This window comes from Camellia sinensis, chromosome 4 (genome assembly GCF_055761805.1).
Source record: "Camellia sinensis isolate YWXY chromosome 4, ASM5576180v1, whole genome shotgun sequence".
NCBI lineage: Eukaryota > Viridiplantae > Streptophyta > Magnoliopsida > Ericales > Theaceae > Camellia > Camellia sinensis.
In genome coordinates this window covers 86,893,259-87,037,437 of record NC_138964.1, presented here as the reverse complement: position 1 = coordinate 87,037,437, position 144,179 = coordinate 86,893,259, and the positions used below count along the sequence as shown (strand labels likewise).

The 144,179-nt window shown below is 41.4% G+C and overlaps 1 protein-coding gene across 2 annotated transcripts; it reads right to left on the bottom strand.

Moving 5' to 3' along the window:
* Positions 1 to 66,162: 66,162 nt before the first annotated feature.
* On the bottom strand, positions 66,163 to 120,798 carry LOC114322642 (uncharacterized). 2 transcript variants are annotated; one of them, XM_082925287.1, is made up of 7 exons: positions 119,572 to 120,798; positions 68,283 to 68,420; positions 67,994 to 68,163; positions 67,544 to 67,754; positions 67,075 to 67,312; positions 66,837 to 66,987; positions 66,163 to 66,749 (listed from the first exon to the last, which is right to left on the bottom strand). In XM_082925287.1, exons 1-7 carry the CDS (start codon positions 120,665 to 120,667, stop codon positions 66,441 to 66,443), a joined length of 2,313 nt encoding a protein of 770 aa, XP_082781413.1. In that variant the 5' UTR covers positions 120,668 to 120,798; the 3' UTR covers positions 66,163 to 66,440. The 2 variants fall into 2 exon arrangements, with proteins under 2 accessions (XP_082781413.1, XP_082781414.1); XM_082925288.1 differs by lacking the exon at positions 68,283 to 68,420 and having other exon boundaries at positions 66,308 to 66,749.
* Positions 120,799 to 144,179: the final 23,381 nt, after the last annotated feature.

Here is a 144,179-nt window from a genome sequence, read left to right as displayed (position 1 = left end):
AAATCATTTTTTTTTTTTTTTTCTAGTAGGCACGTCGTTCCCACTGTCTCTAGGATATTGGAAATATCTTTCCATTCTCAACTAGGTTACATAAAGCGCCATATTTAGAATTCTCTATCTTACAGAGTTCCAAAACTCTGTTTATGTCACCTTTACTAAAAAAGGTTTATGTGACTTAGTTACACTCTCACAAAGTTGCTCACCTATAAGCACATGACCCGGAAAGTTTACATGACAACATACAATAATTTGCCACATGACCCTAAGCGTTTACAAGACAACATACAATAATGTGCCATAAACTCTAGGCCTTAACTTTGCAACCTTATGAGAAGTAAAATAAAGATAAGTTGTTTGATGGTTACAGATCAGCCACAAATGGCTCTCCGCTAACCCATTACTCAAATGGAGTGTAAAATCTGATATGGAGGGTACCTAATAGAAAGTCCACCAAACTGATGCAAATCCCATAGCGAGATAGACATTTCTCCTATGAAAGTGTGAAGGCTATTAGTGGACAGGCACCAAAGCTCACAAAAGGCCCGCATAACACTATGTAGTCGGTCATACAAGAACAATAAGGCATAAATTGCATCATAAATAACCGCCTGTTGTAGTACCTCATGATGTTGCCCCAATATATCCTCCAACCACTTCCAATATCCTTCACAAAAAGTAGGCTCTGCTACGGCCTTGAAAATAGTGCCCCATGCCAAATTTTGAGCCCGAACCGCACTCTTAAGGGTAGAAAATGAGCTAAGATCCACAATTTATTCATGATTAGATGACTTTAATAGTAACACCCTAGAGTGTGACAGGATTTCAACCAATTAACATGAAGTCTCACGAGTCTATTGAGCCAAATGAAAAGAACCATCAAGCGGCTCGAACTTCAAGCCTTCAAGGAAAGGAGGGCGAATTGGAAGAGTAGTCCCCTCCTCAATAGTGTCATTAAAGTTCTCGAGAATGGTCAAGTATCCCTTCTTGAAAGTCTTGAAGTACACCATCACTGAGTGACAAAGCCAAACGATTAAAAAAAAAAAAAATGCATATGTTGTGGAGACATACATGACATATGATCATGACATGAGTCAAGCTAATCACCTATGGTCGAATGGATGATGGTGGAAGTGTCTACTTCACGAGCCCAAATATCTAGGCGGCTAGCTCAATAGGCGCATTCCTCCACATAAGTCAAGCTAATCACCTATGGTCGAATGAGTGATGGTGGAAGTGTCTACTTCACTAGCCCAAACATGTAGGCGGCTAGCTCGATAGGCGCATTCATCTACATGAGTCAAGTTAATCACCTATGGTCGAATGGATGGTGGTGGAAGTTTCTACTTCATTAGCCCAACATCCAAGCAGCTAGCTTGATAGGCGCATTCCTCCATATAAGTCAAACTAATCACCTATGGTCGAATGGGTGGTGGTGGAAGTGTCTACTTCACTAGTCCAACATCCAAGCAGCTAGCTCGATAGGAATATGCCCCCACATAATTCAAACTAATCACCTATGGTCGAATGAGTGGTGGTGGAAGTGTCTACTTCACTAGCCTAATATCTAGACGGCTAGCTCGATAGATGCATTCTCCTACATAAGTCAAACTAATCACCTATGGTCGAATGGGTGGTGGTGGAAGTGTCTACTTCACTAGTCCAATATCTAAGCGGCTAGCTTGATAGGCTCATTTCTCCATATAGGTCAACCAACCACCTATGGTTAAATGGGTGGTAGTGGAAGTGTATATTTCACTAGCCCAACATCTAGGCAGCTAGCTCGATAGGCACATTTCCCCAGATAAGTCAAAATAACCAATTATGGTGAAAGGGTAATGGAGTATATTATTCAATTATTCCTACAAAATCGATATTCGTATAGACAAAAATGCAGTCTCCAAAGGAGGTTTGCCTTGTCAAATCAGAAAACACAAAGTAGCAATATAGAGAAATGGTTGCTATAGGGAAAAAGTGTTGATTCCCCTAAGCCATAATTATGCTATATATATATATACACAAAGAGGGGTTAGAACATTCATATTCCAATCAATTCACCTTTGAAAAGGCCATAACCTAGGGATATGATGACAATAGGCACTAGTAATCATGTATTTACATTCTATATACATGCAATAAGAGATATAATAAAGAATGGAGGCAAATAAAGACAAAGAAATCTTTCTTGCAAAGGAGAGCAACAAGTCTAGCTACCTTTTTGATTTAAAGCTCTAATTTAGCTCCAATAGATGGACGACGACACTGAGACGTGTAAAGATGATTGATTCAAAGCATAGGGTTTTTTCATGAAACTCCTCTCGTCATCCATATATAGGTATACTAGTTGAGCTTTCAAAGATTTTACTGCGTTTTTAAAAAAAATTCCTTAAGCATGAAAGAAAATAATTGATTTGCAAAAAAAAAAAAAAAAAATCAAGGGCCAAATTTTCTTTTCCTTTTCAAAAAAGAAAAAAAGAAAGAAAAGGAATATAGAATAATTTGCATAGTCAAATCTTTTCCATGCTTGAGTGACCAATGCATTGGCCCAAGCTCACGCTATACTAGCACTATATATATATTACAGCAGATCAAGTCTAAACTCCAAGGAATGAAGGCATCAATCTTGCCAATTAGATTAGTCCTACAACTCTTGCCATAGGCACAACAAGGTGGGGACATAAATAAATTTTTTGAGAATCATAGCCGAAATTACTTTCCCTACATCACAATTCAATCCTACTCATAGTTCTAAATCGTGGTATCGGGTAACGTAACGATATCGATCGCGGAGTATTGGTATCGGTAGTATCGGCCGGTATGTATCGGGAATAGGGTGTCGCGGCCGTGAAATTTTAAAAATCATTAACAATCCCTCTAAAACTCAATTTTATGCATTTTTTTTCTACTCTTTTAGCCTTAATTTGTCACATTTTAATCAAAATTTTGATATGTAGGGGCATTTATTTTCAACTAAATGATATGTATTTATTTTAGTCTCAATTATAACTTTCAATTATTTACAATAAGAGTTTTCAATTGACAAATATTATTGACATAGGTAAGACCATAAAAGATATAGCCCACCACCTAAGGTCTAATCCATGATTCAAATACTAAAGCCCAACACTCGTGAAACCCAGCGTTGCACCAAACAACAATGACATCTAAACACTTGGCAAGTAGAGAATCACCCACATTAGTAGACAAAGATCCTGCAAAGTTATTGCACCACACATCAGTCATTAATGAGCTTTCCTGCAGCATTTATTGTGATAACTCTTCCCCGTCGGGACAGAACGGCCTCACCATGAACAAGGTAAGCTAGAGCATAGACTTTCGACCAAGGTGACAGGTCGGAAGGGACAACGAAATGATTAGCAGAGGATATAAGCAGGCATCGAAGACAAGGAAAAGGTTAAGCTTTTCTATCACTAATCTATCTCTACATTCCATCTCTCCTTCTAACTTGCTCGTCGGAGGGTTCGCTGGGGGACTCCCCGTTCCCCGTTGAACTTTTGTGCAGGTCTCTCGGTGGGCTTGGTACCTCAGGCACCAGTTTGGAAAGCGTGTATCAATCCGACCCGTTCCATCTAGAACACGCTGTATCATCAGTTGGCGCCGTCTGTGGGAATCCTTTTGCTCCGCGTGCCAGTTGTGCTCATTGTCGCCGGAGACCCCTTTCCATTAACCCCTTCCTGCCACGCACCAAGGTGGATGGTCACAACTAGATCCATGGCTTCTCACCACAATGTTGTCGACCACCAAGCCGACCCTCCTAATCCAAACAACCCGCCGCAGTACTTCACAGAACTTACCAACAGCATCAACCGCTTAGCAGAGCAAAACCAAGCCCTGATCAATGCTTTTCTTCAAAGAGACCTTTTGTAGACGTCCCCGAACGTCCCGGGAGGATGAGTCCCGTTCTGTTCATATTGGGTTTACTACAGTTCAGGACTCTCAAATTGTCACGGTTCTTAATCTGAACCAAAGAGTCCAAATCCGGCAAATCGTTTTGAGAAAAATAGATTTTTAGAAAAGAAGTGCCAAATATGGACTGCTTTGCCAGATACAGAGTCGCCACCTAAATATTTTATTTTTAGGGAAATTTAGGAAACCCTGACTCGTTGCCAAAGGCCACATGTCCATCATCACCAAAGTTGCCTCGGCTCGGGAACTTGGGTACGATTGGAGAAGGTCAGCTATGAGCATCCCCTCTCGCCCATTCAAAGATCGACCTCTACTAACCGTGATATCTTGTTTTGAAAGCATTATGTGTTCTTATTCCGGTTGTTAGCCTAGAATTACTATGTTATGCGTACAGCAAACAAGTATAGACCAAATCACCTAAATTGGAACAAAACATTACATGTTTGTTTTGAAAATGGTTTGTTACTCGCAAGTAGGCTAAAATGCAGGTTTTGCCACCCTCAAGTGGGCTTTAAAAAAGATGGTTTTGCCACTATCTAATGGGCTTAAAACTCACAGTTTTAATGCATTATTCCAATTTAGGTAATTCAACCTCCATTCACAGGCATTCAAGCAGTTATATCACATAAGCAAATAGCCTCATGGTAAGCATGCTGTCATGGCAACACTCACACGCATGCAAGGATGCTAAAGCATAAGAACTTATCGAGTACTCTGAGCCAAAACAGAAACTAGTTAGTAATCATATGCATGATCCTAGTTCATGTTAAGATGGCTAATGCAACACATGCAAAATGCAACTAAGATAGGCTCGGCTAATCTATAATGACATGTGAGATGCTACAACTAACACGTATTCAATTTGGAATTGAAGTACAAATGCAGTTAGAATGATGTGCCGAGCCCGGTGCATGCAAAACGAATGAATGGATGCAAACATGCTATCATACTGTATGCTAATTGAAACATGCCCTAGACTAACCATCAAAAACTAGTAAATAAAATGGAAGAAAGACGTGGGGTTGGAAGACATGCACACACTCACGCACACTTATTACACAATTGCCCTCGCTCGGAGGGTCTGAAAGAATATACAAATTTACTAACCTACAAGCTAATTAAATATTACAAACCCTTAACTAATTAACAAATTAATTAAGCTATTTAAAGCAGTAAAATGGCCTCGGGAAGAGGGATGCATGCAAGCTTGGATTGGCCTCTCCCAGAAATCCATTTCCATGCACAAGCTGCCTCTGTTTACCATGCTCTGCTCCTCTGGAGACTGCACAAGTCCCAAGGTATGCTCTCTGCACACTGTGGAGTGCCACCGACCAAGGTAAATGATCACTGGCTAAGGGGATGTGGTCATCGACCATTGGTGTGGCTCTCGGCCAGCAATACATGGTTGGTCGGCACTGTATGTAGTCGACCGGCCAATTCGTCCTGCAGAACCTGTTTTGACAGCAGCAGAGGGCAAAACAAGGCATGGTAATGCATTTCAAGCAAATGTGTGCACCACCACACCCCTAATCAGTTTATGACTCAAAGGGGCATGGTACTCGATTCTTGGACCACCAATCGTGCATTTCAATGCGTGATGGCCCAAAGAGTCAAAGTGTGCAATTTTAATATGGAATGAAATGCACAAAACAAACAATGGGCCCCAACCTCCATCATAATCAATTCAAGAGGCAAGAGATGCATGCTTAATGTTATGCAACCTAGGCATGGAAGCTAAGCATGCAATATGAGCATGTGAACAAGCAATGTAAACATGCAAGCATGCAAGTTATGCAAACTAACAAGCATGCAAGATGGATGAGCATGCAACGACATGTGGGAATGGTCTTAAACCAAAATGGCCAGCTCTCAAATAGGCCCAAATCAGTGGCCAAATGCCATGGAAATGAGGGCCAAAACACATACAAGCATGTATGCACACAAAGTCCAACACTTAGGCACCAAAGAGCAACTTTTAAGCACACTTAAAAGAGGATAAACATGGATACATGGCATGCATAGAAAGCTCTGAAATCATATTATAGAAGGTGCAAAACCAAGTAAACAAGACAAGCTAAGTATGCAACAATGGTCTAAAACTCAAGGCAAGCCAAGGGGGATTACATGGTAGCTATACAAAGCAAAGCATGGATGACCCGAATGACCAAAAACAGACCTCGAGCACACTAAAACATGCACAAAAGCTTCACAAAGCTAAGCCAAAACAAGTAAGCATAGTGGTCTGAATGCTAGGCACATGTTAAGGCAATTCATGGCATTACAAGACAAGTATGCATAGCAAGCATGGTGTGTCTAAACCAAGTTAAAACAGTGCTTTATCATGGCAAAATAAGCACAAATAACACTTAAGACATGGCCAACATGAACTAAAAAATGGTGCTCACACATGAGGCTAAAATGGCCAATATTGAAGGCAACAAGGAGAGGGGATGGCCCTCTCCTTCTTAGGACCTTAAGACACCATCCTCACCACTAAAATCCCTCAAGATTTCAGTGGTGAGGAGGCCCAAACAAGGTGGTCTCGGAGCTCACCAAAAATAGCACAAAATGGGGCAAAACAAGGCCTACGAGGGGGTAAACGACCCCAAACACAAAAGTGATCTTAAATAAACTTCAAAAGGAACTCAAAATAAGACTTTTTTCAGTTTATGACAAAGCCCAAATATGCTTGCAAGATAGGATAAAAGTGTGTGCAAAAACGGGGAATAAAGAGGGAAAAGAGATTACCCTTGAAGCCAAAAGGGGACAGCAGCTTCTTAGTCCAAAGAAATAGTCCCGTAGCCTCTAAAAATGGCCTCCAAGACCCTTAGGTTGATGATGGAGGTGTTAGTCCAAGAGTTGGTGCGCAAAAGGGCAAGAACAATGGAGTTTGGAGCTTGGAAAGTAGAGATATGGAGGGAAGTATATGGTTTTTGCCTTAGACAAATTTCTTGGAACCCTTGCAATGGAAGAGGAGCTCTTCTTTTATAGAGGAAGAAGGGTCCAAGCTTCTCTTAGAAGCTTGGAGCAAAAGGGCCAAGCTTCTTGGAGAAGCTAGGCAAAAGGGTCAAGCTTCTTTTAGAAGCTTGGAGCAAAAGGGCCCGAGCTTCTTGGAGAAGCTAGACAAAAGGGTTCAAGCTTCTTGGAGAAGCTGGAAAAGGGGTTCAAGCTTCTTGGAGAAGCTAGAACAAAGATTCAAAAGGTTCAAGCTTCCTCAAGAAGCTAAAACCAAGGGTTTACAAGGTTCAAGCTTCCTCAAGAAGCTAGAACCGAGGGTTTAAAAGGTTCAAGCTTCCTCAAGAAGCTAAAACCAAGGGTTCAAAAGGTTCAAACCCCCCTCAAGAAAAGGTCTTGGCCAGAAAAAGTGGCCGATTGACCAAAATCAGTGGCCGGCCGACCAAACACAATGCCGACTGAACATCATTAGTGTCGACCGGCCATCACCAATGGCCGGTGGCAAGGAAACAAGGCCGGTGGCCTCGAGCCATGACCGGTGAGGTGTGGGTGTAGACGCGCCCGCATGAGGCCTTCGTGCTACAGCTCGGACTCAATTTGTGTCACGGTTCTTAATCTGAACCAAAGAGTCCAAATCCGGCAAATCGTTTTGAGAAAATAGATTTTTGAAAAGAAGTGCCAAACATGGATTGCTTTGCCAGATACAGAGTCGCCACCTAAATATTTTTTATGGGGGAATTTAGGAAACTCTGACTCAGTGCCAAAGGCCACGTGTCCCTCATCACCAAAGTTGCCTCGGCTCGGGAACTTGGGTACGATTGGGGAAGGTCAGCTATGAGCACCCCCTCTCACCCATACTTATTACAAATTCGCCCTCGCTCGGAGGGACCGAAAGAATAATACAAATTAACTAACTCGCAAGCTAATTAATTATTACAAATCACCTAATTAATTAACAAATTAACTAAGCTAAGAAAAACAATAAAAGGGGGGCCTCGGGAAGAGGGTCCAATGCACGCATGCTCGAGTCTTGCTCGGAAGTCTAGTGCCATGCACAAGCCGCCTATGTTTTCCCTGCTCTGCTTCTCTGAAGATTGCCAAAGTCTCAGGATGTGCTCACTGGATGTTGGGGAATGCCACCGGCTGGAGGGAATCATCATCGGTTGTGATTTGGTGTCGATCGGCAAAAAATGAATCCATCGGCCACAGATGGATTGCTGGTCAGCACTCTCTGCAGTCGATCGGTAAAAAGTTCCTGCAGAATCTGTTTGACAGCAGCAGAGGACAGAGCTTTGCATGGCAATGCAATTCAAGCAATGTATGCACCAACCATATCCCTTATCATGTTTATGACTCAAAGGGACATGGTCCTTGGTTCTCGGACCATCAATCGCGCATTTCAATGCATGATGGCCGAAGAGACCAAGTTATGCATGTTGATTTCAAATGCAATGCAAACCAACAAACAAAGGCCCAACTCCCATCACTAAATCAAGGAACAAGGCGTGCATGCTAGATGGAGTGCAACCTAGGCATGTGAACTAGCATGCAACATGGGCACACAATGCATTCATGCAAGTATGCAAGCAAACATGCAAGGTAAGCATGCAAACAAGCAAAGGATGGACTTAAGCTCGTTTGGGCAGCCCTTGAGGAAGCCCAAAACAGTGGCCATCAACCAAGGAAATGAGGCCAAATGCACATGCAAGCATACATGACAACATGGACCAACATTTAAGCACATAAAGGCAACTTTTAAGCGCACTTTAAAAGAGGCATAGCATGGACAATTAACATGCAAATGAAGCTCTAAAAATCATGCCATGGGAGGTGTCAAACCAACTAAACAAAGCAAGCAAAACATGCCACAATGACCCAAGTGCTTAAGACAAGTCAAGAAGGCTTAAACCAAGGTCAAGTCCACCAAACCTCACAAGGCTAAGGGGACTTAAAACAAGTCAAATGCAGACTTAAACAAAGCCAAGAGTGCATTTAGATGGCATCTAAGTGGTCTAAAAGTGCAAGCATACTCCGAGGCTTAAACAAGGGGCATAAGGTAACAACCTTTAAACACATTGAAGGAGGCTTAAATGCAAGCATATGAGCATGTCATAAGGATTGAGATAACATGTTAAGCGGTTCCAAACCATTGAAATGATACAAACAAGGCATGCTATACACTTATATACTTAAGGCCAACAAGCCCAAAATGCAAAGGGGGCATGCAATGCAAGCTATGGTCGACCAAAACAGCCAAGGACAGACCTTAAACATGGCAAAATAAACATGAAAGCTTCACAAAGCTAAGCCTAAAGCATGCTAGAACAATGGTTTACAACCTAAGGCATGTTAAGGCAACAAAATGGCATTACAAGTCATGTATGCTAAGAAAGCATGGTGTACCAAAACCAACATACAACAATGCTATATTATGACATAATAAGCATAAAAAATAGCCAAGGCATGGTCAACATGAGCATGAGCCTAAGCTAGGTGCTCCCTCAAGAGGCAAAAAGTGCCCTTTTCAAGGACAACAAGGAGAGGGGGTGGCCCTCTCCTTCTTAGGACCTCAAGGCACCATCCTCACCTCCGAAATCCCTCAAGATTTCAGTGGTGAGGAGGCCCAAACACCAAGGTCTCGGAGCTCACCCAAAATGGCACAAAATGGAGTCTTACAAGGCTTAAGAGGGGTCAAACAACCCCAAATCTTGAAGAAACCTTAAACAACTATTTAGAGGGCCTAAAAATAGAACTTTTTTATGTTATACACAAAGCTCAAATACAGATGCAAGATAGGCTAAAAAGCTTTGCAAAAAAGGAGTAAAAAGGGACAAAAGTCTTACCCTTGTAGACCCTCTTCAACAATGGAGCTCCAGCAGCTTCTTGAGGTTGAAATCAACTTCAAAACTCTAAAAACAACCCTCAAGGGCCTCAGCTCCAAGGAAAGGTGTGGTAGTGTGTGTTTGTGTACAAAACTAAGGCTTAAACACACACAATACAAGAGAAGGAGAGATACAGATATAGGATAGATATAAAACCCTAAACCTAGAACCAGAGCTCCTCTAACAATTTTTTCTAACCCTAATGCCAAGAGAGGAAGCCTCTTCTTATAGGCAACTCCCTCTTGTAAGGCTTCCAAAACAAGCCATCCAAGAGGGAAATCCCTCCATACACGTGTATGGAGGGGAACAGAGTGGGTGCCAGCTATCACAGCTGGCACAAAATATCTACTAAAAGTAGATGAACAGTGATCGACCATCCAAAATTGCCACTTTGACAAAATAAATGGCCGATTGGCAACAAAGAATGCCGACCGGCAATATATATTGCCGATGGCATAAAATCACTGGCTGGTGGCCTCGAGCCATGGCCGGTGATGAGTGGGGATGCCTCACAAGGCATTCCCTGCCCCTTCAAGGCAAAACACAAGTGTTTGGTGCAAAACCAAACACAAAACAGTCGAGTCGAGAGGTCCTGAGGCAAGGCGCGTAGCTGAGACCTCCGGGAACTCAAGACGAACACGAACATGGATGATCACCGAGTGTTCAAGCGGTGACGTCCAAGTCTTGAGGACGGTCAAAAATGGGGTGTCTACAGTTGCCCCTCTTTGACAGAACTCGAAAGTCATAACAATGACGGTAGTGAATGTCAAAGCCCAGAGACGACCCATTTTTGACAAGGCCGAAGACTTAGACAAACATGCAAGACAAACAAGATATACGCTCGAAGGCAGGGGCAAAATGCAAGACAAAGCACAAAGCCGAACATAACTTATGATCATGCAAAGAAAGCTGTAACGAAGCATAACATGCGACAGTTTTAAGCTAACATACACCAAACTACACTATAATGCAGAAAGGATGTAAGAGAATTATGTAATTCTCGATACGTCTCACGCAGAGGATACAATACCTGTCCGGTTCGTCTGGTTGCACCAGCCTCAAATGAACCGTGCATACAATATCGTGCCTAAAAAGAAAGCAAACTTAACAGGTACAATATCGTTAGCAACATGCATAACATACAAAATGAATGCAAAATGATATGCAATATATACAAAACTATGTATAAACAATGTAAATGAAAATGCAATGCAATTGAAACAATGCAAACAATATGCAATGCAATTGAATCATGATCCAATCATGGGCGGTTCAAAACCACACAAATGTCAAATAGATTGATGGAGGTAACAAGTCCGTCTACCATAGCAAAGGTCACACAAAACTATGAGTGATGTAGACGGACACAAGAACAAGTAATTGGGTGGAATGACATAAGTGGGGAATGATCCGCTAACGAAAGAACATGATCCTAATGCAGGATGCAAAAATTACACTACAATGCAATATGTATAATGGATATGGCACGCGGGCCAAACCAAATCTTGCCTAGGAAAGGCATGGACACACACAAACCACGTCTAACATAGAACGGTCATACAGAACTATGAGTGTATAGACGTGAAAAGTATGGGCACATACCAGACCAAGCTCAACATGGAAAGGCGCAAGCCCTAGATGGAGATGATGCAGTCGATGCATGCAAACTACAATGCACTATTTACAAATATGCAATGGAATGGATACAGTGGAATAAGGCCTACGGCCAAGCCGTATCTTGCCTAGAAAAGGTATGGACATGAACAAATCACGTCTAACATAGAACGGTCATACAGAACTATGAGTGTATAGACGTGAAAAGTATGAGCACATACCAGACCAAGCTCAACAAGGAAAGGCACAGACCCTAGATGGAAGTGATGCAATGAATGTATGCAACCTATAATGCAATATCTACAATATGCAATGGATGGGCGTAAATGTAATATTTGCAGTAAGACGCATGACATATGCATTATTTACAATGATGCATGACATATGCACTATTTACAATGATGCATGACATATGCATGTTTTTTTTTTTGTTTTTGTTTTTGAAATGCAAATGCATGATGATGCATGATTTTGAAGTGCGCGACAACGCGCGACTTTTGAGATGGACGTGAACTTGAATATGCGATGATGCGAGTCGCTTGAAATACATGTATAATGCAACTTATCAAAAGTCGTTCGGGCACGACAAACACCGAAGGACTTGCACCTTCAGAGGATTTAGGGTCTCCTAGACCGTCGTATGCACAGGACGGTGTGATGCGCAAAATAGCGCGATTGAATGCATGCAAAATGTAATGAGATGCGCAAGATAGCACGATGCGTTAGACAACGCGAGTGCACAAGACAGTGCGATGCGCAAGATAGCGCGATGGAATGCATGCAAAATGCAATGAGATGCGCAAAACAGCGCGATGCGTTTAGACAACGCGAGTGCACAAGACAGTGCGATGCGTAAGATAGCGCGATGGAATGCATGCAAAATGCAATGAGATGCGCAAAACAGCGCGATGCGTTAGACAGCGCGAGTGCACAAGACAGTGCGATGCGCAAGATAGAGCGATGGAATGCATGGAAAATGCAATGAGATGCGCAAAACAGCGCGATGCGTTAGACAACGCGAGTGCACAAGACAGTGCGATGCGCAAGATAGCGCGATGGAATGCATGCAAAATGCAATGAGATGTGCAAAACAGCGCGATGCGTTTAGACAACGCGAGTGCAAAAGACAGTGCAATGATTTGAAATGCACAAGACAGTGCGATTGATTTGAAATGCACAAGACAGTGCGATTGACATGCGATACACATGGGGCAACTTTTGAGTTTTGTAAAAGCCAAAAGGATACGGAAAGGATACACCTTGCACGAATTCGAGTGCCACGCACAGAAGACACGATCCGAGGTCAAAACGGAGGCCGGTTGAGCGCCGGAGATGCACGTTTCTTGCACCGTCTTGAGCAATGAAGGCCCTGAACCACACATATAACCCAAAAAAGGATGTAGGAGGCGCCAAAACCACTGTAAGAGACCACCGGATACCCACCGGCCATCAAAATGCATCACCGACCGTCGATCGGCCATCACAAAATTCCATCGGCACAAAATTTTGCCGACCGGCCAACAGTGTGGCCGACCGGCAAAATGTTCCTATATCGGGGCAGTTCAGTCATTTGGCCACGGGTCTTTTAAAATAGGGCTTCTAGCCCTATTTTCTTCACTTCGTCTTGCTCGAAATTTCTCCCCCTCTCTCTCTAGATCATTTTCCTCCTTTGATTTCCTCGTTTTCTTGCGTTCTAGCCTCCATTTCGTCGTCCGATTCGCGAATACCTTCGCGTTTCGAACGTTTTGAACCGAACGAAACTTCGTTTCGGTGTCTCGTTTTTGATTCCCACCACTCGGGGCTTGTTTCCCTCGAGTTTTTCTCGATATCTATGCCTTTTCCGCACTTCGGCTTTTTCGGCCCTCTCGGGGTTGACTTTTTGTTGACTCTTCACATTCTCGTCCGGTTTTTCGTCTTCCGGCCATTTTCACATTCTCTTTGGGATGGCGGACGATCTTCCACAGGGCGGGACCCCTTCAGAGCACGAGATGGATCCCGAGGCCGAGCCCTTGCCATTTCACATCCGGCCGTTCGATCTGGAGACTTACAGGCCAGTGGTTCATGCGATGCTCCCCGATGGACTGCGCCAGTTCAGGGGCTTTGAGAGGGGCGTGGCACCCAAGCTATTACTACGCGAGCCTACCTCTCATATGTCTTTCGGCGCTTCCGAGGTAACATTCTTTCCTCTGCTTTACTTTCCGCAATGTAGAATATAAAACTGCCGTAGCTGGTCATATTCTGTAACTGCTTAATTCTGATACATTGATGCACTGTACACTGTAGTTGATCGCAAACAAACTTACAACCGGTATTTGTTTGAAACTTACACGTGCACACACACTGCACTGACCCTGAATCACCCAAACGCACGGCGCACACTGTATTTCACTGCATACACACTGGTACCCGGTATCTGCTTGAATCTGAAAACATGCACACATGCTGTATATCTGTATGCTTCTAAAAATTGCATTTTGAATATTGCCTCGCAATTGTTGTTTTTGATTACAGGGGGATTCCCATACCATCCGCGGGTATGGGAACGTCGTTGCTCGGGACTGGTACATAGAGCTGCCAGACGCGGTTCGCCATATCGTCGATGAGGCCGGTTTCGGCATCTTCTGCAGGGGGCTCTCCCGGCTTACGACCTGTAGGCCCTTGCTTGCTGCTTTAGTGGAGAGGTGGTGGGATACCACCAACTCCTTCCACTTCTCTGCTGCGGGGGACATGACGATGACTCCCTACGATTTCTCGATGCTCACTAGCATCGGGGTAGGGGGTGATCCGATCCCCTTCGATACCGATATGGATGAGTGGGACGCCGCCCAGCTGTACCTGCTCGGCACTCAGCCACTCCTTGCCCGGGCAGGGTTTGTCAGGTACTCGTGGTTCGAGAGCCACTTCCGGATTCAGTCAGCCTTGGCGGAGGAGGCGCAGATGACCCCGGAGGAGATGGATCAGTACGCACGGGGTTTCATCATGTTTTTTCTTGGGACGACCCTTTTCGCCGACCGGGCGAACACCATGCCTCTATGTCTGTTGAGCGCACTGGTGGATGTCAGGCGGATCCGCCGTTATGACTGGGGTGGCGCAGGCTTGGCCACATTGTATGGTTACATGAGCTCTTCTTCCCGCCTCAGCGGACAGCTTCTTGGCGGCTACTGGCGAGCTTGGGAGGTACATCTTCTTCCCCTTTTACATTTCTGCTTCACGTTTTCTGTATTCTGTACACTGCACACCCCATGGTCTGCCTCTCACTGACTATATACTGCACACGCGGCACACACATATTCGGCTTTACTTTGACTGTATACTGCACACACTGTATACTCTGTACAATACACCGCACAACACACGGCTCTGCCATTTCTGCTTTATTCTGTATTTTGCTTTATCTGATAGTCATACTTATATCTGTTCTGCAGTTATGGGTGTATGCCTACTTTTCCAGGCTTGCCCCAGTACCTGATGTGGAGACCCCACTCGGCGTCCCCTTTTTTCATCGCTTTGATGTGCGATGCGTGCGGAGACCACGGGAGTCTTTTATTTTCTTCCGCCGCTACTTCGACACCATCACCGCCGCGGAGGTATGTTCAACTTTAGAATTTGCTTAGGCTTCGCTTAGCACTGTATGTTTGATAACAGATAGATAACAAACTGCATATTTACCCGCAGATCACCTGGTAGCCCTGGGCTCCGTTGCCGGCCGTGGTGAGGGATCACTACGAGGGCGTAGAGGAGACTGCCCGTTGCCAGATTCTATTGGAGGGCCCGGTCTGTCGGGCTTGGTACTTGGGCGAGCATTTCTTGCGTCAGACCCTGGGTTTACCGAAGCAGATAGTTTCGGGTCCGCCTCCTACACATATGAGGCATACAGAGGGGTTCTCCTTTGAGCACATGAGGGACTACACCGTTGGCTGGGGTGCGGAGCGTCACAGAGGCGAGGGCGACTACGCAGAGTACGTCCGGACCTACATTATGCGACCCTTGAGTGGTGGTCGCCGAGCTGAGAGAGGGGGACCTGCGGCGCCAGTAGCTGGAGCAGGAGCTGGGGTAGGGACGTCGAGGACGGCTTGTGTCCGTGGCAGGAGCGGAGCTCGGAGGGGTCGGGGGGTTAGCTGGCCAGCGCTACCCACGACGATGACATGCCGAGGGCAGGGTGGGGCGACGTACCAGATTCCCTTTGCTCCTCCTCCGGCTGACCATGAGTTGGTCAGGTTCTATGACTTACCTCCGGTATGTACTACTTCATCTTGCATCTTGCATTTGTCATTTTATTTCAGTTTATTTTGATATTCTGCAGAATACTGATGCCTTTGATACTTTTGCAGGCGTCCTCCGAGTACACCCAGCAGTCCCTGGAGTCGAATGCCTCCATGATGGGGATGCTACAGCGGACCTTCGACCTCCTGGCCCTATATAGTATTCCGGTATGTTCTTCTGATCACGACCTCAAACCATACTCATAAGCTGCTTTAACATAATCTGGTGCACAACACAACACTTGATAAGCTGCTCACGTCATTCATACACTATACTCATATACTGCATTCTGCACTGATAAACTACTCACGGCATTTGCACACTGTACTCATACACTGCATTCTGCACTGATAACCTGCTCACGGCATTCGTACGTTGCATTGCATTCTGCACTGATAAACTGCTCACGGTATTCGCACGTTGCATTGCATTTTGCACTGATAAACTGCTCACGGCACTCACACACTATACTGCATACATTGCATTCTGCACTGATAAACTGCTCACGGCATACTGATGCGTTTGCCATTTGTGCTTTTTAGCCTCCCTTTTAGATCCCTACCGCAGGAGGTGCTCCAGCTAGACCCTCTGTTCCTGCCGGAGGAGGTGGTAGAGTATATCCTCGCACCAGGGCGGGGCGCGCTCACGTTGGGAGTAGCTCACGGGCACCTGTCCCTGATGATGATGATGAGGAGTCGGAGGCGGAGGCGGAGGTAGAGTCGTCGTCGGAGGAGACCGGAGACGGCTCGAACTCGGGCTCAGATGACAGTGCTGATGATGCTCCTGGACCTTCGTCCAGGAAGAGGACGAGGATGGACCCCTAGACCCATGGTCTTTTGTCATTGATCCAGACTTTTGCTGGTTTTTCTTTTTTTTCTTTTTCTTTTGTACTTTTTTTGCTGGTAGTTAGAGTACCTTGTACTGCCGCAGGCAGATTTTTATTTCCAAAACTATGTACTTGAAAGAGATGATGAAATGAAACAAACCTTTTGTCTGAAAAAAGTGTTGTATTTGTACATTTTATATATTGCAACGCATTGCATATGTTGCACCTCAATGTAAATGAAATTGATCTGTTGTCTGAAAATTGAACACTTGCATTGTAATAATCAGATAACGAACCAGTCAACAGCAAAACATCCCATACCAGCTACTACACATTCTGAACATTCGGCTCATACTCTATTGGGGATTAATCTGCATACAACCCATAACACAGCGCTTGGCTCATTTTGCACACAACGGATCCTGAACAAATAGCCCAAATCTGACAAGACGGACCATGAAGGTCGAATCCACTGAAGTTGAAGCACACTCAGATGCGATCTGAAACCCAGAAGCTTCGAAGAGGCCCGTGTTTTCCTGTTCACACTTATCGGGGGTGGACCCTGCAGTTTGTATGAAAGAACCAAATCATGTTGTTGCACAAATGTGAAGAATGGCACAGCATTCTGAGCACAAAACGATTAATCTTTGAAAATGAGAAAAGGGTTCTCAACCGGGTATTGAGCCTACAACTGAACACAGCATACTATGACTCAACAAAAGGTACACGACCTTAACACATCGAGTAACACTTGAAAAAGACTCAAAACAAAAGTTGAGGTAAACAAAACAAAAGACACGACACACAGATGTGTTACCAAGACAAGAGACCTCTCAGATCTCGAGGAGCCAATTCCTCCAGGTATTGTTTCCCACCCTTTCTAATTTGTGATTCTCACATTGCTCGGCCCTCAGGCTCGGTTTTTCTCTCAAAACCCTTTGGCTCGCTTTTTCTCTCAACTTACACCTCTCTATTCTTTATTCTCTCATTTTTATCCCTCCCCAGGATTTTTTAATGGATGAATAGGAAGTTGTGGGTTCACGCCCGACATGGTTAGCTCACGGCTGTTTTTTCTGGTGGCGCTTGGTCGATGCCCCAAGTAAGGGAACAGAGTACCTTGATCCCTTCGGATTCGTGCTTCGCACTTGGTTTGATACCTCGTTGCTCGGAGGTTGAGAGAGCTTTCAGCCCTTTAATGACAGCTTAAGTTGTGCCCTTCTTGGCAAGTATGCTGGCGATGGGGGAAAGACAGGAAGCCTGACTCAACTATGCCCATAGTTCATCATTTTGACCATTTTTTTGTTTTGGTTTTCTACTAAAACAATTTTGACCAAAATGAGAGTCAGATTAACATACTTGTTTGATTTTTGATTTGAAAACCATGCAAGTCAGACTATGAGCACTGAAAATTTTCCTTTTTGGGTCCAAGAAAATGGTCTAGTTTTGGAAAATGAAATAATTTTTGAGAAAATGGTCAACCTCAGTAAAAATTCTCAAAAACTATTTTTGTAAACGGCCGCCGCCCAACGAGCGCGGAACTCATTCTCGAGATGCACAACCTCGGATCGGAGGCAATGGAAAATTGCCCCTTGTTTGAAGGACGCTGCACAGCAACGGAAAGTTGCCCCTGTTTTAAACGGCGACTCATGGCAACGGAAAGTTGCCCCTTGTCTGGATGATGCCGCAACATATTGTAAATAGTCCTTACCAGTGATGATCACGACCGAACTTTCTTGGATACAGAGAAGATGAAGATAGTCAAAACCAATATATGGACACAGTCACTTTGAAGGTGTTGAGGGCTGGACTTCAGGACGAAGTTGCCTATGTATCCGGTTGTCACAACCGAACTATCGGATTCGGGGAGGGCAAGAATAATCAAAACCATTACATGGACTGAGGTGCTATGAAAGCGTTGAGGGTTGGACTTCAGGATGAAGTTGCCTACGTATCCCAAACATGGGAATCAAGCCTTACGTAGTTCCGGTTAAGGTACACTCGGGTATTTTAACCTTCACTTTTTAGGCTCTAACTTTTGCCAAGGCGCCCGTTGCGGGTTTTCGGCCTTGCGAGCTTTTTTTGTATATATATATTTTTTGTTCTTTTCTTTTCTTCTTTTCTTTTTTTTTTTGTATTTTTCTTGTATATATATATTTTCCTTTTTTTTTTGTATTTTTCTTTTTCTTTTTTTGTATTTTTCTCTTGCTCTAATTTTTGCCTGGGTCACCTTTCCGGGTTTTCGACCCAGCGAGCCTCTCAAAGGGTAAAAGTGTAACAAGTCCATGCCAAATGGTTTTGAGATCCCGAAATCATCTGAATCCAAGAGAATGGCTATTGCGTTGATTTGCAGAAGGATCCATCACGGTTGTTTCACACGCTTCTTCCGGTGAGATCTGATCTTCTTGATCTGATTTTGGCGCCTCTTGTTCGAGGGTTGCTTCTAATCTGGCCACACAGACCTCACATGGCGGTTGACCGTTGAACTTTCTGAACGGGTTCAAGGTTCGAAAACAGACGGGTTGAATCTTGAGGCTGAGAGTGATCCTAGGCTGCACAATCTCAAGAGCGATTCCACACAGGTCTTCACAGGGCCGCGCAAAACATTTGTTTTTGAAAGTTTTTAAGAAAGCGACAAATCGCTCGCGCCGAAGATAGTGTGGAACCAATCTGGATCAAGCTAGGGTCCTTCTCAGTACTCACGCTAACAAGCATGGTTTCATTCATTAAAGGCTTAGCATGCCTCTCCTTTTCTCAAATTGATCAAAGTTTTGCAAAACTCGAGGAATTCCTTCCTCTTCGTTTTCACCGCAGTGTTAAAGAGGTTTTGAAAAACATAGGTCAATGCAATGATTTTCAGGGCACAAGAGAACAGGTGGAATGCACGGCCGTTCGATTCAAATCCTTTGGCACAACTAGCTCAAAATTAGCAATAAGCATGGAAACATGATAGCCGCAGCTGCTCCATTCAAATTCCCTGATTGTAACTGGCTCCACAACAGAGACAGACTCAAAACAAAAGGGTATTTACAAAACCAAAACGGTGTTCAAGGCAACAACCCTAGAATCACCTGACACCCTATACAACGGGACTGACTCGGTACCACAAGACAGACCCAAAAACAAAAAGACTGACTCAAAGCAAAGAGGCAGACTCAAAAACAAAACAAAGAACTGACTCAAAACCCAAGCCAGAAGCTACAAAATTGCATTTACAAATGCTCAAAAGTGCGTGCCATACGCCATATCTGAAATACACCGAGCGCCGCCCGCAGGTGGTCCAACCCCTGATCACATACTCGCAGTATCCTCAAAGTCCAACAGCTCGGTGGTAACAGACTTCGCCGAGGTAGGTGGAAGAATGACCTCATTATTGATCAGATCCTGCACTTCATGGCGAAGGCGGAAACAGTTGTCGGTGGCGTGACCGGTCTGTTGGTGGTACGCGCAGTACAAAGCAGCATCATGTGTGAGAGGGAGATTCTTCGGGAGAGGCCGAGGTTCAAGGGGTTTGAGGTGCCCCCTTTCGGCAAGAATCTGAAGTGCCTTAGACAGAGGCATGTAGAGAGCATGAAAGATCCTGCGCCCTCGGGGCAGGTACTTTGAAGTCTGAGTATTCTTACTAGACGCACTAGCAAAAGGGTCGGCAGGCACTGCCTTGGTTTTCTGATCTTTCCCAGGTGCAGGGTTGGGAATAGGAGGAACTGTTCTGGCATGACGGGGCCTATCCCGATTTTCTGACTGACTTGAACTACCCTCAGGTGGAGTGGGAAAAGCATCCTTCATAGTTTTTGCCACAACTGCGGATATTTGTTGCTTGTTCATCCCCCCAGCTTTCAAAGCCTCGACTGCCCGCAGCAGTTGTTTTATGGGATCGGCATCTGCCTTCATTTTGTTCTTGCCTCTGGCCTCAGCTTGATCAAGGGTTTGGGTTGCTACATCAGAGCGAAGCCCGGTTGTTGCTGACACGTCATTGCTGTAGCTGGAGGCAACCTCTAGTTGGCTGAGCTCTATCACAATCCGCCCCAGTAGCGGGGGCTCCTGCAGTATGAAATTTTCGGCATACTGTGCCGCTGGTGGCGAAGCCGACATTCCATAGGCTAGATCGGCCACGGATCTCTGGAGGTCGCCTATCATTCCCATCAATTCAAATATGGTGGGCTCACGAGCCGGATACAACTGGGGGGTCCAGACTGGGTGCGCGACAGGCGACCTGGGTAGATGTAATATATCAACATTGGTTTCATCCTGCAGGGTGATCCCTTGATCTAGCGTAGCTGTCATAACCACAATCTCTTTTGAATTCTGTGTCATCATAAGTCATACCTTAGCAAGGGGGAACACTAGCTATTCTGTATCAATTCTCTAGATACTCTGAACTGAAAGGAAAAACAAACAGCGTTTCAGCCCAAACAGATCAATCACAAGTGTAGCCGAACAACTGCACTCTACTACTGATCACTGTTCCCCAGAATCACTGTTCCCAAAATTGAACTTGATACCCGCAGATAACTGATTTCTCGACAACACTGATACTGGTGCCCTCGGGCCTGATACTCAAACTTGCAAACTGATATGTACGTTCCTGTAGAGATGCACTCTAAAAGCACATAGCAAATAAAGAGAGCCAAAACACCCCTATAGAGGGGTAGGGTTTCCCTGTCCTATTTTGTCAGGAGCTAGGGTTTCACTATGCACACAGCAGTTTTCAAACAACCTAACATCGGGTAAGCAACCTGTCCTAATTTGGAATGGTCACTATGGATTTCGATATGCACTAGGTCGAATGGTCGAAAAGGGTGCCCCGGTAAAACCAGGGTTTGTGTTCCCATACTGTCAGAGCCCACAACCGGTCAGCCTTATGGCATGCTTTGACAAAGTCAAGCCTCCGGCAAACCATTCAGGAATGGCAGATGGCAAACACGGTGTCTTAGGCACACCAATGCACATGCAATGCAAAGAGACACATAAATGAAATCAAAGCAGTTCAAGTCAAGCTCTCTAAACTCCCCAGCGGAGTCGCCAGAAACTGTAGACGCACCCGCGTGAGGCCCTCGCGCTACAGTTCAGACTCAATTTTTTGTCACGGTTCTTAATCTGAAGCAAAGAGTCCAAATCTGGCAAATCGTTTTGAGAAAATAGATTTTTGAAAAGAAGTGCCAAACATGGACTGCTTTGCCAGATACAGAGTCGCTACCTAAATATTTTTTATGGGGGAATTTAGGAAACCCTGACTCAGTGCCAAAGGCCACGTGCCCGTCATCACCAAAGTTGCCTCGGCTCGGGAACTTGGGTACGATTGGGGAAGGTCAGCTATGAGCACCCCCTCTCGCCCGATCCGAAGATCGGCCTCTACTAACCATGATATCCGATTTTGAAAATGTTATGTGTTCTTATCCCGATTATTAGCCTAGAATTACTATGTTATGCACACAGCACAAAAGTATAGACTAGATCGCCTAATTTGGAAATAGGCATTGCATATCCGTTTGTTTTAAAAAATGTTTTGGAATTTGCTACTCGCAAGTAGGCTAAAACACGGATTTCAATGAGCTATTCCAACTCAGACAATCCAACCTTCACCCACAGGCATTCAAGCAGTTATATCACATAAGCAGCTAGCCACATGGTAAGCATGCTGTCATGTCAATATTCACACTCATGCGAGATGCTAAAGCATAAATACTTACATCGTACTCCGTGCCAAAACAAAGAACTCGTTAGCAATCAATGCATGATCCAAGTCCATATTTAAATGCCTAATGCAACGCATATGGAATGTCACTAGAGTAGGCTCGGCTAGTCTATGAATGACATGTGAAAATGCATAGGTAGCATGTATTCAAGTTAGATTTGAAATATTAATGCTGTTAGCATGATGCGCCAAGCCTGGTGCATGCAATACTGATGAATGATGCACGCATGCATAGCATGAGGTATGCTAAAGTAAACATGTCCTAATACTAGCCATCAAAGCAGGTAAGTAAAAGGGAGAAAGAAGCGGGGGTTGGAAGACATGCACACACATGCACCCACACTTATTACAAATTCGCCCTCGCTCGGAGGGACCGAAAGAATAATACAAATTAACTAACTCGCAAGCTAATTAATTATTACAAATCACCTAATTAATTAACAAATTAACTAAGCTAAGAAAAGCAATAAAAGGGGGGCCTCGGGAAGAGGGTCCAATGCACGCATGCTCGGGTCTTGCTCGGAAGTCCAGTGCCATGCACAAGCCGTCTCTGTTTTCCCTACTCTGCTTCTCTGAAGACTGCCAAAGTCTCAGGATGTGCTCACTGGATGTTGGGGAATGCCACTGGCTGGAGGGAATCATCATCGGCTGTGATTTGGTGTCGATCGGCCAAAAATGAATCCATCGGCCACAGATGGATTGCTGGTCAGCACTCTCTGCAGTCGATCGGCAAAAAGTTCCTGCAAAATCTGTTTGACAGCAGCAGAGGACAGAGCTTTGCATGGCAATGCAATTCAAGCAATGTATGCACCAACCATATCCCTTATCATGTTTATGACTCAAAGGGACATGGTCCTTGGTTCTCGGACCATCAATCGCGCATTTCAATGCGTGATGGCCCAAGAGACCAAGTTATGCATGTTGATTTCAAATGCAATGCAAACCAACAAACAAAGGCCCAACTCCTATCACTAAATCAAGGAACAAGGCGTGCATGCTAGATGGAGTGCAACCTAGGCATGTGAACTAGCATGCAACATGGGCACACAATGCATTCATGCAAGTATGCAAGCAAACATACAAGGTAAGCATGCAAACAAGCAAATGATGGACTTAAGCTCGTTTGGGCAGCCCTTGAGGAAGCCCAAAACAGTGGCCATCAACCAAGGAAATGAGGCCAAATGCACATGCAAGCATACATGACAACATGGACCAACATTTAAGCACATAAAGGCAACTTTTAAGCGCACTTTAAAAGAGGCATAGCATGGACAATTAACATGCAAATGAAGCTCTAAAAATCATGCCATGGGAGGTGCCAAACCAACTAAACAAAGCAAGCAAAACATGCCACAATGGCCCAAGTGCTTAAGACAAGCCAAGGAGGCTTAAACCAAGGTCAAGTCCACCAAACCTCACAAGGCTAAGGGGACTTAAAACAAGTCAAATGCAGACTTAAACAAAGCCAAGGGTGCACTTAGATAGCATCTAATGGTCTAAAAGTGCAAGCATACTCCGAGGCCTAAACAAGGGGCATATGGTAACAACCTTTAAACACATTGAAGGAGGATTAAATGCAAGCATATGAGCATGTCATAAGGACTGAGATAACATGTTAAGCGGTTCCAAACCATTGAAATGATACAAACAAGGCATGCTACAAACTTATATACTTAAGGCCAACAAGCCCAAAATGCAAAGGGGGCATGCAATGCAAGCTAAGGTCGACCAAAACAGCCAAGGACAGACCTTAAACATGGCAAAATAAACATGAAAGCTTCACAAAGCTAAGCCTAAAGCATGCTAGAACAATGGTTTACAACCTAAGGCATGTTAAGGCAACAAAATGGCATTACAAGGCATGTATGCTAAGCAAGCAAGGTGTACCAAAACCAACATACAACAATGCTATATTATGACATAATAAGCATAAAAAACAGCCAAGGCATGGTCAACATGAGGCTAAGCTAGGTGCTCCCTCAAGAGGCAAAAAGTGCCCTTTTCAAGGACAACAAGGAGAGCGGGTGGCCCTCTCCTTCTTAGGACCTCAAGGCACCATCCTCACCTCCGAAATCCCTCAAGATTTTAGTGGTGAGGAGGCCCAAACACCAAGGTCTCGGAGCTCACCCAAAATGGCACAAAATGGAGCCTTACAAGGCTTAAGAGGGGTCAAACAACCCCAAAGCTTGAAGCAACCTTAAAAAACTATTTAGAGGGCCTAAAAATAGAACTTTTTTATGTTATACACAAAGCTCAAATACAAATGCAAGATAGGCTAAAAAGCTTTGCAAAAAAGGGGTAAAAAAGGACAAAAGTCTTACCCTTGTAGACCCTCTTCAACAATGGAGCTCCAGCAGCTTCTTGAGGTTGAAATCAACTTCAAAACTCTAAAAACAACCCTCAAGGGCCTCAGCTCCAAGGAAAGGTGTGGTAGTGTGTGTTTGTGTACAAAACTAAGGCTTAAACACACACAATACAAGAGAAGGAGAGATATAGATATAGGATAGATATAAAACCCTAAACCTAGAACCAGAGCTCCTCTAACAATTTTTTCTAACCCTAATGCCAAGAGAGGAAGCCTCTTCTTATAGGCAACTCCCTTTTGTAAGGCTTCCAAAACAAGCCATCCAAGAGGGAAATCCCTCCATACACGTGTATGGAGGGGAACAGAGTGGGTGCCAGCTATCACAGCTGGCACAAAATATCTACTAAAAGTAGATGAACAGTGATCGGCCATCCAAAATTGCCACTTTGACAAAATAAATGGCCGATAGGCAACAAAGAATGCCGACCGGCAATATATATTGCCGATGGCATAAAATCACTGGCTGGTGGCCTCGAGGCATGGTCGGTGATGTGTGGGGATGCCTCACAAGGCATTCCCTGCCCCTTCAAGGCAAAACACAAGTGTTTGGTGCAAAACCAGACACAAACAGGCGAGTTGAGAGGTACTGAGGCAAGGCGCGTAGCCGAGACCTCCGGGAACTCAAGACGAACACGAACATGGATGATCACCGAGTGTTCAAGCGGTGACGTCCAAGTCTTGAGGACGGCCAAAAATGGGGTGCCTACAGTGGGGATGGCCTACAAGCTATTTCCCACCCTCAGAAGCAAAACAACAAGTGTTTGATGCAAAACCAAACACAAAATAAACAAGTCGAGAGGTCTTGAGGTAAGGCGCGTAGTCGAAACCTCCAAGAACTCAAGACGAACACAAACAAGGGTAATCATCGAGTGTTCAAACGATGACGTCCAAGTCTTAAGGACGGTCAAAAATGGGGTGTCTACAGTTGCCCCTCTTTGACAGAACTCGAAAGTCATAAAAATGACGGGAGTGAATATCAAAGCCCAGAGACGACCCATTTTTGACAAGGCAGAAGACTTAGACAAAGCATACAAACAGTAGACAAAGATATGCGCCCGAGGGCAAGGGCAAAATGCAAGACAATACACAAAGCCGAGCGTAACTTATGATCATGCAAGAAACATAGGGACGTATCCCGGTGTTTCGAAAAGATATAAGCATTGGAACGTATTCCAAATGCTCTTAACCAAAGAGGGAGAAACATAGAGACACATCCCAGTGTTTCGAAACGAAGGAGAAACATAGGGACGTATCCAGTGTTTCAACGTAGTTCAAGCACCGAAACGTATTCCAAATGCTCTTAACCAAAGAGGGAGAAACATAGGGACGTATCCCGGTGTTTCGGAAAGAGAGAGAAACATAGGGACGTATCCCAGTGTTCCAGAGTGGTTCAAGCACCAGAACGTATTCCAAATGCTCTTAACCAAAGAGGGAGAAACATAGGGATGTATCCCAGTGTTTTGGAAAGAGAGAGAAACATAGGGACGTATCCCAGTATTCCAGAGTGGTTCAAGCATCAGAACGTATTCCAAATGCTCTTAACCAAAGAGGGAGAAACATAGGGACGTATCCCGGTGTTTCAAAAGGAAGGAGAAACATAGGGATGTATCCCGGTGTTTCGAAATGAAGGAGAAACATAGGGACGTATCCCGGTGTTTCAGAAAAAGAAAGAGAACATAGGTACGTATCCCAGTGTTTCGAAACGAAGGAGAAACAGAGGGACGTATCTCGGGTGTTTTGAAAAGGAGAAGAAACATAGGGACATATCCCGGTGTTTCGGAATGAAGGAGAAACATAGGGACGTATCCCGGTGTTTCGAAAAAGGGATAGAAACATAGGGACGTATCCCGGTGTTTCGGAAGGAAGGAGAAACATAGGGACGTATCCCGGTGTTTCGGAAAAGGGATAGAAACATAGGGACTTATCCCGGTGTTTCGGAAAAGGGATAGAAACATAGGGACTTATCCCGGTGTTTCGAAAGGAAGGAGAAACATAGGGACGTATCCCGGTGTTTCGAAAAGAAGGAGAAACATAGGGACGTATCCCGGTGTTTCGGAAAGAAGGAATGAGAAACATAGGGACGTATCCCGGTGTTTCGGAAAGAAGGGAGAAGAAACATAGGGACGTATCCCGGGTGTTTCGGAAAGGAATGAGAACCATAGGGACGTATCCCGGTGTTTCGAAAAAGAAGAAGAAACATAGGGACGTATCCCAGTGTTTCGGAATGAAGGAGAAACATAGGGATGCATCCCGGTATTTCAGAAAGGAGGAGAAACATAGGGACGTATCCCGGTGTTTCAGAAGGAAGGAGAAACATAGGGACGTATCCCGGTGTTTCGGAAAAGGGATAGAAACATAGGGACGTATCTCGGTGTTTCGGAAGGAAGGAGAAACATAGGGACATGTCCCAGTGTTTCGGAAAAGGGATAGAAACATAGGGACGTATCCCGGTGTTTCGGAAGGAAGGAGAAACATAGGGACGTATCCCGGTGTTTCAGAAAGAAGGAGAAACATAGGGACGTATCCCAGTGTTTCGGAAAGGTGTAAAAGGGCGTGCATAACAATACGATTGAAACGTGCGTGACTACGCAAGTGAAGAGATGCATGACAATGGAAATAAAATGTGCATAACAATGCAGGTGTATTGGTGCATAACAATGCTAGATAGATGTGCATAACAATGCAACGAATGGTGTGCGTAACAATGCGAGAAATGGTGTCCATAACGATGCGACGAATGTGCAACTTCAAAAGCGCGTTTGAAACAAAATGCCGAATATGGAAATACAAGCCTTAACGAGACCAAATCCAAATGCAATCTCTGATTTACCTCTCGGAGGGGTTTGTAACACACTCGGCTTGAAAAGGGTACACCCTGTTTATATTGGCGAGAGATAACATCTGCTGCTGCTTTTATTGCCATTTTGACTTGAAGCAGTCTTAAGCTTGGAGTATAGGCACACTCATTCTTCGGAGCACTGACAAGTCCTGAAGAGGTACATCCGGAGTACAATCACGGAATTTGCTAAAGGTGAAACACACTCAGATGCTTCGGTTTTTCCTTTTTTCTTTTGCTTTGTAGTATGGAACCCATATAGCTTCAAATAGGTCCTTGTTTTACTGTTCTTGCATGACTTGGGTTGAACCCTGCGGTTTTAAGAAAGAACAAATTCTTGTTTTGCACAAATGGGGAGAATGACACAGCACTCCGAGCACAAAATGATTTGATTGAAATTGAGAAATGAGTTCTCGATCGGGTATTGAGCCTAAGACTGAACACAGCGCACTACGACTCAACAATGGAAAACAAAAGGTAAACAACCAAAACACATCGAGTCATGCTCGGGATGACTCAAAGCAAGAATCGAGACAAACAAAACAAAAGACACAACACAAAGACGTGTTACAAAGACGAGAGACCTCTCAGTACGCGAGGAGCTAGTTTTTTTCGGGTATTATTTCTCACCCTTTTTCTCATTTGTGATTCTCACATCACTCGGCCCTCAGGCTCTATTTTTCTGAAAAAGCCCTTTTTCTCTCAGCGCACATCTCTCTATTCTTCAATATCTCATTTTTTATCCCTCCCCTAGGTGGTTGATGGATAAGCTGGAAATTGTCGGCTCTTGCCTCTGGTATTCTACCAGATTCTCATTCTTGTTCACAACAGTGAGCTTCTTCCACAGAGGGGCTGCGCTACAACTGGGCGTGTAGCAAATCTGCAGCTAACATCGGTTGATGATGCTCTGCTGGGGAGTTTGGACGTGATCAGATTTGTCCAAATAAGGGAGTGGAATATCTTGTCCCATTCCGGTTCGTGCTTCGCACTTGGCTTGATACCTCGTTGCTTGGAGAATGTGAGAGTTTTCTGCCCTTTTGTGGTCAGCTTCAGTGGTGCCCTTTTCTGGCAGGTAGAGTGCCCTTTCTGGCAGATGCATTGACAACGGGGGAAAGACAGGAAGCCTGACTCAACTGTGCCCCTAGTTCATTATTTTGACCATTTTTTGTTTTTGCTTTCTACTAAAACAATTTTGACCAATATGAGAGTTAGATTAACATACTTGTTCGATTTTTGATTTGAAAATCATGCAAGTTAGGTTATGAGCACTGAAAATTTTCCCTTTTTGGGTCCAAGAAATGGTCCAGTTTTGGAAAACATGGAATAATTTTCGAGAGATCAGTCAACCTCAGTAAAAATTCACAAAAATTGTTTTTTCAAACGGCCACTGCTCAACGAGCACAGAACCTACTCTTGAGATGCACGACCTCGAATTGGAGGCAATGGAAAATTGCCCCTTGTCTGAAGGACACTGCATGGCAACGGAAAGTTGCCCCTTGTTTGAATAGCACCGCAGCGCATTGAATGGCAACGGAAAGTTGCCCCTTGTTTGAATGGCACCGCAACACATTGTAGTCAGTCCTCAGAGTGACGAACACAACCAAATTCTCGGATACAGAGAAGACAAAGATGACTAGAACCATCACATGGACATAATCGAATTCGAAGTGTTTGTGGCTGGACTTCAAGATGAAGTTGCTTACGTATCCCAAACATGGGAATCAAGCCATACGTAGTTTAGGGTGTAAGGTACACTCGGGTATTAACCTCTCCTTTTACGCTCTAACTTTTGCCAAGGCTGCCTTTTCGGGTTTTCAACTTTGCGAGCTTTGTTTTTATTTTCTTTTCAATTCTTTTCATTTTTTTCATCTTTTCTTTTCTTTTTTTCTTTTCTTCATTCTTTGCATTTTTTTTTTCTTTTTCTCTTTTTTTTTTCTCCTTTTTTTTTTTCTTGCTCTAACTTTTGCCTGGGTCGCCCTTCCGGGTTTTCGGCCCAGTGAGCCTCTCAAGGGTAAAAGTGTAGCTTTGTCCATGTCAAATGGTTTTAGGATCCTGAAGTCATCTGAATCCAGGAGAATGGCTGCTGTTTGCTGATGATGCGGGAGTCCATCAAACGAGGGGCTGATTTTTCCCCTAGCGTTGCGGATAGGAACTTAGTTGTTCTTCAGCAGAAACTGTCTTCTTTCCTCCCTTCTGGGATTTGGCATTCTTGCCGACCTTCTTTGATTTGTGGAATGATCCATCTTCGGCTCTTCGAGCACATTTAAAATTCTTTGCCCCTAGTTCCAGGGGTGTTTCTGATTTAGCTTTGCAAGCTTCTTTTGATGACATCTGATCTTCTTGATCTGACTTTCTTGCCTCTTGTTCAAGGGCTGCTTTGAATCTGGCCACACAGGCCTCATGTTGTAGTTGACCATTGAACATTTTGAATTTAAGTCCAAGGTTTGACAATAAGGGGTCGAGTCTTGAGGATGAGAGCGATCCTAGGTTGCACAATCTCAAGAGTGATTCCACACAGGTCTTCACAAGATCGCTCAAAATAGTTTTTGAAATCTTTTAAGAAAGCGACAAATCGCTCGCGCTGAAGACAATGTAGAACCAATCTGGATCAAGTCAGGATCCTTCTCAATACTCACATTAACAAGCATGATCTCGATCATTAAGGGCTTAGCGTGCCTCTCTTTCTCTCAATTGATCAAATTTTGCAAAACCCGAGGAATTCCTTCCTCTTCGTTTTTTATCACAATGTTTCGAAAAAAGTTTTGGAAAACTTAGGTCGATGTAATGAATTCAAGGCATAGAAAAGACACAGCTTCTAGTCAAATACTGCCATCTCATTTAGAATTTCTGGCACAACTGGCACACGGCAGAAGCAAACACAAAAGCATGAAAAACCACTGCTATTCATTCAAATCTGTTGGCATTACTGGCTCCAAGGCAGAAACAGACTCAAAAGAAAACGAAAAGACAAACACAAAACAAGCAAGTGATGTTTGAGGTAACATCACCGAAATCACCCGACTCTTAACAAAACAGGACTGACTCGATACAACAAGACAGACTCAACAGGACTGACTCGATATGAAAAGACTGACTCAAAACAACAGAACTGACTCAATACCCAAGCCAGAACGTACAAAACCCAGCATTCACAAATGCTCAAAACAGTGCGTGCCATACGCCACATCCGGAGTAAACTGAGCGCCGCCCGCAGGTGGTTCATCCCTCGATCACATCACATTATCCCCCACAAGTTCACTGATCAAGTGTCGATAGACTTTGCAAGACCTAGTGCGGGGATGACCCTGTTGTTAATCAAATTTTGTATCTCGTGGCGGAGACGGACGTAATTGTCGGTGTCATGACTGGTCTGTTGATGAAAAGCACAGTACTTAGTCGGGTCATGCTTTGGAGGGAGAGGATTGGGTAGAGGCCGTTGTTCCAACGGTTTCAGATGTCCTTTCCTGAGTAGGACCCCTAGGGCTTTAGACAAAGGCATATAGAGTGGGGTGAAAATCCTCTTGCCTCGGGGTAGATAGTCTGAAGTTCGGGGTTTGAAGTGGATGTACCAACAAAGGGGGTGGCTACTCTTGGTGTGGTGGTGGTGACCATGCCCACTTCAGAAGATTTTACAGCTGCATCACCGCTGGTGGTCGCACTTGAATTGCGGGAAAACGCTCCCCTAGGCTGCTCCTTCTCCTGGTCAATGAGGCCCTGCTTCATAGCGTCCTCGATCTGTACTCCCATCTCATGCAAATCTGAAAAGGTAGGAAAGGGGAGCACGATCATTCTCTGCATTAGTTTGGGCTGGAGGTTGCGCACAACCATCCATATTTGATCCCTATCCGTTGGCCTAATGGTCATCATTGAGGCCTTGGCCCTCCAGTGGGCCACGAATTCTGAGAAGCTCTCCTTTGGCTCTTGGCGGGTGACTTCAAGATCACGAGTTGTGACCTCAATCTGTGCGTTGTAGAAGTATTGATCACTGAAGGCCTCAGCCATCTCTTCCCAATTCTGTTTCACAGAGTTCTCCAATTTTGCATACCAGATTGCGGCTATCCCAGACAGGGTCCGGCCAAACAATGATAGCTTCTGTAATCTGGTGAGGCCCATCGGCCTTAGAATGTCTGAAAAAAGCCGCAAGTGCACCATGGGATCCCCGGACCCATCGAAACGGTCAATATGTGGCATCTTGAATCTGTCTGGCAGCGTCACAGCTGCGTCGATATACCCATCCTCAATGTCCGGGATGGACTTGACGCCTTGAGATTTCTTGAACAGCTTTTCAAGCTTGCTCACCTTCAATGCTGTGGGGTCCACCTCGGACTCAAAGGGAGAATCCGGCAGGTTGGTGGGTGTTTTGGATAATTGGGGTAGGATTGGGGGCGGAGCCGGTCCTGTCGGAATGTCCGTATCTCCCTGAACATTTGGTGCCTCCTCGGGTGTTGGAACTCCTGGTGGGGGAGGGGCTTGGTGTGAAGCAGATGCTCCGGTTTGCTGTTGCAGCCTGGCGATTAGCTCAGCCTGCTGGGCCATGATCTGGGCCTGTTGTTTGGCAAATTCTGCTTGATGGGCAGCGTCCTGCTGCATGAGTTTCATACTTTCTTGGAGTTGACGCATCATCTCTTCTAGACCCGACATATTATCCTGGTCTAACTGAGCAACCGGTATATCTGTGTCTGCAGTAGGCTCGGAAATCTCAACCCAACTGCTCAAAGATCACTGATCTGGTAGTTGTTGTACTGGTGGTCTGTGCTTGATTAGCCTCCTCCGGCCCTGATTATCCTTGAACTGAGTCTCTGACCTGACAAAGTCTATCAGCACAAATCCAATGTACCTGGGGGATAGTGGAGCCTTCTAAAGCTATGATTCCTGGACTACCCTAGCAAAAGAGAAAACAGACAGCATCTTAGCCCAATTTCTGGAATAGATATGAGCATAGTAGGATGACTGTGCCCTCTACTGAATTCTGCCCCAAAATTCTGCCTGTAAACCGATACCCTCAGGTAAACTGAATCCCAAAACACTGAATTGGTGCCCGCAGGCCTGATGCTCAAACTTGCAAACTGATACATGCATTCCCTGTAGAGGCCAACTCTAAAGCACATAACAGATAAGTGAGAGCCAAAACACCCCTATGTTGGGGTAGGGTTTCCCTGTCCTATTTTGTCAGGAGCTAGGGTTTCATTACACACGCAGCGGTTTTAAACAACCTACAATCGGGTAAGCAACCTGTCCTAGTTTGGAATGGTCACTATGGATTCCGAATATGCACTAGGTCGAATGGTCAAAGAGGGTGCCCCGGTAAAATCGGGGTTTGCGTTCCCATCGTGGCAGAGCCCGTAACTGGTCAGCCTTATGGTCATGCCTTGACAAGACAAGCCTCCAACAAACCATTCAGGAATGGCAGATAGCAAACACGGTGTCTTAGGCGCACCAATGGACATGCAATGCAAAGAAACACATAAGTGAAATCAAAACAGGATATCACGAGTTCGAGTCAAGCTCTCTTCTCCCTAGCAGAGTCGCCAGAAACTGTAGACGTCCCCGAACGTCCCGGGAGGATGAGTCCCATTCTGTTCATATTGGGTTTACTACAGTTCAGGACTCTCAAATTGTCACGGTTCTTAATCTGAACCAAAGAGTCCAAATCCGGCAAATCATTTTGAGAAAAACAGATTTTTAGAAAAGAAGTGCCAAACATGGACTGCTTTGCCAGATACAGAGTCGCCACCTAAATATTTTATTTTTGGAAAAATTTAGGAAACCCTGACTCGTTGCCAAAGGCCACATGTCCGTCATCACCAAAGTTGCCTCAGCTCGGGAACTTGGGTACGATTGGGGAAAGTCAGCTATGAGCACCCCCTCTCGCCCGATCAAAGATCGGCCTCTACTAACCGTGATATCTTGTTTTGAAAGCATTATGTGTTCTTATTCCGGTTATTAGCCTAGAATTACTATGTTATGCGCATAGCAAACAAGTATAGACCAAATCACCTAAATTGGAACAAAACATTACATGTTTGTTTTGAAAATGGTTTGATACTCGCAAGTAGGCTAAAATGCAGGTTTTGCCACCCTTAAGTGGGCTTTAAAAAAGATGATTTTGCCACTATCTAGTGAGTTTAAAACTCACAGTTTTAAGGCATTATTCCAATTTAGGTAATTCAACCTCCATCCACAGGCATTCAAGCAGTTATATCACATAAGCAAATAGCCTCATGGTAAGCATGCTGTCATGGCAACACTCACACGCATGCAAGGATGCTAAAGCATAAGAACTTACCGAGTACTCCGAGCCAAAACAGAAACTAGTTAGTAATCATATGCATGATCCTAGTTCATGTTAAGATGGCTAATGCAACACATGCAAAATGCAACTAAGATAGGCTCGGCTAATCTATAATGACATGTGAGATGCTACAACTAACACGTATTCAATTTGGAATTGAAGTACAAATGCAGTTAGAATGATGTGCCGAGCCCGGTGCATGCAAAACGAATGAATGGATGCAAACATGCTATCATACTGTATGCTAATTGAAACATGCCCTAGACTAACCATCGAAAACTAGTAAATAAAAGGGAAGAAAGACGTGGGGTTGGAAGACATGCACACACTCACGCACACTTATTACACAATTACCCTCGCTCGGAGGGTCCGAAAGAATATACAAATTTACTAACCTACAAGCTAATTAAATATTACAAACCCTTAACTAATTAACAAATTAATTAAGCTATTTAAAGCAGTAAAATGGCCTCGGGAAGAGGGATGCATGCAAGCTTGGATTGGCATCTCCCGGAAATCCATTTCCATGCACAAGCTGCCTCTGTTTACCATGCTTTTCTCCTCTGGAGACTGCACAAGTCCCAAGGTATGTTCTCTGCACACTGTGGAGTGCCACCGGCCAAGGTAAATGATCACCGGCTAAGGGGATGTGGTCATCGACCACTGGTGTGGCTCTCGGCTAGCAATACATGGTCGGTCGGCACTGTATGTAGTCGACCGGCCAATTCTTCCTGCAGAACCTGTTTTGACAGCAGCAGAGGGCAAAACAAGGCATGGCAATGCATTTCAAGCAAATGTGTGCACCACCACACCCCTTATCATGTTTATGACTCAAAGGGGCATGGTACTCGATTCTCGGACCACCAATCGCGCATTTCAATGCGTGATGGCCCAAAGAGTCAAAGTGTGCAATTTCAATATGGAATGAAATGCACAAAACAAACAATGGACCCCAACCTCCATCATAATCAATTCAAGAGGCAAGAGATGCATGCTTAATGTTATGCAACCTAGGCATGGAAGCTAAGCATGCAATATGAGCATGTGAACAAGCAATGTAAACATGCAAGCATGCAAGTTATGCAAACTAACAAGCATGCAAGATGGATGAGCATGCAATGACATGTGGGAATGGTCTTAAACCAAAATGGGCAGCTCTCAAATAGGCCCAAATCAGTGGCCAAATGCCATGGAAATGAGGGCCAAAACACATACAAGCATGCATGCACACAAAGTGCAACACTTAGGCACCAAAGAGCAACTTTTAAGCACACTTAAAAGAGGATAAACATGGATACATGGCATGCATAGAAAGCTCTGAAATCATATTATAGAAGGTGCAAAACCAAGTAAACAAGACAAGCTAAGTATGCAACAATGGTCTAAAACTCAAGGCAAGCCAAGGGGGATTACATGATAGCTATACAAAGCAAAGCACGGATGACCCGAATGACCAAAAACAGACCTCGAGCATACTAAAACATGCACAAAAGCTTCACAAAGCTAAGCCAAAACAAGTAAGCATAGTGGTCTAAATGCTAGGCACATGTTAAGGCAATTCATGGCATTACAAGATAAGTATGCATAGCAAGCATGGTGTGTCTAAACCAAGTTAAAACAGTGCTTTATCATGGCAAAATAAGCACAAATAATACTTAAGACATGGCCAACATGAACTCAAAAATGGTGCTCACACATGAGGCTAAAATGACCAATAGTGAAGGCAACAAGGAGAGGGGATGGCCCTCTCCTTCTTAGGACCTTAAGACACCATCCCCACCACTAAAATCTCTCAAGATTTCAGTGGTGAGGAGGCCCAAACAAGGTGGTCCTGGAGCTCACCAAAAATAGCACAAAATGGGGCCAAACAAGGCCTAAGAGGGGGTAAACGACCCCAAACACAAAAGTGATCTTAAACAAAGTTCAAAAGGAGCTCAAAATAAAACTTTTTTCAATTTATGACAAAGCCCAAATAGGCTTTCAAGATAGGCTAAAAGTGTGTGCAAAAACGGGGAATAAAGAGGGAAAAGAGATTACCCTTGAAGCCAAAAGGGGCATCAGCTTCTTAGTCCAAAGAAACAGTCCCTTAGCCTCTAAAAATGGCCTCCAAGACCCTTAGGTTGATGATGGAGGTGTTAGTCCAAGAGTTGGTGTGCAAAGGGGCAAGAACAATGGAGTTTGGAGCTTGAAATGTAGAGATATGGAGGGAAGTGTATGGTTTTTGCCTTAGAAAAATTTCTTGGAACCCTTGCAATGGAAGAGGATCTCTTCTTTTATAGAGGAAGAAGGGTTCAAGCTTCTTTTAGAAGCTTGGAGCAAAGGGGCCAAGCTTCTCTTAGAAGCTTGGAGCAAAAGGGCCAAGCTTCTTGGAGAAGCTAGGCAAAGGGGTCAAGCTTATCTTAGAAGCTTGGAGCAAAAGGGCCCGAGCTTCTTGGAAAAGCTAGACAAAAGGGTTCAAGCTTCTTGGAGAAGCTAGAACAAAGATTCAAAAGGTTCAAGCTTCCTCAAGAAGCTAAAACTAAGGGTTCAAAAGGTTCAAGCTTCCCCAAGAAGCTAGAACCGAGGGTCTAAAAGGTTCAAGCTTCCCCCAAGAAGCTAGAACCAAGGGTTCAAAAGGTTCAAGCTTCCCCAAGAAGCTAAAACCAAGGGTCCAAAAGGTTCAAGCTTCCTCAAGAAGCTAGAACCAAGGGTTCAAAAGGTTCAATCACCAAGGGTTCAAAAGGTTCAAGCTTCCTCAAGAAGCTAGAACTAAGGGTTCAGAACGTTCAAGCTTCCTCAAGAAGCTAGAACCAAGGGTTCAAAAGGTTCAAGCTTCCTCAATAAGCTAAAACCAAGGGTTCAAAAGGTTCAACCCCCCTCAAGAAAAGGACTCAGCCAGAAAACGTGGCCGATTGACCAAAATCAGTGGCCGGCCGACCAAACACAATGCCGACCGACCATCAATAGTGCCGACCGGCCATCACCAATGGCCGGTGGCAAGGAAACAAGGCCGGTGGCCTCGAGCCATGGCCGGTGAGGTGTGGGGATGGCCTACAAGCTATTTTCCACCCTCAGAAGCAAAACAACAAGTGTTTGATGCAAAACCAAACACAAAACAAACAAGTCGAGAGGTCTTGAGGTAAGGCGCGTAGCCGAAACCTCCGAGAACTCAAGACGAACACAAACAAGGGTAATCATCGAGTGTTCAAATGATGACGTCCAAGTCTTAAGGACGGTTAAAACTGGGGTGTCTACACCTTCCCGTCCCTCCTCCTCCACCTCAAGATATCCTACCCAACCAAGAACAAGCCCCGAGCCACGCTATCCAACAGCCCTACCCACCCAACTTGGAAGGCTTGCAACCCCCTTTCCCAGATATGAACCAGCCATCCCAGGCCCCACAGCCATCGGTCCAGGCACCCACCCTCGAGGGAGAGGCCAGTAATGTCCAGCCTCCACTGCATTCCGGTGGCGACAACGTTCATCTCTGGGATGCAGAACTCCGAGCCATGAAGCTCTAATTCGAAGGAGTCATGCAGAACATATAGAATAAACCATCTACCACAGCCAACTCACCGTTCGTTGCCTCCATCAAGGACAAACCCTTACCTCCTAAGTTCAAAATGCCTTCGCTCGACTCTTTCGATGGCACAACGGACCCGGTCGACCATTTGGAAACTTATAGGACCCTCATGATCCTCCATGCATTCCCTGACGAGATCATGTGTCGGGCTTTCCCCGTAACACTTAAGGGGTCGGCTCGACTCTAGTTTAGTCAACTGCCAACAGACTCTGTCTCTACTTTCCAGTACCTAAGTGACTCCTTTCTCAGCTATTTCATTGGTGCCCAGCGCCAGTGGCGTCCGGCAACCCAACTCCTCAACATCCATCAGACTGAGGGGAGTCGCTGCGTAACTTCGTCACTTGTTTCAACACCGAAGCCCTGCAGGTAGCAGAGAACGATGACAAGGTCATCCTCACGGCTTTCATGCCTGGTCTATGGTCATTTGATTTCTTTTTTTCTCTCTCCGAAAACCCCCCGACCTCTATGGCAACCCTACTTTCCCAAAAATACATGAACGCCGAAGATTCCTTAGCTGCCCGACAAGATCCTACAGCCAAAAACCCGACCCCCAGAGAGAAGAGAATGGACTCTGAAATCAGAAACACCCAGTGCACTTACCAAACACCTCAGTATACCGACCGACCAGCCCGAGCAGACCGATCGGCGCCAACCCGACCGCCCGGCCGGTTTGAGTGATACACACCCCTCAATTCCCCCATGGAACAAGTCCTGAACCAGATTCAATGAGATTATCCCCTAAAATGGCCCCAACCGTCACAATCTCCTTCCAACCGGCGAGACCAGTCCAAATACTATCGCTTTCGTCAGGACCACAACCATAATACGGAGGAGTGTGTTAACTTCAAAGACCAGGTCGAGGGCTTGATACATCAGGGACATCTCAGTCGGTTTACGGCAGCCCGCCGCCCCTAGCAAAGGCAAATGACTGAACCGATCACAAACAACCATCGGCGCACCCCTCCTCGACAACTCGCACAACCTAACCAAGGTCATGATAGACCTCCATAACAACCTTGGGCACAAGGCAACCCTGCCCCCCCTATTGGAGAGATCAGAGTTATTGCTGGCGGGCTTGCTTATAGAGGAGCATCCCACTCAGCTTAGCGGGTGGAACTAAGAAAAATAAGGCAAGGTTCAGATAAAGAAGTTGCTACATTGGACCGCCCTTGCAAACAACCCAAGTAGTGGATGGAGCCCATCACCTTTACGGAGGCCGACTGCACAGGCATCTGTTACCCCCATGATGACCCCCTTGTCATCTCTGCCCCTTCTCTCTAATTACAAAGTCAGACGGGTTCTCGTCGACAACGACAGTTCTTCAGACATCATCTTCCTAAATGCCTTTTGCCAGCTCAAGGTTGGGGAAGAAAATTTGTCCCCTCTCCAAACCCCATTGGTCAGTTTTACTGGAGATCGGGTGACCTCCATAGGCTCCATCGATCTTCCCATCACAATCGAAGAATACCCTCGGTAGACCAAAATGTTGCTCACTTTTCTCGTCGTCGACTGTCCCTCTGCTTTCAACATTATCCTCGGCCGCACTGTCCTAAATGTTTTCCAAGCTGTCACATCCACTTTCCATCTTGCCGTCAAATTCCCCACCGTCCTTGGGGTCGGCATTATGAGGGGAGAGCAGACCGTGGCCAGGGAATGTTATGTCGCTTCACTTAAAGAGGTCAAGTTAAAGGAGGCTATGATCATTGAAGGACTTGATGTTAGAGACGAAGACGAGATGGTCAGAGGAGAACTAGTGGAAGAGCTTGTCGAGGTCCTCATCGATCCCACCAACCGGACAAAAATAGCCAAGATCGACAGCCAACTATCCCCTCAAGTCAAGACCGATCTTACAACCCTCCTAACTGAACACAGTGATGTGTTTTCCTGGACCCATTCTGACATGCCGGGTATCAATCCTTCCTTCATCACTCATCGTTTGAGTATCAAACCCCATTTTCGACCCTTCCGCCAGAAACAACGCATCTTCCACTCGGAACGCAACGCTCTTATTGCCTCTGAGGTAGATAAGCTACTGGAGGCACAGTTTGTCAAGAACGTGGACTACCCCAGGTGGCTGTCGAATGTGGTCTTGGTCTAAAAAAACAATGGTAAATGGCGACTCTGTGCCGATTACTCTGACCTCAATCAAGTTTGCCCCAAAGATAGTTATCCCCTTCCTCGTATAGATCTGCTTGTTGATGCCACGGCTGGTCATCAAATGCTCAGCTTCATGGACGCCTTCTCTGGGTACAACCAAATTCTGATGCACCCGTCTGACTAGGAACACACCTCCTTCATCACCGACCAGGGAACCTACCATTATTGTGTCATGCCATTTGGGTTGAAAAATGCCGGAGCAACTTACCAACGGTTGGTCAACGCCGTCTTTATCATCAGGTAGGCCGGAACATGGAAGTATACGTCGATGACATGTTAGTCAAGAGCAAACTCTCCTCTGATCATGTGGTTGACCTGCGAGAGACCTTCGGCACCCTATGAAAGTATCAAATGAAGCTCAATCCGGAGAAGTGCGCCTTCGGCGTAGGATCTGGGAAGTTCTTGGGCTTTATGGTCAGTTTGCGGGGCATCGAGGCTAACCCCGAAAAGATCAAGGCCTTGATAGAAATGCAGTCACCTAGAACGGTTAAGGAGGTTCAGAGGCTTACTGGCAGAGTCGCCGCCCTCAATCGCTTCATTTCCCGCGCAATGAACAAGTGCCTCCCCTTCTTCAAAGTTCTTCGACTGGCTTTCGAGTGGACGACCGAATCTGAAGAGGCTTTCCAACAATTGAAGCAGCGCATGGCCAACCCCCCCTTACTCTCCCAGGCACTGACGGGTGAGCCCCTTTTTCTCTATTTAGCCGTATCGAGCACCGCAGTCAATGCGACCCTCGCCAGGGAGGACGGTTTAGTACAGCGCCCAGTTTATTACATTAGCCGGGCTCTCAGGGGCGCAGAACAAAACTACCCATTGCTAGAAAAAATGTCTTTGGCCTTGGTTACCGCCTCAAGACGACTCCGTCCTTACTTCCAAGTACACACCATAGTGGTCTTCACTGACCAACCTTTGAAGAAGATAATGCAACAACCAGAGCTGTCCGGTAGACTTATGCAATGGTCAGTCGAGCTTAACCAATTTGACATCTCCTACCGACCTCAAACGGCGATCAAAGGGCAGGCTGTTGCCGATTTTATCCTGGAATTCACTAATCTCACCCCAACCACGGCCTCCCTACCCCCGCAATCCCACACTGAGGCAGAAGACTCCCACTCTTGGACTCTCAACGTCGACGGATCATCCCGCAAAGAAGGCAGTGGGGCTGGTCTCATCTTCATCGCCCCCGAGGGTGGTTATTTCAAGTGTTCTCTTCGTTTCTTGTTCGACGCAAACAATAATGAGGCTGAATATGAGGCATTGATAGCAGGTTTCTGCCTAGCCAGAGACATTGGTGTCAACCATATCCAGGTGTTCAACGATTCCTAGCTCATTGTCGGACAAATTACGGGGGAATTCGATGCCAAGGAAGACACTATGCGGGCTTACAGGGATATTGCACTCCCCCTTGCTCGCCTCTTCAACACTTTCCACATCAAGAACATCCCTCGGACGGAAAACTCCAAGGCAGATGAAATGGCTCAATTAGCTTCTGCCGACCAGTCAGACCTCAGCCATTGTAACAACCCACATTCATGTCCTAGTCATGCTTGCATGCATTTATATGTTTTGCTATGTTAAGTTGCATTGTCAATCTTGCCTTGATTTGCTTAAGTGTGTTGCATGCTTTGTCCCTTCTTTGCTGACCCTAAGCCTAGGTCATGTTAAGCCTAGGTCATTCCAAGCCGAGGTCATCTTCAGTCTAGAAGTATCTTGGAACCCCTTTGTTTGACCTCCACCTTTGCCTTGACATATTGGCCGAGATGTCATTATCTAGGCCGAGGTGTTAATCACCAAGGCCGAGATGTGTATTATCTAGGCCGAGATGTTACCTTTGCACCTGAGTGATCTTGTCCTGGAGTGGTATGACCTAGACCGAGGTGTGGCACATCTAGGCCAAGGTGTGGAACAGCTTAGTCAAGTGTTGTCCTTCGTAGCCGAGGTCATTGTCACCTTAGTTGCTGAAGCTTTGTCCTTAGCCGATGTGATCACTTGCCGGAGTGCCTTACTGAGTAGCTTGTTAGATACACTTTGTCATAGTCTTGTCTTGTCAATCTATCACCTTTTTGAGGAGAACCAACTAGCCGTTGCCACGTGTCCGAGCTGAGTGTTGAGTCAGCCGGCAGAGAGAGAAACCCATCATTTGTTATATTATTGCTTTGAAGAAGAGTGAGAAGCTCTAGAAGGGGGAGAGGAGTTTTTGAGGGAGAGTAGACTTCCAAGCTTGATTTCTAGAGATCGAACCGTTAGATCTGTGTTCTAAGGTTAGATTCTTGATCTGGTCATGTTGTTCTTTATGTTCATGTTATTGCATTGCATGATTGAATATGATTTGTAAACCATGCATTGCTTTGAATTTCGGTTTTAGAAAGAGAAAATAGTATTCATGTGTTCCTCAAGAAAAGCCATGTTTTGATCCGAAAGTTCATGCCAAGATCCATGTTTTGTGTTTATTTTCATATGATTTTCAAGTATGGGTACCCAGGTCCATGTTTTCGAACTCATAGCATGAAATCCCAGATTTGTAAATAAAGAAGTTATGGTTTTGGCATCCATGTTCTTCATGATCTTCATGTTCGTATTCTTTCTGTTCTTCGCGGGTGGAAACCCAGATCTCCAGACCTCACTTCCCGAGGTGCAGTCGCGAGATCACTCTTACCTAAACCTCACACTTAGGCCAAGCATCGTATCTCACCTTGGCCTACCTTGCATGATCACTTACACCTTTAGGTCGTCTTGTGCGCACCTCGGCATGCAGCCGCACGCCGAAGCCTAGGTAGCCACACCTCGGCCAGGAGGTGTGGAACCTCGGCAAAGACCTGGTTAGTACCCATCATGTCTTCCTGACATGTAAAACAGTGTTCTGACTTCCAGCATGTTTTCCCGAGATCATTTGCATGCATGTAAGACTTGTTTTGAGAAGTATGTTTAGTATGCTTTGCCATGTGTTTGTAGGACTTGGACCTTTGCCTTGACCCCGACGTCCCAAGAACCATGTGAGTGGTATTTCTAATAAAGTTATGTTATAAGGTTTTGATAAAGCTTTGCCTCGTTTTGATAAAAGTATTTGTTAAGCATGAATGATATCCCTATTTTATATATCAAGTATAAGCTTTGTTTTGGATGACATTCTTGGAACCGTCCTTTCGTGTTAGGGGACGTTAAGCTTAAGTAACACCGTCCTTTCGTGTTAGGGGACGTTAAGCCTAAGTCACACCGTCCTTTCATTTTAGGGGACGTTAAGCCTAAGTCACACCGTCCTTTCGTGTTAGGGGACGTTAAGCCTATGTAACATAGTCCATACGTGCCAGGGGACTTTAAGCATTTGTGGCATTAGTCCGTATGTGCCAGGGGACTTTAAGCGTTGGAGGCACAAGTCCTTCCGTGCTAGGGGACTTTAATCCTATGTAGCATAGTCCTCACGTGCTAGGGGACTTTAAGCCTATGTCGCACCGTCCTTTCGTGCTAGGGGACGCTAAGCCTAGGTAGCACCCTTGTTAGATATCGGCCACCGACGGACTATGAACGGGTGTGCTCGATGCCGAGGTTATGTTTTTGTTTTTCCCGGGATGTCATCACCCCATGTTTTAAGTTGACGTATGTTAAGTAAGCAAGTAAGTAAGTTTTGAAAGACCAAGGTTCGATTGATGTTTTATTTCAAGCCAAGTTAAGCTATGTTATGTAAGGTTTTGACAAAGATATACTATGTATTGTTTTGAAAGGATTTCGGGTATCATTCATTTAACCCCTTTATTACTTATACCATTCACTGAGTATCCAAGCTCACCCTCCCTATGTATGTATGTAGGTAACAAGTAAGAAGTCGGCTACGCCGAGATGTGTGTTTTGTATACATGTTATGTCGGCAGTGAGGATGTCAGCAATTTTGAAGATTATGCTTCTTGACTTGTATTTCATGTATTTTGTTTAAGTCGGCTTGAGAAGCCTTTTGTTAAGATGTAACATGTATTTTTGTACTTCATTTCTTTTTGTATTCAAGTTGTAAAGCTACGTAAAGATGTATGCCATTTCATTTGACCTATGCACTGCTCTTATGGACCACTTGTATTTTAGATTATTGTTTCCGCACTTGTGAGCCCCATATATTTATACTTTGATTATGTGTGAATTTTGAAAGTTGGCCTTCGGTAGTCTCGGATTACTGGCCATCACGGCACCAAACTACTAGGGGCGGTTTGGGGTCGTGACAGAATGGTATCAGAGCACAAGTTCCTTATAATACGTTATTCACACACTTTGAGTCCTAAAGAGCATAGGATGTCCCATAGAAGAATGTTAGGATTGGATCATGTTGCTTGCTACTTGACAAGGTGTGCATCATCTCGGCATGAGCATTGGTTACATCGGCATGATCATGTTCACTTGCATGTATGTTCATTTGTTCGTTTTGTTCGAAGAGTCACATCCTGCATACCCCCAGCATCATGAGAAGAAGTAGACCCCCAGTTGGCCGAGATCAATCCGAGGACAGAATAGACAGATTAGAAAGATTGGTTGAAAGTTTGGCCGATGAGTTAAGGCAGGCAAGACAGCAGAACACCGGTACCACCTCCACCCAGGCCGCGCAGACAGATGGCCGACATGCAGTTCCACCACCGCCAGTACCACAAGTGCCTCCTCAGCCAGCTTTGTATGGAGATGACACATTGACCCTGATCAGAGAATTCAAGAAAATGAAACTGCCGAAGTTCCATGGAGGTATAGAGCCGATAAAGGCAGAAGCATGGGTTCTTGAGATGGAGAAGTTGTTCGAGGTTTTCCCTAGCACCGATGCCCAGAAGGTGTCACTGGCAGCATTTACACTAGAAGACGACGCTCGTAGATGGTGGATGATGATTCGAGAGGGAAATCCAGACTTGACTTGGGCCAGATTCTTGGAGTTGTTCTATGATAAGCATTTCCCACTCAGTGTCCGAGATCGAAAGACCACAGAATTTTAGATGTTGACACAGGGTAGCAAAACAGTGGCGGAGTATGATCGTGCTTTCACCGAGTTGGCAAGGTATGCACCTCACATGGTCGACAACGAATACAGAAAAGCTAGGAAGTTTGAGAGTGGACTTCAAGGGTCAATACAAGATCAGGTTAATTTGCTCAACATGCCGACGTATGCTGGAGTGTTAGATAAAGCCATCCTTGCAGAAGCCAACCTGAACAGAAGTCAAAGCTCAGGGAAGAATCAGAAGAAGAGACAGACCTATGACAATTGCGAGGAAGAGGCGGACGCGAGTGATGCCGAGGAGAAGACAAAGGAGGATAGTCCCAACAACCCGGATCAGGAAAGTGGTACTTGGCCGACATGTGCAAGTTGCGGGAAGCAACATTTTGGAGTTTGTCTTCGGGCAACTGGAGCATGTTTCGGATACGGTGAGAGAGGTCATCGTATTAAGGATTGTCCTAAGGTGAAGGTTAGAGATGATAAGAAGAGATGAGAACTTGACATCCGGAGTCGTTTTGGGAACAAGGTAAGCGAAGTTTGGGGACCAAACTTCTTTAAGGGGGGGGAAGGATGTAACAACCCACTTTCATGTCCTAGTCATGCTTGCATGCATTTATATGTTTTGCTATGTTAAGTTGCATTGTCAATCTTGCCTTGATTTGCTTAAGTGTGCTGCATGTTTTGTCCCTTCTTTGCTGACCCTAAGCCTAGGTCATGTTAAGCCTAGATCATTCCAAGCCGAGGTTATCTTCAGTCTAGAAGTATCTTGGAACCCCTTTGTTTGACCTCCACCTTTGCCTTGACATATTGGCCGAGATGTCATTATCTAGGCCGAGGTGTTAATCACCAAGGCCGAGATGTGTATTATCTAGGCCGAGATGTTACCTTTGCACTTGAGTGATCTTGTCCTGGAGTGGTATGACCTAGACCGAGGTGTGGCACATCTAGGCCAAGGTGTGGCACAGCTTAATCAAGTGTTATCCTTCCTAGCCGAGGTCATTGTCACCTTAGTTGCCGACGCTTTATCCTTAGCCGATGTCATCACTTGCCGGAGTGCCTTACCGAGTAGCTTGTTAGATACACTTTGTCATAGTCATGTCTTGTCAATCTATTACCTTTTTGAGGAGAACCAACCAGTCGTTGCCACGTGTCCGAGCTGAGTGTTAAGTTAGCCGGCAGAGAGAGAAACCCATCATTTGTTATATCCTTGTTTTGAAGAAAAGTGAGAAGCTCTAGAAGATGGAGAGGAGTTCTTGAGGGAGAGTAGACTTCCAAGCTTGATTTCTAGAGATCGAACCGTTAGATCTGTGTTCTAAGGTTAGATTCTTGATCTGGTCATGTTGTTCTTTATGTTCATGTTATTGCATTGCATGATTGAATATGATTTGTAAGCCATGCATTGCTTTGAATTTCGGTTTTAGAAAGAGAAAATAGTATTCATGTGTTCCTCAAGAAAAGCCATGTTTTGATCCGAAAGTTCATGCCAAGATCCATGTTTTGTGTTTGTTTTCATATGATTTTCAAGTATGGGTACCCAGGTCCATGTTTTCGAACTCATAGCATGAAATCCCAGATTTGTAAATAAAGAAGTTATGGTTTTGGCATCCATGTTCTTCATGATCTTCATGTTCGTGTTCTTTCTGTTCTTCGCGGGTGGAAACCCAGATCTCCAGACCTCACTTCCTGAGGTGTAGTCGCCGAGATCACACTTACGTAAACCTCACACTGAGGCCAAGCATCGTATCTCACCTTGGCCTACCTTGCATGATCACTTACACCTTTAGGTCGCCTTGTGCGCACCTCGGCATGCAGCCGCACGCCGAAGCCTAGGTAGCCACACCTCGGCCAGGAGGTGTGGAACCTCAGCAAAGACCTGGTTAGTACTCATCATGTCTTCCTGACATGTAAAACAGTGTTCTGACTTCCAGCATGTTTTCCCGAGATCATTTGCATGCATGTAAGACTTGTTTTGAAAAGTATGTTCAATATGCTTTGCCATGTGTTTGTAGGACTTGGACCTTTGCCTTGACCCCGACGTCCCAAGAACCATGTGAGTGGTATTTCTAATAAAGTTATGTTATAAGGTTTTGATAAAGCTTTGCCTCGTTTTGATAAAAGTATTTGTTAAGCATGAATGATATCCCTATTTTATGTATCAAGTATAAGCTTTGTTTTGGATGACATTCTTGGAACCGTCCTTTCGTGTTAGGGGACGTTAAGCTTAAGTAACACCGTCCTTTCATGTTAGGGGACGTTAAGCCTAAGTCACACCGTCCTTTCGTGTTAGGGGACGTTAAGCCTATGTAACATAGTCCATACGTGCCAGGGGACTTTAAGCATTTGTGGCATTAGTCCGTATGTGCCAGGGGACTTTAAGCATTGGTGGCACAAGTCCTTCCGTGCTAAGGGACTTTAAGCCTATGTAGCATAGTCCTCCCGTGCTAGGGGACTTTAAGCCTATGTCACACCGTCCTTTCGTGCTAGGGGATGTTAAGCCTAGGTAGCACCCTTGTTAGATATCGGCCACCGACAGACTATGAATAGGTGTGCTCGATGCCGAGGTTATGTTTTTGTTTTTCCCGGGATGTCATCACCCCATGTTTTAAGTTGACGTATGTTAAGTAAGCAAGTAAGTAAGTTTTGAAAGACCAAGGTTCGATTGATGTTTTATTTCAAGCCAAGTTAAGCTATGTTATGTAAGGTTTTGACAAAGATATACTATGTATTGTTTTGAAAGGATTTCGGGTATCATTCATTTAACCCCTTTATTACTTATACCATTCACTGAGTATCCAAGCTCACCCTCTCTATGTATGTATGTAGGTAACAAGCAAGAAGTCGGTTACGCCGAGATGTGTGTTTTGTATACATGTTATGTCGGCAGTGGGGATGTCGGCAATTTTGAAGATTATGTTTCTTGACTTGTATTTCATGTATTTTGTTTATGTCGGCTTGAGAAGCCTTTTGTTAAGATGTAACATGTATTTTTGTACTTCATTTCTATTTGTATTCAAGTTGTAAAGCTACGTAAAGATGTATGCCATTTCATTTGACCTATGCACTGCTCTTATGGACCACTTGTATTTTAGATTATTGCTTCCGCACTTGTGAGCCCCATATATTTATACTTTGATTGTGTGTGAAGTTTGAAAGTTGGCCTTCGGTAGTCTCGGATTACTGGCCATCACGGCACCAAACTACTAGGGGCGATTTGGGGTCGTGACAGCTATGGCATCCTCCTTGAATACCTGGCCCACCCTGCCATTTCCCCATAACAGCAGCAAGTCCACTTCCTCCAAAATGAACCTATTCCATGGGCGGCAGACATCCTGCTATTTTTGACAAATGGGGAATTACTTGCTGACCAACACCAGGCCGCCAAAGTCAGGGCCCGGTCGTCTAACTATATTCTTATCAGCGGCCTTTTGTACAAACGTGGCTTTTCACGCCCATACCTGAGATGCCTCCATCCTGCTCAAGCGACTTACGTGATGAGGGAAGTCCACGAGGGTGTATATGGTAATCATTTGGGTGCCAGGTCATTAGCCCACAAAATACTTCTCACCGGTTACTTGTGACCTACTCTCAATTAAGATGCCACTGAATTCGTGCATAAATGTGATAAGTGCCAACGCTTTGCCAACATCCTTCATGCTCCTCCTATTGAACTAATCACACTTTGTAGTTCTTACCCATTCGCCAAATGGGGGATCGACTTAGTTGGCCCGTTGCCCACCGGCCGAGGCCAAACCAAATTCGCAATTGTCACCATTGATTATTTCACTAAATGGGTGGAGGCGGAACTCCTCGCCACAATTACCGAGCGGAACACAACCAGATTCATCTGGCAGTCGATCGTGTGCCGATTTGGCATCCCTCAAGCCATCGTCTCCGACAACAGCAAACAATTCGACAATGCCAAGTTCAGGAAATTCTATGCAGAACTTCAAATCCAGCCATGTTTCTCTTCCCCTGGTCATCCCCAAGCCAATGGCCAAGTTGAGGTTACCAACAGTTCTCTTCTGAAGATCATCAAAACTAAGTTGGAAGTTGTTAAGGGACTCTGGGCTGAGGAATTACCAAACGTACTCTGGGCCTACCACACTACCGCCCGAACCCCCACGGGGAAGACCCCCTTTCACTTAACATACGGCGCTGAGGCGGTCATTCCAGTGGAAATCGGTCTGCCTACCCCGAGGGTTCTGCACCCGAATCCAGAACTAATTGAAGAACTGCGTCGGACAGACTTAGACCTGATTGAAGAGCTCCTAGAGACCACTACTGTCAGGCGGGCCTCATATCAATAGAAAATGAGAACACATTACAACCGCAAAGTCCAACCGAGGGAGTTCGCCGTGGGGGACCTTGTTTTGCGCGAAGCAACTCTTGCCACCAAAAATCTGGCTGAGGGCAAGCTAGTAGCAAAGTGGGTGGGACCTTACATTGTTAAGCCCAGACCTCATCCGAGCACTTACTGACTTCAGGACATGGAAGGTTGAGATCTCCCCCATCCATGGAACGCTGAGAACTTGAAGCGTTATTTTCAATAAAGCCCTATTTTTGTATTGATCAATTGCTGTATGTTCTTTTTGACAATCTACACACTTGGATGTTTTTGTCCTTTTCTCAAATGGTGTACATTTGTGATCAATGGGCTATGCTTAAATGACAACGATCTTATATCCCAGTTATCTGCGTGGTATTTCAATAACACCATACTTGCAGCCTCAGCTAGACTGAGTTACTTAAAGCCTCAGCCAGATTGAGCACGAAGAGCTCAGCCAGACTGAGCATGTAGAGCTCAGCCAGGTTGAGTTACTTAAAGCCTCAGCCAGACTGATCACGAAGAGCTCAGCCAGACTGAGTTACTTAAAGTCTCAGCCAGACTGAGCATGCAGAGCTTCGCCAGAATGAGTTACTTAAAGCCTCAGCCAGACTGAGCCCGAGGAGCTCAACTAGACTGAGTGGTTGTCAACCGGACTGAGCACAAAGAGCTCAACCAGATGAAGGGCTTTCCTAACAAGAGACGTGGTTGTAATTCAGCGGCGACCGATTTTAATGATTTAATATTACAACATGGTGGCCATACTTAGTCAAAATCCAACCCTTTTTTGCAGTGCCTATATTTTTAATCTCACATTTTCCACATCGTTAAAATTCAGGTTCATAGTCGTCCAAGTCAGTCTTTCATCTTTCATTTTTTAACATTTTCATGTACGCCCATTTTTAATGATTTTTGCATCATGGCTCTCTCACAAGTTAGGCTAATCTGCGCACAAGTCTTAATTTCATAAACACTTTTCGTTGAATTATTTCCAAATTTACAACTCAGAAGAAATAAGAGCAACAATGATACAAAAGACAACTTGTTTTATTCCCAAAACTTACGGTTACATACAACTTTCTACAGAAATTACACATAACCAAAAAAAAAAAAAAAACAAACAAACAATCAAACAACAAAATTTTTACGTGCATCAGTCTTCTTCACTAGAGATAAAGTCTTCATCCTCAACCCCCTCATCCAGGGGGGTCTGGGCAACGTCGTCTTCATCTATTTTCACACTGCTGAAGTCTAAGTCTGGGGACATCTTTTCCGCTTCACGTTTGAAGGTCTTCCAGCTGCTGTCCCAGAACTCAGCCATCTCGTGCTTATAAAAATCTGACCACTGGAAGCTTTGGATCACTTCTTCTTCACTCCTACTTCCAGTGGCTGCCCTCGACGACCCAGCCCCCCCATCACCCTCTCTCTCCAAGCTCCTGGCAACTGCGACATCAATGGCTATCTGAAAGTCAGCAGACTCCTTGAATTGTTCCACTGCCGCCTTGCAGAGGTCGGGGTACCTTACCCTCTCAGCCGCCAGTCTAGCCTGCTCGTCCGCCAGCGCTTTCTCCAATGCAGCGATTTTCTGATCTGCTTCTTCCTTTTCCTTGATCGATTGAGCACGTAGATCTTCATTGCAGACCATAGCCTCATCCCATCTTTCGTTGGAGATGGTACAGGCTTTCTGGGCCTCCTCAAGCTTTTTCTGCTCGCCACCCAATTGGAACTCGAGTGACACCACCTTGCGGCATTCCGTCTCCAGCTCTAACTTGGTTGCGAGCAGTTCAGCATTAGCACGGTCTGCTGAATAGCCCTGCACCATTGCCAACACCTCCTTCTTCTTGGCGTTCTGGGCATACTCCAGCCCCCTAACACACGCACTCCGCGCGACTTACCTCCGGCCCCTGGTCTCCCTCCTTAAAATTTGAAGCTGGGCCTTCGCCTCCTCCAGCTTTGCCCCTAGTGGCTTAACTTCGCCTTTTGCGCGCGCCGCTTTTTTCAATAAGGCCCCTGCTAAGGCCGCTGCCTCCATCTGGGACGAGCACAGCCCCTGTAGACATCCCATTTTTGACCGACCTTAAGACTTAGACGTCATCGATTGAGCGCTCGGTGATAGTGCATGTTGCACTCATTTCGAGGTTCCGGAGTTTCGACTGAGAGCCTTGCCTCCGAGCCTCTGAGCACTTTGTGCTTTAGCTCGGTTTGTAGACCGAATCTTGTTTTCTCTTCCCGGAGGAGGGGAGAGGTCTTGTTGACCATCTCTTTGTGGTCGTAGATCACTTTTTATGGTTGTAGGCCACTTTTCCCATTTAGAGACTAGTTTCCGATTTTCGGAGCCTTCGGCTGCGCGTCTTGTCTCTGGACCATTTAACGTTCTCCGTTTGGCGTGGTTTTTGAACCACACCTTGTTGCCTCTGCCTAGAGGAACACTGTGGTCCGGGAGACCACTTTTGTGGTCGTATACCACTTTTGATGCCAGTAGACTAGTTTTCGAGGCTTTCGGCCGCGTGCTTTGCCTCTCGATCTCTCGTCATGCATCAATTTTGGTTTCTTTTTGGTACAAACCTTGTTTTCCTTGTTTGGAAGGTGGTACAAGGGTGGAAGACCAGTAGTTCCCCTTGGAGATCACTTTTCCTCCTGCCAGCCAGTTTTCTGGTCTAACAACTGGTCTCCTTGATCTTTGGACCATCAAAAGTGGTCGGCCACCACACCATTTGCTTGTTTTCATGCTCTGGACCTTCTCCCACCATGGCCGACCAGTTGTTGTTCTGGGAGAGCACTTAAAGTGGTCGGCCAACCACTTTAAGTAGTTGGCCAACCACTTTAAGTGGTCGGCTGCTTTTTGGCACCTTTTTGGAGATATTTTCCTCCAGCTTCTGGAGGGCACCAGAGCCATCCTCCATACATGTGTATGGAGGGATGGCCTTGAACCTTAGCTTCTCCTAGAAGCTTTAGCTTTTGGTTCTCTATAAGAGAGAACCACCTCCTCCCTCCTCTAGGTTCAGAAAATTGAGGCTTGAGAGATAGATATACCTTTGTATCTATTCTTTGTTGTTTGCTCTTGTTTTGTACTTAAAGTGTCATTTTGTCTTACTTTAGCACACAAACACACACTCAAACACCATCCTTTTGTTGCTGAGGTGCTTAGGGGCTGGTTTTGGTGTTCTTGGGTTGGTTTGAGCTTGAAAAACTAGCTGGAGTTGCAGCTTTAAAGGTGGTCTTCAAGGGTGAGTTTCTAACCCTTAAAACCCCCATTTTTTCTTAAGCTTTTGAACCTATTTGCATGCTGTTTTGAGCTTAGCTTCCTACTGCAAAAAGTTCTGTATTTTGGTGCTTAAGATCTTTGTTTAAGGTCACTTTTGTGTTTGGGGTTGTTTACCCCCTCTTAGGCCTTGTTCGGCCTTGTTCTCTTGCCTTCTTTTTAAGCTTTGGAATCACCTTGTTTTGGCCTTCTCACCAATGAAATCCAGATGGGGATGGTGTTTGAAGGTCCTAAAAAGGAAAGGGTCATCCCCTCTCCTTGTGTCTTCAATACTTGTCTTGAATGCCTCATGTTTGAGCATGTTTACTAAGCTTGTGTTAGCTTGTTCTTAGCATGTATTTGGGGCTATTTCAGCATGCCTCAGATCTGTTTTGACTTGGTTTGGTCATTCCATGCATGGCTCATACACTCGTAGTGTAAATCTTGCAAACTAACTTTGTGTGCCTCATGTTTGAGCTTGTCTTTCTAGTTGGTTTTGGGGCCATCTCAGTAGGTTTTTGGTGTTATTCTAACATACCTTAGATCTGTTTTGGGTTGGTTTCATTGGCTCTTGCATGCCTTATACACTTGTAATGTAAATCACATAAACTAGTCTTGTATGCTTCATGAAGTAGCATGTCTTTCTAGCTTATGTTGAGTCTATTTCATCATGTTTTTGGTGATGTTCTACCATGTCATACCTCTGTTAGGGTTTGGTTTGGTCAGCCTTTGCATGCTCCATGCACTTGTAGTGCATTTCCTTGAATTAGCCTAACATGCCTCATGCTTTGACATGTCATTCTAGCATGCTTTTGGCTTAACCTTGAGAAGCTTTTGTCCATGTTTTAACATGATTTAGCTCTGATTTGTGTTTTTTTGACCATGCATGACTTGCTTTGTATAGCCATGGTGCATTCTAGGTTGTTAGCTTTGTGTGTCAAGTCCACTAGCATGCTTTACTTGGACTATTTGAATGATTTGGCATCATTTATTATGTGATTTCAGTCCATGTTTCATACTCATGCACTTGCATTTATCACTCATTCAATACGTTGGAGGGTTTGCCCCTTTATGCCTTAACATGAACCATTGCGTATGCCTTCATGCCTTAGCTTGCGAGCCATCATTTCAATGTGTTTTCGGGGTTATTTTGCCATGATATAACTCTAATTTTTGTTGGTTAAGTCATTACATGCTTGGTCCTAATAGGTGCAGTGTAATCCACCCTATTTGCCTTGCATTAACCACGCCTTATGCCCTTCATGCTAGCACATTTTGGCTTCCTTTCATGCATGTTTTAGACTCATTTTAACATGTTCTAGGATTGTTATGGGTTGCCTTGATCACATGCTTCGTGTTTTGCATAGTTGCAGTACAAGTGCTCTTGCTAGCTTCAAGCTTCGGGCACCATAACATGCTTCATTTGTATCATGTACTTGAATTGGTATCATTTTTCATGACATTTTAGAGCTTATAGCATGCTTATATTCCTACTTCTTTCATGCTTTGAATGCCTTTGAGTGTTGTGCATTGTTGTCTTACTTATGGCCTAGCATGTATGCCATCTTACCTAGGTATTTGAGCCTCCATCTTAGCATGTTTTGGTCATTGTTTTGACCTATTTCAGCTCTGTCCATGAGTTGTTTATGCATTTGTGCCATGTATTGCATGCCTCCTTTGTGGTCCTCTTTATTAGCTTTCATGCTTTAGGATCTTTGCATCCTATACTTGTGTTTGATTGAATGATATCATTTCTTACTTAAGTTCAGTGCATTTAGTGTTGTTACACTTCCGCATTTATCACTCCTTGAGCCTTCCTGAGGGTTGTGCTCTTAGGCCTACTTGGTTGGCTAATGCATTATGCATGCATGCTTTGTGTTTTGTGCCTTTATTTTGGTGTTATGGCCACTGATTTGGGCATGGTTGAAGTCTGTCCATTTTGGTTTAAGTCCATTGAGCATTGTGTATGCCATGTTACATCACATCGTGCACGTTATGTTACTGTTTGCATTGTGCATGCCATGCTCATGATTCGTATTGTATATGCCATGATCATATTGCATTGAGTATGCCATGATAGTCATTGCATTGAGTATGCCATATTTTTCATTGCATTTGTGTATGCTATGTTCGTTTGCATTGTGCATGCTAGTTATTGTTCATATTGTTGCATGCTTATGTTGTCTTGCATTGAATATGCATGCCTTAGCATTATGTATTGTGCATGCCATTAGCCTTGTTAGGTTGTTCATGTTGCATTGCGTGTTTGCATGCTTGTCCCTTGCATGTTGTTCATATGCTTGTTTCATTGTATTGCATGTTTGCATGCTCGAGTTGCATTGTGTATGCCATGTTATGTGTCGCATTGTTGTTTGGAATAGGTGTTAGTCCAAACACGAGAAACGAGGGACGTTTCATACTTAAAGTGATGAAACGTGCCTCAATTCTCGGTCGCCAACGCTCTTGATCATACATGATAGAGTTTTAGGCCTTATGTGTTTACTTGTGCATTCATTTTCATATTGAATTGTGCAACTTCGCCTCTCGGCCATCATGTATTGAAATGCGCGATTGGTGGCCCGAGGGTCGAGAACCGCACTCCCTTGAGTTCATGACATGATAGGGAGTGTGGTTGTGCACCCATATCTTGCAAATACATTGCCATGCCCTTTCTTGCTCTCTGTTGCAACAAATTGGAATTCAGCAGCAACAACTGGTCGGCTAACCAGTATTACTAGCTGGCCGACCACTTTTCTGGTTTTTCAGCACATAAAGTGGTCGGCAGATGGTCTCCTTTCTCAACAACTGGTCGGCAGCCCTCCCACAGGTCCCCAAGATGTGTCAGAAGCTATCTGGAGCTTGGTTGTAGACACCCCATTTTTGACCGTCCTCAAGACTTGAACGTCACCGTTTGAACACCCGGTGATCATCCATGTTTGTGTTCGTTTGGAGTTCCCGGAGGTCTCGGCTATGCGCCTTGCCTCAGGATCTCCGAACTCGACTGTTTAGTGTCTGATTTTGCACCAAACACTTGTGTTTTGCCTTGGAGGGGCAGGGAATGCCTTGTGAGGCATCCCCACACATCACCGGCCATGGCCAGAGGCCACCGGCTGGTGTTTTGTTACCATCGGCAATGTATATTACAGGTCGGCATTCTTTGTTGCCGGTCAGCAGTCCATTTTGTCAAAATAGAAATTTTGAGCAGCCGACTACTGTTCATCTTCTTTTGCAGATATTTTAATACAACCGGCTTGCATTTTGTTCCCCTCTATACACGTGTATGGTGGGATGGCCCCCTTGTTAGCTTCTTGAGTAACCTTTACAAGATTGGCTTCTCTATAAGAGGAGCCCTCCTCTCTTGGCTTAAGGGTTAGACATTTTAGAGAGGAAAACATTGTTAGAAGCTCTGGTTCTAGGGTTAGAGCTTATATATATTCTATCTCTATCTCTCTCTCTCTCTTGAGTGTTCTAGGTGTATTTGTTCATAGTATTGCACACAAACACCTACCATTACACCTTCCCTTGGCTATTGAGCTTCTAAGGGATTGTTTTTAGATTTTTGGAGCTAGTTTGGAGCTCAAGAAGCTGCTGGAGCTTCATTTGTGAAAGAGGTCTTCAAGGGTAACAATCTTACCCCTTTTTTCCCCTTTCTTGCTTAGCTTTTTAACCTATCTTGCAACTATTTTTTGGCTTTGCATATAACATAAAAAAGTTCTGTTTTTAGGCCCTCTAAATAGTTTGTTTAGAGTGTTTTGTTGTTTGAGGTTGTTTGACCCTTCTTAAGCCTTGTAAGGCTCCATTTTGTGCCATTTTGGGTGAGCTCCGAGACCTTGGTATTTGGGCCTCCTCACCACTGAAATCTTGAGGGATTTCAGAGGTGAGGATGGTGCCTTGACGTCCCAAGAAGGAGAGGGTCACCCCCTCTCCTTGTTGTCCTTGAAAAGGACCATTTTTGCCTCTTGAGGGAGCACCTAGCTTAGGCTCTTGTTGACCATGCCTTGGCTGATTTTTGTGCTTATTATGTCATAATATGCCTCTGTTTTTAGGTGGTTTTGGTACACCATGCTTGCTTAGCATACATGCCTTGTAATGCCATTTTGTTGCCTTAACATGCCTTAGGTTGTAAACCATCATTCTAGCATGTTTTAGGCTTAGCCTTGTGAAGCTTTTTGTGCTTGTTTTGCTATGTTTGAGGTCTGTCCTTAGTTGTTTGGGTCGACCTTGACATGCTTAGTATAGCCCCTTTGCATTTTTGGTTTGTTGGCCTTAAGTGTGTGAATGTATGGCATGCATTACTTGCTTTATTTTAATGGTTTGGCACCATTTATAGCATCATTTCAATCCCCTTAGCATGCTTGCATGCTTGCCTTGGATGCCTCTTTGATGCCTTATGAGCTTGTGTGGTATGCTCCTTGAAAGTGTATTTGTGCATGCTTTTGAATTCAAGCCATTTAGATGCCATCTAAGTGGTCTTTTGGGCTTTGTTTTATGTGCTAAAACTCTATTTTTTTGTCATTAAATTCATGCCATGTTTGGTCTTGCTAAGTGTGGTCAAATACCCTTTTAACCTGCCTTGAATCTTGGACCATTGTTACATGCTTAGCCTATCTTGTTTGCTTGGTTTGGCACCATGTTCTTACATGATTTTCAGAGCTTAATGCATGTCATATGTCCATGTTTGCATCCTCTTAAGTGTGCTTGAGAGTTGCTCTTTAATGTTTGAAGTGTTGGAGATTATTTGCATGCATGTTTGCATGCCATTAGTCCTTCATTTTGGGCACTTTGGCCATTGTTTTTGGGCTTAATGAGGGCTGCCTAAACCATGCTTAAGTCCACCCTTTGCTTGTTTGCATGTTTGCCTCGCATATTTGCTTGTATAATTGCATGAATGCATTGCATTGCCATGTCGCATCCTTAGCTCACATGCCTAGGATTGCATTCCATTTGCATGCATGCTTGGCCTCTTGAAATGCTTGTGATAGAGGTTAAGTCCCATTGGTTTGTTCATGTGCATTGCATTCCATATCAAAAATGCACACTTGATTCTTTGGGCCATCACGCATTGAAATGCACGCTTGATGGTCCGAGAACCAAGGACCATGTCCTTTTGAGTCATACACATGATAAGGGATAGGATTTGTGCATACATTGCTTAAATTGCATTGCCATGCTATGCCTTGCCCTCTGCTGCTGTCAACTGCAGGTTCTGCAGACATTATTTGCCGACCGGCAGTGTTTAGTGCTGACCGGCAATCCATTGGTGGCCGATAGCTTCACCAACAGCCGATGATTACATACTACTGCCAGTGGTCATTCAACTCAGCCGGTGGTGTCTCCCAATGTCCAGGGAAGCAATTCTGAGACTTTGGCAATCTTCAAAAAGGCAGAGCAGGGAAAACAGAGGCAGCTTATGCATGGCAGCACACTTCTGAGCGAGACTCGAGCACGCGCGCATCGAACCCTCTTCCCGAGGCCCCTTTTATTGCTTTTCTTATGCTTAGTTAATTTGTTAATTAATTAGGTGATTTGTAATAATTAATTAGCCTGCGAGTTAGTTAATTTGTATTATTCTTTCGGTCCCTCCGAGCGAGGGCGAATTTGTAATAAGTGTAGGTGAGTGTGTGCATGTCTTCCAACCCCCACTTCTTTCTCCCTTTTACTTACCTGCTTTGATGGTTAGTAATAGGACATGTTTAATTTAGCATACCTTATGCTAAGCATGCATGCATCATTCATCAGTATTGCATGCACCGGGCTCGGCGCATCATGCTAACTGTATTAGCATTTCAAATCTAACTGGAATACATGCTACTTGTGCATTTTCACATGTCATTCATAGAATAGCCGAGCCTACTCTAGTGACATTCCGCATGCGTTGCATTAGACATTTAAACATGAACTAGGATCATGCATATGATTACTAACTAGTTTTTGTTTTGGCACGGAGTACGATGTAAGTATTTATGCTTTAGCATCCTTGTATGCATGTGAGTATTGCCATAATTGCATGATTACCATGAGGCTAGCAGCTTATGTGATATAACTGCTTGAATGCCTGTGGGTGAAGGTTGGATTGCCTGAGTTGGAATAACTCATTGAAATCCGTGTTTTAGCCTACTTGCGAGTAGCAAATTCCAAAACATTTTCCAAAACAAACGGATAAGCAATGCTTATTCCCAAAATTAGGCAATCTAGTCTATACTTGTTTGCTGTGCGCATAACATAGTAATCCTAGGCTAATAACCGGAATAAGAACACATAACGTTTTCAAAAACGGATATCATGGTTAGTAGAGGCCGATCTTCGGATCGGGCGAGAGGGGGTGCTCATAGCTGACCTTCCCCAATCGTACCCAAGTTCCCGAGCCGAGGCAACTTTGGTGATGACGGACACGTGGCCTTTGGCACCGAGTCAGGGTTTCCTAAATTCTCCCATTTTAAAATATTTAGGTGGCGACTCTGTATCTGGCAAAGCAGTCCATGTTTGACACTTCTTTTCAAAAATCTGTATCTCAAAACGATTTGCCGGATTTGGACTCTTTGGTTCAGATTAAGAACCACGAAACAAATCTAGTCCGAACTGCAGCGCGAGGGTCCCTCGCGGGCGCGTGTCTACATTGGTGCAAGTTTCTGAGAGCAGTTGCAAATAGAGGCAAATCGGGGCATCGCATTGGATTTTCGAACGAAGCAACCGGGCATGCATGAACTCTTCTCCCTCAGAGGACATTGCTTTATTGCTTTCCTTAGCTGCTTTACTTAGCTAATGTACTTAGCTAGTTCATGCTTTGGTTTTGTAATTAAGTAGTTAATGCATTTAGCTGCTTATCTGTTTTGTAATAGTTAGTTAATTAGGATTAGTTAATTAGCTTCGTTGTGATGTAATAATTAGTTTAATTAGTTTAGATTAGCTAGTTAGCTCTTTATTCGGTCCCTCCCTCGAGAGGGCACATTGTTGTAATAAGTGTGCGTGTGTGTGATGCATGTCTTCCAACCCCCATTTCTTTCTCCCTTTTACTTAACCGCTTATGATGGTTAGTTTTAAGGCATGTTTCAATTAGCATACCTTATGCTTGCATGCATGCGTCCATTCATCTGTTTTGCATGCACTGGGCTCGGCGCATCATACAAACCAGCATTGTATTTTCAATACACTTACTTGAATACGTGTTCAACAGCATGTTATCAAGTTGCATTTCACATGACATTCTAGGTAGCCGAGCCTATCTTAACTGCATTTTGCATGTGTTGCATTAGCCATCTTAACATGAACTAAGATCATGCATGATTTCTAACTAGTTCTTTGTTTTGGCTCAGAGTACACTGTGAGTGTTTATGCTTTAGCATACTGCATGTGTGTTATTGACTGCCATGAAAACATGCTTGCCATGAGGCTAACTGCTTAGTTGATATAACTGCCTGAATGCTTGTGGGTGAAGGTTGGATTACTTGAATTAGAACAATTCATTGAAACATGATTTAGCCTACTTGCGAGTAGTAAACTTCAAATCATTTTTACAAATGAACATGCAATTTTTTGTTCAAAATTAGGTGATCTAGTCTATACTTGTATGTTGTGCGCATCACGTAGTAAGATTAGCTAATTAATCGGAATAATAGCACATGTGTTTTCAAAAACAAAATATCATGCCTAGTACAAGCCGATCTTTGATCGGGCGAGAGGGGGTGCTCATTTCATGACCTTCCCTTCTCGTACCCAAGTTCCCGAGCCGAGGCAACTTTGGTGATGACGGACACGTGGCCTTAGGCAAGAGTCAGGGTTTTCTAAATTCTCCCAAAATAAAATATTTAGATGGCGACTCTGCATCTGGCAAAGTAGTCCATGTTTGGCACTTCTTTATTAAAATCAGTTTTTCAAAACGATTTGCCGGATTTGGATTCTTTGGTGATTTATCGGTCTTACATCGCACATTGTAAGATTAGATTCAGAATCGTGACATGAGTCCGAACTGTAGTAGCTTAGAACAAAACGAGATTTGCGCCCCCCACGAGCGCGGATATCAGAGGGTTCCCGGGAGCGCGTCTACAGCCCCCTTTGCAGTTCGGCCTTTGTGAAACTTTCCATTGAGCGCACGGCCGTGTCCTCCACTACCCCCAACAACCGATCTGCAGTAGTCCTGGCATCACCTTTTTCTCCCTCTAGTCGCCCGGACACTGCTGGAACGTGGTAAATGACGGTCTTCAACCTGGCCCTCTCTCCTTCTCCTTGGGACACAGGACCCCCCTTGGGCTGTTACTCTGGCCCATGCTCAAGGCCAGCCGCCCCACCTTCCACTTGTGTTTCGGGGCGCAGGGCACTCTCTATCTCCTTCGCTGTTCCCTCCAACTCCACTTTGGGGGTCCCCTCTGCCATCCCCTCCTTCATTTTTTTCAACGCTGGCCCCTCCTCACCCTTATCCACCTTCTTCTTCTTCCTCCTCTTCAATACAGCCTCCACCTCCTTGTTGCCTCTTTCCTTCAATGGATCCACTGGGGGCGGTCGTGGCTCAAAACCGCCCAAGTCCTTTTCCCCTAGCGGCTTGGGGTGCAGTTGGATTCTTTCCCTCACGATCGGTTTCGGCGGACGGCCTAACTGTGCCTCTTTGTATTTATCAGCCTTTGCAAAAATCGTCCTATCCTCTGCCTCCTACGCCCTCCTGCTCATCTCCAATTCTACTGGGGCAAGGTCCCCACCGGTCGGCTGCGGTCCCAGCCCGAGGCAAATAAGGTTGAGGGTTGAACGAGGTCGTCCCACTTGGCGCCTTCCTTCTCTCTCCATGCCTTCACCTTCTTCACTCTCTCCTCTGCCTCCGCCTCCAACCTTGGCTCCACTGACTTGGTTGGCACCCACCATATTGTGCACACTTTCACTCCCCCATTGGCTGACACATAAAACCACCGTGGCCTCCACCCTTTCACCGACGATGGCAACCCCGCCACCAAATCTTTGTCGGCCGCCGCCTGTAGAGTAATCCTAGTCTCTTGCTGGCCCGACGCCTTGTAGCATGCAAAAAACTCATCCACCTTCATTGTAGCTCTGTCGTTCACCCGCGGCTACGCACTTGTGCAGGCCAATAAAATCTTCCATGCGTTGGGCATCAATTGACCCGGAGCCACCTCCAACTGACCCAGCACGACCACTACTATCCGGGGGAGTGGCAACCTCAACCCCCCCTTTAATGCCTCTTCGTAGAGGGAAAACTCCCCCGGTCGAGCATCGGATGGCCTCTCCTTTGATGTTGGCAGTTTTAACTCTATTTCCGCGTGAATCTGATACTTCTCGTGTATGTTCTTCAACTCCTCCGCGGTAAAGGTCGATTTGTCGGCTTTCGTGTGCTAGTGATTTGGCTCTACCTGACTGATCGGCTTCGCAGCCGCTATCAGCGTGGACGAGCGGGGTTGCCCTGCCGGCTCCCCCCACTGCCTGCTCGCTTCTTCGTTCTGTATTGCTCTCCAGGTCCACCGCGTCATCGTCCCCCAACGCATCTAGTCTCATGGTGGGCACATCCTCTCGAGCCATCTCTCTGGTATGCTTGCGTATGGCTTCAAACGCTGGTACAAAGTAGGTCGCAAAATATTGCAAAGGTGTATCACTCGACACAAAAGAGTTTACTTTTAGAACATTTTGGTTTTTGAAAAAAGATAGGTAAAGCGGATAACACCAAAAGCCCAAGGCTTGCTTGTATTCCAAGGGTCACGATTAAATTTTGCTAGTTTGAAAATTTTCAAAAATCTGCCAAAACGGCCTTTTCAACGCCCTATGTTAACCTACCATTTCGTTTCTTGCCCAACGCCTAACCTCTCCCATTACGGGATTCTGCCACGTGTAGGACCACGATGCACTGCCCCCTTCCCCTACCCTGTATTTTCCACTTCAAATCACCATGTCCCCTGCTACGCCTTGAGCCCCGTGCACCGCCACTTCTCCCTCCACTTGGTCACCCTTTGCGGTCGGCTCTCCTCACGGTCGATCCCTTCATTGGGTCACCTCTCGCCGTCGGCCCACCTCTCGGTCGGTCTTCGCCCTCCCGGTATCTTACAACCCTCGTTTTCTTCATTATTCCCTTCGTTGGACTAAAACTGCACTTGGGAATGGGGGACTACTGACATGGGTAAGCCCATAAAGGATATAGCCCACCACCTAAGGTCCAATCCATGATTCAAATATTAAAGCCCAACACTCGTGAAATCCAGCGTTGCACCAAACACCAATGACATCTAAACACTTGGCAAGTAGAGAATCACCCATATCAGCAGACAAAGATCCTGCAAAGTTATTGCACCACACATCAGTCATTAATGAGCTTTCCTGCAGCATTTATTGCGATAACTCTTCCCCGTCGGGACAGAATGACCTCACCATGAACAAGGTAAGCTAGAGCATAGACTTTCGGCCAAGGTGACTGGTCGGAAGGGACAACGAAATGATTAGCAGAGGATATAAGCAAGCATCGAAGACAAGGAAAAGGTTAAACTTTTCTATCACTAATCTATCTCTACGTTCCATCGCTCTTTCTAACTTGCTCGTCGAAGGATTCGTTGGGGGACTCCCTGCTCCTCGTTGAACTTTTGTGCAAGTCTCTCGGTGGGCTTGGTACCTCGGGCACCAGTTTGGGAAGCGTGGATCAATCCGACTCGTTCCATCTGGAACACGCTGTATCATCAATTATAATTCTAATTTAGTTAGTAACAATAATACATTTAAAATAAAAATAAAAAATTGATTAGAATATACCTCTTTAAAAAATAAAAAATAAATAAAAAATCTAAATTTTAAGCATTTACACCAAACCAAGACACAAATAAAAAAAAATTTAAAAAAAAAACATAGTACAAAAACATAGCACAAAAATAAAAAAATATGAAAAATAAAAAAACCTTTCCAATAATCCAAATAGAAATATATATATATATATATATTAATATAAACAGTGGTGTAGTGTAGGTGTATAAACAAATAAACAGAAAAAAAAAAAAAAAAAACGTAAACATTAGCACAACAACTAAACAGAGCATAGTAGCTTCAGGTTGACCAAAAACAGAGCATAAGCATAAGCAAAACACAGCATAAGCATAAGCACAAATTATAACTTGCAACTAAGGGATAAATCTTCTTTGTAGAAGCTTAAAGATCGAAGTGAACTCCACAGCCCAAAGAAGCTTAGATCTTGCAGGTTTTCTGCGCGTATTTTCATCCGTATCGGCGACAACCAACGTGTATCGGACTGTATCGCCGTATTTATCAGATTCAGGCTGCCATGTATCGGGACTCGGACGTTACGACTGCGAATTTCATTCTCACTGCTATATCAGTCTATATTCGAATCGGTGCTTCCATTTTCCGGTACGAATCGGCCGGTACGTACCGTACCGGCCGATATTCAGAACTATGATCCTACTGCCAATAGGTTTCCAAAATGCTTCATCAAATCTCATTAAAATAAGGCATGTGTGATTGGTTTCCAATTGATGCCATGTAAGCTCCAAGCCAAACACGGCTAAAGAGTGGAAGGAGTAACCATTTTCGGCCACCAAACACCAAATCAACAAAGTACTTCGAGTCTCACCCTTCGTGCTAGCGAGCAAGCATCCAATTGGAGCCTTGAAGTGGGGAAAATTTGTAGACACTTAAATTTTTATGTGTCTTGATTACCGTCTAATTAATCAAGACAAATAAATTTTCTTGATTAATCAAAAGTAAGTTGGTCAAAATTTTCAAATGGATGTGGGTCCTACTCAAATTATAGATCTTAACCCATTTTAAATTATGGGTCACACCAAAAGAAAAGTGAACCTATTTTGACAATTGGGCCAACCCAAATATGTGAGCCCATGAAAATATTTTGTCAAAAAAATTAGTGGAATATTTCAAATTTAAATTCAAAATTCAATTCAAATCATTTCCATAAAGTAATAAATAAATTGCTATTTTTCTTGGAAATTAGAGTCAATTTTGGAGTTTTCAAAATTAACCCTTCTCTCATTATGGGGAAGAGGACACATTTTTTTGGCTAATGGTCTTGCAAGCTCCTAAGCAATCTCGAGACTTTGCAAAATTCTTTTCTTAAAATTCTCTCTAAAATTCTTCTAACTTAGAAGAAAAGATTATAAAGCACTTCAAACTTGTGCCAATCCTTTCAAGTTACAAATATAAATTTGGTCTCTCTTTTCAAAGAGATCATTTCAAGACTCGTTCAAGATCAAGCCGTTCAAGTCCTCGATCAAACCTTTTTTCTCCAAGTTTCTCCATTCGAAGACTTGAAGAAATTCATCAACTTGTCTAATTCGACAACAAGCTTTTACAGCCGTTGAATTACACCTATTTTAGAGATTGAATCAGAGGATCCACTCTTTTGTAATAAAGCAAACTACAGAGGATTGTACCTATTTATTATAATCAAATAAAATTAATTATTTGTGCATTTATTCCGTGTCTTAATTACAGAATACGAAATTTATATTTACAGTGTGAATTATCTACAACCTATGTAAATGCTCCATGAGTTATGGAATGGGTCAAATTCAACCCAATTTCTAACACTCCACTATGTCTAATTGATTGTTATTGGGTATCTCTATCACTTTGGGTTTATTTATTATCAAAGTCACTTTGCTGTGTCATCCACTTGCAACATTCTTGTCCTACTATTTAGATATGCATATGTTTATTTCCTGCATTGAATTGTAATGGATCTTGTACAATTCCCAAACACTTGAAAGAAATATCTAGCCCTTCAAGTATTTCTTCTTTGAATAGTCATTGCCATATTTTTTTCTTGGTCGTTAGTTGTTTTGAGCTCAACACTCAGGATAGTGTAGAAAATCTCAATAGGGATATAAAAATTTGGTTCTATAATTTTAATAAAGGTAACCTTTTCCTTTTCCTCCTTGTCAACCATCATTCTTTTCTTGGCTGCGAATTTGCTGATCACCTCCGTCAAGTCATCTTCACCATCGGCATGATCACAAGTAGGAATCAAACTCGATGAGTACTCAAAGGTTCCATTTGCCCAGCCTTTATCCCCGGCCCGCCAATTAGCAACAACAACACTAGTAGTACTACAACGGTGGCTCCTCCTTCAAGATTAACATGCTCTTCTTCTTCTTGTTGAGAAAAAATCAACTCCGTTGACCTACGCAACCTTTCTGATCGGACGAAGATGCAACAGCGGCTGTGGAGAAACTCTCGTATCCACAATCGCTATCCAATCGCAGGGACGCCATATACATCGTGTCCTTGTGATTGCATGGCGGTGGTGGATACAAGGGCCCTGGGTTAGTTCTGCTACTGAGGTATTGCTTTGCTAGTTGAGGTATGTGTAGTTCTGTTCTGCTGCTACAGCCTGCTATTTTCTGTGTTGCTCTGTTCCCCCCAGATTTGGGTTGTCTTTCTTGGGTGTTGCTCTCTGTTGAGGGTGCTTTGCAGATGATCGGATGGGTTTTTTGATGCCAATAGTTGGGATGATCTAACCCATTATAATGCTTTGTGCATCATCTTTTCTTTATTGATGTTTTAATGTTTTTGTGTTGTACCTTTCATCGCCATCAATAAAGTTTTCATTTTTTGCTGATCAAAAAAAAAATATATATATATATAAAAATTAGAGTAGTTTGAAATGATGATTCCGAATTTCCTCAAGGATCAAATCAAATCTAGAGAGATGAGCTTATGAGAATGGAGAATTGGGAGGTTGGGGAGGGGTTGTTAGGACAGAGAAGCGACGCTTGAGGCAGAAAGAAGGAAGCTTTTTCCGCCTTGTGTGTCTGAGCCTGAATTCCAATGCCATGAGATGAGATGAGATGCGATGCGTTGTTTTGAATTTAAAGAAAATGTTATTTTCTTCTTGTTTCAAAAATAGAATTCCCACCAAAAAAAAAAAAAAAAACAACTAAAAATAGAAATTGAATTATTAATTCAATAATAAATTCTTTTTCATTAAGAATGGCTAGAACATATTAGCTTTTATATTTCATATTTCCTTGGCCTTTCCTATTGTTGTAATATTTTATGAACTTCCTACGAACTCATTTGCGTTAGAACTTCCTACGAACTTATTTGTGTTGGATAAATAAAATTTCGTTTTGCTAAAAAAAAAAAGAAGAGACAAAAACTCAAAAGTAAAAAAAGATTTCCCATTTCCTTATCACTATATAACATGAATTATATAATTCAGAGATCTCCTATGTTTGGAACTAAATTGATTGGATCGTTCATTCATTTATGAAGAAGAAGAAGAAAACATTTAGAATAAATCAAGAGTAATGCTAAATTTTACGAAGGAAATATCAGCATAAGTTTCATTAAACTTTTAGAAATAATCTAATGTGATAGGTAACAAAACAAGAAAAGTAACTTACAAATATTTTTATCAGCAAAAAGGAATTTTATTGATGAAATCAACACGCAATACATATGAAATTATATCAATAAAGGGGAAGACTAGAGCAAAAATATAACTACATTTATCCAAATTACAAAGATATGGCCAACTAATGCAAAACCTTAATTTGTGGTAGTGTATACAAAAAGAATCATTGAGGGATAGTCAAATCTTTATCGAGCTACAATTTGAGTAATAGAGGCATTATCAACCGACCGAATTTCGCGTCTTGATGCATGTACTTTTTCTTCATCTTCATCTCTTCTTGTAGAAAAAGCGGGCTGTTTAGGAATGCCTATGGATGTAGTTTCATTTTTGAGCATTGATGAGAGTTCCAACATAGGCGGCCTATCTACTGGATTTTCTTGGACACATAACAAAGCTATTTGCATGCATCTCATCAACTTACATGAAGAATAGGTATCATCAAGTGAGGGATCCATAAACTCCATGCCTTTACCTTCTTTCCACAACTCAAATGCCTAAAACAAAATAATTAAAATCATCCATTTTTGTAGTGCAAATTGAGAGATTCAATTTGCAGTATCCATGGTTTCAAGATAACTTACATATTCTTGAAGGTTTAAGCTTTCGTGGGGGCCATGTAAACAATTACTTCTCTTTCCACTTATGATTTGTAAAAGTAAAACTCCAAAGCTATACACATCAGATTTTGTGGAGTATATACCTTGGTATACATATTCAGGAGGAAGATAACCACTGCATTGCAAAGGTGAGCAAAAAAGAAATATTAGTTCTAACAATTCAACATGATTGACATATAGTTTTGAGAAATATTTCGCTTACAGGGTTCCAGCAATCCGATCAGTATTTGCTTCAAATTTATCCTTTTCGAAAATCCTTGCCATTCCAAAATCTGCAATCTTGGCCTTCATCTCATTGTCCAACAAAATGTTGCTCGCTTTCAAGTCCCTATGAATTATTGTTAATTGCGAGTATTCTTGGAGGTATAATAGCCCTTGAGTAATTCCTTCAATGATTTGAACTCGTTTTTCCCAATCTAAAAGTGTGCACCTAATTGGATCTATAAGAAAATCTTGAGTTAAAAGTAATCAAAACAATTAAGGAACAGAATACTAAGCGATGTTGTAATGTCAAAACCTACAAAAGAGCTTTGCTACTTTCAAATTTGGTAGGCGTTTGGCACCACAAGAAAGTCTTTAATATAGCCATACCACCAGTAGTACACACCTCATGTTAGAGCTAGGATCCATAATTATTCATACTTGTTATTAGAAGGAATAAAGATGCTAACCATAGATGTAGTAATCCAAACTTTTGTTAGGCATGTACTCATAAATGAGCATTTGTTCTTCTCTTTTAGTGCAATATCCCAAAACTCTTAAAAGATTTACGTGTTGCAATTTCGCAGTAACCATAACCTCATTCTCAAACTCTTCAAATCCTTGTGTAGAAGTCTTTGCAAGTCTCTTTACTGCGATTTCTTGTCCATTTTGTAAGTAACCCTGAAAAAACAAATACTATTAATTGGTATTTTTCACCACATATAAGAGAACATGTCTGGCTATATCTCAAATTTTCCATATTTTATGTTCAATTTCTTTTACACTTCACATTGTGAACGTGATTTCTTGCTAATTAACGATAATAATAATCACACAAACTGAGTCATCTATATGGATTCTTAGTCATTTCAACCATATAAATGCATCTAAAAAATTATTCAAATCCTAGTCTATATTACCTTGTAAACAGGTCCATATCCACCCTCTCCGAGCTTATTTTCATTTGAAAAATTATTAGTAGCCACTACAATGTCTGTGAAACTAAACACTTGAGGAACATTAGTATTTTCAATAGATGCCATAGTAGTTCTTAATTTGGACTGTGATTCTTTCTGTTCATCCGCTAATCCTGTAAACATAACGAACATTCACAAAATTAATAGGAAAAAAAATGAAAATGGAACATGCAAATTTTCCCATGCCATAGTTATATATAAATGTTAAATTCTCATATCAAGAGGAAGTTACCTATACATCTAAGAACTCTCTTTCGCAAATACCACATTGTAGAACTCAGTATGAGAATAATTATGGCTGTTGCTGTAAGCAAGATGACTAACAACAAGCGTCCCTTGTTAGTAATGGTAATTTTCTTGTCTTCCTGTGCTGTAAACATTTTTATGAGACATGTAGAAATGTGAAAATTTCTTATTTTTTCAATTTAAATCAAATATAGAAAATTTATATGCCTCACATAATTTGGGAATTAAAAAATTAAATATAAAAATAAAAAAAATCTCCAAATCCATCTTTTAAGATCATTGGAAAATTCTATTTTCACATATTTACTTACCTCAGTACACATCATTTCTTAGTGCACACACTTATTAATTTGATTTTTGGTTATTCTTCTCATTTCACACACTTGATGTTCAAATTATACCTTAACTCTTATCCTTATACACACATCACCGAAACCCTCCTTCCACACACCTTTATTCCTTTAACAAATATATATTTTGATTTATTTTTTGTTCTTATAACTGGTTTATTTATTTATTTAAAAAAATTTCTTTTATGCAATTAATTAGGAACTTTGTGATGTTTAATTAATACATGCAGGAGAAGAGTGAAGGAAAAAAAAAAAAAAAAAAAAAAGAGGAGAAAATAGAGAGATAACCGAGTAGAGAGAGAGAGAGAGAGAGAGAGAGAGAGAGAGATTACATATATGACCAGTTCACCATTACACCAATCCACCTCCAAAAATATACCTCACTGTTTATACAATTTGTCAAACATTTGGCATGCACTGAACATTTAGTTATATTTAGGCCCCGTTTGGGGACTTACTTTTTTAGCCAAAAAGTAAAAAAGTTACATTTTTAGCCAAAAAAGTTACCTTTTTAGCCCAAAAGTTAACAACTCATACAAAAAAGTCAAAGATTCTCTTTTCTCTCTACTTTTTGTACATCTTTTCGTAATTAGCTAAAAAGTCATCCTAAACATATAAGTTTTTTTTACCTACTTTTTTAGTCAAATAACTAAAAAATTACTAAATTAACCTGTTTCCAAACGAGGCCTTAGTACAAAGCCAAACAGAGCTTTTCAAACCTAATAGCAGGCAATTTATGTCTTTGACATAAACATCAAATTCACGTGGCCCTTTTTGCTTGACGTTGTTGAATTCAATTAATTGAAGTTTCAATTGGAAGGGGAACAGAGGATGGGGTGTTCAAAGGATTTGGGTTTTGCAAAGGGATTGAAGGATTTGGGTTTTGCTCAAAAAATGTGCGTCGAGATTTTTTTGTTTTAAAAAAATGTGTATTGAAATTTTTTTGATATAATATTAAGGGTATATTTTGATGACCATTATAGTAATTTTGTTTTAAGGTACAATTGTTATTAAAATAATATTTCATTAAGTGTGTGAATAGAGATAAATAAGTGTGTGGAAATAAAATTTCCTAAGATCATTGCCTAAAAGATGATCCTTTCTTAAAATCAAATATAGAAATATGGTTTGTTGACCTTCTAATTTATTTGCCCATATTCTAAAATCTCTAATTAAAATATTTCCTTCCTTAAAATGAATTAAACAAAATCAATTCAAATCTATTTAAATTGTTTTGTTTGGTTGTTTTTGTTTCTCGATAATTAATTTGGATTTTTTCAATTTAAAAAAATAATAAACTATTCATGTGTCTCACCTAATTTTCAAAAATAAATAAATAAATAAATAAAACTCTTCAACCCAGCTTCTAAGATCATTGCATAGTAAATAATCATTTTCTAAAATCAAATATAGAAACACAGTTTGTTAACCTTTCAATTTATTTGCCCATTTTTTAAAATCTCTACCTAAAATCCTTCATTCCTTAAATTAAATTAAACAAAAATCAATTCAAATATGTTTAAATTATTTTATTTTGTTGATTTTGTTTTCCTATAATTAATTTGGAAAATAATTTGATTGTTTCCCTATAATTAAATTGTTTTGGTTGATTTGGAGCTCAGCATCCCATACTAAATTTATGAATTTTTAAGTTTAAAAAATAATCTAAAAATAATTTGTTTTCATAATTTATTATTATTTTTAATAATGATTCCATGATTTAAGATTTAGAACAGAAAAGATGAAGAAGATCATTCTTGTGCATTATTTCTCTAACCAATTCTTTCTCATACCCAAAAACCCTAATTGTCATACATTACACATTCTTCAAGTCATTCATGCCCTCCTAATCCTATAAATATTACATTTATGCAATGATACAACTCATTATTTTTTCTCTATCTTTATGAGACAATTGGATGTTAGTTTATATTTAGTCTTTTGCATTCTTTAAAGAGACTCTTTCATCTTTTAACTACACCATTTTTTCTTTCTTTACTTCTGACCATTTTTGGTTTTTGCATTTCATATTCAGTATATCATTTCTTCCTCTACTCTCTACTGATCATTATTATTGTTATTATTATTATTTGCTTATAACCATTTTTTATGGGAAAATATTATTTCACTATAATTTTTATGCACAAATTATCCCAAAATGACGTGATAGTGTTATTCGTATAATAAAAAACATGTCAATAGACTTTTATTATAAAGTGATAGATCAAAATCCAACCAAACCATTATTATTATTATTATTATTTGTATTGACTTTATGCTTGTATATCACTACTGTTTTTTTGGAAATATTTTGTGAATCAACAATTGATGTAGAACATTAATTCAAAAGTTCCTAATTGTTTTTATTTTCCCAAGGAAGTTACCACCATAATTACAACACTATAAAAGAAAGACTAAACTACCAATAGGTCTTAATAGTTGGACTTAATTCTTATCAAGTTCTATTGAAAATAAGTCCTAATAAAATTGAGGTTAAAAATAATTTTTTATGACTACTTTTTGCACGTCGCTAAAAATTAATAATTAGTGATTTTTCTTTTATCACGGTTTCTATAAATTGTCGCTAAAACTTACAATTAGTAACGTTTTTCTATGATGAATTTTTCAAAGTATAGCTAAAAGTTGAAAATTAATGACATTTTTTGTGATGATATTTTTCAATTGTTGCCAAAACTTATAATTAGTGACACTTTTTGTGATAAAATTTTCAAACTATTACTGAAAATTAACAATTAGTGACATTTTTAAATAGTATTTAATGAAAAATGTCATTAATTATCATAAGATTTATTAGACAAAAAATCCACCTATTATGACCTACATGTAAGTCCTTTTAAAAGAAATATTACATTTAATCTATTTTTTCAAAACTATTAAATATGCATAAATATGCATAAATATGTACATTATCATGAAACAAAAAAGTACTAATGACATATGTTTACCAATTTAAAAAATATTTACATAAATGAATTGATCAAGTGACTCTTCAATTTATATTGATTGATGTAAATTATCTAATATGGCCTAGGTAACTCCATCATCTCATAAAATTTTAAATACTCTTACACTTTACAGTCAATATAAATTTATCATATTCTATCAATTGAGAAACCAAATGTTACTAATACAATAATATTTTTCCTAATGTACTTACTAAAATAAATATAGGGTGAGCCATTAATAAATCCCAAATAATGATTATGAATTATTTGGTCCTTTTTTTCTTATAGACCGAAAGATCCAATTTTAGTGTGAATTAATATAGGGTTAAGTATAAAGGTGCGTGTGCTATGTGTTGAGGAATAAATGTGGGTTTCCCTTAATGTTGAAATTACTAAACGTAACACTTCAAAAAAACTCCTTAGCGTTTTCCTAAATGTAACACTCAAAAAACGTAACACTCTAAAAAAAATATTTGGTGGACTTTTCTCAACGTCACACTTCAATCAATGTAACACACAAAAATTCTTTAGTGAACTTTTCCCAAACGTAACACTCCAATTTAACACACTAACTCCTTAGTGTACATTTTAACGTAACATTCTAAAAAAACTCCTTACTGTATTTTTCTCAAATGTAACACTCCAATCAATGTATTTTTCTCAAATGTAACACTCCAATTAATGTAACACACAAAAACTCCTTAGTGTACTTTTTCCAAACATAGTTAAAAAAATCTTAAATCCCAGAAATATTGATTTGTGATTATGTTTCAATTTAAAACAATGAATAACAATCCCAATCAAACAATTAAAGACATATCAACACAACGATTTAATGTGAAAAAATCACAATTGGAGCTCTTCCAATTGTAATAAAAAAATCACGCGCAAAAGTCACAAAATAATCTACTAAGAAGACAAAAAGAAATTACACAAGTGTACTCTCAATTACCTAGCGAATCCATGCCCGAATTGAACCGAACCCAATGTGCCTCTTCTACCACCCTCTTCACCTCAGAATTATCTTGCCCAACGTTGAATCTACAACGTCGATGTCAAATCCACGACGTGAGCCACTCCGAAATCTAAAATAACTTTTGGCCCAAATTTTCTAGAATCTACCGAAGAACAACTCTCTCTTTTGTGAATAAAAGAAAACAAACAAATCCCTTGATGATGTTGATAAAAAGTCCACAGATCTATTGATCATTCTTAAATCATTATGGAAACATTCATAAAGCACCCTCCAATACAAAGCACTTTTTTTTTCTTCCTCCCTAAAAATCTAGATGGCTCAAACCCTAAAACGAGCAAACAACACACTTTCTAGTAAACTAGATCACGAAGACCGCTCGGGCGCGCATTTCACAGCTCGAGCGGTGTGACTAAAGGCGGTGCGAAGCATATAAGCTGACCACTCAAGCGTAACTTTCACCACTCGAGCGGTAAAACTATGATATCCCCGTTTTGTGTTGTGCTGTTAATCTTTAATTATATTTCTGATTATGTGCTTAATGTGATTTTGGATGCTAATCATGTGATTATATGAGTTTTTGAATTTATATGTCCATTGTAGAGGTATCTGTTCTATATTCTGCTATAATTTGAAATTGAGAGCCGTAGAGGCCTCAGAAATCGAAATTGACTGTACCACTATGATTAGCATAATTTTTAGAGCCTACGATAAACTTTAATTAAAAACTGATTCAGATCAAATTAATTGGATTAAATTGACAAAACTAAGTGTAATTAATTAACCTTAAACATGGTTGTTTAGTTTAAGTTAATTACCTTATATAAATATGAAGAGTGTTGAGCTTAACTCGTCTTCGGAAGCTCAAAAATCTACTAAGATTCATTCTAGAGAGAGGTTGAGTCAATTTAGATAGAGAAAGGAACTCAACTTGGAGGATTGCTTAGTAGATTGAAGGATATTGAAGATTAACTTAATAATTACTTAACACAAGTGTTAATCAAGGCTCTAGGTAAGCTTTTGAACCTTAATATATGAGCTTAAGTCAATAATTATGTGAATTCAAGAAGGATGTGTAGTTAAGCATGTCAATTGAGCAAAGATTGTGCGAATTGTGATCAATTTGGGCATGCATGCATGAATTTGTAAATTGAGGGGTTCACTTGAGCGAAGTACCGAAGTACCTTGTTTTATGAAACTTTGAAAAGTTGTATTATGTTTTGATTTCCATTCTTTTTCATTTATGAGCATCCTTAGGCACACATTGAGCATCCTAAATGAACTAAAGAGTTAAAAAGAAGACTAAGAAAGATAAATGAATTAAAGAACATATTGAATTGTATTGTGACCCGATTTCCGTATGTTCTATGAATTGTATAGGGTCAATCGCGAGGACGAATCAACCATCTGAACACTGTGTGCAATATTTTAGTAAACATATTTTCATGTATGTTATTTTCTAAATACTACCTATGTCGTAAGTTTTCCGAACTCATGAATTTTGTATTATGAATGACTATTCTACCTGTCTAATTCATAAAAGGCTCGTGAATATGAAATGGGCCCAAGGCCGTTTGGTATATTTGAAAAAGACATGGAATGGGCCTAAGACCATTTAGAATACTTGACAAGATGGACCTAAGGTCATCTTACATATGAATTGGACCGAAAGTCGTTTTGTATGAATGTTAAATGGAGCAAAGGTCATTCTAAATAAGGAATTGATTGGACCAAAAGTCGTTTTGAATATGAATATGAATGTAAACATGATCATGACTATGGACCAAAGGTCATTCTGAACAAGGAGTTGATTGGACCAAAGGTCATTTTGAATGTGAATACGAATGTGAATGTGAACATGATCATGATTATAAACGCACGCATGAATATAAATTTGGAAATTATGGACCTAGGGTCGTTTTGTACATGTGATGTGAAGGACCGGATGCTCATTTGTGTATGGATCCATTAAATGTGAACATGATCTTGAATCTGGATATGCGCGTGGACAAGAATATGGAAATGTTGGACCCGAGGTCATTCAATAAATATGTTATGATTAGTTATGAAAAATGTGTGAACCCAATGTCATTTTGTTCCTTCGACATGATCTAAGTATGATGGATTGGACCCGAGGTCGTTCTGTTATGATTTGCTTAAGTACGTTAGGAATGGGAATTGTGTTCCATGTGTATTAAGCACAAGTTTGATTTATTTAAATACGAATCTCATTCATTAACCTCTTTACTCTGGTATTATTCACTGGGCGTTAGCTCACTCTTTATCTATATGTATGTAGGTGAGCAGCGGGATGTCTAGCCCCAACCCTAGTGAAATTGTGAAAGAGTAGAGAGATTTTGAAGTCAGCTAAGGTTGCCTCATGTATGAGGCTTTTGTTTTTGAACTTTTGTTTTCTCTTTTGGTCCCTTAGACCGATATTTATAAACGATCCTTGGTTTATGATATGACAGTTTCTAAATGATCTTGGACGCGTATAATTTGATTACGTATGTGCTGTGTGAGTTAATATATATATGTGTGTGTGTGTGTGTGTGTGTGTGTGTCAAAGGTTTTTATTTTGCCATATATGCACAGCTCATTGGACAATGATTTACATTTTGCTTCCGCTTTTGACCCCCTATTATTAATCACGATTTGATTTCTGTCTGAGGCCGTAGGTAATCTCATGATTACTGGCTAGTTATGATCCTAATCCATAGGGGCGGGTTTGAATCACGATAGAGTGGTATCAGAGCACGAGTTAATAACTCACATACTTGTTCAAGTGAGCAATAGAGTGTCTAGAAAAGACTTAGGTTGCATTCATGTGAATAATATATGCTTGAATGCATTAAGAACATGCAAAAGTGTTCTGAAATATGTGACTACATGATATATGAACTGTTGCCTATCTGTATATGCGTGCTCTTTTTGTCTATGGATATTGTGTACATTGTTTTTGTATGAAATATAATACAAGCCTCATCAGATAATGGTGAGAATAAGAGCCGACGAGATAGATGAATCCTCTACTGCCAGACAGGATAGAGTGGAAAAGTTGATATAGGACATAGCATAAACATTGAGGTAACAAAAACAATGGCAATAACAGTGGCAACAACTGCCACACTCACCTCCGGTACAACCTGCACAAGACTAGCAAAACGATGACCGAACAATAGCTCTCATCAAAGAGTTTAAGAAAATGAAACCACCACTATTCCATGGGGGAGTAGATCCATTAAAGGTCGAGGCTTTGGTCCTTGGTATTAAGAAACTATTTGAAGTGTTTACATGCCTTGAAGCACAGGAAAGTACAGTTGGCCACCTTTACACTAGAAGATGAAGCAAGAAGGTGGTGAATGTTGATTCATGATGACAACAAGGGCATAGACTGGACATAGTTCCTTAAGCTCTTTTATGATAAATACTTTCCCCAATGCGCATGTGATACAAAAGTGTCTGAATTTGAGGGGCTTAAACAAGGCAATATGGCTGTTGCAGAATACGAGGCAAAGTTTACAGAATTGGCCAAGTTCGCACTACATATAGTCGACACCGACTATAAAAAAGAAAGAAAATTCGAGGGTGGTCTCTGTAATGATATTCAGGAAAGGGTGAATGTATTGAAATTGCCTATTTACGATGATGTGTTAGACCGGGCTTATTGTTAGAAACTAATATGGAAAATCAGAGTAAAGCACTAACTGACTGGAAAAGTAAGAGACAGGGCTTTTTGCTCAAAGAAGGGATCATCAAAGAAACGGAAGACGTTGGGCTCTACCAGAGATACAGCACCAACATATAATCAGTGTGGTAAGAAACATCGCTGTGTGTTTTACCGTATTTCTGGGGCCTGGTTTAAATGTGGCAAAATGGGACACATGGCAAGGGATTGTACCCAAACTAAGCAACAAAAAAGTGGAAAACCAGCTGCTAGTTCGACCGGATCCATCCCAAATCTGGGGAATACTACGAGGCCTGCTACTACTAGAGACATGATGAGACAAGAGAGAGTCTTTGCACTCGTTCCAGGTGACACACAGAATACTGAAGCTGATGTCTTAGGTACTATCTCTATATGTACTCAAGATGCTTTTGTGTTAATTGATTTCGAATCAATACAATTCTTTGTGTCTACTACATTTGCATCTAGATTGAATAGACCTGTAGAATCATTACCATATCTGCTGTGTGTATCTGCTCCATTTGGGAAATCTGTGTTATGTACATCTGTGTATCGTATTTGTGATATGCGTATTGGTAGTGCTACTTTATATGTGGATTTGTTACCTTTGAACATTAGACATTTTGATATGATTCTAGGAATGGACTGGTTGTCTAAGTATCATGCTACTATTGACTATGTGACAAAACGGGTTTTATTTAGACCGCTAGGACATGATGAGTTTATGTTTGTTGGTAATGGTGTAGTGCCTCCACCTTATCTAATTTCAGCAATGAAAGCATGTAAACTGCTTAGGAAGGGGTGTCATGGTTACTTGTGTCATATCTTGACTAAGCAATCTATGAATGTTGAAATATATTGTATTCCTGTTGTTAGACAATTTCTAGATGTATTCCCAGATGAATTGCCAGAAGCATTGGTTGATAGGGAAATAGACTTTACTATTAATGTTGCACCAGGCAACCAGTATATCTCAAAAACTCCTTATAGAATGTCTACCATTGAAATAAAAGAATTGAAAGAACAGTTACAAGACTTGCTTGATAAAAGGGTTTATTTGACTGAGCACTTCACCATAGGGCGCACCAATTTTGTTTGTAAAGAAGAAAGATGGGACCTTACGTTTGTGCATTGACTATCGAGAATTGAACAAGGTAATGATAAAAAATAAATACCCTTTGTCCCGTATTGACAATTTGTTTGATCAGTTACAGAGATCACAAGTATTTTCAAAAATTGATTTGAGATCCAGGTACCACCAGTTGAAGGTGAAAGTAGAAGATGTTAAGAAAACCGCATTCAGAACAAGGTATGGACATTATGAATTTCTAGTTGCGCCATTTGGAGTGACTAATGCACAAGCAGCGTTTATGGATCTTATGAACCGAATTTTTAAATCCTACCTTGATGAGTTTGTTGTGGTTTTTATTGAAGATATTCTGATATATTGAAAGAGTAGAATTGAACATGAACAACATATGAGAACTATCTTGCAAACACTTAAAGAAAAGAAATTATTTGCTAAACTGAAGAAATGTGAATTTTGGTTGGATGAGGTTGTTTTCTTAGGGCTTGTCATCAACAGAGATGGGATATCTGTAGACCCATAGAAGATAGAGGCAATTGTGAACTGGCCCACACCGACAAATGTAACGGAAGTCCATAGTTTCATGGGCTTAGCTGGCTATTACAAATAGTTTGTAAAAGACTTCTCCAAAATACCTGTACTGCTTACCCAACTAACTCGAAAAGGGAAACTGTTTGAATGGAATGATGAGAAGGAATCTGTCTTCTAAGAACTGAAGACAAGATTGACTACTACACCAGTTTTGATATTGCCTTCAGGTGCGGGAAATTTTGTGATATTTAGTGATACTTCTTACAAGGGTCTGGGTTGTGTGTTAATGCAAAATGGAAGAGTAATTGCTTATGCTTCCAGAAAGTTGAGACCGCATGAAAAGAACTACCCAACGCATGACTTGGAATTAGCCGCAGTTGTGTTTGCTTTAAAAGTCTGGCGCCATTACTTGTATGGGGAAAAATGTAAGTTTTATCCAGATCACAAAAGTCTAAAGTATTTTTTTACCCAAAAAGAACTGAATATGCGAAAAAGAAGATGGCTTGAGTTAATAAAAGATTATGATCTCTAGATTTAGTATCACTCGGGGAAAGCCAATACAGTTGCTGATGTATTGAGTAGAAAATCGGCGGGAAACTTAGCTTGTCTACTCACTGAACAAAATGAAATCTTGCAAGACTTTGAAAAATCCGAGATTGAAGTAGTATTACACGAACATGGAAAAATGATAGTTGTCATTTTAGCTGAACCGACAATTATTGATGAGATCAAATAGAAACAAAGGGAGGATGAGTTCCTCAAGAAGATAATTGATGAGTTTGAAATGAATTCGAGACCGAGGTTTAATGTGGAGAATGAAGTGTAGAAATTTTAAAACAGATTGCATGTTCCGAACATTTTTGATTTAAAGAAGAGAATTTTGAATGAAACCCACAGGTCAATGTTTGCGATGCATCTGGGGCAACAACAAGATGTATCGGGATTTGAAACAAAGTTATTGGTGGCCTAATATGAAACGGGAAATTGTAGAATACGCATTTAAATGTCTTCAATGCCAGCAAGTTAAAGCTGAACATCAGAAGCCGACAGGTCTATTTCAACCACTCCCTATTCTGGAATGGAAATGAGAGCATATTACCATGGACTTTATTGTTAGTCTACCTCAAACCCCGAGAGGTATGAATTCTATCTGTGTTATAGTTGATAGATTAACTAAATCTACATATTTTCTTCTTGTTCGAACTACTTATGATGCATATAAATTGGCAACCATTTAGTGCCACATGTAAATTGGCTACCATTTAGTACTGTATGAAATTGTTCAATTTGGGCATGCATGCATTTGATTCTTTAATTTAGAGCATAACCCTTGTAAACTATGATCAATTGGGAATTATATCTTACATACATGCAAGAATTATCATCTTTTAGAGTCCAATTCTAAGTTTGAAAGTCTATGGATACTGTAGACACCCCATTTTTGACCGTCCTCAAGACTTGGACGTCACTGCTTGGAACACTCGGTGATTATCCATGTTTGTGTTCGTTTGGAGTTCCCGGAGGTCTCGGCTCGCGCGCCCTGCCTCAGGATCTCCGAACTTGACCGTTTAGTGTCTGGTTTCACACCAAACACTTGTGTTTTGCCTTGGAGGGGCAGAGAATGCCTTGTGGGCATCCCCACACACCACCGGCAGTGGCTAGAGGCCACCGGCTGGTTTTTGCTTCCATCGGCACTTTTTATTGCCGGTCGGCACTGTTTGTTGCCGGTCGGCATATTTTGTTGCCGGTCGGTACTAAATTTTGTCGAAATAACTTTTTTGGGCAGCCGACCACTGTTCATCTACTTTATGGAGATATTTTGTGCCAGCTGTGATAGCTGGCACCAACTCTGCCTCCCTCCATGTGTATGGAGGGATCTCCCTCTAAGCAAGCTTGTTGTATAAGCTTTGCAAGAGGGAGTCCTATAAGAGGAAGGCTCTCCTCTTTGATGTAGGTTAGAGACTTGGAAGCAAAAACCAGAGCTTTGAGATATAGATACAACCTATCTCTATATCTCCCTCCCTCTCCTCTTTTGTGTGCGTTATTTGACCCAAAAGTGTGATTTTACCTTACTTTTGCACCATTACACACACTATTACACCTTGCTCCGAGTTTGAGGGACTTGGGGGGTTGATTCTTGAGTTTTTGGACTGATTTTGATCAAAAGAAGAGGGCTAGACCATTTGTTCTTCAAAGGTTCTTCAAGGGTGAGCATCTTGCTTTATTTTCCCCAAACTTGCAATAGTTTTTTACCTATCTTGCTTGCTGATTTAGCTTTTGTGCATAACATGAAAAAGGCTTATATTTTCATGCTTTAGAACTTTCATTAAGGTTGTCTTGTAGTTTGAGTGCAAACTCACCTTGTTAAGCCTTATTTGGCCCCTTTTGTTGCCTCTTTGGTAGGGCTTTGTTTACTTTAGTGTTTTGATCTCTTCATCACTGAAAACCAGTGTATTTTTAGTGGTAAGAAAGGTGGTTTGAAGTCTTGCATAGGGGAGGGACACCCCTCTCCCTTCATTGTCTTGTTTCCTTGCTTTTTGGCTTAAAAGGGTAGCATGTATGCTTGATCATTTTTGGCCTCATTTCAGAAGCTTTTTGGGTATTTTAGGTCATGTGTGACCTCTGTTTTTTGCCAGATTTATGTCTCTTTGCATGCTTAAAGTACTTGCTTTGTATTGCTCCATTTGGCCTAGAAATGTCCCTTGTGCTTAGGCCATGATTCTTGCATATATTGGCATGGTTCCATGAAGGTTTTGGTATTATCTTATCATGTTTGAGGCCTGTTGGTCATCTATTTCAGCCATGTTCGCCTTGTTTGATGTCATCTCTTTGTGTTTTGGCTTGTAAGCTTTGAGTATGTTGACCTCTAGCATGCATAGTTTGGACCATCCTCATGTTTTGGCATCATTTAGGACCATATTTCAGTCCATAAATCATGCTCACATGTGTGCATTTGTGACCTCTTTTGTGCCTTGAAGGTGTGCCCTCTTGTGCCTACACATGAACCTTAGTGCATACACCTTTTTGGAGCCATCTTAGCTGCCATATTAGGAGGGTTTGGAGCCCTATTTTGCCTGTAAAAATTCTATTTCTTACTTGTCTAAATCATGCTATGATTGGTCATGTTATGCGAGTGAGGTACCTCCTTTCTTGTGCCTTAGTTTTGAGACCATTGGCTTGCATGTTGGCATGAGAGTTTGTCCACCATTTTAGGCACTTTTGGCCACTGTTTTAAGATGGTTTGATGTCTGCCCCTTTGTGGTTTATGGTAACCCTTGCATGCTTATCTCATGTTTGTTGCATAATTGCTTCATTAAGTGTTGTAACATGTCGATCCCATTGCCTAAATGGCCCATGTTTGCACTACATTTGCATCTCGTATGCCTAACATTGCATGCTTGCCATACTAGTTGCACCATACTCGGCATGCCTTGCATCTTGGTATCATGTCGCATTTTAAGCCATGTTTGCATAACATGCATCGCATTATTTGGTTTGGGGTGTCAAGCCAAATGTGGGGATCAAGGGACATTCATACTTCAAGTGATGTAATGTGCCTTGATTCTCGGTCACCGAGACCTTTGACTCCAATTTGATAAGGCTTTGGTTCTCATTTTGTTTGTTGCATGCATCTTTACATCAAGTGGCAAATTTGATCCCTTGGGCTATCATGCACCATTGATGGCTCGAAGATCGAGGGCCATGCTTCCTTGAGTTTAAAGCATGATAGGAAGCACGACCATGCTTACATATGCCTGAAATCCCATACCATACTGTCTGTCCTCTGTTTGCTGTCAAAACTGTCTTCTGCAGGAAGTTTCTGCCGACCGGCAGAATTTAGTGCCGACCGGCAATCTGTTTACAGCCGATAGATCCAAAAGCGGCCGGTGGGAATTGTGCACTGCCGGTGGTAATTTCCCTTGGCCGGTGGTACTCTGCAGCATGCAAGGAACCTGTTCTGGGACTTTGGGAATTTTCAGAGAAGCAGGGCAGTATAAACAGAGATGGCAGTAATGTGGTACGGGTTTTCCAGGCGAGCCGGGTTTCGAGCATACATCATTCGCGCATCCCGAGGCGGAGGCTGCGGCCACCCCCTTTCCTTTCTCTTTGCATTCTTTTTTTATTAATTAATAAAAAATTCTGTAATAATTTTATTTGCTTATCATTCGGACTATAATATTTATTCGGTCCCTCTGAGTGAGGGCAATGATGTAATAAGTGTGCGTGAGTGTGTGTATGTCTTCCAATATCACGTTTTTCTTCCCTTTTATTTACCTGCTTATGATGGTAGACTAGGACATTTTTTTTATTAGCATACCTTGTGCTATGCATGCGTGCATTCATGCATTTGTATTGCATGCATCAGGCTCGGTACACCACGCTAACTGCATTTGTACTTCAAATTCAAAACTGAATACGTGGTAGTTGATCGCATGTCACATGCCATGTTTAGGTTAGCCGAGCCTATCTAGATTGCATTATTGCATGTGTTGCATTAGCCATTTTTAACATGAACTAGGACACGCATTTTTGCTAACTAGTTTGTTGTTTTGGCATGGAGTACGATGTAAGTATTTATGCTTTAGCATACCACATGCGTGTGAATGCTGCCATGATAGTATGCTTACCATGTGGCTAAGTGCTTATGTGAGATAAACTGTTTGAATGCCTGTGGGTGAAGGTTGGATTGCCCGAGTTGGAAAAACTCGTTGAAATCCGTGTTTTAGCCTACTTACAAGTAGCAAATTTCAAAACATTTTTCGAAACAAAACGGATACGCTATGCTTGTTCCCAAATTAGGCAATCTAGTCTATACTTGTGTGCTGTGTGCATAACATAGTAATTGTAGACTAATAACTGGAATAAGAACACATAACGTTTTCAAAATTGAATATCACGGTTAGTAGAGGCCGGTCTTCAGACCGGGCGAGAGGGGGTGCTCATAGCTGACCTTCCCCGATCGTACCCTAGCTCCCGAGCCGAGACAACTCCGGTGATGACGAACATGTGGCCTTCGGCACCGAGTCAGGGTTTCCTAAATTTCCCCATTTTAAAATATTTAGGTGGCGACTCTGTATCTGGCAAAGCAGTCCATGTTTGGCACTACTTTTTCAAAATATGTTTCTCAAAACGATTTGCCAGATTTGGACTCTTTGGTTCAGATTTAGAACCGTGACAACTAATCGAGTCCGAACTGTAGTGAGGCCCACGGGCGCGTCTACAGTTTCTGGCGACTCTGCTGGGGAATTTTAGAGAGCTTGACTCGAACTCGTGATATCCCATTTTGACTTCATTTATGTGTCTCTTTGCATTGCATTTGCATTGGTGCGCCTAGGAACACAGTGTTTGCCATCTGCCATTCCTGAACGGTTTGCCGGAGGCTTGTCTTGTCAAGGCATGACCATAAGGCTGATCGGTTATGGGCTCTGACAGTATGGGAACACAAACCCCAGTTTTTACCGGGGCACCCTTTTGACCATTCGACCTAATGCATATTCGGATCCATAGTGACCATTCCAAGTTAGGACAGGCTACTTACCCGATGTTAGGTTGTTTGAGAACTGCTGCGTGCATAGTGAAACCCTAGCTCCTGACAAAATAGGACAGGGAAACCCTACCCCAACATAGGGGTGTTTTGGCTCTCTTTACTTGCTATGTGCTTTGAGAGTGTTGTTCTACAGGAACATGCATATCAGTTTGCAAGATTGAGTATTAGGCCTGAGGGTATCAGTATCAGTTTAAGAGAATCAGTTATCTGCGGGTATCAGGGTTCAGTTTTGGGAACAGAGATTTTGGGGAACAGTGATCAGTATCGAGGAACAGCGTGTTCGGCTTACCGACTATGTATTATGAATGCCCAACTATGTATTATATGTTTATTTTATGCCGTTGTGCTGCCGGTTGTTGGTTTATTTATTGCTTTATTTGTCTTTTTGCTAGGTAGTTTAGCATCATTGCTTCCAACCCGGTAGATATTCCCCAAGCACTCTGGATCAGAGGTCGTCGGCTCCATCGAGCTGAGGATCTGATAGCAGGACAACCGGTGTACTACTCTTTACCCCCGATCGAGCTGAGGATCTGATAGCAGGACAACCGGTGTACTACTCTTTACCCCCGGTCGCTAAACGGAGGACAGCCAGACAGAAAGTATCAGTTCAACAGTCAGTTCAGAGGGCCTTATCTACCCCACCTGAGTTCAGTAGGGATCAGGGTCCTGTTTCACCCACAGAGAGGGAACGCATACCAGTAATTCAACCAGAGCAGAATAGTATGGCTAGCTTAGAGGAGATGGTGCGCCAACTTCAGGAAAGCATGAAAATGATGCAGCAGGATGCTGTCCGACAGGCAGAATTCGCCAGACAACAAGCCACAGTTATGGGTGAGCAAGCGGAGTTAATTGTGAGATTGCAGCAGCAAACTGGGGCGCCAGCTTCACAGCAAGTCCCTCCCCCACTAAGGGTTCCAATACCCGAAGAGACACCAAACGCCCGGAATGTCCAAGAAGATACAGACATCCCAACGGGGCCGGTTCCACCCCCGATTCTACCTCAACAACCCAAGGCACCCACTCCTATCAATCTATCAGATTCTCCTTTCGAGTCCGAAGTAGACCCTGTGGCATTGAAAATGCATAAGCTTGAAAAGCTGTTCAAGAAATCTCAAGGTGTGAAGTCCATCCCGGACATTGGAGACAGATACACTAACGCAGCCGTGACGCTGCCAGATCGGTTTAAGATGCCACAAATTGATCGTTTTGACAGATCTGAGGATCCTATGGTACATCTGCGACTATTTTCGGACGTCCTAAGGCCAATGGGCCTCACCAGTTTGCAGAAGCTGTCTTTGTTTGGCCGGACCCTGTCGGGTGTAGCGGCCGCATGGTATGCCAAGTTGGAGGATGACGTCAAGAGAAGTTGGGACGAGATGGCTGAGGCCTTCATCCTGCAGTACTCGTATAACACACAAATCGAGATCACGACCCAAGATCTCGAGACAACGAGACAAGAAACCAAGGAGAGTTTCTCAGAATTTGTAACCAGATGGCGGGCTAAGGCTTCGATGATGACCTTAAGACCCACGGACAAAGACCAGATTCGGATGATTGTGCACAATCTTCAGCCGAAGCTAATGCAAAAGATGATTGTAATCCCCTTCCCTACCTTTGCTGATCTACATGAAATGGGGGTGCAGATCGAGGATGTCTTAAGACAAGGCCTGATTGATAACGACCGGGAGTAACCCCGTAGAACTTTCAATCGAAATATTACTGCAGGCCCGAGTGGCGCTACAACTACCAGGACCTCCGAAGTGAGTATGGTCACCACCAACCCTTCCCCAAGAACTACGGCAGCCACACCATTCTCCGGTGCGTCCGGAAACAACCCACAAACAGCCAAATACCCTCCCAGAAATACTAGAACCTTCGCTCCACTTTATATGCCCCTGTCCAAAGCTTTGGGGGTTTTGATCAGAAAAGGGCATCTGAAGCCCCTAGAGCCGCGGCCCTTACCGGAAAGACTCCCCGCTGCCCACAATCCAGCCAAGTATTGTGCGTTCCACTAGCTGCACGGTCACGACACCAACCTGTGCTTTCGATTGCGTCATGAGATCCAAGATCTCATTGATAATGGGGTGATTTTACCTCCTGAGAAACCCAATGTTACTACAAATCCTCTCCCCACACATAACCAAGCTCCACCACCCAAAAGAATCAATTTCATCCACACTGGGATCGCATCCTACGATCCTAGTATCTATATCACACCCTCCTACCTACCTAAACCGGAGGTTTCCCTTCCTGATTGCACCGATTTGTGCATGATGGACGTCTCCATAACCCAACCCAAGCCAGTAGTGGTGACCATCGAGAGCAGGAGGGAGAAGACTCCGAAGGAAAAGGGGGTTGTCAAACTAGAGTCTGCGGAATCTGGGAGTGATGTTGGGAACGCTTACAGTCCGAGTGACTACATTTCACCAGTGGGTCAGAATAGACTAGATGTCGAATTTCCAGCCAGGGGAGAGTTGTGCGCAATCCAAGGGGACAGTCCAGGACAGGGAACGGATGATTTGACAGCTGTGGAAGAGGATCTTGCCAAGTTCCAGTTTTACGATAACCAAGATCCAAAAGACCCAGCCGTCAACTGGTTCGATTATGAAGAATCGGCAGAGGCCACGGGATGGTTGGACGATCAGCCAGATGTGGTAGGAGAGTTTCAGTCAGAACAAGGCCCGGCAGGGGCAGAAGCGTCAATAATAGCCGGGAAGGTTGAAGAACAGAATACATCGCCGGAGAGCGCCGGTGTCGAGAGTTTCGCTCAGGAATGGAGCATTTTGAGTACAGGGATCATTGAACAATCTACTGCATTGACACAGTCAGAACAGGAAAGATTCGAAGATTCTGAGAGGGTCAGGAAGGCAAAAGGCCACATGGGGGTTGAGACTGCCACAAGTACAGAAATGGAGAATGCTGCGAGCATAGGGATAAAAGGTACTGCAAGTATCGGGACAGTTATGCCAGAACCAGACAGATGCCTGTTGGCTGCAGATGGTATGTGGTGGGAAGACGACGATCTATGTCTTGCCCACACGGACGAGGATTGGGAAGGTAACCAACCAGATGATACCTGGTATATCGGCGAAGTCGATCACATGACTAGGAGTGGACGGTACTTCAAGCCTCCACACCTAGATCAACCGGAAGCGTCTGGAAAAGATAAGGAAGCAGAGAAGCAAAAGGAAAAGCAACTCGAAGATGAGGCCGTATTGAGACAATTAAAGAAGATACAAGCAGACATCTCCATCTGGGACTGCTTATGGCTTCTCGAGTACATAGACAGGCTGTCCTCTCAGCCATGGACAAAGCCAAGCTTTCCATAGACACCACGCCCGAACAGCTGGTGGGCTTAGTCTTTTCGGGAGGAAGTTCCCCGGCATTGAGTTTTTCTGACAAAGAGCTGCCACCCGAGGGTGCGAACCATAACAAGCCACTCTACATCTCTGTGGAGTGCAGGGATAAATGGATACCCGTGGTGCTTGTCGACACGGGGTCCGCCATCAACGTCTGCCCGGCAAGGACAGCTTATGCGATTGGTTTGAAAGTCGCGGATTTTGTGCCAACGGCCCAGGTAATTCGGGCGTATGACAACACAAGCCGGGAAGTAATGGGAACAGTTAAGATTCAAACAAAGGTTGGGCCGGGACTGCACGAGATAGATTTCCATGTCTTGGAGGTTCCTGCAACGTTCAACCTGCTTTTGGGGCGGCCGTGGCTGCATCAGGTGAAGGCGGTCTCCTCTACCCTACATCAAGTGGTGAAATACCCCTATGGGAAGGGAGTAGCCATTGTCTTCGGAAATTCATCGATTCATCCGCCTCCAGAAGTATCCACGCCTGTTCTAGAAATTGAACACGGTATAGAAGATGTGTTCATATCAGGTTTTACCTTGGCTGAGGCTTGGGTTGTACAGGACATCATGGCAGCTAGTGAAGGGGTATATGTCAGTGCCCAAGCAGTCTATCTCATGAACAAACTCCAGCACATCCCCGGGATGGGATTGGAGAAGAGCGGTTGTAAGGGCGTCGCAGCATTGGCCGAAGTGCCACACAACCCTCATACCTTTGGTTTGGGCTACCTACCCACCAAAGAGGATTGGATAAGGAAAGGAAAGGAAATGGCCGGAAGGGCCAGAGCGAAACAGATGGGAAAGCCCTTTGATTTAATGCACCGACCCATTCGGGGTACCCTAAACGGACGCTTCGTCCAGGAGGGGGAAGACTTTCCGTTCTGTGGATTCCCAGAGCCGTGGCTCAACGCGGAGAAGAAGCGCGTACCGGGGTTCGAGATCATCTTTAACCTGTAGCTACCTGAGAATGACGACGTCGAAGGGGAGGCAAATCTATCAGTTGAGGCTGAGCAAAGTAAGGAAGTACAGTCTGAGGACGCTGAAAATGAAATGGGGGCAGCGCTGGCGTGTCTGCTTTCAGATCCTCCGATCGAACAGAAGTGCTTGGGGGATAGCTCCTCGGTTTGTGTGATCGGGAATAAAGCGGCTGTGGGCCTACCATCAGCTATTTTGGATGCGTCCATCGCACCCTCTCTCATCTGGCAATATGAAGAAGGCTTTTTATCTAGCAGCACCGGGTCAGGTAGTGAGCCGGAATCTGATCCCACCGAATCTTGTGCGTCGGAATCAGGTTCCAGCTCGACTGAGTTTGAGTCCGGTATTCCTGGGGGTGATAACCCGGATGCCACAGCCCTGTCTAGGTCGTCATTTTCATTTTCTTTTGAGTCTGTTGTAACAGAGGAATCCGACGGCTTGAAAGTATTTAATGAGAACGACGTGGATGTGGTTTCTGAGTATTTTTCTGTGCCTTTGATTTATTGCTTGAATCAGGATTTTCAAAATTTTGATGAAAACGACGAGGAAGAAATTCCTCCGGTTTTGCAACAGTTAATTGATCAAGAGCAGGAAAGATTTGTTAAACCCTTAATGGATGAAATCACTACCGTGAATGTTGGTACTGAGAAGGACCCGCGGCTGGTCCAGATCGGGTCCACGTTGTCTTCTGAGGAGCGCGAGCGTTTAGTCGCTTTATTAAAAGATTTCAAAGATGTTTTCGCGTGGTCCTATGAAGACATGCCTGGAATCGATCCTGAGATTGTACAGCACCGGATCCCTCTTGATCCCGAGGCCCGACCTGTCAAGCAGAAACTCAGAAGGATCCGCCCTGATTGGGCCATTAAGATCAAGGAAGAGGTCACCAAGCAAATCGATGCAGGCTTCCTGCTGGTATCCGAATACCCGACTTGATTGGCCAACATTGTTCCGGTGCCGAAGAAGGATGGCAGAATTCGGGTCTGTGTAGACTTCAGAGATTTGAACAGGACCAGTCCGAAGGACGACTTTCCCTTGCCGCACATTGATGAATTGATAGATTTCACGGCGGGACACGCCTTGCTTTCGTTTATGGATGGCTTTTCAGGTTATAATCAGATAGTAATGGCACCCGAAGACCGGGAGAAGACTGCATTCACTACCCCGTGGGGTACATATTGTTATAGAGTGATGCCATTTGGGTTGAAGAACGCTGGAGCTACTTATCAACGGGCAGCAACCACGATCTTGCATGATATGATCCATAAAGAGGTCGAGGTGTACATGGACGACATGATTGTCAAGTCCAAAGAAAGAGAAGGCCACTACACCGCCTTACAAAAATTCTTTCAAAGGATCAGAGAGTTTCGGCTGCGGTTGAATCCCCAGAAGTGTACTTTTGGTGTTACGGTAGGAAAAATGCTAGGGTTTCTGATTACACAAAGGGGCATCGAGGTCGACCCTTCCAAAATCAAGGCCATCTTAGAAATGCCACCACCGAGGACTGAAAAGGAGGTGCGAGGCTTTCTGGGTAAAGTGCAATTCATAAGACGGTTTATCTCTAATTTAACCTTGACTTGTGAACCACTTTTTGGTCTCCTAAAGAAAGGAAAGAAGTTCCAATGGGATGGCCGATGTCAAGCAGCTTTTGAACAGATCAAAGAGTATCTACAGAACCCGCCCGTGTTGTCACCACCAGAGCCGGGGAGACCGTTGATATTGTATCTTTCGGTAACTGAGACTACCATGGGCTGCATGCTCGCACAAGAGTCAGAGGACAAAGTAGAAAGGGCCATCTACTATCTGAGCAAGAAGATGCTGGATTACGAGACCCGCTATACACCGCTGGAGAAGGCTTTTTTGGCCTTGGTATGGGCTACCAAGAAGCTGCGGCACTACCTGTTAGCTCACTCTGTAATGTTGATTTCACGTTTGGATCCCATAAAATATCTTTTCGAGAAACCAGCACTTACGGGTAGGCTAGCTCGCTGGCTGCTATTGCTTTCTGAATTTGATTTGAAGTATGTAACACGCAAGTCAGTGAAAGGAAGAGCGGTAGCGGAGTTCCTTGCCGACCACCCGGCTGAGGGGGATGAAGCGGTTGAGTACCTATTCCCAGATGAAGCCATTCTGCACATCGAAGATGAAACTTGGACGATGTACTTTGACGGAGCGTCAAACCAGTATGGATATGGGATAGGGGTGTTGCTGATAGCGCCTGACGATTCCCGTATCCCTTTAGCATTCAAGCTCCAGTTCAAAGTCTCGAACAATGAAGCGGAGTATGAGGCATGTATTGCTGGCCTAGAAGCGGCCCTGGAACTAGGGGCAAGACGGTTGGACGTCATTGGGGACTCGAACCTTGTTGTATCTCAAGCAAAAGGAGACTGGAAAGTCAAAGAGGAAAGGATGATAATTTACCACCAAACCTTGGATTTGTTAATTCCTCGATTTGAGAAGCTAAATTTCACCCACCTAGTAAGAGAGAACAACAGGTTCGCCGATTCACTAGCAACTCTATCTTCCATGATAGACATCCCGTCCGGAGTCCGGATGCGTCCAGTCATTATTGATCAGAAGTTTGCGCCAACATACGAGTCAATTTCCGCCATAGATGAGGCTCAACACGACAACCCCTGGTATTACGATATTTGGAACTTCTTGGAAAAGGAGACGTATCCACTAGGGGCAAATGCCAAGGATAAGAGGGCAATCAGAAGAGTGGCTGTCCAGTTCATCATCTGCGGGGGTAAGCTGTACAAAAGGGGTCATCTGGGAATGCATAAGCTCTGTGTAGAAGCTGAAGAGTCGAAGCGCCTAATGGAGGCCATCCATGGAGGGGAGTGCGGTGCGCACATGAATGGAGTAATGCTGGCCAGAAAGATCCTCAGACAGGGTTACTACTGGTCAACCATGGAGGAGGATTGTATCGGCTTTGTTCGGCGATGCCACAAATGCCAGATCCATGCAAACCGTATGAACATCCCACCGTCCAAGCTGTACAACATGACGTCCCCATGGGCATTTTCCGTTTGGGGAATTGATGTGATCGGAGCTGTTGCCCCGAAGGGGTCGAATGGACATGAGTACATCCTGGTAGCGATAGATTACTTCACAAAGTGGGTCGAGGCCCAATCATACGCGGTGTTGAAGGCGTCGCACATCGCAAAGTTCATCAGAAACAACATCATCTGTCGCTACGGGGTGCTAAACGAGATTATTTCGGATAATGGTTCCCACTTCAAGAAAGAAGTGATTGACTTGTTAGAGAAATATAACGTGGCTTTTCATAAGTTATCTACATACCGGCCGCAAACCAACGGAGCAGTTGAGGCCGCCAACAAGAACATCAAGCACATACTGCGGAAGATGGTGGAAACCTACCGAGATTGGCCAGATAAGTTGCCGTTTGCTCTGTGGGGCTACAGGACTTCAATTAGAACTTCCACCGGAGCGACTCCGTATTCGTTAGTTTATGGAATGGAGGCCGTTCTACCTATCGAAATTGAAGTTCTGTCTTTACGGGTATTGGCTGAGTGTCAGATAGCTGAGGCAGATTGGCAGCAGAGCAGGTTTGAGGAACTTATGCTCTTTGACGAGAGAAGGCTGAAAGCACTGTACCACGTCCAAAGTTATCAGCGGAGAATTTCCCGGGCTTTCAACAAGAAGGTTAAGTCCAGAAATCTGAAAGAAGGGGATTTGGTGCTCAAGGACAACCGAGCTCCCATCCACGACCCAAGGGGTAAGTTCAGACCCAATTGAACTGGCCCCTACATCATCAAAGCTATCTGGTCAGGTGGAGCTGTGGTTCTGATGGACTTAGATGGCTTAGAATTCTCCCAACCGATCAACATGGACAAGTTGAAGAAATACTACCCTTGAGAGGCTCGCTAGGCCGAAAACCCGAAAGGGCGACCTAGGCAAAAGTCAGAGCACAAAAAATTAGAAAATATAAAAACTGAGCTCGCAAGGCTGAAAACCCGCAAAGGGCGGCCTTGGCAAAAGTTAGAGCACAAAAGGAGAGTGAAAATACTCGAGTGAACCTAAGCCTGAACTACGTAAGGCTTGATTCCCATCCTTGGGATACGTAGGCAGCTTCATCTTGAAGTTCAGCCATAACACTTCCCCGATCAACTTTGTCCATTTGATCCTCTCAGTCATCTTTGTCTATCAGCATCAATTGGAATCTCCAGTGCAGTGCCACTCAGACTAGGGGCAACTTTCCGTTGCTGTGCAGTACTGCAGTGCTCCTCAGACTAGGGGCAACTTTCCAGTTGCAGAGATCTGGGGTTGTGCATATCAGTGACAGATCTCAGGCGTGTCCAGTTCTGATCCATATCGAAAATATTTTTGAGAAGTTTTAATAAAGCCGATTTCGTTCAAATAATCTTTTTACAACTTTGACCATTTTTGGACCAAAAGCGTAAAATTTTCAGTACCACAACCTTCAATTTCATTGATTTCAAAACAGAGTTCTCCTGCTCTTGCATACAATCGAAGTTGCTTTTTATTACATTCATAAAGAAAACTTGAAAGTACTAATAAAGCAATAAATCTGGGGCATAGTCAAGTCAGGTGTTCTTGCGCCCCCTCCCAGAGCTGGTCGAAGCCTCTAATGCCAAGCTGGGCCCAATCTGTGCTTCTTCGTTAAGCCAATCCACGCACTCGTCAGACAAAGTGCAACTGAAAGTAAGAGCGGGGGCCAGGAGTTCTCTCATCCTCCACGCGGTGGCCTGCCAAACAAGCTGTGCGCCTCGGGCTGGGAATGCAGCAGGATACTCTATCCCCTCTGGCGGGCAGGTCTAATCATGGCCAAATTGGCGTCGAATCCGAAATGGGAAGTAGAATACACAGTGAGTGAGACCAACCAATTGAATCCCAGTCTGCCGGGGCATATTGTAACTTATTGCCGGAAGGCTCAACCAAGGGCACCGCCAGACAATACGGTCTGCGGACAAGCAGCACATCCAAGCAAACCACCATCCCTCATCCAAGGCATTGACTAGACGGTGCCGGAAGAAGTAGCCGCGAGCCGAATATGCGGGACAAGAGTCCACAACCTGCAATTTATCCATCAACCATACCTGGGGAGGGATGAAAAACGAGAGATTAAAGAATAGAGAGATGTACGAGGAGAGAAAAGTGAGAATAGGGTTTTTGTGAGAAAAGACCGAGCTTGAGGGCCGAGTGATGTGAGCAATACATAAATGCGAGATTGGGTGGGAAACATTACCTGTAGTAGTAGTGGACTCCCTGCTAATCTGGTCGTCTCATGGCGATAAAAGGCATCTAAGCCCATTAACGTCTCGGCCAGAGTCATCGCAATACAGCTCTTGCCCTCCCTCAAGCCTTGGGCAACCTCAATCAGCCGGACATTAGCCCCTCCAGAGCCTGAGACAAATAGAAAATAGGATAGCATGCACAAGCAGAGGGCATGTCGCCGGAAGCCTTGCCAGTAATGGTTGTTGCGATCACCAGCATCAAAAAATCGATTGGCCAAACTCAGAATGTCCAACATCCCGTCACAAATTAGGGACCGAGCGTCACGCATGCTAAGTCCACACATGCGCCCTAAGGATTGGGCATGGCCAAAATTAAGTGGGGCTAGGAGCTCCTCGTCGCGCTCGGACTCCATTAAGGCTCGGAAATCTTCAAAAGTAGGACATATCTCTTGCCCGGCGAAGCTAAAGACATGTGTCACCGGATTCCAAAACCTTGCCGCGGCATGAAGAAACGGGAGGTGCAATGGGGTGCGACCCAGAGTGAATAGTGCATTTATGCCAAAACCCCGGAAATTCACTTTTTCCGAGCCATCCAAGCTAGCAATCCAAGCTGTGAGATTTTGAGCAAGAAACTCTTCCATTGGAGCAAATCAGTGTGAAAATGAGAAAAACTACAAAGCTGGGGTCTTTTGTAGGAGATAAGGTTGAGTGGGGGACAGGTGTCAACATTCTGGTGATCCCCTCATTAAGTGCCGGCCGGCCAAACTCTTTGCCGACCGACCATAATAGTTTGCCGACCAAGCAATTTCATGGCCGATAGCCATTCCTTGCAGCCGGTGGTCTCTACCCCAAGCCGGTGGGCTTCCTTCTGGTTTCCTGAGCTGTTTATACTAGGCATTGGGGAACTTCACCACCTCCAACCCCCTCCCCGGCGATCGATTCTTGCGGGGGGCACGCCTGTCCGATTGACAAGATATTGTACATTTGCTTATCGAGTTGTATTTCACTCTCTTTGAGCTCTTGATTTGTTTATCGAGTTGTACTCACGCTTGTTTGGTTATATCATGTCTTTGTTTTGCCTATCAAGTTGTAAGTCGGTTCACTACCTGATTATTACGATGCAAATTTCCAAAGTAAAATTCGTTCACATTGTGGTGTGATACCTTGCGATGCGATGCACAGAAAGTCCACAAATGCAACATCTTTTGAACAAAATGGATTGTTTCATTCCCATCACGTGTTTTGCAAAATGTGTTTTTTTTTTTAGAAAAAAAAATAAAACCTGCCCGAGACAGTGCAATGTGCTTAAACTACCAGTAAAAGGGAAAGTAAAGCGTAGAGTGATAAGGAAGCAAAGTATCAGAATTGATACCAGTGAAACTCCCCTTGCAGTCAACGCACCTTCCATGCCTGTGTTCGGGTCAACGACGTGTTTTCTCACCTTCGATACCTTAAACCATACGAGGACGCGCACTTTTGAAACGTGAACCTTCGAGTTGACCTCAGGCCACAATTTCTGCGAGCAATGCTCGATGCGTGCGAAGAATGTCCCACCCTGTATCCTTTTCATGCCTTGTGAAAATTCCACAAATTGTTTCAAATCATGCTGTGTAACAGTACATTCCATTACTTGCGTAGACCGCATGTTTTGATTGCGTAGACCGCATATTAATTTCATCACCTGCGTAGACCGCATGTTTTGATTGCGTAGACCGCATATTAATTTCATTACCTGCGTAGACCATACATTAATTTCATCACCTGCGTAGACCGCATATTAATTTCATTACCTGCGTAGACTGCATGTTTTGATTGCGTACACCGCATATTAATTTTATTACCTGCGTAGACCGCATGTTTTGCTTGCGTAGACCGCATACTTGTCAATTTCACTGCCTGCGTAGACCGCATGTTTTGCTTGCGTAGACCGCATACTTGTCAATTTCACTGCCTGCGTAGACCGCATGCTCATAATCAATCTCATTGCTGGCGTAGACCGCATGTTCCACTTACACATCTGTACCTTCACAGCATTGTTATGCTTCCCACTTGCTTTGCGTTGTCACGCATTCCGAATATACTATTATGTATGTTCCTAACAATATTGTACCTGTTAAGTTTGTTTTCTTTGCAAGCACGATATTGTATGTACGGTTCATTTGAGGCTGGTGCAACCAGACGAGCCGCACAGGTATTGTATCCTCCGAGTAAGACGTATTGAGAATTACATAATTCTCTTACGTCCTTTCTGCATTGTAGTGTAGTTTGGTATATGCTAGCTTAAAATTGTCGCATGTGTGCTTCGTTACAGCTTTCTTTGCATGATCATAAGTTATGCCCGGCTCTGTGCATTGTCTTGCATTTTGCCCCTACCTTCGGGCGCATATCTTGTTTGTCTTGCATGTTTGTCTGAGTCTTCGGCCTTGTCAAAAATGGGTCGTCTCTGGGCTTTGACATTCACTCCCGTCATTGTCATGACTTTCGAGTTCTGTCAAAGAGGGGCAACTGTAGACACCCCATTTTTGACCGTCCTCAAGACTTGGACGTCACCGCTTGGAACACTCGGTGATTATCCATGTTTGTGTTCGTTTGGAGTTCCCGGAGGTCTCGGCTCGCGCGCCCTGCCTCAGGATCTCCGAACTTGACCGTTTAGTGTCTGGTTTCACACCAAACACTTGTGTTTTGCCTTGGAGGGGCAGAGAATGCCTTGTGAGGCATCCCCACACACCACCGACAGTGGCTAGAGGCCACCGGCTGGTTTTTGCTTCCATCGGCACTTTTTATTGCCAGTCGGCACTGTTCGTTGCCGGTCGGCACTAAATTTTGTCGAAATAACTTTTTTAGGCAGCCGACCACTGTTCATCTACTTTATGGAGATATTTTGTGCCAGCTGTGATAGCTGGCACCAACTCGTGTATGGAGGGATCTCCCTCTAAGCAAGCTTGTTGTATAAGCTTTGCAAGAGGGAGTCCTATAAGAGGAAGGCTCTCCTCTTTGATCTAGGTTAGAGACTTGGAAGCAAAAACCAGAGCTTAGAGATATAGATACAACCTATCTCTATATCTCCCTCCCTCTCCTCCTTTGTGTGTGTTATTTGACCCAAAAGTGTGATTTTACCTTACTTTTGCACCATTACACACACTATTACACCTTGCTCCGAGTTTGAGGGACTTGGGGGGTTGATTCTTGAGTTTTTGGACTGATTTTGATCAAAAGAAGAGGGCTAGACCATTTGTTCTTCAAAGGTTCTTCAAGGGTGAGCATCTTGCTTTATTTTTCCCAAACTTGCAATAGTTTTTTACCTATCTTGCTTGCTGATTTAGCTTTTGTGCATAACATGAAAAAGGCTTATATTTTCATGCTTTAGAACTTTCATTAAGGTTGTCTTGTAGTTTGAGTGCAAACTCACCTTGTTAGGCCTTATTTGGCCCCTTTTGTTGCCTCTTTGGTAGGGCTTTGTTTACTTCAGTGTTTTGATCTCTTCACCACTGAAAACCAGTGTATTTTTAGTGGTAATAAAGGTGGTTTGAAGTCTTGCATAAGGGAGGGACACCCCTCTCCCTTCATTGTCTTGTTTCCTTGCTTTTTGGCTTAAAAGGGTAGCATGTATGCTTGATCATTTTTGGCCTCATTTCAGAAGCTTTTTGGGTGTTTTAGGTCATGTGTGACCTCTGTTTTTGGCCGGATTTATGTCTCTTTGCATGCTTAAAGTACTTGCTTTGTATTGCTCCATTTGGCCTAGAAATGTCCCTTGTGCTTAGGCCATGATTCTTGCATATATTGGCATGGTTCCATGAAGGTTTTGGTATTATCTTATCATGTTTGAGGCCTGTTGGTCATCTATTTCAGCCATGTTCGCCTTGTTTGATGTCATTTCTTTGTGTTTTGGCTTGTAAGCTTTGAGTATGTTGACCTCTAGCATGCATAGTTTGGACCATCCTCATGTTTTGGCATCATTTAGGACCATATTTCAGTCCATAAATCATGCTCACATGTGTGCATTTGTGACCTCTTTTGTGCCTTGAAGGTGTGCCCTCTTGTGCCTACACATGAACCTTAGTGCATACACCTTTTTGGAGCCATCTTAGTTGCCATATTAGGAGGGTTTGGAGCCCTATTTTGCCTGTAAAAATTCTGTTTCTTACTTGTCTAAATCATGCTATGATTGGTCATGTTATGGGAGTGAGGTACCTCCTTTCTTGTGCCTTAGTTTTGAGACCATTGGCTTGCATGTTGGCATGAGAGTCTGTCCACCATTTTAGGCACTTTTGGCCACTGTTTTAAGATGGTTTGATGTCTGCCCCTTTGTGGTTTATGGTCACCCTTGCATGCTTATCTCATGTTTGTTGCATAATTGCTTCATTAAGTGTTGTAACATGTCGATCCCATTGCCTAAATGGCCCATGTTTGCACTACATTTGCATCTCGTATGCCTAACATTGCATGCTTGCCATACTAGTTGCACCATACTCGGCATGCCTTGCATCTTGGTATCATGTCGCATTTTAAGCCATGTTTGCATAACATGCATTGCATTATTTGGTTTGGGGTGTCAAGCCAAATGTGGGGATCAAGGGACATTCATACTTCAAGTGATGTAATGTGCCTTGATTCTCGGTCACCGAGACCTTTGACTCCAATTTGATAAGGCTTTGGTTCTCATTTTGTTTGTTGCATGCATCTTTACATCAAGTGGCAAATTTGATCCCTTGGGCTATCATGCACCATTGATGGCTCGAAGATCGAGGGCCATGCTTCCTTGAGTTTAAAGCATGATAGGAAGCATGACCATGCTTACATATGCCTGAAATCCCATACCATACTGTCTGTCCTCTGTTTGCTGTCAAAACTGTCTTCTGCAGGAAGTTTCTGCCGATCGGCAGAATTTAGTGCCGACCGGCAATCTGTTTACAGCCGATAGATCCAAAAGCGGCCGGTGGGAATTGTGCACTGCCGGTGGTAATTTCCCTTGGCCGGTGGTACTCTGCAGCATGCAAGGAACCTGTTCTGGGACTTTGGGAATTTTCAGAGAAGCAGGGTAGTATAAACAGAGGTGGCAGTAATGTGGTACGTGTTTTCCAGGCGAGCTGGGTTTCGAGCATGCATCATTCGCGCATCCCGAGGCGGAGGCTGCGGCCACCCCCTTTCCTTTCTCTTTGCATTCTTTTTTTATTAATTAATAAAAAATTCTGTAATAATTTTATTTGCTTGTCATTCGGACTGTAATATTTATTCGGTCCCTCCGAGTGAGGGCAATGATGTAATAAGTGTGCGTGAGTGTGTGTATGTCTTCCAACCTCACGTCTTTCTTCCCTTTTATTTACCTGCTTATGATGGTAGACTAGGACATTTTTTTTTATTAGCATACCTTATGCTATGCATGCGTGCATTCATGCATTTGTATTGCATGCATCAGGCTCGGTACACCACGCTAACTGCATTTGTACTTCAAATTCAAAACTGAATACGTGGTAGTTGATCGCATGTCACATGCCATGTTTAGGTTAGCCGAGCCTATCTAGATTGCATTATTGCATGTGTTGCATTAGCCATTTTTAACATGAACTAGGACACGCATTTTTGCTAACTAGTTTGTTGTTTTGGCATGGAGTACGATGTAAGTATTTATGCTTTAGCATACCACATGCGTGTGAATGCTGCCATGATAGTATGCTTACCATGTGGCTAAGTGCTTATGTGAGATAAACTGTTTGAATGCCTGTGGGTGAAGGTTGGATTGCCCGAGTTGGAAAAACTCGTTGAAATCCGTGTTTTAGCCTACTTACGAGTAGCAAATTTCAAAACAATTTTCGAAACAAAACGGATACGCAATGCTTGTTCCCAAATTAGGCAATCTAGTCTATACTTGTGTGTTGTGCGCATAACATAGTAATTCTAGACTAATAACTGGAATAAGAACACATAACGTTTTCAAAATTGGATATCACGGTTAGTAGAGGCCGGTCTTCAGACCGGGCGAGAGGGGGTGCTCATAGCTGACCTTCCCCGATCGTACCCTAGCTCCCGAGCCGAGACAACTCCGATGATGATGGACATGTGGCCTTCGGCCCCGAGTCAGGGTTTCCTAAATTTCCCCATTTTAAAATATTTAGGTGGCGACTCTGTATCTGGCAAAGCAGTCCATGTTTGGCACTACTTTTTCAAAATCTGTTTCTCAAAACGATTTGCCAGATTTGGACTCTTTGGTTCAAATTTAGAACCTCGACAACTAATCGAGTTCGAACTGTAGTGAGGCCCACGGGCGCGTCTACAGATACAAGATTTGAAAAATGGTTCACATACATGTAGTTTACAGTTTGAATTTTTGATGAATTCATGGAATTTTGAACTATGGGTTGAAACTAGCTTCAAATATATGTATTTAGGAGTGTTCTTGCATGTTTGAGTGAGTCATGCATGAGTTTAGAGCCTTGAATGTGAGTTTGAAGCTCAAAATAGAATTCTAGAAACTCCAGAATTTGAGTAGTTCGCTCGAGCGGTGAAATTGTCGCTCAAGCATACATTTCGAGTTCCCAATACTTTTGCAGACATTGGAGGTTGGCTCGAATGACCAAAAGACCGCTCGAGGGACCACCCTTTATTTCAGTCTTGGCTCGAGCGACCAAGAAGAAATGAGAGCATCCAGTACTTTTGCAGACTAAAGGGTTCGCTTGAGCGACTAATGTTGCGCTCGAGCGAAGTACCTTGTTTCAGGAAACTTTGAAAAGTTGTATTATGTTCCAATTTCCTTTTCTTTTTTTTTTTCATTTCTGAGCATTCTTTGGCACACATTGAGCATCCTAAATGAACTAAAGAGTTAGAAAGAAACATAAGAAAGATAAATGAAATAAAGAATATATTGAATTGTATTGTGACCCAATTTCCATATGTGCTATGAATTGTGCAGGGTCAATTGCGAGGACGAATCAACTATCTGAATACTGTGAGTAATATCTTAGTAAAGATATTTTCATGTATGTTATTTTCTAAATACTACCTATGTGGTAAGTTTTCTGAACTTATGAATTTTGTATTATGAATGAGTATTCTACCTGTCTGATTCGTAAAAGGCTCGAGAATATGAAATGGGCCCAAGGCCGTTTGGTATATTTGACAACGACACAGAATGGGTCTGAGGCCGTTTAGAATACTTGAAAAGATAGACCTAAGTTCATCTTACATATGAATTGGACCGAAGGTTATTTTGTATGAATGTTAAATGGACGAAAGGTCATTTTGAATAAGGAATTGATTGGACTAAATGTCGTTTTGAATATGAATATGAATGTAAACATGATCATGACTATGGACCAAAAGTCATTTTGAACAAGGGATTGGTTAGACCAAAGGTCATTTTGAATGTGAATACGAATGTGAACATGATCATGATTATAAAAGCATGTATGAATATGAATTTGGAAATGATGGACCTAGGGTCGTTTTGTATATGTGATGTGAAGGACCGATTTGTGTATGGATCTATTAAATGTGAATATGATCTTGAATCTAAATATGCACATGAACAAGAGTATGAAAATGTTGGACTTGAGGTCGTTTAGTACATATGTTATGATCAGTTATGAAAAATGTGTGGATCCAAGGTCGTTTCGTCCTTTCGACATGTTCTAAGTATAATGGATTGGACTATAATTTGCTTAAGTATGTTAGGAATGGGAATTGTGTTCCATATGTATTAAGTACAAGTATGATTTATTTAAATACGAATCTCATTCATTAACCTCTTTGCTCTGATAATTCATTGGGCGTTAGCTCACTCTTTATCTATATGTATGTAGGTGAACAACGGGATGTCTAGCCCTAGCCCTAGCCCTAGCCCTAGCCCTAGCCCTAGTGAAATTCTGAAAAAGTAATTAGATTTTGAAGTCAGCCAAGGTTGCCTCACGTATGAGGCTTTTGTTTTTGAACTTTGGTTTTCTTTTCTGGCCGGTTATGATCATAATCCATAGGGGCGAGTTCAGGTCATGACAAAAACTTTATGCCCAGACGTTCAGGCGTTGCCCCCTGGACCCCCGCGAGCTGATCGGGCAGCTTGATCCCTATGCATAGTCAGCGAAGTGGCAAACATAAAAGTATCAAAATCACAAACTCATTTGTATAGACACAATTTGGATTGGATTCGTATCTAAACACTCATAGCCTCACTGCAATAAAATAGCGAATAAAATTATAACTGAAAATATTTTTGTCAAACGAAATTGCCAATTACAAAAACCTAATTGTATCACTCTAATGTAATACTCCAATGTAATACTAGAAAATCACACTAACATAAATGTAGATTTCTACGCTCGACAACTAAAACTTTAACCACCAATCCCCCGCCCCAAAGAAAGAATCTTTCACACCCTACATTTCCATTCTCATCTCAAAAACAAATCAAAAAATTGAAAAAATGAATTACAAAAGGGTTTTCTTAAACTCAAATTGCATCAAATCAAATAAATATAACTTTCTAAAACAAAAAGAACTAAGTGGTTCATAAGAAAACTCTTAGGAATAAATGGATCAACATTCCCCTTATAGAATTTATGGATAAATTTCCATAAATATAAAATTTAAAGATTTCATTTCAATTTTTTTTGCCATGTCGCCTTAAAAATAAAGAGAGAGAGAGAGAGAGAGAGAGAGAGAGAGAGAGAGAGTGGGTAAGGGAAAAGAGACCAAAAAAAAAAAACTAGAGATAGGATTGTTATATCACTTGATAAACTGTGGTATGATGGATAATAATTATGAATTTTGTAGATAATGTAAGTATACTTGACCGAACGTATAATTTTGTAATTTTAGAAAATTCATTTATTTTAATTTTATCAATTGAATTATTATATATCTATTTATTATATAATACTTAGGACAAAACATTAATAGCAACAGAAATAAATAAATACATAAATAAATGTGTAACTCATGTTTGGGATGTTATTTTTTTGATTAAAAAGTTAAGAAACTAGGAGTGCTAAAATGTGTTTGGCATGTACAAAAAAAATAAAGTTAAGAAATCTTTGTAGTAGTTCGAAAAGACCAAACAACTCTTGTAAGTGAGTGCATAGGTATTTACATCTTTGGAAGGAGAAAACAAAAAATTTAAGTAAAGAATAAAAATATGACATCACTTATTCGCATTTTTCCATACAATTAAAAAACTCTTTCTTAAATATATTAACTTTTTTTTTCTCTCTTAAAAAAGTCAAAAAGCCAATGAAAAAGCAAAAAGTGTAAATTGTTGTATTATAATTTCAAACACTCTTTTTGTTATAAAAAAAAAAAAGAAGTTAAAACTTAATCTTATTTTTTAAAAAAAATTATTTTAATAATGTGGGAGCCGAATAATAGGGGACTCAGATAGGCCGAGTACATATTTACAAAATCAGGACATTCTCCTGTCTCTTAAGTTCTAGATGCCGAGTATACTAAGCGGCCATAAAGCTAGTTGAGCGTAGGGCCGAATGGATGTTGGAATACAACAAAACAAAGGTCGAACGAACAATCACACGACGGATTAAGAGTGGGCCATACCCTGAGGACCAAGGGCGTATATAAATAGAGGAACAACAACCAAGAAAAGAGAGAGTTTTAACTTGAGATATAAGCAACTAAGAGAGTATACACTAGCTGATCCGTCAGAATGCTAATTCTGGCTCCCCCGACCGGAGTGCTCATTCCTTTTCAGGTAACTAGATGAGGATTACAGGCGTCCTACAGGATTTAAAGAGTATTTCCAAACCACTACTCCACAATTGGCGCCGCCTGTGGGAATACTCCAACACATCCATGGCGGGCGTGACAGAAGATCCTCCGGTAGTTGTTGACGACCTTACGCCACAAAATGATACCACCCCAAGCAATATGCGTGGGCCAGAGAATATTGCCGTAAGAAGAGCCGTAAACTTCAACTCACCCTCAACATCAGCACAAGAGACAATGCAAGCGATTATGGAACAAGCAAAGCAGAATGAACAGAGGTTGGAAAACATGATTGCTGTGAACGAGCGCCTTCGTCAGGATTTGGCCTTAGAAGTGGAAAAATCCAAACAAGTGGCACGCCAAGATCCGGGACGACCTCTGAGAGAGGATGGTCGACGACCTCGAGTTCGGAAACAGGATAGTGATAGTAATTCTGACTCATTATCCCCAGAACCCAAAAAGAATGGATAAGTCGAAACCTCCAGCTCCTCCGAAGAGAGTCCGCATGCGCAGAACAAGAGAAGACGAAATGGTTCAGACGAAGAGGACTAACATGATCCGTTTGTGCGACGGATTGCAAAGGCGGTATTACCCAAAAAGTTTAAAGCCCCATCGTTCACCTTGTATGATGGGAAATCAGACCACACTGATCACATCTGCCATTATAAGCAAGCCATGACGTTGCATACGGACGACGAGGCCCTCATGTGCCGAATATTTTCGAGCAGTTTGGGACCATTGGCCATCAGATGGTATTACAAATTGAAACCAGCATCGATTAAGAGCTTCCATCAACTCCAAAAATCCTTCAGGGCAAGGTTCATCACCAATGAGGTTCAGCCAAAGCAGACTGATTCTCTCTGGGCAATGCAAATCCAACCAGGGGAAACCTTACGAGTGTATTCGGCGCGCTACTGGGAATGCTTTAATCTCATGGATGACGCCTGCAACGACTCTATGGCCATCACCGCCTTTAAAATGGGGTTACATCCTGATAGTGCCCTCTGTAGATCCCGGACTAGAAGGCCTCCCAAAACAGTTTGGTCGTTGATGAAGAAAGTCGAGGAATATTGCAAAGTTGAAGATGACACTCTACGGGTTAAAGCTGGGAACAAGGTCAACAAGACGGCCCCTTCTAAAATTGTTCAGCCGATAAATTCTGTGCCATCACGGAGCCCTGAACCATGGAGTTGGGTTAAAAGAGACAAGAGACGGGATTCGTACCGATCAAATGACCAATGTTCCCACCGAGCTAGTGAACAACTTTAAGTAGATAGCAAGCACACCAGGCGCGCGGACAAGAAATATACGGAGTTGTCAGAGCCGATCAGCACGGTTATGTCTAAAGTCCAACACCTTTTGTTCTTCAAATGGCCATCCAAAATGGTGGGACCTCCCGACACGAGGAGACGGGATAGACGGTGCGAGTATCACAAAGACCACAGCCATGATACCGAGAGTTGTTATGCATTGAAGGATCACCTTGAGGAATTGGTACAAGATGGTCAGCTTAAGAAGTCCGTCCGAAAAGACAACTCAACCAAGACAGTAGCTTTACGGCAGGATTCACCTCCACTCGGCGTAATCCATATGATATATACCCTACCGACGTCATCCGCGGTACATACAATTCAGTCGCATCCTGAACCCCAAAAGCAAATCACACCAGCAAAATGGCCCTATGAAGCTCCGAGTATTACCTTCGACGATTCTGATTTGATCGGCGTAACACTCCTCCACATTGATCCATTGGTCATCGAACTACGCGTAAACCGATTCACCATTGAATGCGTTCTCATAGACCAAGGGAGTACTTCAGAAGTTATGTATTACAAGACCTTCATCAAACTCGTGTTCACCGAGTCAGACCTGTCTTCGGCTCCTTATCCGTTATTCGGCTTCAATGCTAATCTAGAATATCCGTTGGGCAAAATCACACTACCAGTTCGAGCGGGCTCCCAAATAGTGGATGTGGAATTCTTGGTCGTCAAGCTGCCTTTGTCGTATAATCTCATCATGGAACGAACTTGGCTGCATACCATGCAGGCCGTGCCAAGTACCTATCATCAATTGCTCTGCTTCCCGATTGAATGCGGCATTGAACAAATCTGTGGTTCCCAGAAATTGGCACAAGCATGTTATTTTCTTGCCGCCAAGACACCAAGGGAGTTAGAAGTGAATTCTATTGAAGTGCCAGATCGAGAGAGCCTTGACGAAATTGGACAGCTCCCAAGTGAAAAGGCCATGGAAGCCCTCGATTGAGTTGAAATTGACGGGAATCCTGACAGGTTCTTCATGATCGGCGCCTCTCTGAATCAAGTCGACATGCAACAGCTAGTTACCTTCTTACTCTGCAACCTTGATGTGTTTGCATGGTCACCATATGAGATGCTGGGGGTGGATCCATCTATTTCTCAGCACCGTTTAAATGTTGACCCCAAATGTAAACCGATTACTCAGAAAAGCCGACAGTCGGTTGCTGAACACACTGCCGTCGTTGTTGAAGAAGTTGACCGGTTACTTGATGCCGAAGCAATCCGAGAAATGACCTATCCTACATGGCTGTCGAATACTATGGTTGTAAAGAAGAAAAATGGAACTTGGCCTGTCTGCATGGATTTCACGGACTTAAACAAAGCTTTCTCCAAGAATTGTTTTCCCCTCCCCAGAATAGACCAACTCGTAGACGCCAGGCACGTCATCAACGTATGAGCTTTCTCGATGCCTACAGAGGCTACCATCAAATTGCCATGCATCCGGAGAACCAAGACAAAATTGCATTCCTTACCCCAAGAAGAACTTATTGCTATAAGGTTATGCCTTTTGGGCTGAAGAATGCAGGGGCAACTTACCAAAGACTAGTCACAGCCATGTTCAGGGAGCAACTCGGTCGTACTATGGAAGTGTACATTTACGATATCGTGGTCAAGTCCAAAGAAGAGCAAACTCATCTAGCCGATCTGGAAGAGACATTCGGCATTTTATGCAAGTACAAAATGAAGCTGAATGCTTCCAAGTGTGCATTTGGGATCGGATCCGGCAAATTCCTTGGCTACATTGTCAATCACCGAGGAATCGAAGCCAACCCGAGGCAAATCACAGAAATCCTTGAACTCGGCTCCTCTCGATCAGTCAAGGAGATTCAAAAGTTGATGGGGATGGCCGCCGTGCTCAATAGGTTCATCAGTCGTTCCATAGATCACTACCAACAATTCTTTCATATCCTACAGTAGGGTAGAGCATTTGAATGGACCCCTGAGTGCGAAGCCGCTTTCAACGGTTTGAAGACTTACCTCCAATCAGTTCCACTATTGACAACACCTTCGGCAGGTGACCTGCTCATTTTATATCTGGCAGTTTCCGACCTGGCCGTCAGCGTCGTACTGTTAAAGGAAGAGCTTGGGGAGCAGCGACCAGTGTATTATGTGAGCAAGGCAATGGTTGACACCGAAACACGTTACCTCCTGTTGGAAAAACTCATCCTAGCCCTCGTCATGGCAGCAAGAAAACTGATGCAATACTTTTAGGGGCATACCATCGGGGTACTAACGGACTACCCCCTCCGGTCAGTACTCCGTAGTGCAGAAGCATCAAGGCTCATTTCAAAGTGGGCTCTTGAACTCGGCCAATACGATATTCAGTTTCTTCCTAGAATCTCAATCAAGGGACAAGTGCTTCCCGACTTTGTGGCTGAATTCACTGGTGGTCTTGCCGACTTCCAATCTGATCAAATTCAACCTAAGTCAAACTGGAGAATTTATGTTGGGGACATTTGGCAGTTGTATTGTGATGGATTGTCCAATCAACGTGGCAGTGGGGCGGGCGTAGTGATCATGGCTCCCGACGGTGCAATAATCGAGTAGGCTGTCAAACTGGGCTTCGATGCATCGAACAATGAGGCCGGATACGAAGCATTGCTAACCGGTCTACGGAATGCACATCTCCTTGGTGCTCGGCGTCTGCTTGTTTTCTGTGATTCAAAGCTGGTCATTAACCAATTGAAAGGGGAATACACAGCCAAAAATGACCGAATGGTAGCTTACCTGAAAATGGCGAATTCTTTGCTGGAAAAATTCGACCATCATGAACTAAATCAAATAACCCGGGATCAGAACACACATGCAGATGCCCTGGCCTGCCTAGCTTCCGCCATCAACTCAGAAATCAAATGGACAATTGAAGTGGGATTTATCCCTAAGCCGAGCATTGCCCACTCAGAGTCGATTGAAATTAATGTCATAGAATCAGGTCCAAGTTGGATGGACCCTATCATTGCATTCCTATCTTCTGAACGACTCCCGGCATAAAAGAAAGAAGCTCACAAACTACGAAACAAAGCCCTGCGATATTACTTGGATCCCCAAGGAAAGCTCTACAAAAAATCCCTTTCTGGTCCATGTCTAGAATGCGTTCATTCGGATAAGGTCGAAGAACTCCTGACTGAAATACATGAAGGTAGTTGTGGTGCCCATTCCGGCGGACACTCCTTGGCTCATCGAGCTGTGTCACAAGGGTATTATTGGCCGACAATGAGAGTTGATGCCGAGAATTACGTCAAGAAATGTGAACGGTGTCAGAAGTTTTCCCCTTTAACCCATTTGTCTGCTGAAGAGTTGAGCTCTATCACCAGTCTTTGGCCGTTCGCCCAATGGGGACTTGACATCGTCATACCATTACCGCGGGCCCCAGGAAACAAGCGATTCTTGATAGTCGCAACAGATTACTTCACAAAATAGGTCGAAGTGGAGGCACTAACGCACATTCGAGATACTGATGTTAGACGTTTTGTATGGAGGAACATCATAACGAGATTCGGCATTCCAAGGGCTCTTATTTCAGACAACGGCACCCAGTTTGATTGTGGAGTCTACCGAGAATTATGCAGCACGTATGGTATTCGACCTTATTTCTCTACCCCTGCATATCCATAGAGCAACAGTCAAGCTGAAGCCTCAAACAAAACCATCTTGGACGACATCAAGAAGAGGTTGGAGAAAGTTAAAGGCAGATGGGTCGAAGAATTGCCGAGTGTATTGTGGGCACATCGTACCACTCCGAGGCGATCCACCGAGGAAACTCTGTTTGCTTTATGCTTCGGAACCCAGGCAATCATCCCCTTGGAAATCGGTCTCCCAACCTTGAAATCGAAAGTTTTTGATATGGGTTGAAATGACATGATGTTGGCCTTGGATTTGACTTTGATCGAAGAACGGCGAGACCGTGTCCTGGCATCCATGGCAAGATACTAGCAACAGCTTACCAAATCTTATAATCAACGTGTTCATCTACGTCGTTATACACCGGGAGAATTGGTACTGAAGAAGGTACTCCCAGCTGCCAGGAATCTGGCCGATGGGAAACTGGGTCCTAACTGGGATGGCCCATATCAGATCGATTCAATCGTGGGAACAAGGGCATATCGGCTCAAAGACATGTCCGGGAGAAATCTACCGCGTCCTTGGAATTCTACGCATTTGCGCAACTTCAATAATTAACCCGACTTGTGGGACATAATAACTTGTTTTGAATGTTCGCCGTGTACAAACTTTCATTTTTATAATGCAAGACTACTTATTTCACTATGTGCAATTTTAGTTTGAAGATATAAGCCTCCGGAATTGGAGCGCCCTTCGTGGATATCACGATTGGCCAAGATAAAAAAGCCTCCGAATTCGGAGCCCCGTCCGTCCAAGTCACATTTGGGCCGAATAAGACTCCGGATTCGGAGCGCCCTTCATGTAAATCATGATTGGCCAAGATAAAAAAGCCTCCAAATTCGGAGCCCCGTCCGTGCAAGTCACGTTTGGGCCGAATAAGACTTCGGATTCAGAGCGCCCTTTGTGTATATCACGATTGGCCAAGATAAAAAAACCTCCGAATTTCGGAGCCCCATCCGTGCAAGTCACGTTTGGGCTGAATAAGACTCCGGATTCGGAGCGCTTTTCGTAGATATCACGATTGGCCAAGATGAAAAAGCCTCCGAATTCAGAGCCTCGTCTGTGCAAGTTGCGTTTGGGTCGAATAAGACTTCGAATTTGGAGCGCCCTTCGTGGACAACATGGTTGGCCAAGATGAAAATGCCTTCGAATTTGGAGCCCCGTTCGTACAAGTCGCGTTTGGGCTAAATAAGGCTCCGGATTCGGAGTGCCATTCATGGACAACACGGTTGGCCAAGATAAAAAAAGCTTCCGAATTCGGAGCCCCATCTGTGCAAGTCACGTTTGGGCCGAATAAGACTCCTCATTCGGAGCGTCTTTCGTGTACAACACAAAAAAAAAAAAAAAAAAGAGCCTCCGAATTCAGAGCTCCATCCGTGCAAGTCACGTTTGGGCCGAATAAGACTTTGGATTCAGAGCACCTTTCATGGGTGTCACGATACACAGTTGGCGAAAATTGAAACATGCAAGCATTCAAGACGAAATGTTTCATTAAATTAATCGACTGGCACAAAGTGTATAAACATAAGTTGAAACATGCAAACATTTAAAATAGAGTGTTTTATTAAATTAACCAATAAATACATAATTTGCACCCAATCTGCGTTGGAGCGTTACAATGTCTACTTTTATTCGGCATCTCCCTCATCATCACTCTTCTCGACTTTGAAGGTCGAAAAGGAAAAATGATGACGTTGATATAGCGGTGACGCCGAATCAACGCTTGCTCCCCGGAGAGCGTCCGCGGCTTGAAGTGCCTTGATCCAACTGTGCTTGAATCCATGATTTTCGCATCGATAGACCTCCTCGGCGAGTGTTTCCTTGGTCTTGTCTATCCCGATCTTTCGGCCATCGTGAAACCCTTTTTCATAAGCCCTGGACTTAGCAGTCCTAATTGCAAACATGCTAGCCGTATCTCGATCGGCAATCGCGTGACTTATTAGCCGCTGGGTCACCCTTTCCTCCACGATTGGGTTAGGATGGCCGGCTGATTGTGACTCAGCAGTCTTGACCTTTCTTAGTTCCTGTTCAGCTTTCTTCGCACGAGCTTCTAAGCTTCGAATGCATTCATCCCTTTGCTCTATATCCCGCCATGCGGCACGAAGACGCATGCTGATTTCATAGGTGGTGTACAGCCCCTTCACCGCCCCATGAACGCCTTCCCGAAACACTTCAAAATCCTGTCGACCGACCATCGACTACTAGACTTCTGGTGGAAAAATCTGTCGAGCGAACTCGACTGTCACATTTGGGTCACAAATGATTGAATCCGCTTTCGTCATCGGTTTATTCTCCACAAAAACCGCAAACTCAACGGGCGTGGTGTCGCATCGGATTCTCCTCTGGAGCGGGGTTGAGGGGATTTGCCCCGTTGCTACTTTTCCCTCCAGGGCGACCTACTTCGATGACGGGGGGACTGGCGTCTCTCTCGCTCCCTCGATGTCCTGCTGCCCGTGCACGTAGGTCCGCCATTTCGATTCATCTCTCCTTCCAGCTCAACCAATGTCCTCCCCTCTCCTCTGCTATTGAAGAATAATCTATTTGACATTCGCGCTTGTCTGAGTTGTTGAGTTTGAACATACTAATAGGACCTACGTACACGAAACACTCGTCCCATTTATTCCTTACGGGTGCAGCACCCTCGAGGTGATATCATTAATACTAAGCTTCAAAAGCCTCATGCCATGAACTAATTGTTCTTGGCGTCCCAATTCAAGTGCTGGCTGGGGCAAGTCGAATTTCCATTGTGCCCCAGCAAATTGCTGAACTGCCGTTTTCAGTCTTTCTTGGTTCATTAGCTTGTTGGGGCAAGGGCAGATTCATTAATCTATTCGGCAGAACTATCAGAGCTAAGCCGAATTTCCACTGTGCCTCAGTAAATTCCTGAACTGCCATTTTCAATCTGTCTTGGTTCATTAACTTGCTGGGCCAAGGGCAGATTCATTAATCTATTCGGCAGAACTATCAGAGCTCAGCATAATTTCCATTGTGCCCCAGCAAATTCCTGAACTGCCGTTTTCAGTTTGTCTTGGTTCATTAACTTGCTGGGGCAAGGGCAGATTCATTAGTCTATTCGGCAGAACTATCAGAACTCAGCATAATTTTCATTGTGCCACAGCAAATTCCTGAATTGCCGTTTTCAGTCTGTCTTGGTTCATTAACTTGCTAGGGTAAGGGCAGATTCATCAATCTATTCGGCAGAACTATTAGAGCTTAGCCGAATTTCCATTATGTCCCAGCAAATTCTTGAGCTGTCGTTTCCAGTCTGTCTTGGTTCATTAACTTAATGGGGCATGGGCAGATTCACCAATCTATTAGGCAAAATTATCAAAGCTTAGTCGAATTTCTATTGCGCCCCAGCAAATTCCTGAGCTACCGTTTTCAGTCTGTCTTGGTTCATTAAATTGCTGGGGCAAGGGCAGATTCATCAATCTATTTGGCAGAACTATTAGAGCTCAGCCGAATTTCCATTGTGCCCTAGCGAATTCCTGAACTGCCATTGTCAGTCTATCTTGGTTCATTAACTTGCTGGGGCAAGGGCAGATTCATCAATTTATTCGGCAGAACTATCAGAGCTCAGCCGAATTTCCATTATGCCCCAGCAAACTCCTGAATTGCCGTTTTTAGTCCAACTGGTTCATTAACTTGCTGCTGCAAGGGCATATTCACTAATATATTCGGCTAAGCTGCAGCATTTCACAGTTATTTTTAAATTGGCAGCTTGTTTCATTCATTTCATTATTTTACATCTTACTTGGCTGCTAACAAGCATATTCATTGAGCACAAAAGGAAAAAATAATTTCCGTTAATAAGCTGAGCACAAATAGCAAAAATAATTTTCATTCGTAAATTGAGCACAAATAAAATTCATTTTACAAATGAAAACTACCCTATATCAGCTTCTCACGAAAATGAACAGTCAAAAACAAAAACCTAATACATATAGCAAAATCTATATACGCTTAATACCAAAAGCAAAATGGAAAATATTCAACTCAGTCTTCGGGGTCAGACTCCAGCGGCGTCTACCTGCTCATACGGAATCGGTTGTTCCGATACCACGTTAGCAGCAGCCAAGGCTTTGAGCCAGCCTTGTTTGAACCCCCTATTTTCGAATTTCAGCACTTCTTCGACGCAGTCCACCAAGGCCGCATTCTTGCCAACTTGGAACGACTCAGAAAGCGCATACTCGGCGTTTGCCTTTGCCCGCTTCGACTCTTCCAGGTCGGCCTCCAGCTTGGCAATCATCTCGTTGGCCAATCTGAGTGCTTCCTCATTCGCTTTCGCTTTTTCCTCAGCGACCACTTTTAGTTCGACAGCAGTCCTGGCCTCACTTGCTTCTGTATCGGCCCTAGCTCTCTTTTCCGTCGCTTTTGCGGCCTCAGACTCGGCTCGGAGAGAGGCCTCAACTGTTTTTCCCTTTTCGTTTTTCAACTCGGCTGTAAGAAAGCCGATCTGTTCGATTGCGTCGTGTTGGCGATGACCAATCTTGGCTATCCTCCCCGCCGCCTGCAAAAGAAAGGATTAGTAAGCTAATATAGAAATACTCCTGTTTAGCCTTGCAAAATTGTAAAGGTCTATGTACCAATATCACCGATTGAGCGGCTAACGCGATGGCCAGCAGATCGGCCTCCGCCCTAAAAGTCGCTCTTTTAGCCGGCAGAGACATGGAGGAAGCCAGGCTCAAGGCCACAGTCGGGTCTCATATAGCCGATGCATCGGAGCTAACCGGCATGTTTTTTTTATCTTTGGTTGCACTATGAACGGCGCAACCAAGTTCGATTCTTCCAAGCGTGGCCGTTTATCCACTAGGTCTTCCGAATAAACGGCTTTGTGATCGGCTAGGCATTTTTCACCCCTGTGCTCCGTCACTTGACCCTCTTATCGATCGACAACAGGTTCCGTTTTGGCCACTTCATTCTGAACCACCTCTTCGACAGGAATAGGTGGAGTTTCTTCCCTGGCGTCAGGTGGAGGGGGTGGAGGTTGGTTTCGCTCAGCTTTAGCTTTTTTTCGGGCAGCCATCCTCTCGACGTTTCTCCATTTGGCCAATTGGGTGAGCGACTCGCCGGCCATGTTGTCAAGGTAAGAGCCAGGCAAGTCCTCTAAGTTTATAAAAATGTCTTCGAAGGAGAAGTCCCCTTGGCCTGAGGTGGACGGAGGGTTAGACAAATTGAATTCAACTTCCTCAAAGGCCGAATTAAGAGCTTCGTCTATCCCGGCTTCCAACTGGTTCAGGTCCTCGGCGACTGGATCGGCTGCTTGTTCTTCCTCGTGTTCCAAATCAGAGGCTTCTAAACTAACCTCTTTTATGTTTTTGAGGCTGGGGAAGATGAGGGTGGTAAGATGATCTTCACCACTCGGAATTGGAATGTAGTCTGCCGCCGAAAACGTAGAGTAAGACGGCGCGTATCGCAAAAGAATGTGGGCGGCCCTCTCTTGTTTCTGTAGGTTTGGATGGCCAACGAACTGTAGAGTGACTTTAATGTCTGCAAGCACAGCATCGTCGGCTGAAACCAACACTTTCTTCAAATTGTTACCTGCATAAACAAAACGGTAAACACGTGGATGGAAAGCCGAATACAAATAAGGTAATAAAAGAAACTAGAATGAGTTATACGGCCACCTGGTTTGCCTTTTCACCTTGGCACGGGATCTAGGCGATCTTCACCCTTGCTGAATTCCCAGTTGCCTCGGACAACGGCCATCACGTCGTCAACACGCTTGCTAGAGCGGGCAAGCATAGTCACTAGGTGATGATCGGTATCCTTGGCCCTGAGAAAATAGCGTCCCAGTCGACTAGTAGACTTGGCTAAGCCATAACAATACCGAATTGTAGGTATACCTAGGTTAATCCTAAGACGACGGTTCAATTATATAATCCCCATTATAATGCGGAAAAAGTTCACGTTGGGTTAGGAAGGAATTAGACCCCAGTATCGGAGGACGGCCCTTAAAAATGGGTGAAGGGGAAAACGGACTCCGCTCTCAGCAATCGATAGGAGAGGAAAGATGATTGTACTCTCATCGGTTCTCACCATATCGGTGGTGCTATCTGCCACGAGTGACAGATGGACATCTTCGGGGATGGAATCGTGGCGTCGGAAGTCGGAAACTTGATCCTCAGAAAAGAGATCTTTCAAATTTTTTGCCATCCCAACCAACCTAAGGACTATGCAAAACTAAAAGTAAATAGGGAAATGATATTGGGAGTGAAGGAGAAGAGAACTTACGAGAAGCAGAAGGGGTAGTGAGAAACGGGAGGAAGTTGCAGAGGTCGCGAAGTGAAGGTGTTGTACTAGAAGGTGAACCAGAAATTTTGAGTATTCAAAACATACATTCGAAGAGACAAACTTTTAAATCACATTAAATGAAGGAATCGTACGAAGGGGCAGGAACTCGTAATGATGACAAAAAAAAACATGTACGTACTAACACACGTTGAAATGAGGTTAACTGCCGAATTTTTGACTTTCCAAATTTGAAACCAAACACGCCGACTAAATGGTGTTAGTGGGGTGTTTGGGGGGCAATTGTGGGAGTCGAATAATAGGGGACTCAGATAGGCCGAGTACATATTTACAAAATCAGGACATTCTCCCATCTCTTAAGTTCTAGGTGCCGAGTATACTAATTGACCATAAAGCTAGTTGAGCGTAGGGCCGAATGGAAGTTGGAATATAACAAAAGGAAGGCCGAACGAACAATCACACGACGGATTAAGAGTGGGCCATACCTTGAGGACCAAGGGCGTATATAAATAGAGGAACAACAACCAAGAAAAAAAAGAGTTTTAACTTGAGATATAAGCAACTAAGAGAGTATATACTAGCTGATCCGTCGGAATGCTAATTTCGGCTCCCCCGACCGGAGTGCTCATTCCTTTTCAGGTAACTAGCTGAGGATTACAAGCGTCCTACAGGATTTAAAGAGTATTTTCAAACCACTTCTCCACAAATAAATTTAAAAATAAATTTATAAATCATTGTTTAATTCTGCGCATAGCATGGGTTAATAACCAATTAAGCTAATTTATTGCTAATCGAGCTCCCAAATATATATATATATATATATATAACCCCAAAAAATTGATTTGAGCTCATATTTGGATGCTAGACTTGGTAAACATGCCAAAACAAATGGCAACCAAAATAGAAATTACAATGCAAAAGTATGACGGTAAAACTAAAACTTCCCTAAAACAAAAATAATCAAAATTTGAGAGCCTAAACGTTAAAATTAATTGAAAAATACAAAGTTTTGACTGTTGAGTGTGTTTTCAAGATAACAATGAACAGTCATTTATTATTTTGCTACTCTATGATCCAATTGAGCCAAACAGGCCAAGGCCACTTGGTCTACATCATACCATACAAAACACAAATAGGATATTAAGGGGTTGTTTGGAGTGTCCTAAATAAGTATATTTTTTGTCTTTTTGGACTAAAAAATTGAGGAAGAAAATGTAGATGTTTGGATTAACTTTTTGACTTTTCATGGAAAAATGTGTAATAAAAAATTGTAAAATTGGTTTGTAGGAGAAAATTAGGATCGAGAGTTGTGCAGCCGTAATTATTGACTTTTGGTGAATACTGTTAACTTTTTAACTTTTTGAGTAACTTTTTAGTTTTTTGACTTTTCCTGGACATACCAAACTTAGCCTAAAATGATAATTTATACTCTAGACAATAGCAATTTGAATTTTTTTTAAAATTATAATAGGAAAGGAATATGAAGCAATTTCAAATTAATATTAAAAAAAAAAAGCTTGCTCTATGTCTAGTGTTTATTTGTAAAAAGTGTAAAAATAAAAAAATATTTGAGTGTCATGACACTCCCCCCCCCCATATCAATATGATTTTATCATTTCAGCTGTAAAACATTTGTTTTTTATTTTTTTTTTTTCCGTCAAATAAAGACAATTGACACTTGTGAAGCACCTATATGGATACAAATATAGGTACTAGTACAATACAAATATGTTGATACAGTAAAATATATAAAATAAAAAAAATGTACGGGTACAAGTACATCTTAGGCTTTGTAGTTTATAAAAATATTTATTTTTAATTTAGAGTAATGTAAAAATTAGTTAAATGATTTAATTTGTCAAGATTCAACCTACAATTCACATTTAATGCAGAAAGTAAAATATAAGCCAAAATTGATTGTCATTATATTAAATAATTTACAAACCATAACTTAATTTTAAAATTATACTAATAAATCTAATTTTACTTTTGTATTATAAGAAAATATCGTTTCAAATGAGGTACAACTTGAGTATAAATTAAATATAAAAACAAAGAAAAAAAAATTTGGATATGTATTTCACGTAAACCGGTATATATGCAAAAGTTTTATACAAAATATCATAACGTGATAAGTATCCAATATAGGTATAATATGTTTGTCGAACTTTCCATACTTTATAGATTGACATTGACCGTGTAATTTCTCAACGAAAATATTGAAGAAAAATTGTATGTTCACTCAAATTTTCTTTTTCTTCTGCAAATAATTAAAAACCAGTATTGTTTTATCATTTTATAATTGTGATTTGTAGATTTTTAAAAAATAGGTTATTGACCAGGACCTATGCTTTTTTTTTTTTTGGATGAATGGGACCTATGCTTCGATTGCATACAATACGTGTGTATTTGTTTCAAATCGTTTTAGGAGTTGGGTTGGTGTATGTTTTCGCTAGATTGGCCAGAATTCTTGATAAGTTTGTGTACCTGTCATTGATGTTAGCACGATTCATTTTTTAAAAATTTTTTTTGATCGGTAAATTTTTATTTATTTATTTATTTATTTGGATTATAACAATAAAAAAAAAATAAAGAAACAATCAATAAACTTTATTGATTAGCATGACTCGATGAGACAGCAAAATTGGGTTATTTTCTATTTTCTAGTTTCTACTTTGTCCTCAGATAATCTCACTTTCTAGGAAAATTCTACGGTGTGGAGACTCTTTAGGGGTCGGATCGTATGCACATCCCAAAAATTTGAAAAAAAAAAAAAAAAAAAACTTTCAATGACAGAATTATAAACTTTTTGCTAATAAATATATATTTTTTTATAACTCGGTATTCAGTGTATTAGAATTACTAATTTGGAAGACCAGTCCTACCTTTCACTAGTTGGAGGCCCAATTAAAGCTGGGATAATTAAAGTCCCGTAGGAACAGGTCTCAGAAAAGTGCTTAACCTAGAAGATTCTAAATCCAAAATATTGGGGAACACATCCATCATACTTTAGTTCTTGACCACCAAGCCAACCCCTTTAGAGCAAAATAATTTCATATTTATGCAAATTTTGATCTTCATTATTAAATCTCAAATTTTGTCACTAAAAATATAACAATAACACATTTGATAACTAAGATATATCGTCCTTAAATTTTTGTATCCAAAACTTTAATTTGATGTAATTTAATTTGTCGATCGGACTCACTTTTAAAAAAATCGTGTTTATTCATGTATTTTGTATTCATGTTTGTAATCAAGTTTTATAGGGCCATTTTTACACTAAGATCTCCTAAACTATTAAAAAGTGATATTTCTCAATAATTTATGAACTTTTATACAAATAACCCATTTTATATTGTTAAATTTATTTTTAATTAAATGGAGGTGTCGGCCATTATGGGTATTTCTGCCATGTCTTAGTGTGAGATCGTGGTTTTGTAGTACAATGGGGATTGGAAGAGAAGAACGGTTGCTGTGTTTTCATGGTGTGGGGTAGGGAAAGGGGAAAAATAGGTGACAGAGACAAGAGAGAAAAAGAGAGAGGAACAATTATTGTGACGTTATCAATTATTGTGACGTTACATGCCGGCAAAAGGTAGGAGAAAGTGTTTGTCTTCTGCCCCCCTTATCAATTATTGTGACGTTACATTTTTACTCCTATATCACTTATTTTAGTTTTTCATATTTAAATTGTGTTATATTTATCGTATAAAAAATTTTAGGGTATGTTTGGTTTGCATTTGGGAGATGAGTTTTAGAAAAAGATTTCTAAAAAATTGTTTGGTTTGAGTTTTTTTTAAAAAAATTTCAAAATCATTTTCTCTCTCTTACACATCAATCAATCACTTTTTCTCTCTCCTCTTTCTTTCTCAATCACTTTTTCTCTCACACACATCTACTCAAATTCTCCCAAAATATCAAATCATCCTAAACTCCCAAAAAACAACTCTTCCAAAATATACAACCGAACAAACCAAAAAAATTTCTAAACTCTCTCCCCAAAAATTTTTTCAAAAATAACTCTCCCAAAAACAAACCAAACAAGCCCTTCGTTTTTAATGTATTTTGTATTTTAATTTGGTTCTCAATATATATATATATATATTAGTATCACATCTATTAACGGAGTTAGATTGAAGAATTTGATGACTAAATTGAAATACTTTTTACATGTTGGAAATGAGATTGACGCAAGTTAAATATTGGAGACTAAATTAAAATAATTTTTTATATTGAGAAACTAAATTAACACAATTCAAATATTATAAACTAAAATTACACAAGACCCATACTTTTTATTTTTATTCTTATTTGATACAAAAATGAAGATTTAATAGACAGAAAGAAACTCATCAAAATAAATTACCCAACATATTATAATAGAGTCGCGCCAAATTATATGGGGAAAGTATCATTTAAGTGGAAGGTAGAAAAATAATAGCATATTAATGAAAAATTTTAGAACATTAAAAAATAATTGGGTAAAAAGTATTTTACTCCCTTGCGTTTGATATGAAGCATTTTAACTACCCCTATAATTTGAATATATGCAGATATCTCCTCCGTAATTTTGAACTAATGTGCAACTATAACACAGTTAACGATAAATGTTAAAAAGACTAATTTATCCTTACATAGAAAGGCTATTCTTTCTTTCTCTTCTCTAATACATATAATTTTTTATATTATTCACATATTTAACAAAATTAACTTAAACACCCTAATCTATTATCATAAAATTAAGGCCTTGTTTGTCATAACTTAAAAAATTTAAAAAGTCATTATCCTATTTAAGTCACATTACCTCTCTCCCAGATCACTTCGAACTCAATCCATATTTCATAAAAAGTCAAAAAGTACACTTATTTAGATCATCCAAAACTATCCGTAAATCACAAGTGGAAAGGCATATTATCCATTGCTGAGCAGAGGAGCAGGTTATATGGACAATTTCAAGTTAAAAGTTGGGGATGGCAATAGTTTCAAATTTTGGACTGACATATGGTGTGCAAACACATGTTTAAAAGAAGAATTTCCAGGTTTATATAGGTTGTCTGTGGAAAAGGAGGAAACTTTGAGAATGATATATGAGAAAAAAGACATCTCAGGAGTATGGATTCTTCAGTTTAGAAGTTCACTTTATGAATGGGAGGCTTTGGAGGTCACAAGACTCTATAGTCTCTTGTTGGCTGCACCTGCAATTAGTAGTGAACTTGATAGAGCTTGGTGGGAAGCCACATCCTCATCTCCTGGCTTGTTCACTGTGTCTTCTACCTATAAGGCTGAAGAGGATTGTCTTGTTCCTAAACTCAGAACAAGCAGACTTGTGTACCACACCTCTCGTTTGTTTGGATGGAAAAGGTTTGTTTGGATGGAAAAGGTAACAGTTATAAATTAGTCCAAAACCACAAGGGAGATGTCTATATATAACAGTTATAAATTAGTCCAAAACCACAAGGGAGATGTCTATATATATTCAAATCGCAGGAAGTAATGTGCAACAATCTAAAATCACATAGAATAAAGTGCTTTTTATCCAAAATAATTTTATAAGTTTTTTCATCAAATTGTAATTATTTTTATCAGTTACCCGGACATGTTATTTCCCCAATAATATATTATATATTTCCTCTGTTTGTTGAGAACAATATAGATAAATTAAAAAAATGGTATTATTGATACTAACCTGCTTGAGAAAGCACCCAATTGTCATCCTGTGAGACTTGCCACACAACATAACCCAGCAAATTCTTCTTCTTAGCATAAGCAACCTTAATCTTCACAACCTCAACATCATCAAACCCAATCCACGTCGATCCAATTGTGCAGTAATTCACTACATAAGTTGCATTGTACTGCGAAACACCTCCATGTGTCTGAATATATCCCTTGATATCCTTATAACTCATCGCCCCATCTTCAATATTAGTAGCCGGCCCCTTCGCCGGAGCACCAATTGCACTGTCTTTTGGATTCACAAGTGCCCATGCATAGCCATAGAAAGGCAAGCCCAAAACAAGCTTGTTTGCCGATAATCCTTTGTTAATCCATGAATTAATACCAAAATCTGTGCTTTTTTCACTCCCAGGATCATATAAAGCTGCTTGGGCACCTGTTTGATTGGACCTTTTTGGCGTGTAATAGTCAAATGCCATGACATGTACCCAATTCAAGTTCTTGTTTATAGATTCAATTGGAAAAGTTCCACTAGCTACATATGGAGTGTACTGAGCAGCCATTGTTAGGATAAGTTGAATCGACCCATTTGAGTTTCTTGACTCGGATTCAATCACAACACGCCATTCGTCGAATAGGATTGCCATGTTGGCTATTTCAGAATCTGTACCGACTGAAATCCAAGAAAAGTCTATGCCATGAAACCCATATGATCTTGCTGTTTTTATTGAGGAGTCAATGAATGATTTCCTGTAAGAAGATTGGCTGACCATTGAGGAGTAATATGAACCGTTGGCTAATCCTCCGCCGATTGATAAGAGGGTTTTGATTGATGGGTTTTTTTGTTTGACAGTGTTGGTGAAGTTGGAGAAGAGCTGGCTGTCCGAGGAAGAGATGGAGAGTTCGTATGTGGAAGAGTTGAGGCCTGCGAAAGCACATATGAGGTGAGTGAAAAGAGATGAGTTTATGTCGGAGATGGGGAATCCGCTGCCGGAGAACCAGTAACCAGCTTGGATCCATGGTTGTTCTTGTGCAGTTGAAGATGGAAGTTTAGAAAGGAGGAAGATGAGGAAGAAGAGGGTGGTGGTGATAATAGTCAACGCCATTGAAGAAGTGGTAGCGAGCTGATGTTTTACAAAGCATGTATGTAGATAATGTGTGTGTATTTAATAAGAATAGTAGTAGAGAACGAGTCTGGATCCTCTCTAACTCCCTCGCCGGTTGTTCTTTTAGGAGACGGTTCAATTAGAGTTTCGTCATTCACAAAGAAATGAATGACTTAGATTTATTTCTTTAAACAAATAAATAAATAAAAACACACCCGTTGACATACGCACTCACTTTCTGTCCCTTCCTCAATGACATTCTCTCTCTCTCTCTCTCTCTCTCTCTCTCTCTCTCTCTCTCTCTGTCTATCACATTTTTAATAAAAAATTAAAATCACACACATTCTCTCACATTTCTAATAAAAAATAAAAAAATTATTTGAATCTTTTTCATTTTATTTTCATAATATATATATATATATAATTTTTAATATAAAAATTTAATTTTTATAAAATTAATGTCATTGAAAATATACTTTTAAAATAAGACTAATATTAAATATATTTAATAAAAATTTAAAATAAATAAAAAGTAATTACTATGTTTAGTTATGCTTTAAAGTATTATTTTTAAAATATAAAAATTATACCAAAAATCATATATTTTTGAAATTCTTAAAAACAATCTTCAATCCAAAAAAAGTATATGAAAATAATGACTTCTGTGCATAGATGTAAATTTTTTATTTTCTTTAAAACACAAAATAAATCTATGCATAGGTGTAAATCAAATATAGATTGTTTTTTATTTCCTTTAAGCAAAATTATAAATTCGTTTGATTAATAAAATAAAATTAATAGTCATTATTTTCATATGATTTTTTTTTTTTTGGAATGCAGATTGTTTTTGAGAAAAATATATGATTTTTGTGTGTTTATTTCATCAAATTAATTTTTATATTTAAAAAATAATAATTTGAAAAAATAACTAAACATCGTAATTACTTTTTATTTATTTTAAAATTTTATTAAATATATTTAATATTAGTCTCATTTTAAAGGTATATTTTCAATGATATTAATTTTATAAAATTAAAATTTTATATATATATATATATATATAATATGAAAATAAAATGAAAAAAAGATTAAAATAGTTTTTAAAATTTTTTATTAGAAATGAAAGAGAGAGAGAGAGTGGTAGGATGTGACCTGTGACGTGGAGAGAGAGAGAGAGAGAGTGTGTGGGGGTAGGATGTGACCTGTGACATGTGCATGCAGTGAGGGAGATAAAGGAGTGTCGGAGAAAAGGTAATGATTCAGTATGGGTGTGTTTTGAAATTTTTTTGTTTAAAGAAATAAATTTGAGCCATTCATTTCCTTGCGGGGTGACGTGACTTTATCTAAGTTGTCCCCCATATGAATAGCTGAAGAAAGTGGCTGGAGAGGATCTGGACTCAGTACTCGATAGCTTTTGGTGTTTTATTTTTCTTTTACTCTTTTAAAATGTCAAAGGAATATTTATATTTATAATTGCAAATATATATGCATTTTGTATTATAATCATTATACGTGAAATTGAGAGGATCAAAGTTCAGAATTCAATGCCCATATTTTCCATATTGTCTCTTTTCTTATCTTCACATTCTCAGAATTCAATGCCCATATTTTCCATATTGTCTCTTTTCTTATCTTCACATTCTGTGCTGTAGTTTTAACGGTTTCAAACACGTTGTCTTGAAAGTTCCTCAGATGACCAAACATTCAAGATTAGGAAACTGTGTAACACCCCCAAAATAAATGCAACAAACCCAACTCATAAGCAAAAATATAATTGAATTAACATACCTTTATCCATCAGAGTTTAATATACATGAGGGACAGATATAAGAAAGAATGAAACCTATATAGATCATCATTTGCCCCTAATGACGTACATCTTTCCAAGTCATTGCTTGGTAACAACAAAAATAAGCCTATCTCGACACAATTTAAAATCCTTGACTATACAAAATAGATACAACAAAATAGAAGTTCTTGCTCCCAATCCCTCCAAGTTACTGCCTTGGCGGAGGCATATCACTGGTACCTGAAAATGATTTTTCCCAAACAAAGTGAGCCAAAACCCGGTAGAAACAATCTAACACGATATATGAACTTTAACAAAGTTATAAACATGATGCACATGACCAATACTCAAAGATAAAATCATTTATAACTCTTTTTCCAAAACCATATTATGCCAAGTATTATATCCCAATCCATTTTATATCAAATTGTTTCATGTCATTTCATATCTCCTCAATTCATGAGTCTTATCCATTGTTATCCAGACAACCCAACTGAGACTACAACTCAGTGGTTTTCTTACCACACAACCATTACACACAAACACTTCAATTTGCCATTTTACGAAAATTTCGTCCGTGGGATTGACACCCATGTATACGTGCGGTTTTCAAGACTTGCAGATAGGACACACATGTCAACTTAATTTAATAGAGTCCATCCCATTTCTCATTCCAAACATAGAGTACATCTCTTTTCTCCTTCCAAATATCAAACGTATATAATGTATTAAAACACAGTCATATTTAATGACAACCAATAAGGAATTAGTTTCAATTTACCTAATCCTTATACAATTTTTACAACAATCATAGCTATCCTCCACCGATAGCCCAATACAGATATTTCTAAACAGATAAATTACCTAAATTTCCATAGGTGAGAGATAACATGTATCTAACTACACCGTTTATATAAATGTCTCTCTAATTTCATATTTCTTGTACAATTTCCATTATTTATACAAAATAATTATTCAAAGTATTTTAGGGCAAAACTCCATTTTTCCCAATCTTATCCTAAATACCAAAAAGCAACCATTTTAATATAACCCAAGGTCATATCCATTTCTATAATCATTTTCAAGATATCCATTTGAAAACCCCCGTTTAGAATTTAAACCCTTTTCTTTTTGGATGAATAAAACATAAATTAAAGACGAAAAATATACAAAACTATAAGGGGCATGCCTCATGCCCTAACCACCACTATACAGAAGAGACCTAGCACTATAGGCCAAAAGACACAAGCAATACAACAACAGCTAACTAAGAGCTAGAAGAGCCACGGCTATAACTAAAAAAATAACAAAGACGACTAAAACAAAATATAGAAGCAGATTCTAAAACTGAAATGTGTTCATGGGCCCCATACAAACTATATGTGGACCATGAACACACTAATAAGCTCAGAAATCTGATGCAACAGTAAACGTAAAACTCCCCATACACAACTCGTATGAGTAGGCCAAAATAAATCCAAATCTTTAGAAAAACTAATTTCAAAACTAACAAACTACTAATTAAAAAAAAGAAAAACTTCACACTTGAGGCGCCTACGGCAACCATCACTCCAAGCTGTTGGCTTCCAATCAAGGTCCTGAAAAGCGGTTGCGGTCGTCGTAACGGTAGCAGTGATGCGGTTGCGGGGTATAAAGGTCGTATTGTAACGGTTGCGGTAACCGGAACCGTGAATTTTTTTATTTTTCGCACAATTTGAAAAAAACTTATCGATACGCATATTTTTTTTCCATGATCATATTTATTGGATTAAAAATAAATATTGATCAATTTTTGTAAATTTTTAAGTATGATCCAATATATTTCATATTTTTAAATCACTATAAATTGAGTTTTTTACATTTTATTTTAATAATTAATGACTTTATATTATACAAAAATTCAATCACTGACTATTATATATAAGATAAACAATGACAAAAGTATGAGAATAAATAAGAGCCTAAATATATATATATATATATACATATTTTAACCAAGCCAAATAGATAATGACCACACTTATTATTATTATTATTATTATTATTATTATTATTATTATTATTATTATTATTGTTATTATTATTATTTTCAAACAAAATATAGATAGACACACACAAACAAAATGGTTTAGTAATAGCAGCTGAATAGAATAGCATAGGTCATACAGCTTTAACAAATCAATAACATGTTCTTCATGTTCCCTCTTCTCTCTCTCTATCTGTTGCTTCTCTATTTTCTCTCTTTATCTTCCACCTTCTCTCTATCCCTCTTCCCCCATTTTCAACTTTTTTTTTTGTGTGTTTTTTTCGAAAGAAACAGTTTGGAACCGTTACGTAACGGTGCGTAACAGGCCGTTATAGCTGTTACGGCACCGTTACGACCGCTACGACAACCGTTACAGCCGACACACTTGTGAATCTCAATCACACTACAAAAGCGGCCGTAACGGGTGGCGGTAACCGCCAAAACTGTTACGTAACGGCGTTACGTAACGGTTGCGGCCGCTTTTTAAAACCTTGCTTCCAATGATCAACAGATAAAACGGCCAAGCTTACATCCCAGCAGCAACCCATCAATCAAAAGAACTTCTAGCAGCTATCTTTTGAAGCAAATACCTTCACATAGCAAAGAACTTCTTCCATGATGATAAGCCCATCCCCATAGAAAGGAACCATATGACAATAACTCAATAGAACTTGCCAGAATCCATTTGTCCGTAAGTAATACTGCGAGCACTTGATCTAGCAATAACCTGACCAGCAACAAAATCCAGCTACCAACTTTGTTTCAACAGTCTTCACAAAGACAAAAACCCATTGATTGCCATATGCATCTGGGCCTTCCTCTATGAAAATAAAACTTTGATATATACCGTAGAAGAAGGTCTCTTGGTAGGAGTTCAGTAGAACCTGCATAGTGGAACTCAAATGATTGCAACCAAATGAAGGAGAATATCCATACTTCGGTAACAAGAAAATAAAACCTATATTATAGAACCTCACTTCAGTCAACCCACAATTTAGGAACTCACACCACTCAAGTAAAGTTTCCTTAGCCTGCAAATAAAATTGTACTATATATATAAACATTAGCAAAATCAAATATGAGGCCTGAAGTCACCCAACCCACTACTAACCAACTAAACAATATATTCCTCACATCACTCAACTCTCAACGAGAATCCATAAAGCTCCGCGACTACTGCAAAATGAGCAAACCATTAGGAAACATAGTTTTGCTCTCTATCACTCAACCCTCATATAGTGAACTCACATCACTCAGCAGCCCTCCCATTCCTGAAGGATTGGGGCTTCAAAACTGTCTCAGGTAAGTTCCATTGAGATAGGAACTAGTTATCACCTGTTGACCTAGATAAATTATTAACAGACAGCAATCTACCTCTAACCATGTGAATAATAGATTTGATAATAACCTCTTCAGTTGAATTCTTCATTGAATATTCTGTTATTCCTTTCAAGCCAGATATGGTAAACCAAGCACATTAAAGCCAGCTTAAGGACATTGGATCTCAGAGTTTTGCCCTTAGTCTTTCTTGTGGCATCGATAACAATCTCAGGCCATTGGAGAGTCGGCCAGTTAACATTACATTTATCTTGAATAGCATGCCAAATTCTAGAAGAGAAAACACAGGTGAAAAAGAGATAAGAGTTACTTTCAGTAGGGTACTGACAAAAGGGACACATAGAGGTAGGAACCATACCAAATGAAGACAATCTATCACTAGTATTTAGCCTTTCCTGAATAGCAATCCAGACAATAAAACTAACTCTAGGAATCCTATGAGGCCCCCAGACAAACTTATGCCAAACCACTTTAGCAAATTTGCTTCTCCAATGATTCCATGCTGAATTGATAGTGAACTCACCAGCAGAAGTGAGAGTCCAGCTAATAATATCATTCCTAGAAGGATCAGGTCTATAACTCTCAGGAGTAGAAGAGATCCACTCCTGAATTTCCCAAGAGTTAGGGAAGGGCCAATTCCAAGAATCACCATTAACAATTTGACTAACTTTAGTCTCCCTGTTAAGATCAGAGTCATACGGGATTCTATCCCCATACTTTCCCAGAGAGGGCCAAGAGGGTGCCAATTATCATACTAAGGGAAAGCAGATTCACCTTTGCTAATCTTGTGAAGAATAATAGGAGAGACAATATTCCTAAGAGACAAAAGCTTCTTTCAAACCCAAGAAGCGTCACTAGGAATTTTAACTTGCCAAAAACTTTTGCCCTTGAGTAAGTACGATTTAACCCATTGACACCATATAGATTGCTCACCCCCAAAAAACGAAAACCAAATATGTTTAGCAATAGCAGCCCTATTCCAAATTTCAAGGGATTTAAACCCCAAACCACCCTTCTTTTTAGGAGCACACATTTTGTCCCAAGCAACCTTGGCACTATGTTTCTTGAGCTTAGTGCCGAACCAAAGGAAAGCCCTAAGGATACTCTCAATCTCCTTAACCACCTTCTTAGGAAGGATGAAAAGAGAAGACCAATAAACTTGCATGGAAAAGAGAGTGGTTTATATAAGCTGGCCTTTACCAGCATAGGAAATGACTCTATTAGTCCAACTCTTAATCCTCTTTGTAATCCTATCAGTGAGCTGGTGACAGTTAGCGGCTCTTAATTTGGTTGTAATGAGAGGAACACCAAGGTATTTAACAGGAAGGGTCCCTTCACTAAATTTAGCAACCCTAAGAATGGATTCTCTTAACTTATTACAGCAGCCAGAAAAGTAGATGTTACTCTTGCTGGAGCTAGGAGTGAGGCCAGAGAGACTCCTAAATTCATCAAGGCTAGCCATAATCAATTCAATAGTGGGAACATCACCTCTACAAAATATCATAAGATCATCAACAAAACAGAGGTTAACAATTTTAGTTTTATCACATCTCCAATGAAACTTGAAAAGCGGAAGATGAGACTTTTCAGCAAAAATCCTAGCAAGAATTTCCATGGCTAAGACAAAAAGATAAGGGACGTGGGATCACCTTGTCTAAGACCTCCAGCACCTTTAAAATAGCCATGCAGGCTACCATTGATACAAATGGAGAATGAAGGGCTAGTAATGCAAGCTTGAATCCAAGACACCATAATAGGGGGAAAGCCCATAGCTATAAGAATATCAATGATAAACTCCCAACTCACACTATCATACGCTTTCATAATGTCCACTTTCATGGCACACCTAGGAGTAGGAGACTCTCTATGGTACCCTCTCATAAACAAGAAAATATTATCAGAGATTTTCCTACCAGACACAAATGCAGACTGAACAGGATCAATTAGTTCAGGGAGAACTTTTTTAATCCTATTAGCAATGATTTTCGCAATGCATTTATAAATGGTGTTACAGCAGGAAATAGGCCTATAATCCCCAACTTTCATAGGATTCGGAACCTTGGGAATAAGGGCAATAATGGTGCTATTAACTTCAGAGAGAAGCTTACCAGATTCAAAGAATGTTCTAATAGCTTGAGTGACCTCTCTTTCCACAATATCCCAAAAACTCTTAAAGAAACCAGCAGAAAACCCATCAGGGCCAGGGGCCTTATTAGGTTTAAGGGACCAAAAAACATCCTTAATCTCCTTATCAGACACAGGACTAGCAAGCATCAAAGACTGGTCATGAGATAGCTTAGATTTCACAAGAGAATTGATCCTAGCAAAGCCATTATAGTGGTCATCAAAAGGGTTGCCAAACAAGCCATAAAAGAAACTTGTGAAGGCATCTTGAATATCCTCAGGCTTGGTAGTTCTAAGCCCATTATGCTTCTCAATATAGAGAATTTTACCCCTATTAATGTTACCTTTAATGGATCTGAAAAAGAATTTGCTATTTTAATCCCTTAAACCAAGCCATTGGATCCTAGACTTTTGGCGAGCCAAGCTTTCTTTAACATCACTAAGATCCACATACTGTTTATAGAGATTCCTTTCAAGTTTTTGTAAGATAGGATTGCCAGGATCCTTGTCCAATTTCCATTGTAGTAGCCAGGACTCTACTGGAGATATCACTAAACTCCTTTTTGTTCAATGCTTTAAGAATAGGCTTCAAGTCTCGAAGTTTTTGACAAACTCTAAGCATGGGGACCCCTTGAATATATTGATTCCACACCTCAGACACAGCAGGAATAAAGTTTTCATGTTGATCCCAAAAATCAAAAAATTTAAATGGTTTCTTAAAAGGGACCACTTCAGCAGAGATAGTGACCACAGTCGGAGAGTGATCAGAGACACAGGAAGGAAAAAAAAATAGGCAGAAGAGGCTGGGAATGAGTCAAGCCACGACTCATTAACCAGGACTCTATCAATTTTAGTGGCAATATAGTCCCCACTGTCTCTTTTGTTAGCCCAAGTGAATTGGCAGCCACCATAGGACAGATCTACCAATTCTGATTGGAGAATATGAGAATTGAAAGCCTCTTTGTCAATAAACCAAACAGAAGAGCCACCAAATTTCTTAAAACCATACCGAATAGCATTAAAATCCCTTAACAGAACAAGAGAGACTTTGGACAGCGAAAGGGAGATCCTAACCGTGTATTCAAAAAAAATCCTTCCTAACAACATGTCTATTATCAGTATACCCAAAACAGGCTTTAAAAGCAATGCCTTTGGAAAGTTCAGTGATTTCACAAAAAATGAACAGATCAGAAGAATCAATCAACTTGACTGAACAAAAAACTAAGTCCGAACACACCCAATTTCTCCCAGTTTGAGTAGGTTGTGAGTTTGTCAAAAAAGACCAGTTATTTAAACAAGAAGATAAAATGTGATTTTCATTTGTAGCTTTTATTATGGTCTCCAAAATGCCCAAGACTTTGATATCTTAACGACTCAAAATTTTTTGAACTTCTTTATGTCTTGAAGGGTCATTAAACCCTTTGACATTCCAGGATGCAATTTTAAAAGTCATTGGAAACAACAAAAAATTGACTAACCCACAACCAGACTAAACTGGGACTTACCTGTGTTTCTTCCTTTGGCTCTTGTAGCCCTTGCCAGAGGAGTTACCTTTTGCAGAGGTGGCTTGTTTGACCTGTTGTTTTGTTGGATCACTTTTCTTTGGTGTGGTGCCCATCAAATTTTCCACTTTCGTAATGAGTTCTGCATTGTTTGGTAGAGCCAGTTTTGTAATCTCCACAAATTCCTTTTGTAGATCATCAAACCCTTCAATGTTGGGAACTGAAAACTCCCCAACAGTTTCTCTATTTTCAACTTCCCTGATCTCATCAGCTAGACTCTTTTCAGCCACACCCAAGGATGGTTTAGGTGGATGGCTTTGCCCAACTTCATGATTCACTCGATCAACCCCCACTTGTACTTCTGGTGGCTTAGGATCCAAGACAGGTTTCCCCACTTTTCTTTTGCCATTTGCTTTCACAATATTCCAACCTGGATCAGAGTTGTCTTCAGTTTTCTTTTGGAGGGAAATCAATTGGGCTACTTGTGTCTTAACACACTTAGTTGTGTCATGACCAAAAGCTATACAGTGGTCACATTTTGGAGGGAGACCTTGATATTCCACCTTAACAATCCCTTCTTCTCCCTCACAATTGACTCTGAACATAGATGGAAGTGTGGTGGTAGCATCAACTTCTACACAAACTCTAGCAAAGGAGACCCTGCTACCCTTCTTTGTGAGATGATCCATAAATAACGGGACACCTACAGCACTAGCAATTTGAGAGAGCCCATCACTGGCCCAGTATTCAAAAGGGACATTAAAAAATTTAGCCCACATTGGAATTTTTGTTGCTTTTTCCTTGATCAATCTCATTATCCTAGTCTACTTCTTGAGGAATAAATTGAAACCCCCAATATACCATGGCCCCCCATTCAAGGACAGAACTGCAGCATTCAGGGTTTTCAAAAATAAAGAAACTAAATCCCTCATTGTTGACCTGAACTTCTTTCAAGCCCTTGCTCTTCCACAAGCTGAAAAGCACTATTTCGTAAATAGTTGTACGACACTCCCTTGTCTAGAAAGTATCCAACTAAACAAGAATCCCATTTTTCTAAGGGGTTAGGTCTAGGGGGTAAATCCATACTAACATAACCCTCAGAATTTAAACCCTAAACCCTAGGTTTGTTAAGAAATAACCAAGTTAAAACTCATAGAGAGTGTAGAAAGTCCCTACCTCAAGCTTAGAAGACCAATGCAACAATAGAGGAACTTCAAAGACGCCGAAACCAACTTCTACTTGGATCAAAATGGAGCTCTTGAGATGCTCTTCCTTTTTAACAATGGCACACGGGTAGAGATCACTAGATCTAGGTGTCAACGTAGAGAGAAGGGGAGTTTTAGAGATCTAGAGAGAGAGAGAGAGAGAGTCCTAATCTAAGGTTTTTGAGAGAAAAGAAATGAAAAAGTGGGCTGCTGCGAACTGATATACGCACTGCCCGCTCGAGTGCAACAGTTAACGCTCAAGCATCAGATACAATAAGTTGTTCTGCTCGAGTGCAAGAAATGACCGCTTGAGCACAGAATACACACATTCAGTAGTTTTGCAGATGACTGACCATCACTCAAGTGCAAGAAGGGCCGCTCGAGCGTAGAGTACACTCTCCCAGTAGTTTTGCAGACCTGCAAAAGTACTGAGAGTTTGCAAAGCCTGCTCGAGCACAAGAAGTGCTGCTCGAGCGAAAGAGTAAAAATCTGAGCAACAAAAGTTTGAAAACTAAGCAACCAACCTGTTCCAAACATGCTCCAACCAACTCAATAATCAAACTCAAGCAAGAATAAATGGGAAAAGACATGAACAACATTTGGAAACCATAAAACCCGAGCTCTAAAATATCAAATGGATCGGGTCAAAACCGGAATCGTTATAAACTGCGTAACAGTTTTTTCTCTAATTAATTTTTTTTTGGGTCTCATTCTATTTTAGTAAAGCAATGTTATTGATAATCAGTGTAGTACTGCTAGACTAATTTTTTCCATTATTCACATTATGGGATGTGAAATGCTCTATGAAAAAAAGGAGGACTTACGTGCAGGTCCTAATAAATGGACTTATTCTTCAATAGGTTTGGTAATAATTAGCGACATTTTTATAAAAACAAAAATCACTAATTGTTAGTTTTTGACAGCAGTTTGAACAATTTGTTATAGAAAAATGTCACTAATTGTAATTTTTTAGCGACAAATTTAGAATAGGGTAAATTACCAGGAGGTTTTAATAATTGGACTTTATTCCTATTATCAGTTCATCTCTAAAAGTTGGTCTTATCAAAATTGTCGCTAAAAAATATATACTTTGTAACGATTTTTGAATATTTCTCTAAAAACAAACAATTAGTGATGTTATTTGTGACGATTTTCTAAATGTCACTAAAAACTAACAATTAACAACCTTTTTAATAGAGCATTTCACACCCCATAATGTGAATAATGGAAGAAAAAATTAGTCCAGCAGTATTACACTGATTATCAATAACAATATCGTGTTACTAAAATAGAATGAGACCCAAAAAAAAAAAAAAAAAAAAGAGAAAAAACCGTCACTCAGATTCCTAATCTTGAATGTTTAGTTATATGAAGAATTTTCAAAACAATGTGGTTGAAGCGTTAAAATTAGGAATTATTAACAATACAGAGTGTGAACATAGGAAGAGAAGTTGCAATGAAGAAGAGAGCGAAGCAAGGTGGACAACAAGGAGGGTGGGCTTCGATGGTAAGCCAAAGAGGAAGACAAGGAGAATAGAGAAATGAAGGTCCGACAACGAAGGTGGACAACAAGTGTAGACACCCAATTTGACTAACCTTAAGACTTAGACGCTTGCTTCCAAACACCTGATGATGAAAGTGGGAATATGTTATCTTACTAATGCCTTAGTAGGAAAGCCGGGTTCAAGTTTTAATCTTGAACCTTACACTTATTTTGGCCAAACTATCGAAGTGTTAGAAATGAGTGGGAATGAGGACAATTCTTTGGAAAAACCCTATTTCCCATTCAAAAGAATATGGTCGTACACATTTTGGTCTAGCCGTATAATCTTCCATTTGGCTAGATGAAAGATGGTTGGTCAGATGAAAAGTGGTTAGCTAGCTGAAAAGTGTGCCGGTCGAATGATTTGTCCAGGAAACAGAGCATTTTCGGGAAAATTGGATTCTTGAACAAGCTTCAGACAAATATCTCAGATATTTCTCTCAAAAAGTCTATAAATATAGTCGCCTCCCCTCCCTCAGTTTAAGGGTTGAGAAATTTCTTGAAGGCATAGAGAGCAAACCCAAGTGCCTTGTTCCTCACACCTTCATCTTCTCAACTTTTCCCCTCAAACTTCATACATACACCACCCAAAACACCATTCAAGCTTGATTGTAAGGCTTCTTGCTAAGTGTGTAAGCTATATCCAAAGACCTTGAAAGGTAAGAGTTGGACCTTTTCTCATCTCTTTCTCTCTTCTTTTTGTTCTTTTCTATAGTTTTCTTTATTGTTCTAAACATGTGATCCTCTTTGGAATGTGGATGGCTTAGCTACCCCCTATAGAGTTATAGTATTTTTTTTCTCTTTATTTCCATGTAATCCTATTAGCTTTAGGATGTGGATGGCTCAACCACCCGCCTCTATAGAATTGTTAGATTGTAGTGTTTTCTCTTTATTTCTATGTGTTTTTTGTTTTGGGATGTGGATGGTTCAGCCACGTCCCAATAGAATTTTGAAATAGTGTAATCTCTTTACTTCCATGCATTTTTCTTACTCTTTTTCATCATCCAAGTGTTTTGGTTCATGTGATCCAACCCATACTCAATCCTAATGAGTATTTGTGATTGTTTCATAGAATCCTTTGGATGATCCTGTGTTATTTTTCACTTTCTTTCCTTTTTCTTTGATGCTATAAGGGCTTCCTCATTGAAAAGTGTTAAAAACTCTCTTCTCAACCAACTTTGAACATGGGAATGGATTTTATATCTATATTCCATGACTAAAGAAGATGAGTCTTCAACTATTTTTGACGAGTTATATGCATTTTATTATACTTCCTCTGTATTATCTTCAAGCCTCATAGAGCTTTCATTAGCTTTATGAGGCTTCCCTTTAGAAATGGCGGTAATCTACTTTCTCTAATTAATAGCATGGATTTGGGTATTAATTTACCCTTATTCACAAAGAGATGAATGCAATTTTCAATCTTTTTATCTGGTTTGTATTTCTTTTAGCTTCATTCCTATACATGTTAGTTTTTGTCCATTTGATAGCTCTTGTACATATTGTATACCATCTCTTGTTGTTAGTTGATGGATGAGGCCTATTTACATCTTCCTTGAATATCTTTATGATATGAAAGAGTAGAAAGGATGAGCATCTATTGGAAATGTTTTGTTTATTCTGTTTTGTCTCTATTGCACAAAATAGGATTTTCCAGATCTACTATACGGTCAGCTAGAAAAAAAGGTTCGGCCAGACATTCTTTCATCCAGCCAGACTATTTATTTGGCCTGTCAGAATGCTTTTTCAGGCAAAACAGAGTAGAACAGAGCAATTTCTAGCGGATGATCTCTTGGGCATGCACAATTCATGTCACAGCTTTTCTTTCTATTTTTTTTTTATGATTTGTTAGATTCAACTTCTATTGGATGAATTAATTCATTGATGTAATAACTTCTAACCCCACTTCTTTCAATTTATTCATTGATGTAATAACTTCCAACCCCACATCTTTTATTCCTTTCATCGTAAAGGATTGTTGTAATAACCTCAAATGTCTATTTCTTTTTATCCATAATTTCAAAATACAACTCAAAACTCAAAACTCAAAACAAAACAATTTTTTTTCTTTTTAAAAATCATTTCAAAAACTTATCTTTCACAACACAAGTCAAAATTCAAATATCATTTTAAAAACTAAACCAAACTGAAGTTTGTCTATTTGTATTGCTTCAATATTTGATATAAAGCATTATGCTTTCTCCATTCTTCAAATTGTGGGCTGTCAAATGCTTTATAATTTGTTTTTTTGATAATTATATTCAAATAATTTTATGATATTCATTTAGAGCAAAATTCATTTTATTTCCCCATAGTATGGCTTAATAGCATTTTACCCTCCTATCTTTTAAAAATAGCCATATGCCCCCCAATTTGAAATTAGACTAAAATACATCCATCAACACCGTTAACTATAAATGTGAAATGACTATAATACCCTCTATAGACACCTCATTTTTGACCAGCCTTAAGACTTGGGCGCTACTGATTGTTTACTTGGTGATGAAAGGTGTGCAGTGCAGAGGTTCGATTTCTTCGGCAAGGAGAGAGTCAAATCCCAACCCTACACCCCCATTTTGGGCCAAAACTATTTTAACCAAAAATATTTTAGACCTTAAAACCCTCTCTTTCAAAACATTTTTGAAAAAGTTCCTACGATGTTCTGAGGCTCGCATTTCGTTAAATGTTGTGCTTTTCGGTAAACCGAGCAAGGACAAAGTGGAAATAAATGAAAGAGAGGTGAACTCTTTGCAAAAATCTTCAAAACATCTTGCATAAAGTTTTGGATTTGAAGAAAAGAGGAGAGGAGAGAAGAAACCAAGTTGGAGAAGAAGTTCGGCGTGAATCCAGGTAGGATTGAAACTGAACAGTCTTCACTCAAATGAGCATATCTTTTTGCACAGTTGGAATTTTCATGTGAGGCTACCACAATTGGAAATAAGGCTTCCAGAGCTTTAATTTGGACACAAGAATTACCTGAAAAGGAGTACAGATGAAGGAGATATGCCCATTTGAAGTTTGACCTGCAGAGCAGAATTTTGCTGTCGGCCACTTGAAGTAGCTGACCGGCCACTAAGGTCCCAAACTCAGATATTTTGCAGATCTTTTTCCTCCAGCTATTCTACACAACCTCTAGCTGTTTGTTTTGCAGATATTTCGAATTGAGGCTTGTATATTGCTATATATGTAGGCCATTCTTCTCATATGAAGAGGTTAGCAAATTTTGGGAGCCTCTCTCTCTAAAACTCCTCTCTCTCTACAATTCTCTCTCTCTTTCCTTTTTGTGCCTACAAGTAGAGATTGTGTATAGAAGTAGAGAAATACTTCTAGTTTGCCTAGACCTCCTTCATCAAAGTTGCATATCTTTGGGCTGAGGTCCCTTGGAACCTATTTTTGGGCTGTTGGAAGGTTGTTTGAGCCTAAGAAAGTGGCCGATTTGTGCTGAGCTTCAAGAGGTATAATTCTCTCCCTTTTGGCTTGTTTTGCATACTTGCTTTGCTATAGTTTTCAACTACTTTGGGGTTGTTTTTGGGGTGGTATTGAACTAAACAAATCTCTATTTTTCAGTCCTTAAAGTGGTGGTTTAAGCCTTGTTTGGTTAGGGGATGGTTCCCCCCTTTTGCTCCTTGGCTTGGAAAGCCTTTTGAGCCATATTTCAAAGCTTTTCAAACAACCTCTTTTGGCCTCTTAACCACTGAATTCCAGGGGAATTTTAGTGGCCAAAAGTATGTTTTGAGGTCCAAAATAGGAGGGGGTGACCTTTCCTCCTTGTCTCCTGTTTGCATGCGTAGATGGCGTAGTATTTGAGCATGTTTTTCTACCTTTTTGTAGCCTAGTTCAAGCATGTTTTTGGCCTTGTTTTGACATGTTTTAACTCTGTTTTTTGGCTGGTTGGGTCACTTCTTGCTTGCATCTTGCACTTGTAGTGTAATTTTTCTTACTAGCCTAGCATGCCTAATGAGTTAGGCCGTCATTCTAATAGCTTGGCTCTAGCACATTTTTGCCACTGATTTAGCATCCTTTAAGACTTTTTTTGAGTGGTCTTGGCCTTTTGAGGCTTGCTTTGTGTGGCTATAGTATAGTTGGCTTCACTAGCTTTGTGTTTGAAGTCTCTAGCATGCTTTTCTTGAGTTGTTTGCATGCCATAGCATTATTTAGCATGTAATTTCAGAACATATACCTCTGTCACACTTTCACATGTATCACTCTTTAATTGCTTTTGAGAGTTGTGCTTTATGCCTTGTTTGTGAGCCAACATGCGAGCATGTTTCTTGCCTTCTATGCCTTAGTTTTAGCATGTCTAGGTCACTATTTTGGCATATTGTAGCTCTGTTTTGGGCTGGTTTGGTCATTTGAACATTGCATTGCATGCCTCTAGTGTTGTGTCCTTCACTAGCTTTAATGCTCTTCGTTTTGAACATATCTTGCATGCATTGCTTGCATGTTATAGTCTTACTTGTCATGCCATTTCAGCATTAAAAGCATCTGTAACCTCCCCCATTTCTTCATTTTTCAATTTGTTTTGAGGGTTGTTTGGCCTTAAGGTTGTGTTTAAGCATAAGTTAGAGTTTGTGCTCAAATGGCTTTAACCCTCTTTTGAGGGTTCCTTCTAGTCAAAGGCATGATCTCACTTATGTCCTAAGCCACCCTTTTGGTTGACCCCTCTTATTAGAGGACTATCACATTGGACTTAACCGGTTAAGGAATGGCTTGGTAAGCTAAAATGTGTAAACAAGAATTGAATCAACTAAAACATGTGCAAAATAAGCATTCTTGTTGCATTGCATGTGTTTGGATTGCATGTGTTTGGATCGGACGTTAATCCAAACACAAGAAATGCGGGACGTTTCATACTCAAAGTGATGAAATGTATCACATTTCTTGGTTGCGCACACCCTTGATCATGCATGATAGGGTGGAGGCTCTTTGAGTCTTATGTGTGCATGTATGAAGCTTGTACAAGCTTGGTCCTTTGGCCATCATGCATTGAAATGCATGATTGGTGGCTCGAGAGCCAAGTGCTACACTCATTTGAGCTTCAGAAATGATGAGGAGAGTGGCAGTACACACATTTCCTATAAAATACCTTGCTTTGCCTCTGTTGTTCTCTGTTGCAGCAAAACCAGAAGCCTGGAAAAAGAGGTGGCCGACCGACCAGTTGTGGTGGCTGACAGCCACTTCCTGTGGCCGACCGGCCAGAAAAGAATTTTTGTGCAAATGTGGCTTTGTGTTGGAATAGTGGCAGCCTGGAAGTTGGTTTAGTGTTCCGAGATCACAGTGAACGTAAACAGAGGCAGTCGAAGGCAAGGCGATGGATTTTCGAGAGGAAGCAACCGAGCATGCATGTCTCCTTTGCCCTCGAGGCCATTTCATTGCTTTAATTAGTTAGTGTAACTAGTTAATCATTCAAGTGCTGTAATATTTTAATTAGTTTAGCATAGCTAGTTGTTCAAATTGTGTTGTAATAATTAATTAGCTAAGTTAGTTAATTAGTTGGTTTGTAATGATTAGCTTAGCTTAGATTAGCTTAGTTTCTTTATTCGGACCCTTCGTCGTGAGGGCGCAATGTTGTAATAAGTGTGTGTGCGTGTGTGCATGTCTTCCAACCCCACTTCTTTCTTCCTTTTATTTATCTGCTTTCGATGGTTAGATTAGGGACATATTTCAATTAGCATACCTTATGCTTGCATGTTTGCATCATTCATTCATTTGTCTTGCATGCACCAGGCTCGGCGCATCATTCAAACTGCATTGTATTTCAATACACCTATTTGAATACGGTTCCTAAAGCATGTTATCAAATCGTTGCATTCATATGCCATCTTAGATAGCCGAGCCTATTCAATTGCATTATTGCATGTGTTGCATTAGGCATTTTACATAGTTAGGATCATGTATTGTTTCTAACTAGTTTTTTGTTTTGGCTTGGAGTACACTGTAAGTGTTTACGCTTTAGCATACTTTCATGAGTGTGAGTGTTGCCATGATAGCATGCTTTCCATGAGGCTATGTGCTTAAATGCTAAACTGCATGAATGCCTACGGATGAAGGCTTTGTTGCTTGAATTTGAACAATTCATCAAATGAATGTTTTAAGCCCACTTTACGAAGTGGCAAAATCATGTTTTAAAACCCATCTTGTAAGATGGCAAATCCGCGCTTTAGCCCACTTGAGGGTGACATTTTCAAACCATTTTCAAATACAAACATGAGTTGTTTTGTTCCAATTCTTGCAATTTAGTCTATATTTGTATGCTGTGCGCGTCATATAGTAATGTTAGCTAATAATCAGAATAAGAACACATATGGTTATAAAACAACATATCATGCTTAGTAGAGGCCGATCCTTTGATCGGGCGAGCGGGGGTGCTCATTTCAGGACCTTCCCCTCTCGTACCCAAGTTCCCGAGCCGATGCAACTTTGGTGATGACGGACACGTGGCCTTTGGCACGAATTAGGGTTTCCTAAATTTTTTAAAATAAAATATTTAGGTGGCGACTCTGTAATCTGGCAAAGTAGTCCAGTTTGGCATTATTTGATTTAAAATTTTGATTTTCCAAAATGATTTGCCGGATTGGACTCTTTGGTGTTTATCAGTCTCACATTGGACTTTGTGAGATTAGATTCAGAACCGTGACAGGAGTCTGAACTGTGCGACCAATTCGATGCTCTCCGAAAGGGAGCGTGAAGAAAGTCGAGTCCACACCCTCAAATTATATATATATATATATATTATTATTTTCTTTCTCTCTCATCTCTCATTCACATAATTTATAACGTCTAGTATTAATTTAATTAAATTTATAAAATTAATTCAATTAAATCACAATTATAATTATAAACTCTTAATTATTTATTCTAATTCTTTAATTTTAATTTGATTATATTTTAGGTCACAATTAATCCTAAATATTTAACTATTTATCGTAATTACTAACTTTTTAATCTAATTTTAATTTAATTATATTTTAGATCACAATTAATCCTAAATTCTTAATTATTTATTATAATTTCAAACATGTTAATCTAATTTTAATTTAATTACATTTTAGATCAATTCTTAATTATTTTATATTTTATTTAATTATATTTTAAATCAATTCTTAATTATATTTTATATTTTAGATCTATTCTTAATTATAATTTAATTTATTTTAATTAACGTATTAATCTAATTTTAGGTTTGAAGAAAATGGGGGTAACATTTTCCTTTTTATTATATTAATTTCATTTTAATTTTTCAGAAAACAAAACCCACTCTAAAAAATGGTAAGTGTAATACACTTTCTGTTAGTTTAGAGCGAAAAACTAACGGTAGCACTTTAGTCCAAAGTCATATGGGGTTTTTTGACTATATTTGAATGATAGAGGGGCAGAGGGGTAAAGTGCTCCAGTCTCAAATTGTAAGGCGATAAAATGAATTTAACTCTTTGTTTTACAAAAATAAATGCAAATGACAATTATTTTTGAAAACAAATATCAGAAACTTATGTAGTCAATTATCAAATTAATATTTTTTTAAAAACTAAATACGTACAAAATAAATAACTCATGTAATGTCCTAAATTTCTAGCCCAAATGATAATGCAACAATCATGACTCTCTTAAGGGAGAACCAAATATAATTTCCCATACTTGCATTACATAATAATAATAGTTCCTCATGCAATATTACATTGATTCAACAACAAGTAAATAACCAAATAAGCACCCCCAAGGGTTTGCAATCTTCCAAGGCTTAAGCCCGGTACACAAAATGGTTATTCAAACTCACACATACATAACCCTTGGCTTACAAATAGGATCACAGAAAATGAGAACTTTAGTGCTCACAGCACACACATTTCTACGCCCTCAATTAGGCAGATTCACCACGTCTTTTCCTGTACAAAAATCTGGTAGGGTGAGCATAAAGCCCAATAGAAAATCCTTAACAAAGTATATACATTTTATACAAGTCTCAAGAGATGAATGCACCTACCATGCCATGCTTTTTTGAAAATAAAACACATCTTCATCTTTTGAAAACCATTATGCTCAATGATGTTATGCACCTTCAACTATTCAAAATTTATCAATTTAATTCAAGGGGCGGTAAATACAACTCTAGTAATCCCTAGGTCGGTGTCTGCAAGTAGACTATACGAGTATTACCAATTGTCATTTTTACTGGTATTAACCAGAAGGCTCGACACCTATCCGCACGACTTTCTGGTCTTTCACCAAGGACACTCAGACCAACTTAAACAATTTCATCTACACTACCTATCAAGACTTACCGCTGTATTTACCTCCAAAATCATCTTTCTTCAATCAATATGGTTCAAAACCTTTAATTTCTATTTTAAAAGGAAAAGAAATTAAACCCTCTTTCAAAATCACTCATCTTCTTGAAATCAATAATAAATTTCTCAAAGCTAATCAAAAGATGATTTCGAAAGTCATCTAAATCTTGCAAAAACATATATATAACTCTAAGAAAATTCCTACCTTAAGTTTTGAAGAGAATCTGAGATGAAGCCCCAAAATTTACGGTGTTGAAACTCGATCTCCACCACACACAATGAAGCCCTCAAGGTGATAATTAACTTTGGTGAAGAACTTAGGCCTAAATCCCAACGGATTTGGAGAAATCAAAGAGAGAAGATGACTTCTAGAGAGAGAAGCTCTAGATCTAGAAATTTGGAGAGTTTTAGAGAGAGAGGGGCTGCAAAAAGTGATCTGAAACCCTAATTTACGGATTGATATAACATGGTCCGCTCGAGCGTGAAATACACTTTCCCGTAAGCAATTTTGAATGCATTTTGCTTTTTTGCTTTCGGCGAGCTGACCAGGCAGCTCGATCCCTGTAAGTTGATCAGGTCAAAGTCGAGATCGCTACAACTCAAATCACTAAAACTTGACTTTCCCACAATTATTTATTTATTTATTTATTTTGGGTTATAACCAAGTCGAAGCCAAAAAAGAAAGATTACAACCTAACAACTATAGAGGAACTAACCCCTATTTATCAGTTTCAATAACCGTTGCCAACACAGAAGGGGCATTTAGCAAAACTTGAGTCAGGCCTTGCAAATGAAGTGCATCATTCACAATAAGGTTTGCACAAGCATTCGCTTCACGCCAAATCTATTGTAGCTCACATTGCTACTGACATAGAATGAAATTGGGATGAGCAGTATTAAAATTTCTGTTGAGAAGATCACTAAGCTGCTGATGTGTCATGCTGAGTATGCTACCAAGATATTCAAAGATTGCTGAAATAAAGTTGCTGGAGTATTTTTGAATAAGTCAAAATGTTTGAAAGCTTCAAAGTAGTTGTTGCTAGAAAATAAGCTCTTGTATTCATGGGCTTGTGATGTATAACGATTCCAGTTTAGACCCGACCCGTTTATTATTTTGGATTCGGGATATCTTGTCTTGTATCACTGTTCATGTCTTTCTTCATCTTGTATTTCATTGAGTTTGGCTATTGGAGTGTTATCATTGTGTTTAGAATAGGTTGGTAGCTTGATTTTCAAAAGAAAGTTTGCCTAGATTTTCACCTCTTCGCTGGAGCGGTCTTTGTGAACCCCCAATAATTTTGTAGGTCTACAAAAGTATTGAGAGAGTGGTATTTTAGCTCGAGAAATCTTTCTTGCACTCGAGCGGTTTTGGCTCGAGCTGTCCTTTTTGCGCTCGAGCGGTCTAACTTGTTGTGTCTGGTTGCTCGAGCAACCATTCTCGCACTTGAGCGGTCTATGCGTATATCAGGTTGTAAAGTCACTTTTTTGCACCTCTCTCTCTCTCTAAATCTCAAATCTACACACACTCTCTCTAGAAACCATCTCTAAGCTCCAAATACATCTTGATCCATCAATCTATATACCCTAGTCTCTTTGATAAAAAGAGAGAGCACGTCGAGGGCTTTGTTCTAATCGGAGAAGTTTGTGTTTTCGGCTTCGTCGAGCTCTACCCATCTTTCCTTTGAGTTAACTTAGTTGTTTGACTTTCTAAACAAGTTAGTGATCTGGGGATTTTTGGATAAAACCTAGGGTTTTGCGTTTGAAATCAAAAGAGGGATTTCAAAATGGGTTCTTATAAATGATTTGTGGCTTTGTAAAAATGGTTGGGTTGTGATATATGGTGGATTTTATCCTTGGGAAATGATTTTTTTAGAAAGGGTTTTTTTTCCCTAAATTGTGAGAATTTGATTTTTTGTAAAGAGGAAATGAAATTGATGTTAGTTTTATGGAATTGGAGCAATGATGATGATGATGGTGGAGTTAGATATGAACTATCATTCCTAATTGAAAATGTAGAAAAGTATATCTGTGTTGAAAATTAATTATTTGTTTAGAGATATCTATTTTGGGCTATCGGTATTATTTTGGAAATTGCATGAGAATTAGGTGAATTGAAACTATTTTCTCATCCATTTGCATAGAGTATTGTAACATATTTACACATTGAAAATGTATACCGTTTAACTAAACTCAAATACTAGACAAAGCCTACGTGGGAAGTTTCTCACCATCCCAAGGGTAGTGATAGGATGTAGGAGGATGCACCATTCTGGTGTGATCACTTGTATTCTATTGGCATGGACATGTCCTAAACATTTAATTATATTGTAATGGTATAATATTATGACAAAAGACACAATTATTATTTAGGAATCTACTTACAATTAAATAGAATTTAGTGGGGAAATTCTTCCATCCATACAAGATGTTAGAAATTTTTCTTTACTTTCAAATGTGAACTTCTACTTCTTTTTTAAATATCATAAAAGATAATAGCAATTCTTTACGATAATGAATTATCATGAACACCTTGGGAGGGATCAACATAAGTTGTGAAAACTTACAAAACAATCATAGGACTCTCGGTTGGAAAACATTTAGGCTTGAAAATTGGCCGTTAGGGAGTAAAATCTTGAAATAGTCATTAAAAGACCGGGAAACATCATGAACACCTTGAGAGGAGCTAATGTAAGTTGTAAAAATTTATGGAATAAGCATGGTAAATTTTGGTTTGAAATTTACTTCGAAATTTTCATTTTTTCTCTTCTAGGTTGCATGTTAACATATTTAGTGAATTGTTACCTTAACCTTTTGTTGTTGTTGTTGTTGTTGTTTTATTTTTAATTTTTTAAATGGCAGATTGGAGATGAACGAAGTTGGTAGCCTGCATAGCAAGGGTTTTTTGTTGATATTACCAGACATGTATACATCACAATGTAATCGTACTTTTTGTTGATATTGCCAAACATATATTTTGACTATGTTGTCGTGGGTTATGATTATATTGTGATGGCTCTTATCTTTTTGTTGATACTATTAAACATATATTTTGACTATGTTGTTGCTTTATGCAAATGAACAGGTTTTTGTAATGATTTATAATGAATATTATATTCAACAGGTTATTAAAATGCACAAGTTATTTTGCTTTTGTTGCGTAGTTTTTGATTTTACCAGAATAGATGTTGTATATTAATTTCTTGATACTATGAGACATGTATTTTGCTTGTGTTGTTTTATGAAAATGAACAGTTTAATTTTATATTGATTTGTATTAGATATTTTATTGAATAGATTATTAAAATGAACATGAATTGTTTATTGAAAAAAAATATATAAATTGCAAATATACCCCTCTCCCTGCCCCCACAATTTTTAAAATTTATTTATTATTGGCGATGAAAAAAAATTGTCGCTAAAATTTCTAAAACCCAACAAATAATTTCGTCACACATGTTCAGTATTTCATCACTAAATTGAAATATTTGTGGACAAAACTTTTCATCACTGAAGGGTTTTTTTTTTGCATCTTTTTGTAACTATTTTTGTCACTAAAAATTCTATCACTATTTTTAATGGTGAAATATTTCGTCATCCAAAACAAATAGAATAAAATTTTATTTAATTTTAGTGACAAAATGGACGTTATAGGTGACAAAATATTTAACATTTAGCGACAAAATGTTTCGTCACCAAATAC

What these genes read in the sequence shown, in the direction of transcription:
- LOC114322642 (XM_082925287.1), bottom strand. Translation starts at nt 120,667, where the DNA reads ATGGCGTTGACTATTATCACCACCACCCTCTTCTTCCTCATCTTCCTC. An exon ending in TTTGGATTACTACATCTATG is followed by an intron (nt 67,313 to 67,543) that starts GTTAGCATCTTT and finishes ATTTTCTTATAG; the next exon opens with ATCCAATTAGGTGCACACTT. An exon ending in GCTTAAACCTTCAAGAATAT is followed by an intron (nt 66,750 to 66,836) that starts GTAAGTTATCTT and finishes ATTTTGTTTTAG; the next exon opens with GCATTTGAGTTGTGGAAAGA.